The sequence below is a fragment of the Rattus rattus genome, chromosome 14, assembly GCF_011064425.1.
Source record: "Rattus rattus isolate New Zealand chromosome 14, Rrattus_CSIRO_v1, whole genome shotgun sequence".
Lineage (NCBI taxonomy): Eukaryota > Metazoa > Chordata > Mammalia > Rodentia > Muridae > Rattus > Rattus rattus.
The window spans coordinates 41,308,112-41,451,567 of NC_046167.1; the positions used below are offsets into that span (position 1 = coordinate 41,308,112).

Genomic DNA, 143,456 nt, shown 5'->3' on the forward strand with positions numbered 1-143,456 from the left:
TTTTTTTATTGAAAATAGGTGTTGCTCTCATAAAATGCATTGGAACCAGTTTCCTCTCCATCCACTCCTCTGAGAGTATCTTTTATCTGTTAAAAATAACAGATAAATGTTAGGGCATATATAAGATATAGTGGATAGAGAAAAGAACCTCACAGATCATGTCCGCTTTCCAAGAGTTTACCAGTTAAGGGAGAATGCTAGAGAATCTTAACCCACATTTTACATGATGATAAATTACTTTTATTCCAATTTATGTGCCCCTAAGTTACTCTAAGTTTCGCACAGTTTTTGTTCATTTGATATTTCTTAGCCCCAAAAATAGGGGGTTTATATTATTCCTAAAATTTTTAATGGAAAACTGAATTCAGCAGTTTTCTTGCTTTTTTCTGTTATCACAAAGTAAATTATTCTGGGAAATGAGATGTTAATGTGAGATTTATTTTTAAGGGTGAAATTTAAGTGTACCATGCACTTGAAAAATTCCAGATCCTGATATAAGACGCAACTCTTCAAGGTCACTGAGATAAAAAGAACATCTACAATTAAACTCACTTGCTGTCAAAGAATTTTCAACAGGTACAATAGAAGTTGACTGTAATAGGTACTTTGTATCCAACAATTCTTTCAATTATTAACCTAATTTCTTTCCCTCCCACTAATTTTGTATCTTATTAGTTACTTCCATAGGCTACACTAACAATATATTTCTTGTTCTCCTGTCACCTTGCCCACTGCTTTCCCTTTACCTCCCTCCCCACTCTTCTTACTACAGATTATAAACACTGAAAAACTATGGACCCAAGCAACTATAGTACTTTGCATGTTTTTATCCTGCTTGGCTTCTCTGACCACCCTCACCTGGAAATGATCCTCTCTGGAGTTGTCACCTTCTTTTACATTGTTACATTGGTGGGTAACACTGCTATCATTCTTGCATCCCTCCTGGATCCCCATCTCCACACACCAATGTACTTTTTCCTCAGGAATTTATCTTTCCTGGATCTGTGTTTCACAACAAGCATTGTCCCTCAGATGCTGGTTAACTTGTGGGGACCTGAAAAGACCATCAGCTCTGTGGGCTGTATTGTTCAGCTCTACGTGTATATGTGGCTGGGCTCCATTGAGTGTCTGCTCTTGGCTGTCATGTCCTATGATCGCTTCACAGCTATTTGTAAGCCCCTACATTACTTTGTAATCATGAATCCACGTCTGTGTGTCAAGATGATAGTCATGGTCTGGGGTATTAGTTTGGCCAACTCTGTAGTATTATGCACACTCACTGTGAATTTGCCTCGGTGTGGACACAACCTCCTGGACCATTTCCTGTGTGAGCTGCCAGCCATGGTCAGGATAGCTTGTGTAGACACCACAACAGTTGAAATGTCTGTCTTTGCTCTAGGCATTGTCATTGTCCTTACACCTCTCATCCTTATTCTTATTTCCTATGGCTACATAGCCAAAACTGTGCTCAACATGAAGTCAAAGGCAGGGCAACAAAAAGCAATGAATACCTGTGGATCTCATCTCACTGTGGTCTCCATATTCTATGGAACTATCATCTACATGTATTTACAACCCGGTAACAGGGCCTCTAAGGACCAAGGCAAGTTCCTCACCCTCTTTTACACAATTATCACTCCAAGTCTCAACCCCCTCATTTACACCCTAAGAAACCGAGACATGAAAGATGCACTGAAAAAATTCATGAGGTTTTACCACAGATTTTCAGAATTACGCAGAATCTAGAATCCATGGAAAAGCAGTAGAGAGAAGAAAGCAACAAAGAAAGCTCTCCGGTTCAGATTTGAATAAGGAAAGTAATCAGTGGGTCTTAAAGACCAGTGGCTAAAGTAATTCTCACATACAGACCTTGTACGGATGTAAAAAACTTGGAAGATTAAGTAGATCTTCCATATTTCTAACTATTGGCATGTTCTCAGGGAATGCATGTCACTAAGAATCTGTTTGCTAAAATTTAATAGAAAGGGGCTCTGAATGTAAACTCGAATGCATTTTAATTTCTTTGGGAGCTGCCATAGAATCTGTTTTGTCTCCTTGTATAGTTTCAATGATGATGTTCACATATTCTAAAATATTGACCAAAACAATTCCCTGTGCATTGCATTTTGAACAATCAAATAATAGTATATACATAATTTGCAGTGTTTATTTTTCTGTTTTTGAGACATGATTTCATGAAACTAACATAGTCTCAAATGCCTTATATAGCTAAGAATGAGCCTCCTGCTTCAACCTCTAAAATTCTGGGATTACAGGCATATACCATCACACCCAGTCTGTGTGGTGTTGGGCATTGAACACAAGGCTTCATACATGCCAAGTAAGCAATTTTACAACTTGCACTGTATCCCTTGCCCTATAAATAATATGGATATTTAATCTTTCGGGATGTCATCCAAAGATGTATTCATATTTGGCTCAGATAATGCACTATGCATGGCAGCCATCATCACAAACCCCACACGATGGTGGCTTCTTCCGTCTTTGTTCAGTGACATTTGGCACTAATATATCTTTTGCAACTGTCTACTACTTTCTCTAAGATGAGAGAATGAATGGGCATAAATTAATGTGCTTTACAAAGTGGCAGCGCAGGGCTGGAGACACAGCTCATGGTTAAGAGCAGAAGACCTGAGTTTGATTCCAGCACCCACATGGCAGCAGTAGTCTGTAACTCTAGTTCCAGGGGATCTGACACCCTCTTCTGGCTCCAAGGGCACAAAGCACACATGTAGTACACAGCCATCTTTTCTGGAAAACACAATACATATAATGAAATAAAATTTAAGGTGATAACACAATATTACTTAGTTCTCATTCATCCATAAAAAACTATATTCCATGCCTATCTCAACTTTAATCAAAGTGTAATATGATCAATTTGACAGATGTTAGAATTTTGGCAAATGTCTATGAAATTTGTGTGAGTCTTAAGAGGTATTGTAATATTTAGAGTGATGAAATTTCACAAGGTAAATGAAATTTTATTTCTATATATCATAACATTTACTTTTGTGGAAAATGGTATTTCATATAAACTTTGATATTTTCTATTATTTTATACCCTTCTCCAAAAGCTCTCCTCTTTGTACTTTCAATAAACCATCTAAGCACATTAAAGGTGGTGGTAAACACCTTAAATCCAGCACTCAGGAGGCAAAGGTGGGTGGATCTCTGAGTCCAACACCAGCCTGGCCTACAAAGAAAGTTCCAGGACAGTCAGGACTACACAGAGAAACCCTGTCTCCAAAAAAATGCAGATAAATAGATAATTTCAATAAGTCAAGATGGATTAAACAGAATACTATGATGAAATCAAAAAGTGTAATTTTTCCTCTATTGCTTTATAATACTGGAAATGTGAAGAAGAGTCACGGAATGATTATTTACTTGACCAGTCAATGACACTATTATACCTCACATAAAATATAATTAATAACAATAGGATACTGTGAATTTCTTTGTCTTCCTCTTTATAATTCTTTCAAAGTTATTTTCAAAAACTAGTTCACCATCCCACAACAGAGATAGCAAGTTCTGTGGGATGAATGTCATCCTACTCATTGTTGTATTTTATAAATTTTCTCTAATCTTTGCAAGGTTTGTGTGTAAGGAATTTATATAGTAATCACTACCCAGTTTCAATAAACTAAATATACAAAACATATAATAGTTGCAGACCTCCAGAAGAGTGTTACACTCCCTATCTGGAATTGTTTACATGTGTCTTATTTTCATTGCCCTTTGGTTTCCCTTTTCTACATTTAGACTAGAAATTATTTTTTTAATTTAACAATCAGATTTATATCAGTAAATTTAAATTCCACAAAAAATCTGCATAATAAACTCAACCAATTGATAATGATATAATCTATCCAACAAGATTAGACAAATGTCCTATAAAAATCCATCCCTTATGAAATATTCATAACTACCTGTGGCCATTTAAGTCCACACAGATCTGGGTCATCCTTCTCCTCCTCTATCTTGGTTCTTTTCCTTCTTTCTCTCTCTCTCCTCCCTTCAAAACTCTATGCCTGCCTTACTTTTTCACTGTCCAATCACAAGCCTTGCCTTATCTTTTTTTTTTCTCTCTTTCTCTTTTTTTTGGAGCTGGGGACCGAACCCAGGGCCTTGCGCTCGCTAGGCAAGCGCTCTACCACTGAGCTAAATCCCCAACCCCGCCTTGCCTTATCTTATGCCTGCTTTCACCTGCATAAAGACAACAATCTATGCTTCACCCTTTCTGTCTAATTAAACAGGAAACTTTTCTCAAATGTTAGCTGAGCACAACTATTACCAGTCTGTAATTATAAAGTATAAAATACCAAATAACCAGTCCATAATTTTTGTCAATTAAATAGTACATTCTGTTATCTATCTTAAGAAAGGCTTAAAATCTATGTGTTTAGCTGGTATATTATCTGAAAACTATTCAATTTAATATGTATTCTCAATGTTAAATTACCTGAGTGGGCTATGAGATGTTAATTAATCTTCAACTCCATCAGAAATCTGAGAACAACCAATACTACCTGAAAATATAGGAATCCTAACAGGGCTTCCTAAAAAGTGACAAGTTGAAGAGACAAGTGACTACTGGTACAGTCCCCTGTTAGCAACATATAAGAGCATCAGTCTTCAGCCTTCTGGCCCAGTATGATCTGACAGACCTTTGTAACACAGAATTTTTAAAAACTGATTATTCTGACTTGGCAGAGATTATCTGTCATCTATTCTGTGTATTCTTTTCTGGACAGTATTTTGTCTGTAAATGAAATAGGCAATTTCTGCGCAGTGGCTGCCTAGCCACAATGTATTACCTCACCTGGAGGTAGAGATGCTCAATTTCTTCTTTGAATCCACAAAAGGGGAGCTGCTAGGAGCAGATGTGTCTCAACAACAAAAGAATAAATAACATCAAATATCACATTTTGTGGATTTCTGGTGTTCTGAAAAAAATCAATCTATGTAAAGTAATTTTGACTGTTTTCCATTAACTACTCTTAGGTATTTCTAATAAATTATCCCAAAAACACCCTAACAGTAAACTCAGAGCGATGAATTTAATATCTAGGCCTTAACTCATATGTTTAATCAGCTCGGCTCAGTAAAAATAACAATTATAGGACTGGGTCTAAGTCTTGAAATCTTAAACGCGTTGTATAAGCACAAGGACTATATGAGAGTAACAACATCAAATCTCAATTTTCTATCAATAAGAAATTCAAAAGCTGGTTCTTTGAGAAAACCAACAAGATAGATAAACCCTTACCCAAACTAAAGGACACAGATTGTATCCAAATTAACAATATCAGAAATGAAAAGGGAGACATAACAACAGAGTCAGAGGAAATTCAAAAAATCATCAGATCCTACTACAAAAGCCTATATTCAACAAAATTTGAAAATCTGGAGGAAATGAACAACTTCCTAGACAGATACAAGGTACCGAAGTTAAATCAGGAAGAAATAAACCATTTAAACAACCCATAACTTTTTTTTTCTCCATCTTTATTAACTTGGGTATTTCTTTTTTTTTTAATTCCTATTATTTTTTTTCCTTTTTTTCTTTATTTTTTTTCTTTATTAACTTGAGTATTTCTTATTGGCATATCGAATGTTATTCCCTTTCCCGGTTTCCCGGCCAACCTCTCCCTACCCCTGCCCCTCCCCTTCTATATGGGTGTTCTCCTCCCCATCCTCCCCCCATTACCGCCCTCCACCCAAAAATCATGTTCACTGGGGGTTCAGGCTTGGCAGGACCAAGGGCTTCCCCTTCCACTGGTGCTCTTACTAGGCTATTCATTGCTACCTATGAGGTTAGAGTCCAGGATTAGTCAATGTATAATCTCTGGGTAGTGGCTTAGTCCCTGGAAGCTCTGGTTGCTTGGCATTGTTTTTCATATGGGGTCTCGAGCCCCTTCAAGCTCTTCCAGTCCTTTCTCTGATTCCTTCAACGGGGGTCCGGTTCTCAGTTCAGTGGTTTGCTGCTGGCATTCGCCTATGTATTTGTGTATTCTGGCTGTGTCCCTCAGGAGAGATCTACATCCGGTTCCTGTCAGCCTGCACTTCTTTGCTTCATCTATCTTGTCTAATTGGGTGGCTGTATATGTATAGGCCACATGTGGGGCAGGCTCTGAATGGATGTTCCTTCTGCCTCTGTTTTAAACTTTGCCTCCCTATCCCCTGCCAAGGGTATTCTTGTTCCCCTTTTAAAGAAGGAGTGAAGCATTCACATTTTGATCATCCTTCTTGAGTTTCATGTGTTCTGTGCATCTAGGGTAATTCAAGCACTGGGGCTAATAGCCACTTATCAATGAGTGCATACCATGTGTGTTTTTCTGTGATTGGGTTACCTCACTCAGGATGATATTTTCCAGTTCCCTCCATTTGCCTATGAATTTCATAAAGTCATTGCTTTTGATAGCTGAGTAATATTCCATTGTGTAGATGTACCACATTTTCTGCATCCATTCCTCTGTTGAAGGGCATCTGGGTTCTTTCCAGCTTCTGGCTATTATAAATAAGGCTACTATGAACATAGTGGAGCATGTGTCTTTTTTATATGTTGGGGCATCTTTTGGGTATATGCCCAAGAGAGGTATAGCTGGGTCCTCAGGTAGTTCAATGTCCAATTTTCTGAGGAACCTCCAGACTGATTTCCAGAACAGTTGTACCAGTCTGCAATCCCACCAACAAGAGAGGAGTGATCCTTTTTCTCCACATCCTCACCAGCATGTGCTGTCACCTGAGTTTTTGATCTAAGCCATTCTCACTGGTGTGAGATGAAATCTCAGGGTTGTTTTGATTTGCATTTCCCTTATGACTAAAGATGTTGAACATTTTTTTAGGTTTTCTCAGCCATTCGAAATTCCTCGGAAGAGACAGGAGAGGGTGAGAAGCCATGGCAGTAAAGCTAGCTTGATGGCCCTTGACTATTAGACTGAAAGAAGATTCTAGCACAATTATCAGGAGGTGAAACAAGAATGAAGTTTAGCTGGAAGATCTTTAGTCTTTGGCCAAACAAACTGAGAAATCCTGCAAGAATAGAAGAAAATGCTTAGAAGAGACAGGACCAAATCTGTTTTTGAAAACTACTATCATGAGGACTCTTTCCACAACCTAGTTCTAAGGGCTCTGTGAGCAGAGCAGAGTTTCTGAGCTGCCAGGATCTGATGGATGCACCAGACTCTTCAGAATGCTCACTTTATTCCTGACATCAAATTCAGTGACTATCAAGGTACAGGGAAGCCAAAGTAGGTTTCCCAGCCTGAAGTTTCAGTGCTCCCTTCCATATCCAGTCACAGTGCCAACCACTCAGCCCCAGGTCCTCAAGAAGGGGATGTGGCTGTATTAGAATTGATGATGAGGACCCTTTCCTCAGACTGACAGCAGATGCTTCTTGAGTTTTAGGCCAAAGGGATTAAAGAAGAAAGCAGATAAGCAAAGAATGGGCTCCAGACATCACAGCATGATCATATCATGTGAGAACCTGAAGACAGAAATGCTTCCCTATTTAAAAAAAACTACAAGAATATAACCCGCAGTCTGCAAATCATCAAAGTGGATGACTAGTGAAGCCCCAGGTGTCATGACAGTGATGGAATCAGGTTATATGTTTAATGCCTTCCTAATTTAAGTATTTGTCTCTATGCTCAAGAGCACCAGTTTAGTATAAGCTAAATGATTTTTAATAGGCATTTATGCCATGTTTTTATGAAGCCACAATGAGAAAAGATACGGAGATGATGATGATGTGCAGAAAAGTAACAGGGCAGGAGTGTACTGTCAAAAAAGCATCCAAGGTATGTACTGATGGCTGGCTGCATAGCAGCTGGGCTTAACACATGTTTAAGTGACGCATTTTGGACACTTCATCATGTCCTGTGACTTCTTCTGAATAGACTGGAACAAGCATTTATTCCTCTGAGATGGAGCACTCAAAAACAAGAGCAAAGAAACCATGTTACCTAAGTCTAACACACAGTGTTTACTGGAGCTGCAGCAAGAACACGGATGACTCAAAGGCAAGCTGAAAAGCCTGCACCAGCACAGGTGACAACTCATTCATAACTGTATTCCTAACGTTCCCTGTACAATGAACGGAGAGTCACTCCAACCATCCACCCATCACCCCACCACCCTTTCCTTCTACTCTGGTAACCATTTCTGTATCTATTGCTTTGGGGAAGGGGTCTTATGAATGTGTTTCTTTCATGTACTAAGTTTGATATAAAACTTGCTCTTCTCCTTCAAGGAGGGAATGTTCTTGTGGCCCAAGGCCTCTCAGCCAACATAACACTGCTGAAACTAAACTACTCATTCCGTGAATTGGCAAATCCATCTTCTGTCAAAGTGTATCCTTTCTTTCAAATAAGCTAATCTCTGGCAAGTCAGGCAAAAGAAAATTATCAACAAATAGTACTTCACTACACCCTCAGAAAGAGCCTAGTGAAGCCTAGGCTTTCCTTTTATATAACTATAGGCACAATCACAAAGTCGAATCACTGCTTTCTGAGTAACCCGAGGGCAGTGGGCGGAGGTGCGGACAGTCTCTTTAAGCCCAGAATATAAATACATCCATGTTTTACTTTCTTTGCAGGCACTGACACAGTAGTTCCATAGGATAGAAAATAACTTTAGTAAGCGTTCCTTTCTTCTCTTCCCCCCCCTCCCCACAAACAATCTTTACTAAAAGACTTGAATATAAAGGCAAGCTGGGGTAGCAGGTATGTAAAGTGTGAAGCAGAGTCTGAGGAAATAGTTCTTTCTTCAAATAAAATTTAAGCGCTCGCAAAATTTTTGGACAAATATACATTGTTTATTTAAATACTGGTGCTTAGATTGGAGGGAAGATAAATAGAACTCTGACTCATTTTAATAACTTGATCCATTTGTCACATTCAAAATAACTCCACCCTTTTAGAAACACTAATCAAGACTTAAAGAGACATACACTAAATTCACACAGTGTATTTAAAAAAAACCTACAAAAATATAACCCGCAGTCTGAAAATCATTCCAGTTGATGACTAGTGAAGCCCCAGGTGTCATGGCAGTGATGGAATCAGGTTATATGTTTAATGGAAACCACTGAATTCTATGCCAAAACAATGACAACAGCAAAAAGTGTTTTAGTGATTTCCTTAAATTGGTTTTGTCTTGTGTTAATTTGTGAGTTAATGAAAATAAAATAATTTTACTTTTAAAGATAAAAAAAAAAAAAAAATTCCTCAGCTGTGAATTCTTTGTTTAGCTCTGAACCACATTTTTTAATAGGGTTATTTGGAAAAAAGATAGCATTTTCAGCAAATGGTGCTGGTTCAACTGGAGGTCAACATGTAGAAGAATGCAAATCGATCCATGCTAATCACCCTGTACAAAGCTTAAGTCCAAGTGAATCAAGGACCTCCACATCAAACCAGACACACTCAAACTAATAGAAGAAAAAGTGGGGAAGCATCTCGAACACATGGGCACTGGAGAAAATTTCCTGAACAAAACACCAATGGCTTATGCTCTAAGATCAAGAATCGACAAATGGGATCTCATAAAACTGCAAAGCTTCTGTAAGGCAAAGGACACTGTGGTTAGGACAAAACAGCAACCAACAGATTGGGAAAAGATCTTTACCAATCCTACAACTGACAGAGGGCTTTTATCCAAAATATACAAAGAACTCAAGAAGTTAGACCGCCGGGAGACAAATAACCCTATTAAAAAATGGGGTTCAAAGGGGTTGGGGATTTAGCTCAGCGGTAGAGCACTTGCCTAGCAAGCACAAGGCCCTGGGTTCGGTCCCCAGCTCTGAAAAAAAAAAAATGTGTTCAGAGCTAAACAAAGAATTCACAGCTGAGGAATTCCGAATGGCTGAGAAAAACCTAAAGAAATGTTCAACATCTTTAGTCATAAGGGAAATGCAAATCAAAACAACCCTGAGATTCTGCCTCACACCAGTGAGAATGGCTAAGATCAAAAACTCAGGTGACAACAGATGCTGAAAAGGATGAGAAGAAAGAGGATCACTCCTCCATTGTTGGTGGGATTGCAGACTGGTACAACCATTCTGGAAATCAGTCTGGAGGTTCCTCAGAAAATTGAACATTGAACTGCCTGAGGATCCAGCTATACCTCTCTTGGGCATATACACAAAAGATGCCCCAACATATAACAAAGATACGTACTCCTCTATGTTCATGGCAGCCTTATTTATAATAGCCAGAAGCTGGAAAGAACCCAGATGCCCTTCAACAGAGGAATGGATGCAGAAAATGTGGTACATCTACACAATGGAATATTACTCAGCTATCAAAAACAATGACTTCATGAAATTCTTAGGCAAATGAATGGAACTAGAAAGTATCATCCTGAGTGAGGTAACCCAATCACAAAAGAACACACATGATATGCCCTCAACGATAAGTAAATATTAGCCCAAAAGCTTGGAATATCCAAGATACAATTCAGGAACCACATGAAGCTCAAAGAGAAGAAAGACCAAAGTGTGGATGTTTCAGACCTTCTTAGAAGGGGAAACATAATACTCACAGGAGGAAATACAAAGACATTGTGTGGAGCAGAAACTGAACGAAAGCCCACTGAGAAACTGCCCCACCTGAGAATCCATTTCATATACAGACACCAAACCCAGTCACTATTGAGGATGTCAAGAAGTGCTTGCTGACAGGAGCCTGATATAGCTATCTCCTGAGAGGCCTTGCCAGAGCCAGACATATACAGAGGCAGATGCTGGCAGCCAACCTTTGAACTGAGAACGGGGTCCCTAATGGAAGAGTTAGAGAAAGGACTGTAGGAACTGAAGGGGGTTGCAACCCCAGAAGAAGAACAACAGGAACTTTTATTTCCTGTAACCAACTGGCTAATATTTACAGACTGACTCTTTGAAAGATGACAGAGAACTGCAGCTTAGCATTCATCTGTCTTTAATAGTTTTGCAATATATCTTTTTGCCAAGCTCTGTAAGAATGGGAGAATTCAGAAATCCAGTAAATTGGAAATCTATTTGCTTAGCTGGTTTCCAAAAAAAAAAACCCACCCAACAGTTTTGTAGTCTCTGATGTCTGTCCTAGGTGGATCCAGCTGAAAGTTTCTGAGATCAGGAGGTCAGGCAGGTCAGTTCAGCATGACTGACGATGAGACTCACCAAAGTTGAACATTCTGTAATACATAAATCTGAAAACAAAATTTTAGTATCATCAAGATATCTGAATGGATTGTATTAGTCTGTGTAGACTGAACAGACTGGATAGGTTGAAATTTTGGGTTTTTGTTGTTGTTGTTGTTGTTGTTGTTTTCTTTTCTTTTGTTTTCTTGAATCTAGTTCTTCAGGATGTCTCCCTCTCTCAAATCTGATCCATATAGCTCTGGAGGGTGCCCAGAGCCTAATCACCTTTTCTAAAAACTCAAAGACAAAACCTTTTTCCCAAATCAGTGTAACCTTTAACTGGCAACCAGAAAAGCTTGTATCTTGTATTCTCTCCCAGAGAAATAATATTATCACAAAACTCAAAATCAGAGCCATTTTGAAAATTAAAACCATTTAAAATAAATGAAGTGAACTAAACAATATTATATGAGTCTATTTTAGGCTTCTCTAATCAGTCAACCCAAAATCCCACAGAGCCCATGTTAGAAAGAATATGAGCCTCCTGTAGGCCAAAATGTGCATCTATCTGTTAAGCTCTCTACCTGGAGCATCAGACTTCTATTCATTAATAACTTCTATAATATACACATGTTATGCACTCTGCCTGGTACTACAGACTTCTATATTTCCCTGTACAAGTTATGAATTATGGGCAGAATTTCCCATGAGACTTGGGCAAAATCTGTATTTTCTCCAACTATAAAAACAATTTAATCACATTTCTATTAATACCTGCTAGTAAGAAGCAGGCAGCTTGTCAAGCCAGGATTTAACCCAAAATTCCTATGGAGCCCACATTAGAGAGAATGTGAGTATCCTGTAAGACTTATTAGAATATTATATCTTTATATTACCCATCAGTTAAGTTCTCTACCTGGAGCTTCAGACCTCCACTTACTTGCAACTTTTACACTATACCTCTGTTATGCACTCTGCATGGTGCTGCAAACTTTTTTTCTACCTTAGTTCTGAATCATGGGTGAAATTCCCCCACGAAACTTGGACAAACTCTGAATATAAATCTATTCTAAAAGCAAATAAACCAGTCTTTGAATTAAGCCATACTCTAGGCTCTTTGACCTAGAACAGCCTGTTTCTTTTCATAGCAGGTGACCTAGAGTCTGAGCAGAGTCTCTCTCTGTGTTTCTTTCTTTTTTTTAATTTTTTATTAGATATATTTCTTTACTTACATTTCAAACATTATTTCCCTTCCAAGTTTCCTGTCCATAAGCCCCCATTCCTTAACTTCCCCTTTCCCCATATGGGTATTCCACCCATAAATCCCCCTTATTGCCCCCCATATTCCCCTGCACTGGGGGTCCAACCTTGGCAGGACCAAGGGCTTCCCCTTCCCTAGTGCCCTAACAAGGCTATTCTCTGCTACATATGCAGTTGGAGCCCTGGGTCAGTCCATGTATAGTCTTTCAACAGTGGTTTAGTCCCTGGGAGCTCTGGTTGGTTAGCATTGTTGTTTCTATCAGGTTTTGCCAAAAGCAGTCTACAGATTCAATGCAATCCCCATCAAAATTCCCTCTGTGTTTCTTTTGTTTAAGATTCCAGGGCTTTTGGCCCTGAATCAAGGCCAGCAGTTTGCTGAAGCTGTTGGTTTCAAGCAGGTGCCTAAATAACTGTCTTTCTATGGTCTGTTGGCCATTCCAGAAATTTAAAAATGTAATGGTCAATTCATTAGAAAGAAACATCTGGCTGGATATGGTACCCTGCTCTGTGATTATAGCACTTGGGAGGGAAAGGCAAGAGAATTGAGAATTTGAGACCTGCCTGGGCCTCAGCAAAATCCTGTCTAGGGTAGGTGAAGTGGGGGGGCAGGGAGCCAAAGAAACAGCCATGTTGTTTGTGACAGATGTGTATGGCTGACGGTCTTAGTGGGGTTCCATAGTTTGTGTATGATACTAATGCTTTACTGATTTAGCTTTGTTCATTAAGTTATATGTTAAATCTGTCACCAAGAAAAAAAGGATTACTGTGGGTTTTCTGCCCAGAACATGAGTCTGTACTGTGAATTTTTAGGCAGTACTATTGTTAGTGCCCTAACTTGTATGCTTTAAACTTACTCAAATTAGAAACTTGGAAAAAAATGGGGTTTCTCCCCAGGATAAAAAAAAAAAGATTCCATGGCTTGAACCACCACGTGACTCTGACTCGTCATGGCACCACTCCTCTCTCACTTAGAAAAAACCTCCCACTTAGGAAATAAAACTCTAGAGTTCTTTGTATATATTGTACATTAGCCCTCTATCATATATAGGATTGGTAAAGATCTTTTCCCAATCCGTTGGTTGCTGTTTTGTCCTATTGACAGTGTCCTTTCATTACTTAAGCTTTGAAATTTTATGAAGTACCATTATCAATTCTTGATCTTAGAGCATAAGTCATTGGTGTTCTGTTTAGAAATTTTTCCCTGTGCCTATTTGTTCAAGGCTCTTCTATCAGTTTCAGTGCACCTGGTTTTATGTGGAGGTTTTTGATCCACTTGGACTTGAGCTTTGTACAAGGTGATAAGAATGGATTGATTCTACATGCTGACCTCCAGTTAAACCAGTACCATTTGTTGAAAATGCTGTCTTCTTTTTTCCACTGGAGGGTTTTAGCTCCTTTGTCAAAGACCAAGTGATCAGAGGTGTGTGGGTTCGTTTCTGGGTCTTCAATTCTATTCCATTGATCTACCTGCTTGTCTCTGTAACAATACTATATAGTTTTTATCACTATTGCTCTGTAATACAGCTTGAGGTCGGGATAGTGATTCCCCCAAAAGTTCTTTTATTGTTGAGAATAGTTTTTTGCTTTCCTGAGTTTTTTGTTATTCCAAATGAATTGAGTTGGAATTTTGGTGGGGATCGAATTGAATCTGTAGATTGCTTTTGGCAATCTGCAAAATGGCCATTTTTACTATATTAATCCTGCCAATCTGTGAGCATAGGAGATCTTCTGAGATCTTCTTCAATTTCTTTCTTCAGAGACTTGAAGTTCTTGTCCTACAAATCTTTCACTTGCTTGGTTAGAGTCATACCAAGGTATTCTATATTGTTTGTGACTATTTTGAAAGGTATCCTTTCCTTCTCAGCCTGTTATTCTTTGAGTAGAGGAAGGCTACTGATTTGTTTGAGCTAATTTTATATCCAGCCACTCCTCTACTGGGGACCCCGTTTTCAGTCCAATTGTTGGTTTAAAGCATCTGACTCTGTATTTCTCAGGCTCTGGCAGAGCCTATCAGGAGACAGCTACATCAGGCTCCAGTCAGCATGCACTTCTTGGCATCCACAATATTTTCTGGGTTTGGTGACTGTATAAAGAATGGATTCCCAGGTGGAGCGTCTCTGGATGACCTTTCCCTCAGGCTCTGCTCCACATTTTGTTTCCTCCTGTGAATATTTTGTTCCACCTTCTATGAAGGACTGAAGCATCTGCTGTTTGGCTTTCCAACTTCTTGAGCTTCATGTGGTCTGTAGATTGTATCTTGGGTACTCTGGGCTTCAAGAAATTCATGAAGTCATTGTTTTTAATATCGGAGAAATGAACCACATTTTCTGTCTCCATCTCTCTGTTGATGAACATCTGGGTTCTTTACAGCCTCTGGCTATTATAAATAAGGCTGCTATGAACATAGTGGAGCATGTATCTTTGTTGTATGTTGGTGCATCTTTTGGGGATATACCCAGGAGTGGTATAGCTGGGTCCTCAGGTAGTACTATATCCAATTTTCTGAGGAACTGCCAGACTGATTTCCAGAGTGGTTGTACCAGCTTACAATCCCACCAACAATGGAGGAATGTTCCTCTTTCTCCACATCTTTGCCAGCATCCGCTGTCACCTGAGTTTTTGATCTTAGCCATTCTGACTGATATGTGGTGGAATCTCAGAGTTGTTTTGATTTGCATTTCCCTAATGACTAAGGATGTTGAACATTTGTGTAGTTACTTCTCAGCAATTCAATATTCCTCAGCTGAGAATTCTTTCTTTAGCTCTGTCTCCTATTTTTTAATGTGTTTATTTGATTCTCTAGACCAGGTGAGGGGGGAAAGGATAGGGGATTCCAGAGAGGAAACTTGAAATATAAGAAAATATCCAATAAAAAAAAGAAAAGAAACTCTAACTAACTCTAATTCTCAGGGTGATAATCTTAAAGTTTTATAGAAATTAAATCAGTATTGAGAATACTTTTGATTATCTGATTTTAGGAATTTAGATCATTGTAAAAAGTATATCTATTAAATGTTAAACTTCTAACAATGAATCAATGCCTAGGAGAGCTAGTCAACCTGATCTCAGATGAATAGATCTCTGACCTATGTTTGAAGATGTAAATGTCAATAACTAATACTGTTAATTATATAAAATTCTCAGTTTAATAAATTGCTTTTTGAACAAGGAGTCATGTCAGCATTCATGAGATTTGCCACCCTGGCAAAAGCTCCACAACACAGGATCAACACTTTTAAAAGCATAAACAGTAATTAAAGGAGAAGACAAACACTAGATTACAAATCACACCAGATTTGAATCTCATGTTTTCCTTCATTTAAAAAAAATATCAGATATAATATATACCTCTCATACTAGCACATACTGTATGAGTCTATTTTAGGCTTCTCTAATCTGTCGTGTCAGGAAATCAACCCAAAATTCCCATGGAGCCCACATTAGAGAGAATTTGGGCCTCCTTCAGAATTGAAAGTTCCAGAACTAACTGGATTACATTGTTAGCATGTCTCAAATAAAGAATGAGTATAGAACAGAATCTAATCAAACAATGTTTCTAGGCCTTAATTTCCTAGGTTTAAGATGGATTGTAACATGATTTTCCTTTCTTTTGTTGACTCTTTCACTGGTTCACTACATTAGACTCCTGGTATTCATCTCCTCTTTTACAGAGATTAAATGCATCTAGAGCAAACAATAAAGGACTCTTCTGAAGTATGGAGGCACTAGGCAGGCTTCCCAAAATGGGACAGTGGTGAGTGTCAGTGTCACTTCCAAGGATCCTAAAGTTGGCAAACAACAAATGGGACAAAACTAGGGTAATATGCTTCCTGTTCCCTGCAAAATGGAGGCGTACACACATAAACTGAAGAGGTCTAGGCAAGTACCTATGAGTAGGATGATGAGTCCTTAACAGATATGCTGAGGAGTGGAATAGCTGTGTCATATGGTGGCTGCACCAGTTTGCAGTCTCACCAACGGTAAGTGAAATTTCCCCTATTCCCCACATTTGGGGTCGGGGGTTCAAGACAGGGTTTCTCTGTCCTGGAGCTCACTATGTAGACCAGGCTGACCTCAAACTCACAGAGATCCACCTGCCTCTGCCTCTGGAGGGTTGGGATTAAAGGTCTGTGCCACCACCACCGAGAATCCCACATGTTTTCCAGCATCTGTTGTCAGTTGTTTTGTAGATCTTCACTAGGGTGACTTGAGTAAGATGAAATCTCAACGTTGTTTCAGGGCAAGTTGCTTTGTTTTGGTTTTGAAACATGGTCTCTCTATGGCACACAGGCTATCCTAGAACTCATTATGTAGACCAGGATAAATTCAAGTTCTCAGGGATCCACCCACTTCTGCCTCCTGAGTGCTAGCATTTATGATATATGACACCATGCCTGGCTCAAAGTTCTTTCGATTTTCATTTCCCTAATTGCTAAGGGTGATAAACACTTGAGCTATTTCTCAGCCATTTTTTCTGGAACTCTCTGTACAGAGCCATAACCCATTTTTTAAAATGAAATGTTTGTTTGTTTGTTTGTTTTGGCACTTTGGGTTTGTTTGTTTGTTTTAGTTCATTGTATATTCTGGATACTAATCCCCTATCAGGTGAATAGTTGGCAAAGAGTCTCTCCCATTCTTTGGGTTTTTCCTCACTTTATTGTATCTTTAGCTATGAGAAGCCTTTTAGATTTATGAGGTTCCACTTCTCACTGGTATCCTTCATTCTTAAGTAAATGGATTCCTATTCCAGAAGTCTCTTCCTATCCCTTTTTCATCCCTATCCTATCCCTCCTCCTCCTCCTCCTCCTCTCCTTTCTTCCTCCTCCTTTTTCTCCTCTTCCTCTTCCCTCTTGTTCCTCTTCTTCATCCTGCTCCTTTTATTTTTTTAGTTAAGATCTTTTTTATTACCATGAGTTTTATTCTTTACCATACCACAGTGGTAGCTAATCTTTCTTCCTATGGAAATTGGACAGCAGATAGCTCCCTAGATTTCATTTGTAGCTTTAAGGGGGGCAAATAATAAAGTAATTTTCACAAACAACAATCAAAAGCAGTGTTTAACAGCTCTGAGTAAGGCCTCTAAGGATGCATCTATGTGGAAATTATGCTTTATAGATGCCACCACCATGGCTTTCAGTCTGAACAGGTACAGTTAGAAACAGAAGTGAGAATCCATGCACTTGTATATCAGTTGCCTTCCTCACCTTCTCAACAGCAGGTAAAAATGCTAGTATTGGAAAATTACAAGATTATCCATCAGCGAGATGGCTCCAAAGTCCACAAGCTACTGTCACATGCAGTGAAAGAGTACACACCTAAACCTTGAAAGACTTCAGAAACCAGGGAGTATGGAGGCCTATCATGGGGGGGAAGGTTGACATCCTCTTAGGAACGGAGGAGAATGGGATGAGGAACTGTTAGAAGGCAGACCAAGAGGGGGATAATTACTGGACTGTAAAATAATATTAAACATAATTAAAATAAATAAAATATCCAATAAAAAGATAATTAAATAATAATTAACTAAGCTGATAGAAAGTAGATATGTAAGAAACTAGATTATTCTAGGACAAAGGAAAGTTTTATTCATAGATCCTGGAAGAGAAACTAACAGGAAAGGTTTTGAGAAACCAAATCAAAATTACTCTTGCATTCTTAATCCATGGCACAATACTTTGTCTGGGGTAATATTTTAATGAAAAGATTTTAAAAAAGTTAATTAATAGGCAAGTAAATAGAGTTATGTGTAGCTGACATTACGTCCATGTGCAACAAACATCATATATATATACATATATATATACATATAAAACATATGTAGTAGATATACACTCCTGTAAGTACTGTTTTTCATACCCTTTAATATTCTCTAGCATGGCTTTTTACTGAGAGCAGATAAATTACATTATTACTGACTTATTAGATATGAGTACTTTTAGTTGACAATTGTTTTTTAACAAATAGGCATTGATGTTGAGTAGACTCACAGAAACACATGAAAAGCCAGCTGCTCATAAAGATGCTATTCTGACCACTTGTCAAATGACAATGTGGTCATCGCATCCTCAGGCCTCCTTCTCCAGACCTATGGCAGACTGTGGTGGTGGAAGATAACAAACCAGGAATGCAACCATGTGTGGTGCAAAAATTAGAAAAAAACAACAACAACAACTGGCAGACATATGCTATTTACAAAGGTATACTGCAGGACACATGGTCAACACTGCCTTCACAGCCCACCTTTGGGTTGTCTGCTACATTTAGTTAAGATATAATCACATCATTTCCCCCTTATCTTCCTTCAAATCCCTTCTTGATCCTTTTGGAAATCATGGCTTTTCTCCTTTGATTGTTATTGTTACATATGGACACACACAGACACAGACACAGACACAGACACAGACACAGACACAGACACAGACACACACACACACACACACACACACACACACACACACACACACACACCTGCTCCCAATATTCTTTGCCTGTCTGCCATTCTTTGTCTGGAACTGGGACCCGAGGAGATTTCCTCCTTCCGTGTTAGCATGTGTTCTGGTACTGTACTCTAGGAAGGTGAGAAATCTCTGACTGTCTGAAGTTCTGAGTGGGTGTGTGCTGTTGGCATGGCTACAGATATTACAAGGACTTCAAAACTTCCAACCCATAGGAAAATAATAAAGCCTTCCTCCTCAGGGGTTCATATATGCAATGTGTGCAAAAAAATGTCCACAATAGCTTTCTCCTAGTCCTCTGCAAATTTATGGCATGAAGATTGCTTCCCTACAGTGATGCCTCTTTCTGGCATTAACTAAACCTGTCTTCTTGTTCAGCTCTAAGTAATAACCTTGCTTCTTTGTTTATCTGTCTGTATAAACCCTACCTTTGGTTCTCAGACTACTGAAACAATGGAATCCAAGAAATAGGGATTTTCCTAAGAATCTCATGTTGAGCAAAGGAAAAGAGTGAAGACTATTGCCAACCAGAGGAGTTTGTTTCCTGAAGAGAGATTTCACTCAGTTCTGACAACTTGCCACACAACCTTATGGGAGAAATCAGCATGATGTTAATGCTGGGTAGGGCCATACCTCAGAAATTCAAAAGCCAGAAATAAAGACAGAAGGTGACAGCCTCCTTATAACAATAGCTATGGGCCAAGCAGTGACCTGATGCCATTAATTCTCATGGAGTACACTATTGGTGCTGAGATTCTGGACTATAGCCATAGTGCCACCACGCCCTTGCAAAAACAAGTGTCAACAATGAACTGTGCATGCTGACATGAACTTACTTTTAGAATTTAAATTTTGGAGAATTTTTAAGAAGAAGGGCCTTAAATATAGATCCTACATGTTTTATTGGTACTACAAATATGGGATAATAGATTAGTAGAATAGCAATGACAATAAAAATGGATGGATTTCTGCTGTCTTTAGATATCTCAGTTAACACACAAGAACATAAAACATGATTCATTGTTTTCATGTGGCCACTCAATCCACTTAAACCCATATAAAGGGGACAAAAGCTTAAATATTTGTGAATAGCTACCTCCTACTACTTCTCCTTGTTCCCTCTTCCCTCCTCCCTCTTCATAATTGCTTTTCTCATTGATCTGATAAAACACCTGAACATACACAGCTTAAAAAAAGAAGTGTTTATTTTGGCTCCAGTTTCAACACATCCACCGCATCATAGTGAAAGCCAACACTGTGCCTGAGAAAATTCTAGGTACAAGATGATGCCAGAGGGTTAGTCCTGAATGGACTGATTGCACTACCTATGAAAAGGGCCAAGCTCTATCTCCACATTCTGGTTGAATATTTTTCCATTGACCTCACACTTTGGCAGAATGCTTGCACATTCCTAGAATTCTCTTCACTGCATTCTTTACATCTTTGTTTCTTAAGGTATAGATCAAAGGGTTAAGACTGGGGGTGACAATGGTGTAAAAAAGGGTAAAAAACTGTCCTTCCTCATGGGATATGGTATTTTGTGGTTTCATGTACATATAAATGAGTGTTCCGTAAAACAGAGTTACTACCGTGAGGTGGGAACCACATGTATTAAGGATCTTTCTCCACCTTGTTGCCGACTTGATCTTCATCACAGCTTGAGTAATAACTGCATAGGAGATGAGAATTAAAGATAGAGGTACTAGAAGAAATATAACTCCAAGAGTAAACACAACAATCTCAATTACTCTGGAATAAACACAAGTCATCTTGATCAATGCTGGCATTTCGCAGAAAAAATTATCCACTTCCCGGTGCCCACACCTTGGCAACTTCAAAGTCAAGGGACAAAGAATTAAGGCACTGCCAAGACCACCCAACCAGGCTGACAGAACCATCTTCTGGCAAAGAACAGGATGCATTATTACTGTGTAGTAAAGAGGTTGACAGACAGCAGCATAGCGGTCATAGGCCATCACAGCCAAGAGGAGACATTCTGTCGCTCCCAGATCCAGGGCAAAGAAGAACTGGAGCGCACAGCCTCCATATGTAATAGACTTCTTTGGGCCCCATAGATTTACCAACATCTGTGGGACAATGCTAGTAGTATAACAGAGGTCCACGAAAGACAAATTAGATAAGAAGAAATACATGGGAGTATGGAGCTGAGAGTCCAGATAGGACACTAGAATAATGGTTGTGTTTCCTACCAGAGTCACAAGATAGAAGACAAAGACAACTGCAGAGATAATGTGCTCCAGTTGGGGTTGACTGGAAAATCCCAGAAGGATGAAGTCTGTCTCGGAGCTTTTGTTGTTCATTTCCTTTGCTCCTTTGAAAAAACTAGGAAATGATAGTATAATAATCAAAAAAAATTTCAGCCTTGGGTGGAATGGAAAGACTCTGACTTTTGTCATGAGTGTTTAAAATCCATGCATCTGCATGTATCTTCTCATTACACCATATTTTAAACTATTTATCAATGACCAGAGTTTCTTCATAGCTACTTGTAGCCAAGTGTTCCTACAATGTTCTGAACTCTGTCTTTGTGCACTAGAAATCATTAAAAACTATGAGTATGCCATAGCATCTCACTCATGGTTCTGTGTGTTTTGATTTTGTGTTAAAGCATAACAATTATAAAAGTGAGAGTACATACTTTATATGTTATATATACATATATAATATATATAAACATGTATGTGTGTGTGTGTGTATGTGCATGCACGTGTATGTGTGTGTCAGGGCTTTAAACTGTTACCTGTGCTGGCCTTGAATCACCATACCCTGCTGGCATGGAAAAGACCTTGAAATTTTCCCCTGGAACTATGGCATTTATCACTTGATTGTGATTAATCTTTCCTTTATCAAAGGAACTGAGCTTCAAACAAGCTTTTTAATATTTTACATGCTCCACCACTTGATAACAGAATCACTTTTTCTTATATTCATTTACAAATGCCTGCATCCCCACCATTATAATTATAATAATCACACCACCTCCTCTTCTATGTTCTACTCTGTTCAACATCATAGGCTTTGTGCTTTCTCTATATCAGCTTTGATGTTCACTACACTTTTTTGTGATTGCTGGTGATATGTCATTGTTTGCAAAGAAATGATAACCTTTCTAAGTATTAACCTTTATGCTTTCACCCCATTTTAATAAGTATTGTGCCCTGCATTCTGCTTTACTTTTCAGATTCAGGGTTAAACATTGAACTAGTTCTAGAATCTTTCTGCCATCGCAGACACAACAGCTTCCGGTTATCCAACCACTCTACCGAAGTAGCCAGGCAGATGATAAGCAAAAGATAGTTCATAGGATAAGCATCGAGGTGACTGTCCTCAAATTCATCAATCATGAATGGGTTTTCTGGTTACTATGCAGCTCGTAATGGAAGAACTATCAACTAGTTACCTTTAGAAGAGAATAAATAGGGAATAAAACAGTCATCAATCTTACTATTTCTGATTTATGTGGCATATCCTTACAAACATGCAATGTTTAGTCATACAATATCGTTTTTGTCAGTGAGCTATGACCATGAACATTAGAACTAGAGTTTCTTATATTTATAGTGTTCTTAGGGGCATGAAAAATAAAGACTTGTGTTCATTAAAATAAGATAGGGATAAATTGTCATCGTATAAACCTTAGTTAGAGCATGAAAATGTTTTAATTATAAAAAAGGAAGATTTATTCACAAATTATGTGGATTGAAAATGTAGTTTTCCTAGTATGAATGTGTTAACTACCTGAGTATAAGATTTTTATATTAGTAGAATGTCTCCGAAGTCAAGCATAGTGCTTAGATGAGTTTGTTTTCTTTTCTGTTTTCTTTTTCCTTGGGTGTGATGCTTTTTGAGACAAAGTTTTATAGCTCAAACTGACCCTGAACCTGCTATGTAGCCTTGAATTCCTGATCTCTCTGCCTTTCTCAAGTACTGGAATTGCAGGAATGCGCCACCATCCCTTGATAAACTTCAAGCAATTTTCATGACATTAAATCTCAGGCACAAACTTTACTCTTGGGCAATAATTTAACCTATTTGAATACTAAGCTCTTTGTATGTGAAAAAAATGTAACTATATTCACTTCTTTGGTGGTAGGTTATTGAAACTCATGAAAGTTCTAAAACCTGGGCTTACATTTAAATTTAAAAGGACAGACTACCCACACTTCAAACAAGCATTATTCTCCCTGACCCCCTCATTTTTTGCATTACTAGTTTTACATGACAGTTTAGAGTTAAACTAAAATGTCTTGATTTTTTTTAACCTGGCTTCTAAAATGTACAAATGTACTTCTATGTGCAACACATAGTACAATACGTATGCTGTGCACAGAAACCTTGGGGCAGAAGTCTTCAGCTCCCAAAATGCTGTGATTACAAATTACCTAGGGTCATTGGATTTCTTAAAGCTGAGAATGTTCAGAATTTAAAACACCATGACTTCTAAAGTGGAAACAGATCTCAGAAGTTGTGACTTAGCCTTCTGCAGCAGAGATATCTTTTCCAGAAAGCTTGCAACAACTCCTACTGCATATGAGCAGTGAAGGGAATCTGCATTCTCTCTAAGTGGCGCCTCATACTTAGACCAGGCACAAACTCTCCTTCTGGTGAAGTCTCAGCACTGACCCTTTCTTTTGATTCCTAAATTAACAGCAGTAGTAGTCTATTCACCATAGCTTCACATCTAAAATGGCATTTATTAATAAGTAAAGCAGATGCAATAGTGAAATAAGGAAGATGACAAGTAGATAAACAGTCTAGTAACTAGGACACAGGCAAAAAACAGTACAACCACCCCAGAAGCCTTCTCTACATCTCACTCTTTATAACTCTTTCTGAACCATCCACCTCCATGATGCTTACTGGGTGATGATCCTTACTTTTCATTTTATTAGATTAAGCATGTAAATATAAGTGTATATTGGGTCATTTAACTTATCAAAAAATGGAGGTTCAACGAGATGGCTCAGCTTTAAAAGGCCCCTATGTGACAAGTCTGAAAACCTGAACTTCATTGTCAGAACCCACATAATGGTGAAAAAAGAGAAGCAACTTTCAGTAGTTGTTCCTTGGCCATATGGCTAACACACAAACATACACGCACATACCATACAAAAATAATAATAAAAGCATTAAATATATCTTGTTTCTTTTAGCTTCAGAAGCTATTATCAAATAAACTCTTTGATTTCTCTTTGCACACAGAGCACTTTACCAGATGTTCCTTGTGCTGTGTGACCTTGAACTGGTTTTGTTGCTTTCCAGGGGCCAGCAGGGTTCATCCATGGTTTAAATTATGAAATCAAGGTTGAATGCAATGCTGTAAAGAGGCAGCACTACAGAAGAAAGCTGGGATCATCTGTGATCCCCGTACCTTGCTAAAACACATGCCAATATTTTAGATTCAAACTTTACTGACTCTTCATAAACCTTGAATCACCCGAGACCCTGAGCATCCTTGTTAAAAATGCCCAGCAGAAGTGCTCATGGTAATTTCATGTTTTAACATGTTTGTGTTTTAACCATTCCATTTGTCGATTTAGAGGCCTTAGACCTCAAATTTTGGGTGTTTTTTAACTTTAATGTGAAATGAGTATGATATTAAAAATGAGAGTTAGAACACTACTTGAAGGCATCAGTGGTAAAAGGGGGGCCTACTCCATTTAAAACAAAGCTGGCATGTCATGGGTATATTTCAGTTTCCAATTTAACGTATTATTTCATTTACTAAGCTATGTGAACTAAGCATACCTGGGCATAATTTGATATATATGTTTGAAACTGTCTTAATACTCAAAACATGTTAAGTGATCATTTATTTATTACTGATAAACCCAGAGGAATGCTGTTGTCATACAAAGTCCAAACAGGAAAAGATAAGGTCAAAGGGAGTTAAGATCCTGGGATCAGACAACCCGTACAACTACTGCCTCCGGTCTCTGCTGCTCCTTTACTGTATGAACTCTCTCAGGCTGATTGGCTTTTATACAGTCTTGGTTTCTTTCACCAGCAGTTGTCAAACAGCCCCTGCTTGTTCCATACTTGGAGAAGATTTACATAGCAGAGTAAATCTAGAATATTTATCACAGTGCTCGGTGCCTGAAGGTCATCAGAAACATCAAAGTATACAAACTAATCTGCTCTAATGAGGCCTACACTTTCTTTTCTGTTGCATGCAGCAGCCAATACTCACCGAGGACAAGATAATTAGAATATGTTTCCAGCCAGGGATAGTCTGAAGTTATTATGCTTTTCTCTAGTTCAAATGTGCCCATGTTCCCACTTAAGATGATCTCTCCTTTCGTTAATATCACAGTGAAAGTCCTTGTGCATGAGGATCTGAAAAAGCTGAAAATAAAGTTGCATGGACCACCAGCCTTATTTATATCAATCCCACAAAGCCATAATAAAAGCAACAGTTGGACTAAGGTTCAATAGTAATAGTATCGATTTAATTTGAGTGGCTGGATTAAAATTAGATCTGAAGACAATTTAAGAATCAGTGAGTCAGTCTTGGCTAGCCATTTTTGTTACAATATGTGAAACTGTTTATGGCATCTTTTTACTCATTATTACACTTACTGTTTTGTATGAGGACGCTGTGTTCTTCAACTTGTATTCCAAGGCTACTTGACTACAGCAAGGAAGTACTTGTGCACAACCCTAAAGGCTACTCTGTTGGTGTGGTTTGGGCCCGAGGGAATTGGTGTCCCACAGAGGTGATTAAGGAAATTTATGACTATAGTCAGAATTCTATCCACACAACCATTTTATGATGAATTCCCTTAAGACAATGCTTTCACCTCTTCTTTTTGTTTTATACTTCAAAAACAATTATATTTCAAAAGAAATTAATTTCATTGATAGATTTAAATATGTAGTATTAAGATTATATTAAAAATCAGAAGTGTGAGATTTCTATCTATGAAGATTAATACATAATTTGAAATGTCTTTTGATCAATTGGTATCAGGACAAAGAACTTGTTACCTAAGTGTTCCAGCTAAAGAACGGAAAATGGTTGATCTCTTAACGTATTTCTGAAGTAATCATACTAATTAGTAATGAGTTATATTATCCTTGTTCCATTGTCAATGAATAACAATGAATAACAGATGAGAAAAAAATTTGGCTTTGGTCCCATATCCTTTTTACAAGTGAAAATTCTTGAGGCTACCTTCAGTTTAATGACTGGAAATTTAACACTAGCTGAGAGCCTCCTGCCTTCCCACTCTTGCCTATCTGATTCATATGAAATCATAGTGATGAATCATGTTCATTACACACTTATGTTAAAAAGAATATACTTAAAAAGAATATACATAACTTACCCCACACTCATATGTGAGTGCTTAAATAGCCCTTCGTTCATAAGCTTATTTGCTTTGAATTTAAGCAAAGAAATCATAGTTTATGGCACTGTGGAGGATTTTCTTTTTCTCACATAATAGTTTTGTCAGATTTATTTGATAAGTTGTATCTAGCTGTGACTCACTGACCATTGGATGAGCATGTAGTTATAGACTCCCTTGTGGATAGACATTCACACAGATTACAGTCTTTAGCTTATGTGAATGGCTCCATGATGAGTGATTTCGTGTAAGTCTAACTGAACACACACTCAAGAAAGTCGTGGTATCTGTGCCTAATATAGGGAAATTTCTGGTGTATGGAATATGTTAGAATTCTCCAAAATAAATTTCATTAGTTTGTCCTACACTTATCACATATAGATTATTCTATTGATCTACATATTCTTCAGCACATAGCATGATAGACATTCAAATTATTGCCAGTTGAAATGTTATAAATGCTATCTACCTGTGGCCTTGTTGTGCTGTAGGATTCTGATAAAAGAGTCAAGACATCAAGGTTTCCTCAGGAAAAAGGTGTTAATGTCAAGAAGACTTGAATGATTTCTTGTTCATAAAGAACCCAAATGATAGGGGCTGGAGAGATGGCTCAGAGGTTAAGAGCACTGTCTGCTTTCAATTCCCAGCAACCACATGATGTCACAACCATCTATAATGGGATCTAATGCCCTCTTCTGGCACATAGGCATATATGTGAATAGAGCACTCATATGTATAAAATAAATAAATAAAAGTCTTTTAAAAAGAAAAAAGAATAATCCAAATGGTTAAAAAGAAATGGGGATGTGCTCTATTCACATATAGAGCTGTATAAAATAAAGTCTTTAAAAAGAAAAAAGAATCCAAATAATTAAGAAAAAGTGGGAGTGGGGGGTGATCTTTTCTTCTTTGACTCCATATCTAGTAATTCACTGATTTAAAAAAAATTAAGCTTGGATTCTAAGAATGTCCTGGATGTAGAGAAAAGGAGGGACAATGGGGCATGTAGCAAGGGCTCCTGTAAGCATTTTAGCAAAGACTAAACCACATAGTAACTTTTGTGTCCTTTCTTCGGGGTCTCTGGAAAGGCATACTAAGTATGGCTGGGGTTGTAGTCAAGGTTAATATATATTCAAGAACAGTGCTTGACCTGCATGGCTGTTTTTGTTTCCCTTTTCTCTGGCTCTTAGGGCCCTTAACTGTCTTTGATGCTCGATTCCCTTGAGGATCAATGTGCATCATCCTGGCTTATGTTCCTACAGCATCATCACATGGGTGGCTGGTTTTTCTTTCATTCAAGGTTTCAATAATACCAGAGACAGACCTTGTCACCAATGAGACTCTGTAAGATGTGATCAAATGGGCACCCAGTGCTAAAATCATGACATCTACGAAGATTTTAAGGACACCAAAAGTTGAAAATTATCCTCACCACCCAATTCATTCTATGAAGCTACAATTACACTTATACGAAAACCACACAAAGACCCAGTAAAGAAAGAGAACTTCAGACCAATTTCCCTTATGAATATTAATGCAAAAATACTCAATAAAATTCTCACAAAATGCATCCAAGAACACATCAAAACAATTATCCATTATGATCAAGTAGGCTTCATCCCAGGGATGCAGTGATGCTTCAATATACAGAAATCCATCAATGTAATTCTCTATGTAAACAAACTCAAGAAAAAAACTACATGATCATCTCATTAGATGCCGAGAAAACATTTGACAAAATTCAACACCCCTTAATATTAAAAGTCTTGGAATTCAAGGCCCATACCAAAACATAGAAAAAGCATACAGCAAAACAGTAGCCAACATCAAGCTAAATGGAGAAAAACTTGAAGCAATTCCATTACAAACAGAGATTACACAAGGCTACCCATTCTCTCTTTATCTCATCAATATAGTACTTGAAGTCCTAGCCAGAGCAATTAGACAACAAAAGAGGTCAAAGGGATGCAAATTGGAAAGGAGAAGTCAAAATATCGGACTGGAAAGATGGCTCAGCGGTTAAGAGCACTGACTGCTCTTCCAGAGGTCCTGAGTTCCCAGCAACCACATGGTGGCTCACAGCCATCTGTAATGAGATCAGATCCCCTCTTCTTTTGTGTCTGAAGTCAACTACAATAAATAAGTCTTAAAAAAAATCACTATTTGCAGATGATATGATAGTGTACTTGAGTGACCCCCGCCCCAGAGCCTGATATTCCAGGAAAGTGGCTGAATATACTCAAAGGATAAACAGGCTAAGAAAAAAATTAGAGAAACCCCCTACATAAACAATAGTCACAAATAATATAAAATATCTTGGTATGACTGTAACCAAGCAAGTAAAAGATCTGTATGATAAGAATTTCAAGTCGCTGAAGAAAGAAATTGAAGAAAATCTCAGAAGATGGAAAGATCTCCCAGACTCATGGATTGACAGAATGAACAATGTAAAAATGGCCATCCCGCCAAAAGCAATCTACAAATTCAATGCAATTCCCATCAAAATTCCAACTCAATTCTTCATAGAGTTGGAAACAGCAATTTGCAAATTCGTTTGGAATAACAAAAAACAAAAAACAGGAAATCGAAAACCATACTCAACAATAAAGGAACTTCTAAGGGAATCACCATCCCTGACCTCAAGCTGTATTACAGAGCAGTAGTAATAAAAACTGTATGGTATTGGTACAGAGACAGGCAGGTAGATCAGTAGAATAGAATTGAAGACCCAGAAATGAACCCACACACTTGATTTTTGACAAAGGAGCTAAAACCATCCAATACAAAAAAGATAGCATTTCAATAAATGGTGCTAGTTCTACTAGAGGTCAGCATGTAGAAAAATGCAAATTGATCCATTCTTGTCATCCTGTATAAAGCTTAAGTCCAAGTGGATCAACAACCTCCACATAAAACCAGATACACTCAAACTAACAGAAGAAACAGTGGGGAAGTGCCTTTAACACATGGGCACTGTGGAAATTTTCCTGAACAAAACACCAATGGTTTATGCTCTAAGATCAACAGTTGACAAATGGGACTTCATAAAATTGCAAAGCTTCTGTAAGGCAAAGAACACTGTCAATAGGACAAAGTGGCAACCAACAGATTGGGAAAAGATCTTTACCAATCCTATATTTGATAGAGAGCTAATATCCAATATATACAAAGAACTAAAGAAGTTAGACTCCAAAGAGTCAAATATCCCTATTAAAAATGGATTACATAGCTAAACAAAGAATTCTGAGCTGAGGAATATCAAATGGATGAGAAGTACCTAAAGAAAAGCTCAACATCCTTAGTCATCAGGGAAATGCAAATCAAAATAACCCTGAGATTCCACTTCACCCCAGTCAGAATGTCTAAGATAAAAAACTCAGGTGACAACAGATGTTGGCAAGGATGTGGAGAAAGAGGAACACTTCTCCACTGTTGATGGGATTGCAAGCTGGTACAACTGCTCTAGAAGTCAGTCTGGTGGTTCCTCAGAAAATTGGATATAGTACTACCTAAAGATCCAGCTATACCACTCCTGAGTATACATCCAAATGATGTTCCAACATATAACAAGAACACATGTTTCTCTATGTTCATAGCAGCCTTATTATAATAGCCAAAAGTTGGAAAGAACCCAGATGCCCTTCAACAGAGGAATGGATACAGAAACTGTGGAACATCTACACACACAATGGAGTACTACTCCGCTATCAAAAACAAAGGCTTCATGAAATTCATAGGCAAATGAATGGAACTAGAAAATGTCATCCTGAGTGAGGTAACCCAATCACAAAAAAACACATGGTATGCACTCACTGATAAGTGGATATTAGCCCAAAAGCTCAGATTACCCAAGATACAATCCACAAACCACATGAAGCTCAAGAAGAAGGACAACCAAAGTGCAGATGCTTCAGTCCTTCTTAAAAGGAGGATTAAAAATATTCATAGGAGAAGATATGGAGACAAAGTTTGGAACAGAGACTGAAGGAATGACCTTTCAAAACCTGCCCCATCTGGGGATCCAACCCATAATTATACAGCCACCAAACCTAGACAGTATTGATGAAGCTAAAAAGTGCATGCTGACAAGAGCTGTTTCCTGAGAGGCTAGGCCAGGGCATGACAAATATAGAGGTGAATGCTAGCAGCAAACCATTGAACTGAGAACAGGGTCCCCATTGGAGGAGTTAGAGAAAGGATTAAAGGAGCTGAAGGGGTTTGCAACCCCATAAGAGCAACAATACCAACCACCCAGAGCTCCCAGAGACTAAACTACTACCCAAAGACTACACATGGACAGACCCATGGCTCCAGGTGCATATGTAGCAGAGGATGGCCTTGTTGGGCACCAATGAAAGGACAAGCCCTTGATCCTGCCAAGGCTGGGCCCCCCAGTGTAGGGGAATGTCAGGGCAAGAAGGGGGTGTTAGAGAGGGGGAACACCCTCATAGAAGAAGAGAGAGGGGGATAGGATAGGGGACTTATGGATGGGAAACAGGGAAAGGGAATAACATTTGAAATGTAAATAAAAAATATCCAACTTAAAAGGGGCGGGGGAGGGGGCTGAAGAGATGGCTTAGTAGCTAGAAGAACTTTTTCAGAACACCCAGATGAGGTGATTCACAACTATCCTTAATTCATCTTTGTGTGTGTGTGTGTGTGTGTGTGTGTGTGTGTGTTTGTGTGTGTGTGTGTGTGTGTGCGCATGCACGTGCATGCGCTTCATGGGGGTGGTGTCCAATGCCCTCTTCTGGCCTCTTAAGGCATCTTCAGCCACTACTAAACATGCACACAGGCACACAAGCATGCACATGTGTGTGTATTACATGTAATAAAATAAAAACAAGACAAAGGAGATCTATTTTTTTGAAAGTAGCATCATCTGACCTGTGCTATGCTGAACTGTCTAAGACATTGTTGAGGGTCTGACGGTCCAAGAAGTTGATTATTTAAATGTGGATGGTTGTGGCAAAACTTTCATTCACTAATTCTTGGTCATTGATTCCTTCATTAGCTAGCTCACTATGACAGTCTGGCCTAGAGACGGATGGTGTAAAAACTCCTGTGTGCACGTGCATGAACCCTGTATAAAATAGCATTAGTACAGCAACTCTTCATAATTGCAGAAATACTGTTAGTATCAAGCTACTAGTGATAAACACATCAGAACCACGAAGTCCTCAGACACATAGTGGTTTGTTTAAAGACACACATGCTTGTGTTATTCACTGAAAATGATTTTGAGCATTGACACTATGCTAGGCACTGTTCTAACCTCTGAGGATAGGTCAGGGTTATATATACACCTTAAACATAGTAAGTAAGTCAGTTGTATACTTGGAAACTGTCAGGAGTAGAGCTGTTGGGGTGAGGGGAAGGGGAAGAGTTATTGTAATATAGATATAGATAGATAGATAGATAGATAGATAGATAGATAGATAGATAGATAGAGATAGATAGGTATAGATATAGATATGATTTGCACTTCTGGTTTAATGCAGTTGAATGATAAACTGCTGTGTATCATGCCTAAACCTCTGGACTTAATTCCCATCATTTAAAGAGATAAATAAATAAATAACAGTTATGTGGTTGTAACGAGAAAAAGGAAGGAAGGAAGGAAGGAAGGAAGGAAGGAAGGAAGGAAGGAAAGAAAGAAGGAAGGAAGGGAATGGGGACAAAGGACATCCTTATCTCATTCCTAAATTCAGTAGGATTCCTTCAGGTTTTTCCCATGTAGAATACTGTTGACTGTGGGTTTGTCATATACCTGCTGAGGTATGTTCTCTCCAGGTCCACTGTGTTTAGGAACTATATCATGAAGGCATGTTGAATTTGATCAGTTTTTTTTCCTGCATCTATTGAGATGATTATGTGATTTTTGTCTTTAAGCCCACTTATATGATTAACTACACTTATTAAGTATTTTGAATCATGTCTAAAATAAATCCAACTAGATTATAGTGGATGATACTTTTTATATGTGTCTGTAGGTGGGTTGTAAGTATTTATTGAGCACTTTTGCATGTACATTCATCAGGGATATTGGCCTGGTTTTTTGTTTTTCTTCGGTGTATGTGTGTTTGTGTGTTTCTCAGTGAAGGTTGGTTTTGTTTGGCTTGTTTTAAAAACATTATTTATATATATTGAGAGAGAGAGAGAGAGAGAGAGAGAGAGAGAGAGAGAGAGAGAGAGAGAGAGAGAAACATAAAGTTGAACGAACAGGTAAGAAGGTGAGGAAGATCTGAAAGGAGTTTGGGGATAAAAACATGATTAACATCATTCTACAAAAATTTTTCAACGAAAAAATAGCTTAAAATCCAATTTATAAATTAAATGAAAAATGGAGAAGTACAAATTTTTTTTATTTTTTCGGAGCTGGGGACCGAACCCAGGGCCTTGCTAGGGCCTTGCTCTTGCTAGGCAAGCGCTCTACCACTGAGCTAAATCCCCAACCCACAAATTTTTATTTAGAGAAGTTTTTAGCTAAACTTTTAATGTTGAAATTCTCTAGTATCAGATATGTTAGACTTAAATAATTGATATATAGTTGATTGTTTAAATAGCTTTCCTATAGATGTGTTGAAATTAATAAAATGACACATGGATTTGTTCCCATTCATCATATGCTTGTGGACACTCTCTCATTCTAAATACAATGACAGTGAAGTCATTTATCTTGATTCAGCCAATAAATGTCTATATTGAGTGTTTATAAAATAAATAAATAAAAATAAAACATCAGTGAATGATTCTTCTTACTCTGTCAATTGCACAAGCTAAGCTAGGATGTTTTACCACATGTTGCATTGGCTGTGGCCACACTCCTGTGACTAAATCCTAGCTGGCAGCTCATATGAAGCTAAGACTTCCAAGGTGGCTTCATTAAAGACTGGTACCAGACCTAGAGTGTCAATCTCCAGAAAGTATTCATTTTACAAAGATAAACCATCTTTCCATGAGTTTGGAAGGCTCTAGGAAAAAGAAGTAGAAATTTTCAAGCCTCTTCTAGCACTTTCTCATGCCAAAACACATCACAGAACCATACAAAGGGATGGGAAAATAAATTGACAGTAAGAGTAGATTTCTTGGTGGTCATATTTATAAGAAATCTACCAAAATATAATCCCACTCACAAAATTAACAGATACTGAATTTTTTTCAAAAACACACAACAATGTAAATGCAGATATGACTGCAATCAACATATACCTTTAAAAATGATTTTAACAGGCTCAGCTCTCCAATCAAAAGACAGAACTGACTGAAAGGATTAAAGGCAAACCCATCCTTCTATTGTCTACAAGAAAATCATCTTAGCTTTAAAGACAGGCACCATCTTAGATTAGACTGAAAAGATGGACAAAATTTCTCCAAACAAATGGAATCAGGAAGCAGTAGGCATTGGTATTCTAATAGCTGATAAAATAGACTTTAAGCAAACAAACAAACAAACAAACAAACGAACAAAAAAAGAGTCAAGGAGCCAGAGGAGTCAAGGACAACACAAGAAGACCTACGAAATCCTGGCTCAGGACTCACAGAGACTAAACTATCAATCAAAGAATATGCAAGGACTGGGTCTGAGGCCCCAACATATTTGTGGCAGATGTGCAGCCTCATCTTCACGTGGGTCCCCTAACAATTGGAGTGTAGGGGAAGGGGCTGTCTCTGACTCTGTTGCCTGCCCTTGGATTCCCTTCCCCTACCTGGACTGCCTGGTTAGGCCTCAGTGGGACAGGATGTGTTTAGTCCTGCTAGGACTAGATGTCCCAGGGTGCAGTGGCACCAAACAGGGGCATCCCCCTCTCTGAGGAAAAGGGGGGTGTCATGAGGGGAGGGATTTGTCGGGGCAGGACTAGGAGGAGAGAAGAGAGGGGGCTGCTATTGAAATGTAATAGAATTAATTAATTAATTAATTAATTAATAGACAAACAAGGTCACATCACTCTAACCAAGGGAACAACTAACCAAGAAGACATTACAATACTAGGTTTATATGTGCCAAATTCTGGCTCATCCAATTTCATAAAAAGTATATTACTCGAATTAAAGACACATATTAATATTAACCTATGAATAGTAAGTGGCTTCAGTAACCCACTTCTTACAATCAGATCATCTGAACAAAAACAGAGAAGCTGGAGAGATGGCTTGTTAGTTAGTACTTGTTCTTGTAGAGGACGGGATTTGAGTCTCAGAATTCACAACCATCCATAACTCCAGCTCCAGGGAATTCAACACCTCCATAGGCAAGCACATGATATACAGACAAACATGCAAGCAAAACACTCATACACATAAAATAAAATAAATATTTAAAAAATAAAAAATATAGGGGCCCCAGTGGAAGGGGAAGTCCTTGATCCTGCCAAGGCTGGACCCCCAGTGAACGAGATTGTTGTAGGGAGGGCGGTAATGGGGGAGGATGGGGAGGGGAACACCCATATAAAATGGGAGGGAGAGAGGCTAGGGGGATGTTGGCCTGGAAACCAACATTTTGAAATGTAAATAAGAAATACCCAATTTAATAAAGATGGAGAAGGAAAAAAAGCTCTCCACAAACTCAAGAAAATAAAATAAAATAAAAAATAAAATAAAATGTCAGAATTAAATGGCATTGTACATCAAATGGACTAACAGATATCTATAAAATATTTGACCCAAACAGCACAGAAGTGTCTCTAAAATAAACCCCTTCCTAGTTCACAAAATAAATGCTAATAATTCAGAAAGATTGAAACGAGTCTAGGTATCCTATAGTGCAATAAAACTTACAACAAACTAATCTCTAGTAAGTATACAAATCTATAGACATTAGTCAATTCATTATTGGATGATGAATGAGCCAAAGAAGAAATCAGGAAGAAATTTAAAAGGGGAACACCCGTATTGGGGAGGGGAAGGGGATGGGAGATTATGGACAGAAAACCGGGAAAGGGAATAACATTTAAAATGTAAATAAAGAAATATATCTGATAAAAAATAAAATTCAAAAAAATAAATATAACTATAATTTCATCTAAAAAAATTCTAGAACACAATAAAATGAAAATTCAACATAACAAAATTCTGGGACACATTAAAAATTCAATGGGAGAAATTTACATCTCCAAGCGCCTCCATTAAACAATTAGAAAGTGCTTTCCTTTTGCTGCTGCATCTGCAGCCATGAGTATGCTCAGCTACAGAAGAGGCTTGCCTCTAGTGTCCTGTGCTGTGGTAAAAAGAAGGTCTGGTTGGACCCCAATGAGACCAACGAAATCACCAATGCCAACTCCTGTCAGCAGATCAGGAAGCTGATCAAAGATGGGCTGATCATCAGAAGCCTGTGACTGTCCATTCCTGGGCTCGCTGCTGGAAAAACACCTTGGCCCACCAGAGGGGCAGGCATAGGGAAAAGGAAAGGGTACTGCCAACACTGGGATGCCCTAGAAGTTAACCTGGATGGGAAGAATAAGGATCCTGCACCAGCTTCTCGGGAGATAGAAAATTAAATATCTAAGCATAAACCTATACAAACAAGTGAGACATGTCTAAATATAAACTTTAAATCTTGAAAAAAGAGTTAAGGAAGATACTAGAAAATGGAAAAAGATCCAATGCTCATGAGTTAACAGAATTAATGTTGTGAAGATAACCATTCAACCAAAAGTCATTTATATACTCAACACAATCCCAAGCAAAATTTCCATCTCATTCTTCACATAAATAGAAAAATTATCCTAAAATTCATATGGAATCACAGATTTCTTAGATAGCCAAAACAATCCTGAGGGGGGCAGTAGAGAACAATACTGGAGTGATTACCATTCCAGACTTAAAAATATATTATAGAGCTGTAGTAGTAAAAACAATATGGTGCTGGCACAAAAATATATATGCAGACCAAAGGAACAAAATAGAAAAACCAAACATGAAACACGTAACTATAGCCATCTGATAGTTGATGAAGATTCCAAGCACTGGGGGAAAGAAAGGATCATCAACAAATGATGGTGGGAAAACTGAATGTCCACTTGTGGAAGAGTGAAATTAGATTCTTCTCACTCACCTTGCACCAAACTAACTCCAAAAGGATCTAAATATGTGAAAACGGAAACTGTTTAGAAGAAAACATAGGCAATACCCTAAACGAAATGTGTGTAAAGGACTTTCTGAACAGGACTCCTTTTATCCAAAAATTAATAGCAGCAAACTAGCAACTAGAACCTCATAAAATTGCATAGATTCTACACAGCTAAAGAAACAATCAGTGGAGCAAGGGGGTTCTCAGAACAGAAAAGAATCTGCCAGCTATGTAACTGACAGAAGTTTAATTTCCAGAATGTATTAAAAAGAATCAAAACAAACAAAAAACAGAATATTCAGGATGGGCCATCTGTGCTGGGCAGCCCTACCTCACCCTGTGGTTAAATGTTCATGGCATAGGAATGCAGACCGCTGACCACTGTGACCCCCTAACACCTACCAGTGAAATTTGAGATCACCTAATCCTTCTAGAGAGTTCCCCCAGTTTCCTATAAGAAGACTTTTATGCTTTTGTCTGGGGTTACCATTTCAAAGAACTGTTGACCCCTACATGCTGGTTTGTCTCTGCAGAATAAACACTCTTTGTCTTTGCATACTAACTGAGTCTGGAGTCTTCCTTCAGTGGTTTTTGGACCCTTACAGCCTTGATAGATATAGATAGATAGATAGATAGATAGATAGATAGATAGATAGATAGATAGATAGATCCTTCTCCCAGTTCCAAAGTTACCACTAAAGTGACTGAATAGAAAAGGAAGCAACAGAAGGGGGCTGCCATACAGAACTAACAGGTTAGCAGAGTTCTCTAAGGGAGAATTTATAGTCCATAATTAAAAAGACCTCTCTGGGTAGGCTTTGAGTGGCAGTCTAGTTGTAGTCTACTCAGAGTAAAGATGCTTGAAAAAATTTAATAACAATAATAATCATAATGTTATTATATAATATATATTATATATAGTAATAGTAATACATGAATTACATACTAGATGGAAAGTTGATTACCAAATAATTCCCATCAATTACTGCTGAAATGAACTATTTCACCCACAAATTTATGATTAGAAAGAGTGGTGGTTCAGAGGAGAAAGACCCCTCATAAGCTCATATGTGAGTGAATACTTCATCACCAGTTGCTGGACCTGTTTGGGAAGGGTTAGGAGATGAGGCTTGTTGGAGGAGGCGTGTCACTGGAGATGGGCTTTCTCTCCTCTCATCGCCCTTCTTCCTCCCCTCCCTCCACCCCTTGTGCTTGTGGCTGAAGATATTAGCTCTCGGTTATTGCTCTAGCTCTGTGCTCGCTGCCATTATAATCGTGGGCTCCAGCCCTCTGGAACCGTTAGCCCCAACTTAAATGCTTTCTTTCTTTCTTTTTTTTTTTTTTAAGATTTATTTTATTTATTATATATAAGTACACTGTAGCTGTCTTCAGATACACCAGAAGAGGGCATCCGATCTCTTTACAGATGGTTGTGAACCACCATGTGGTTGCTGGGAATTGACCTCTGGAAGAGCAGTCGGATGCTCTTAACCGCTGAGCCATCTCTCCAGCCCTAAATGCTTTCTTTTATAAGATACTTTACTTATGATGTCTTGTCATAGCGACAGAAAAGCAGAAAATATTACCATAAAAGCTTTTTAGAGTTGCGTAACAGGAAGTGGAATCTAGGGGGCTGAGGGGCGCATTGACAAAGAGGAAAACCTTGCAGAGGTAGGATTTTTTTCCTACAATCCCAAATCCAGTGCCTTAGATGGCTTGGACACTACTACCACACGAGAGTATTTCCTTGAAGGCCCGCTGGGTGTCGTCATTCCCCCGTCCCCTATTTGACAAGTGCTAGAGAACGCCAGTGGCCTCCGATCCCTAACCACGCAGGAAGGGGAAGGAGGCACGCAGACAACTCCTTGACCTGTGATTTGCAAAATAAAAGCCACTGCATCCCATAGCCCACCCCACTGCAGCGTTCAAGATTCATCAGTTCACCGAGAGAATTCCCACCACGCAGAAAGCCAAAGGCCGATCACTTTAAAATGCGGGATTCCAATGCTTTAAAAGAACAGTCGCTGTTATGACGTAATCTGTATTAGTAAAGTTCTGCACCCCCAACCCCCTCGTTCCTTGAACATGAAAGATTTGACTCAATTAAAAAGAGTCTAAGTCCCTCAGTCAAGGAAGATATAAAACGAAAAGGTCCGTTTCTAACAGGAAAAAAGTCTGCAAGCTCCTTCAAGTTCATCTTCCACAGGTATCTCTGCTTTGTCTTCATGTGGCCTTCTATAGGCCTAAATAGCATCGTATCACCCTGCACCCTTCTCAGCACTTAGAAGGTGTTATTTCCCAGGAAAATTAGGATAGCGACTAAGGAATAAAAAGGTGGGGGGTGGGGGGGAGTCCCAGGAAAGCCAAAGCAATATGATTTTCAACTACTTTTGCCCTGTCCGTCAATCTGAAGCTATGTGTTTTCACTTGTCGTGTGACTCTGACCTCTCTACCTCTCCAGCTCTCGCGGCCCCGTTTCTTTCCTTTCAACAGTGATCTCCCCACAAACAGCCTAACGTACGCTTCTCACAAGTCCCTAGACTTCAAAAGCCACCTTCGGCGACCGACCTGGAGCAAGTGCGCCGCCTTCTGGCATTATTTGTTTTAATGCTTTATCAGCTGCTCCTTGTCTCTTAAGAACATCAATCCAAGAGCTGATTTCTCTCTAGTGTATGCTTGTTTGGTTTTTTTGTTGGTTTGTTTTGTTTAAAGGGTGTTAAGTAGACAAGTAGAAAAATGAATAAAGAATTTCAGAGAATATGATCATATAAACAAGTGAGCATCAAGGATCCATTAGCTCGGTGGTCTAGTGTTTATTTGCCTGGTCACTTTGGAAAACGCAATGCTACCACCTGGACCCCCTTTCTCCTGATCCTAGCCAGACAGGATCACCTCAAGTACTTCTAATTGAACAGGAATGGCAAATGATTACAGAATGCAGTTACGAGTATGCTACTGGAGGTTTATAACTAAGTTCTGGCTCCGAGTGTCCAGACAAACTATAATCAACTGCCTGTCTCTATGCGTAACTGCCAAAAACAGCTCAAAGTGGTGCTCTCACCGTTCTTTATCCTCCTGCAAGGAGACATTATCGCTGCTGTCACTTGAGGGAAGCAATCAGAGTCAAGGATGGGTCTCTCTTTGAGGGGATTTATGTCATAATGGGTGATTTCCGCCAGGTTCTCTGGTGCTTGAGATTAATTCTGGTCCCTTGACATAAAATGTCTTAGAATTCTAGTTAAATACGACGCACTGAGAATTCAATGTGCCCTCCTTTTAGAAAAACTGGCTTAAAGCATTTTAAACAGTTCTCTTGTGCCAGAGGACCCTAGAAATTTTGAACCCTTCTGCTTTTTACCAATCGACACTTTTAAGGGACTCCTGCTCCAACCACCAGGAAACTTTCAGTCCTTGGGAAGCACCTCAAGTACCCACTTGTCTCCTTTACAATTTATCTCCACCACGCACTGTACAAATCCAGCCAGCTTCTCAGGAAAATGCTCTGCGAAATTTCTCTTCTCTCTGAATCACCCTATTACATGAGTTTTTAAATGTTAAAACCCGGAGAGAGATGGGGAGGGGAGAAGGAAAGTAACCGGGAGATGGTGAATCAATGACTCAACAATTAAGAACACTTGTCGCTATTTTAGTGGGTTGCGTTCCCGGAGCACCCCTACAAGTCAGCTCCGGACCGCCTCTAACTCTGCGGACACGTGGGGCATACATACACTCAGGGACAAATACTACAAATAAATGTAATAAGATTTATTTTGATTATATTTTAATACATGACTGTTCTGCATGCATGCTTGTCGGTGCGCCGCGTGGATGTCTGGTGCCCATGAGGAAAGAGGAAAGCGTTGGATTCCCTGGAGTAACCGGCTGTTAGAAATATCCCGTGGGTTCTGGCAACAGAACCGAAATCCTCTAGCAAGAGCATTTCAGCATTCAAAAGAAAAATCTCGGTCTTCACACGAACAAATAATTATTAGTAAATTTCTAAAATTTTTAGTTAGAATGGCACAAGTAAATTAATTACAAAGATGAAGCTCACTTATGAAACCGATTAATTCTAGTGTTCTGACCAAAAAGTTCGAACGAGGGTCTGTAAATAACAAAAGCCCTTCTTCCCTGACCGGGAATCGAACCCGGGCCGCGGCGGTGAGAGCGCCGAATCCTAACCACTAGACCACCAGGGAACTTGCAAGTTCTCTTATTGCAAGACCTAAGACCTGAATTGGGCAAACAACTACTTGATGTGCTCATGTTGAATTTTATTCAATTAACTAACTATAAATCGTAGCAAACCAAATCCAAAAGACATGAAAGAGTACGATAGGGTCGGTGCTCCCCTGTATGAATTGACCCAGAATACAATATAGAAAATGTATATTTACATGTTGCTATATTAAATATTAATAAGACCATTAAGGCACTTCTTGAGATAGTGTCTCAGCCCTGAGCTGTAACTCTACGAAGATAAGGCTAGCCCTGAATTTAGAGAGATCCGCCTGCCTCCACCTCTCAAATGCTAGGTTTAAAGGCGTGCACCACCACTCCCGGCACTAAAAAAGAAAAGTTTAAAAGAATAATTTAAATTGTCTCCTTGCTTTTCTCTTTATGATACAGAAAGATGTTCAAACATCGAAAATCTTAGTCAACTAACGCTGTTAGGCGTGACCACTCCTCAGTCACACCCAACCTGAACCTACGTGATAAAGCCATTAGAACTCAGCGTAAAGCATTTCAGGGTGGGGCCGAAATAGCTCAGTTGGGAGAGCGTTAGACTGAAGATCTAAAGGTCCCTGGTTCGATCCCGGGTTTCGGCAGCTGTTATTTTCTTCATGTTCTGTTTTCTTTAACAAAATTCTATATTTACTCTCTTCCTTTAGGCTTTGAGCTGTTACGCATCTTCTTCTCCAACACATCTGTTCCTCAGAACTTACCTCTTCTTTATTCGCATAAAGTTATCTCAAAAGCTTAAATCAAGCCAACATTCTTCTCATCCTCGCTGGCCCCTTCAGACTAGAAAATGTTTACATCTCCATATTTAGACGCCAGAACCGAACCCGAGTTCTCATGTCTTTGTGATGATCACGTCACACTCAGCTACAGGCTACCTACCATTCAGTCCAACTGATCGTGACCACCAACTTCCCAGTTTCCACATGTTGTGGCTCTTTTTTGGCCCTGTTTAATTTGAGTGGGATGCAAGCCAATTAACAACTGTTTGTTAAGCAGAGACTCAACTCTCCCGCCACTTTTTCCCCCTGTTTTGTATGGTGATTCTATTTCACCACTTTAGTACTATAATTTTTTAGAAATAGTTGCTTCTCGGGGCCTGTACTTTGATTTTTACTTAATTTCTCTCCTTTAAATGATTTCACATATATTTTCAAGAATAATAAAGACGTCTCATTTCTGTTGCTTAACTACTTCTTGTAACAATACCTTATAAAACTATAGTCCAGCGTCACAGTCCTGATACCAATGTTCCCTCTTGTCCTATCCCAAATACAGTAGAATGCTATACAATAAAATAAGAAGATAAATGATATGAAAGCACAAGAAAACAGCTTAAGCAGAGATGGTTCATAATTTCTTTAAAAATACGATGCTCTGCTGTTAAAGACTAAAACTCACAACCTAAAAGGGAAAAAAAATAAGATTTGTGTCTGGTTGTGTTGACAGGAGCCTTCAGGGAAGAAGAGGCAGGGAGGATCTTTGTGAGTTCAAGGCCAGCCCAGTCTACAGAGCTAATTCCAGACTAACCAGGGCTATAAAGTAAGACCCTGTTTCAAAATCAAAACAAGTAATAATTGTAACTCCTCTCTTCAGTTTTGTGTTACAGCAGGATTCGACACCTTCTGTGACTGTTTCTAATATCATTTCTGTGGAATCTCCTTTATTTAGGACTTTTTTTTTTAACATAATGGCAAACTGGAGATGGCCTGAGGCTTTGAATTTGCTAAACTTCAAAATTGACTCTGCCTTAGGCACTCCTCACCAGTGTGGTCTAGTCTGGGCTCATGACCCACTACAGCCAAAGACTGCACATCAGCTTTTTGCCAAAGCAGAAACGTATGCCTTGTATTTGTTATATAAAGTGCAGGGTTTGGATTGACATCTGAGAGTGGCAAGTTATGTCTCCTCTTCGGGGAAATTCTGTATTAAATTCTGCCTTAGGATAAGGCACTCAGCTGCAGGATGAGGGTGCAACCTCATCCTGCTGGGTATGTGGGGTAGCTTTGTAGTCCATCTGCTACCTTTCTACGCGGTCACGCCTGAACTTAGCTGGGCTCTTACCCTCACAGGATTGGACAGGGCCTCAAGAGGCGTTCTGGGGGTACCACCAGCGGCCAGGTCTGACAGCAGAGCGGTGGGGTGGGGACAGGAGACTTCTGGGAACCAGAGGAGACATGACAGCAGCCCGCCCCCCTCCACACAGCAGCTCCACGAAGCGCTCCTGCCAAGCCCCAACTACAGCCTGGGTCTGGGAAGAGGCGGGTTTTTTTCTGTTTATTCTGTCCAGGTGTCTACATTCATGGTAGGTCTTCCTCCCACAGTTAAATATCTTTGGAAATTCACTTACAAACACACCAGAGGTGAGCCATCTTAGGGGATTCTGAACCCCTTCAAGCTGACAAAAGAAGTTAACCAATACATATGGTTTCACTAAGGGTTTGTACTAATCAAGATGGTTTCTAAGGTCATTTCCCAAATATCAGTACTTAAAAGATAGAGGGAGCATTTTGTTTTTCTATGGCTCTGACTTGATGCATGACCTGATAGACAAAGAGATTGAGGTCAAAATAAGATCTGCACTGGGGCTAGCCTATGGCATGAAAATGTCCTGAGTTTTTCCTCCCCCAAAGACTACAACCTCTCAAACACAGGGAGCTATGTCCAGGCTGTTTTGTGTTTGTTTGTGTGTGTTTGTTTCCTGCCAATTGAACAAGGGTAGAGTTTTCTGGAGAGAGTGTTCCCACCGGCTTGCCTAGGGACAAGTCTGTGAACCATTGTCTTGATTAATTAATAATCGGCATCGGAGGCTGCTGAGCAAGTCAGGGGAACCAGCCAGTAAGCAACACCCTTTCATGGCTTCTGCTTCAGCTCCTGCCTGCAGGTTTCCATCTTGCGTTCTTGCCCTGACTTCCCTGGATGATGCATTACAACTGCTATGTGAAATAAGACCTTTCCTGTCCATGCTGCCTTCATAGTGTTCTATTACAACTGAGACCAAGCTTGGACAAGCCCTAAGACAGTATTTGTTCATCTATAATGCCCAATGCTACTTTCAACTGAGCGATGATGCTGCTTGGGAAATTTTTATTGTCTGCTGTTTACTGTCTGACTCATTCCGGACCTGTGAGTTTCAGTTTTCCCTGTGGTGGCTGTTCTTCCTGTAGAAGCTACTCTTGGTTGTCAACTTGAATAAATCTAGATTAACTAAAATCCAGGCAACTGGATAAATCTATGAGAGATTTTAATCTTTATCGTTTGAAATGAGAAGACCTACTTTTACTCTGGATCTTTTGAGATGGGAAGATGTATTTTCAGTCCAAACCTTTTGAGGGGAAGATCCACCTTTGATCTGGGCTACACCGTCTGGAAGCATATAAAAATGACATGGAAGAAGGAAGCTTGCTCTCTCCTAGCTGCTTGCTCTCACTAGCAAGTCCATTCCTTCACAGGCATTAGAGCCTGCTTCTTCAGGATTCTAGCATATACTAAAGACAAGCTGAGACATCCACTCTTGGGGACTGAACAACTACTGAATTCTTGGACTTTTCATTGGTGAACAGCATTATGGAACGAGCTGGACCACAGCCTGTAAGCCACTCTAATAAACCTTTCATTCTACTTGTTCCTCGAAGGAGCTCCTATGTACTTCCACATCTAAATTCTTCTTTCCATGAAGAACAGTTAGCTCCGTTTTGATAATCTACTCCCTAATCCAGTTCTGTCTGTTGTTAAATAGGATAATTGGAGTTTCCCAGTGTTGTCTGGGTGGTGGTGTTGGCATTTGTATGATAATCTTTCTCCTCTTCATTATCTGAACTCTTGAAAAATATGGTCATGCTATTCATAGAGTTCAAAAATAAACTATCAGAATCTTGATACAAACTAGCACTGTCTACATTACTTGATACAAACTAGCAGTTAACATACATTACATGGGTAACCACTGGGCTATACACTCTGGACTACACACACTAACATTAAGCACTGAAGATCCATGATTTGTAACCCTTGTACACTGGAATACTTGTAACACTTGTAAGAGTTTATAAGTGGAAAGTCAGGGTCCTCAGCAGCAGCAGAGGCAAAGACAATAAAACCACTTTGCTTTCCAGGGGTAGGGGAAATATTTTAAATGGTTTCTGTGTTTTCTCCAACTTCTGCACTTAACGCAGAAAACCAAACACTCAACGGTTCACAAATTCGAGATAGACACTAAGAACGAGAAATCCTATTGTGGAACCATCTCAAACCCCAGGCAAATATGGGTAACTCGAGTTTTCACTTTTTCCTGTTCTCACCCTAACAGATTTCCAAGAGTTTGTATAAAGAACAGTTTATTCGTTAAGCTTTGAGCTCTCTCTTTGAAATCCTGGACCTAAGAGTAGTAAGAAGACTGCGTGCAGTGTGTTGAATAGTCTGTGGGACATAGGAAGATGACCTTGCAGTGTCATCTTTTGATGATGTGCAGTGAAGAGGTAAGAAGGAATGACTGGATGAGGAAATGCTTTTGTTAAGACCACAACCCATTGCATATATGTCCTGAAAGGGAGCAAAATGACTCTCCCTCTCTCTCTCTATATATATATATATAGATAGATAGATAGATAGATAGATAGATAGATAGATAGATAGATAGATAGATTTTTTTTTTTTAATCTAGTTGAGGTTTGGGGAGCTGTTGAATCTTTCAGATATTTCCGGGGCCAGGGGTAGTTTTAAAAATTTAGGAGGTCTGGAGAGATAGCTCAGCCGTTAAAGGCTAGGCTCACAACCAAAAATATAAGAATTTAGGAACACCATCTGGGCTAACATGACCAAAAAAATAATGTATGTTTGTTACTAAGGTGAAATCTCTGGAGCTTAGAATCACTTGCCTCCTTAGCGCAGTAGGCAGCGCGTCAGTCTCATAATCTGAAGGTCCTGAGTTCGAGCCTCAGAGGGGGCAGCTTCTTTTCTTCACTTTTCCGGCTGTATTCACATTAAGAACTAGAAACTGTTTCCTAATTGCCTCCTGAATTTCACAAGTTGACTTGGTTGCCATTATTTTCCGATTGAAAAGAGCTCTACTACCCACGTTTCTTGTTCAGACAGCATTCTATCCAGCAACTCAATTTATTGGGGGGGAAAGAAAAAAAAAAGGACGTATAGATGAAAAGCTAGTATTGGATTTTACCTGAAGTCCTCCTTTTTAATTGTATGCAAAACTTCGTTACCTCTATGCACTCGATATATAATGTGATGTGGGTTTACAGATCTGGCTGAATAAAGTTGTCCAAAATACCATGTTTCCTTGTTTATTCGTTGAGGAAATTACCTTTCCTCGCTAGACAGAGGCAAAAGCAGGGAAAGGCAAAACGCTGACGCCCGAACAGGGACTTGAACCCTGGACCCTCAGATTAAAAGTCTGATGCTCTACCGACTGAGCTATCCGGGCTCTTACATAGGAATGTTCTTGAATGAGTAAAGAAAGATACAGGAAAACCAATTTTTTTTTTCTTCTTTATTTTTAGTCTACGTTTAGCCAACTGACTTAGAATTTTATTATCTGTCATTTGTCACTGAAATGCAAACTCCAAGAGAGCATTTTCTCCTGCGGTGCTCAGTGTTAAATCTTCACCCCTTACAGCAAGGCCCAACTTAGAAAACAGTAATGCTCAATTAAGTTAATGTAGCGAAAGTAACTTCAGGAAATACCTTGCTACTTTGTTGGGCTTGGGGATTACAGAAGAGGTCAGGGTTTCTAAGGAAGGAACCCACAACTTTAAGGAGCTTTAAACACTGGCCAGGGTTGGGAGTAACAGGGGTAATGCTTCAGCCGCTAGTAGCTTATTCTTGGGAACACAAATAGAATGATGGTGAGGACAGTTTGACAGACAAAAGAAAAAAAACAAACAAAAGACATGAAGTCGGTCTCCTTTCTCCTACCTGTCATTCTCTCTATAGCTCGTCTAATTGACAGGCTTCAAGGGGAAAGCCTGTGGCCAAGGAGTTTCGAGGTGTGGTTTGTAGACACCAGCCCCCTCCACAGGACGGGGAATTGGACGGCAGATCGGGAACTGAGGACAGATGGACAAGGAATGCAGAATTAGATGGTGCCTGGCGCATACTGGGCGTAGGGAAAACCAAACAAACCCCTGCTGAACATTTCTGGCTCCACAGAAAGATACCGAGAGCTAGATATAAAATACAATCTTAACCCAGAGTATTTTTCTTCCTCGCTTACTTATTTCTCTTTTAGACTTTTTCCTGAATCTTGCAGTTTGGATGACTTAGAAATTCTGTCAAGACCGAAAGCCTAGCCTGGTGAGAATGGACCATAAGTGTTCGTGGTTTATTTTTATATTTTAATTTTGTTTCGTTTTTGACGAGGAGTATCTATCATGAGTGGGACTAAGTGATCCAATAATAAGCAATACCAGAAGAATGGTTTAAAGGACCAACCCGGCAAGTACACATATCTTACACCTTAATCCCCCTTTACACACATCTTTCCTTGCATACTGGCTCTCTGGCCTTCCTTTCTTTTACACCCGGGCAGGGCAGTTGCCTTGCCCCAGTGTTTATGTAATAACCAAACGCCAAGCATATTTGAAAGGCACCTGAAAATTCTCCTGGCTCCAATAGTACGGATGGTGAAAATTTAGTAAGTTTAACTGTTTGTAAAGACTGGGCCCCGGTACTCACCTTGTAGAGATCCACCTGCCTCTGCCTCCGGAACGTTGGAATATTATAGACGTGCTCCACCACACTGGTCGAGTTTTTAACTCTTAGTGAAAATCGCTATTTTATAACTTTGTAACAGATCACTATATTACACAAACAAAACTACCTATTTTACTTCATTGGTAGTTTTGGGTCTCTGTATACATGAGCTCAATTCTCTTCGTAGGAATTAAAATTAAAGGTATTAAAATGTGTTGGCTGCCCCCTCTGAGGTTCGAACTCAGGACCTTCAGATTATGAGACTGACGCGCTGCCTACTGCGCTAAGGAGGCACCCGTTGCTAAGGGTTCCCAGATTATATAGTTATGCTGTTACTGGAGCTGGTCTTGGCGTCTTGTAGTTTTAGTTTCATAGTTTTAGTTCTGATGTAATATTAATTAAAAGAGCTTTTGTTGCGAAGCTTTAATTTACAAAGCCAGAACACAGCATGCGATTTTGCGTTAGACCTTAGAGTGCGGAATGAGAGCTCCGGGCAGAGAGCCGCGTGCAAAAGAAAGGAGCCTGAGATGTTATGTTACTCCAGGAAGAGAAGACATAAATGAACGATCGTAGGGGTAGCGTGGCCGAGCGGTCTAAGGCGCTGGATTAAGGCTCCAGTCTCTTCGGGGGCGTGGGTTCGAATCCCACCGCTGCCAGTATCTTAATTTTTTTCTTTCGTTTTTTGCAGGTTTTATTCAACTAAGTGGGTCTTTTGTTCATGGTTCCAAACACCCTGTGTGGAGGTAGCGTGGCCGAGCGGTCTAAGGCGCTGGATTAAGGCTCCAGTCTCTTCGGAGGCGTGGGTTCGAATCCCACCGCTGCCAGTATCTTAATTTTTTTCTTTCGTTTTTGCAGGTTTTATTCAACTAAGTGTGTCTTTTGTTCATAGTTCCAAACATCCTGTGTGGAGGTAGCGTGATCAGGCGGTCTAAGGCTCTGGATTAAGGCTCTAGTCTCTCTTGGGGACATGGGTTTGAATCCAACTAATACTTTCTTTTGGGACAGGGCAGTTTTTGGTCCCTAATATCATTCAGGATTCTCCTCTCCCACCATCTGCTTTTCCAGGCTACTGATAACAGTTACACATATCATACCCACTGCACACCCAAGTAATTGCGTCAATTAACAGTTAATAATCCCATAATGTGTCTGGTACTCACTCCCCTAACTCTGCATGTCCACTCCAAGAAATGCTCCAGCAACATATTCCACACCGACTATAGGCTACATCCTGTAGATTCTGCAGTTCTTCCTTGTTACCTTAGTCTACGAATGAAGGATTACTGTGGAACATCACTTTCCCTGAGTCGACATGCAATTAGAGACAGATCGGCCTAGGGCACTGAAGAAGTGGATTCTTTCCTATCCGGGAGACCGAAAACTAAGTCTTCATCATCACCACAGACTTCTTTCTCATTTCATTTTGATCCTGAATCACGTTCATCTGAGCTCTGTGTGTCTAAGAAATGCCTTGCAAAAGGAAGCAAAAATGATCAAAATATATTGTATAAATTTTTCAATAAAAATAAATTAATTAACAATGCAATAAGCGCCTTCTCTCCTTTCTGGAGACCACCTGCCTTGCTTTCCGCGTCCAAGCTGCATGCACCAAGTGAACTTCATCAGGGCCGCCAAGGCGGACTGTAGATGGGACTGTAGAACAGGAAGGAAGACCCCGCCTTCGCACCTGCTACCTTGTGTCGAGGGAAAAGCATTTTAGAAGCTGCAGCTCATGATTGCAGCTGACTGGATAATTTCTGGCATGCAGTAGTTGCACAGGACAAGTCGCACACACACACACAAACACACGGAGGAGTGGAGAGTCATTCAATTTCTAATGGTAGGACTAACTAACGTCCAGTTTGCCTTTCGTGGTGGGGGGAAAAAGAGCACAAATCGCGGGGACTGCTCTGGACGCTGCCAGACTCTGAGATGCAGAAGAACAGGACAGGAGGCGCGGTGCAGACCACGTGGACATTTCTGTGGTCCACCCACTGAAGGCGAAACTTTTCCACGGAAAAAGTGAGTTGCTTCTATAAAATTACTACTGTATCAATTAAGAGGATAGACATTTTATTTAAAGTCATGTTTCCCTTCCATTTGTAAACCAAGCACGCGTTTGCAAAAAGCAAGAGGACGTGACTTTAGATTTACTGTGAAAGTAAATTGAAAACAGGGGTTTGGGGGGGAAAGAAGGGGGGATGGGAAGTAGGGAATAAGAACAAAGTTTAATAACTTTTTTGTATGATTATGTCACAATTAGGCCGACTTATTTGCCTGCTAACCAAGAAAATTAATTGCACAAAGAAAAAGAAAACAACCCAAGGAGAAAAATAAGTAAAAGAACCAAGGATACAAATGAGTCATTACTGAGAAACAAACGAAACTTGTAGCTTGTTGTTGTGAAACAAACGAAAATTTGTAACAGTTTCAAATAACACCCATGTTCCTTTCCTTAGAATACTTTTTTTAAAATCAGGATTTGCAGATGGAGAGTATAGCCTGCACCACAGGTAGGGTGGTTCCATGGTGTAATGGTTAGCACTCTGGACTCTGAATCCAGCGATCCGAGTTCAAATCTCGGTGGAACCTGGTTTTTCTCTTTTTTGCATTTCTTCGTTTCACATGGTGAACAGTTTCGCTAAATTTCCGCATTTATTCTATGCTGTGAATAGTTACTTTTGTATTCCAGCATTTAGCTCTTCATGGCCTTGGTCGTGCAAAAAAGTCAGGTGATCTGACCCTGTCAACTCTACACTCAACTGTCATCTGTGTCATTGAAGTTCGTGCAAATTTTCCACACCATTCACCCAAGATTCAAGCAGTTCGTGCAGTTTACTACCGCTACAAACCCGTTTTCCAACAGGGGTCCCCAGTTCTGTGTGTTGGTGATTGGTGGCAAAAGAATCTTTAAGGCTCCAGCACAAGATTAGTTGGATAAGCTTCATGAAGGTCTGGAATAAGCTAGCAGAGAAAATGGAACGCGTCTGTCTGCGAGAGTAAGAAAAGTATGGTTGTCAGAAGTGGGATTCGAACCCACGCCTCCATTCGGAGACCAGAACCCTCAGTGAGAGAAGCCAACGCTTGAGTCTGGCGCCTTAGACCACTCGGCCATCCTGACACACTGCTCAGATGTCAATTAATGATTCTTTCAGCTGTAATGCATGTGTATGCATTTGTAATGAATGTGTACTTTAGGTTTCAGTTATGACGTAGAAATATAACTCCCTGTAAAGTAAACTAAATTATTTTTTCTATCTAATCAGGTACGTAGATTTAAAAAAAAAAAAAAAACTCTAGATTTTCCCCCCTCCAATCCTATCTGAAATTCAGCGTTTATCGCCTCGGTTCCTGGCCCTTCCAGAGTGCGGCGGACTTCAGAAATCCTGAGAATCCTTCCTGCAAGCTCAGTCTGGCTCAGAGCCATTCATCCGGGTCACAAAGGAACAAGTAGCTCCAGCTCTGTTTCATGATGGTGTACCAAAGCGCCCAGTTGGCAGGAGTGGGAAGCAGAACAGACTACATTAGCAAGGAAATCTTGTTTATGAACACTGGCTGCCACCAGAGAGTGGCAGAAGCCTGCGCTATGAAAAGTGACTGCACATGTTAGAGAAAGTGGCAAGATCAAAAATTAAAGGGTGTAAACATTGGAAGGAAAAAGTCAAGAGACGAAGGAAATGTCAGTGCAGAGCCCAAATCCCAGACCCTCTGCTCCCACAAACTTGGAGACAAGACCATCTTCAGGCAAAGACGGAACTGCGCATCTTTGGAAATTGGTATCATAGTAACAACACACAGCGACAAATGAAGTATTCCGAAGAAATGATTGGGTATCAGCGTGACCCCAAGAATCTCTATGTTATACAGCAACCAGAATCAAGAGTTTTAATTTCTAATCTTAAATATTAACAAGCACCAAGGGAAAGCAGGTATTTGAAAACATTTCTACAGTAAAGAAAGATAAATACAATAGGGGACTGGAGATGACTTAAGAAAAAACAAATACAACGCAGTTACTTTGTGGGGGTGGGGGTGGTGATGGCGGTGATGGTGGCAGCGGCGGCGACGGCCGGTGGCAGTTATTATTTTTATTATTGGAATCATCATCATCTCCTCCAGGAGGTAAAAGAAGAAGAAGAAATTCTTTAATAGTTCAGTTGCAGAAAATGTTTTGAAGTTACAAAATAAAGTTGAAGAAATCTTCTAGAAAATGGGTAGGGAATGAAACAACGGAGCTGATAAATAGCTCCTTTTTAAAGTATGATAGAAGGTATGCCCTCAAACCTGGGGCTTCTTGGGAAAGAACAGGTGAAATCACAGAAAAGAGTCGTTTACCAAACCAAAGACCTTAGATCTCCAGATGGAAGGGTCCATCAAATGCATCCTCCACTCTCCTCCAAGGCAAGCTTATTAGGACATAAGAAGAGAACAGTATTTGTAAGGGAAAAAAAGACAAAGGCAAAGGAAGTGATAAAGAATTCGGATATAGGGCTGGGGAGATGGCCCAGTGGTTGAGAGCACTGACTGCCGGACCTTCCAAAGGTCCTGAGTTCAATTCCCAGCAACCACATGGTGGCTCAAAACCATCTGTAATGGGATCCGGTGCCCTCTTCTGGTCTGAAGACAGTAACAGGGTATTCACATGAAATAAATAAACAAATTTAAAAAAAAAAAAGAATTCAGATATGAAAGTGTTCCTTTTTTTTTTTTAATACAGCAAAACTGAAAGCTAGAGGACAGGAAATCAATGACTTATAAATTAAAAATAAAAATAAAAATCCACAGATAGGTCTCCTGATGCAGTCCTAGGGGTAGAGCCTGAGGACTCACCATGCAGGCACTTCCTTAGTGCACTCCTGACTCAGATTCTGCTCACTAAGTGGCACAGGCAAGCCTTAGTTACTCCTGGAACTTGGACCTTCATACCTCAGCCTTTTGAGTTGTATTAGCTAGTTTTATGTGTAAACTTGACACAAACTAGAGTTATCACAGAGAAAGGAGCCTCTCCGTTGAGGAAATGCCTCTACAAGACTCAGCTGTAAGGCATTTTCTCAACTAGTGATCAAGGGTGGAGGACTCAGCCCATTGTGGGTGTTGCCATCCCTGGGCTGGTCGTCTTGAGTTCTAAAAGAGCAAGCTGAGCAAGCCAGACAAAGCAAGCCAATAAATAACATCCCTCCATGGCCTCTGCATCAGCTCCTGCTTCCTGACCTGCTTGAGTTCTAGTCCTGACTTCCTTTGGTGATGAACAGCAACGTGGAAGTGTGAGCTGAATAAACCCTTTCCTCTCCAACTTGCTTCTTGGTTATGTTTGTGCAGGAATAGAACCCCTGACTAAGACATGAGTAGACAAGATGTCAAGTCATGATCAATCACGTCTAGAAGTCTACATCAAGTCAAACTATTGATAAAATGTAAATAGACATTTTCATTACATTTCTTTGTTTAGAGAGGGGCTGATGCCATGATGTGCATGGGGAGATCAAAGGGTAACGTGCAGAGGCAGTGCCCCTTCCTACCATGTGGGTCACACAAATCAAACCCAGGCACGAAAGCAAGCACTGTTACCCACCTTAACAGCCCTAAACCTTTTCAAGACTCAGAAAATGTTATGTGTACTTCTCGGGAAGTTTCTGGAGAATTACTTTAGCAAACTAATTAAAGCATGTAAAATCCCACAATAGTGAAGCAAAACAAGATGTTCCGAGGCTTGCTGAGAGAAGCTAGAGAGAAGTCATTCTATAATAGAAGAGAGAGTAACACAACAAGAGGAAACATGGGGTGAGAGACAACAGACTCTCACATATTTAATCCTTGGACCCTGTCACCCACAAGTTCCTGTCTTCAGTACCTGTACCCACCCCTGTCTTTACCACAAGACAAGAATCCTCCACATACAGGGACATATCCGGATATCTCTGAGAACAGACTAACTTGCATCCTAAATGGGAAAAATCTCCCTAAATCCTAAGTAAGAAATTTACTGGAGGGAAGAAAGCCATTCTCGTGACTAATAAACCTGACTCCGCAACAACTCAATAAAATGCCTGCACTTTCCGAGGTCTGTAGGAAAAGTGGATTTCTTGAAAGCTGGGTTGATCCTGCCTTTGACTCATTTTCTTCCCAGTTAGAAATTTTGCCTGAGAGTTCATACTCAGCCTCAGTTACTTCTATAGTCACAGGGACGGGTTTCTCATGTGTGTTTAGTAGCCACAGGTTAAGCCAGGGGCCTTCAGGATGACTCAGTGTGTGTGTGTGTGTGTGTGTGTGTGTGTGTGTGTGTGTGTGAAGTGTATTGTCATTGGTGGTGTGGACAACATGGCAGCAGAGAAAGAAGCTGACACCTTACATTGTAAACAGCATAACCCCAAAGAGAGAGCAACTGCAAATGGCCCATCTTCAAACTCTCAAATCCAGCCTCTAGTGACACACTTCCTCCAACAAGGCCACACCTTCTAAACCTGTTCCAAACAGCACCACCAACTGGGAATCAAGTCTTCAAATACATGAATCTATGGGGGAACATCTCATTCAAAACACCACTCTCAGGTTGCCAAATTTTCATGGCAAGTGCCTTTATCTATCTTCTCCCAGACGCTTCGTTTTTTTTAAAACCTGGTCTTCACTTAAAGAGAAAATATGCCATACATCTTTTCAGTCTGGCTTAATGTTATAACCTTTAAGTAATTTCATTCTTCTTTATGGCCAAATCAAATTCTGCTGTGCATATGAATCACATTTTCTTTATGTATTCATCTCTTGATGGACACCTAGATTGATTTACTGTCTTGGCTACCACAAATAGTGCATCAATAAGAATAGGTATTCTCTCCAAGCATTCTGTGTGACTATACCCAGGGGCAGGTTGCATTACAGATAGATCAACTTTTAATTTGGCAGGAGCAGGGAGAACTCTACTCATTTCCTGTACTCATTAACCATCTGGCCAATAGCGTATAAAGACACCCTTTCAATCCCTTGTCAATATTTGCTGTTGCTTAGTCTTAATGTCACCATTTTGATCGGTGGGAGATGGAACCCAGTGTGGCTTTAATTTCTATTTCCCTGGTGCCTAAAGATGTTGGATATTGGTGTGTGTGTGTGTGTGTGTGTGTGTGTGTGTGTGTGTGTGCATCTGTGTGCACACACACTCATGCACACTGGGCATTTGTACTTCTTTTGAGAATTGTATGTTCAATTAATTCATTTGACTATTGATTTGGTTTTTTTAAACTTTTGTATTCTTGTATTGAACGTGTATGCTAATTTTGATTTTTAGTCTTTCATATATCAAGGATCTTCATCCCCTATTAGATGATTAAGCAATTGAGAATTGTTATTTTGTTCCCATAAGTGTATAAAAGTTAGCAACTACACTAGGTATTGTTACCATATGTGGGTTTCCCTGGGGTCACTCTCCAGCAGCCCAGGAGGAAGAGGGTTTCTGACAGCCTGTGAATACCAACGGAAATGACACTGCAGGGTCAGCTTTGGAGAGTCAGATCAACTTTACTGGAGGTGAACCAAGGGTTCTACAGCTTTGGGGAAGAGGTAGGAATACCCAGGGCGGTCAAAGGTCACTGATGCCTCATTAGCATGAGAAGGCATTCCTGGAATCTCAGGTGCTTGCTGGACAGGAAGCTGAACCTGTGATCTCATCAAGGCTACGTGACATTCTTCAGGCAGATTGTGTGGAGGGGTTTCCAAGCTCCCCAGACAAGGTCAGAGAAGGAGAAGCCCTGCCGACAAAGGGAATCCACCATTTTGCACCGCGCTCAGAGTTTTTGGTAATGTCAGACAGTAGCAAGGCTTCTTCGACAACCATAATTGATAAAAAATTCACAGCAGTGCTTTATTCATCTAAATCATTTCCAAATCATTGCAAACAGGTAGGGTATGCAATAATTTAGGTCGAGGTGGAGGAACAAAAATGAAAACTGAGTGGATGGAATTGTAGAAGGGCACTTGCCTAACTTAAGGTCCTGGGTCTGACTTCTAACGCTGAGAAAAGCTGGGAATGAGTAGGCGACTAAGCAACAAAGCTCAGTACAACAAGCCTACCGAATGAAGTGAATGAAGAGAAAATAGTCATCACTTGAGAAAGGAGAGGGCCAGTAGCAATCACGGAGGGGAAGGGAAGCTTCCCTTTCCTCTACTTCCTTCACCTTACCAACGGTTTGTCCAGGCCATCTGCCTCAAGGTTAGGAAAGCAGAGGCAGCATGAGCCCTGGATGACAAGGCTAAACGCCAGAGCTGCACTGCTGACCTAAGAACACATATCAACCATCTGCATTTCATAGTTACACACCAGCTTGCAAAACGTACTTCTTCCTTCTGGAGTGAGAGTAGAACTTTCAATTCCAACTTCAGTTTTGAACCAGACTAGACAGACTATGGTGTGGCCTAGGACAAGCATTCTACCTTTTACTGGAAGTGTGCTGAATTATTTGAGCCTGGAGTTTCAAAAGGGCAGATAGGAGACTGGAGGCTTGGGTGAGCAAGACTTGTTAGTGCCTCGGATTTCTTGTCCCAAGGGAAAGAACCGAGCAGAATCCAATGAAGTGATGCTCTGGATACAGAAATTCCCTTTTGCTTAAACACAAGGGCAGACACTGAGTCAATCCCAAAGGAGAGTAGGAAAGGCCACGGCAGAAGTGACAGGGCACAGAACTGCAAATCTATTCTGTGATAAGAAGCTAGCCTACAAGACCTCCTCCTCGGGTCGTCGCAGAATTCTCAATTGGGCAGAAACAAGCAAGTTTTAGGTTCTACTCAATGCCGTTCAATGCACTGGACACTTGATTTAAACTAATGGATAAAAATCTTTATGGCTCAAGCTGTGTTTTAAAAAGTTTAACTCACGGACGGGGAAAATTCCTGAAAGCAACAGTGTATGGGGGCTCAAGGAAGACACTGAAACAGACTGCTGGGAGTAAGAACTTTATTAGCGCCATAGGCGGATAGGCGGTGGACAATCAGAATTTCTGGCCGCGCCACAGGCGCCAGGGGGAGGTGGGGGTTGGGGAGTGTTCGAGAATGAAGCCCACGTGGCAGAATCAGGGTCGTTTCTTCTAGGGTCTCATAGGAACCCGCGGCCAGGCTGGTTCCTCAGCAGGTGGTAGGGAAGAAGTGTGTCATCAAGTAGCTCTTTGATATGTCTGGTCTGGCTACTTCACTTGAGGAAGTGAGAAACTGGGCACCTGAGGAGCCTGTTAAGAAGTTAGGGACTCACAAGCGGGCTCTCGGTGAGGCAGCTCCCTAGTAGCCGTAAGGCTAGAGAGAAGGGGAAGGACTTCAGTAGGTATCAGGGTCTGGTGAGCACTCTGGTCTGGATTCTATCAATCCCCCATTTCACACGAGAAGAAAATGAGGCTCGGAACGATAAACAAACTTACTTTAGAGTGGAAGTAGAAGTGGGCTTCTCCATTTCTGCCACTGAGAAAAGTTGCTGATAATAAAAGCTTTTTCTGGCGATTGTTATCGCCTGGAGTTGGGTGTGTTTCAGAGTGCTTCACACACTGGGAGGGGCTTAGCTCTCAGCCCAGTTTTCCGGCACTTATGCAAAGCCACCTTGCTTTTAAAGGAGCCAAGGCCTAGGCACTAAGAAGACACCCGGCAAAGGACTACGGATCCACCAAAGCCTAGAGTATCCCGACCCCACTGCCAGGGGCACCCTGCTCCCACTGCACAGGGCAACCACCACCGACTCCCGGGCTGGGTACCGGGGCTCCAGGACTGCGCCGAGGAAACCCGCCTTCCCGCCCCGGAGGAGAGCGGCGCGGGAAGCCAGGCCCCGCCCCCGGTCCACCTCTTCCGCTCGGCCCTTAGGAGTCTGCGCGGCCCTGGGATCCCTTCCGACGCGGCCACGTTGCCCGGTGAGCCATCCTGCAGCGCCCGGTTCCCGACACCCCTCTGCTCGGCTCTCAGCCGGGCCCTGGGGCCCAGGCCTTCCCGCGCTGTCCGTGAGGTGCAGCTGTGCGGGGACGGGTCTGGCCGCCCCAGAGCTCCGCGCGCGTCTAGGATCCCCGCGCCGGAGGCCCCACCCCGCTCCGGAGCTGAGAAGCCGAGAGAGAGCGCCGGGCTCTGCCAGAGCTCGGCTCCGGGCTCATGCCCTGCGGCCCAGCCGGCTCGCGCCATGGCCTCAGGGAGCGTGGCCGAGTCCCTGCAGCAGGAGACCACCTGCCCCGTGTGTCTTCAATACTTTGTGGAACCCATGATGCTCGACTGCGGCCACAACATCTGTTGCGCGTGCCTGGCCCGCTGCTGGGGTGCCGCGGAGACTAACGTGTCGTGCCCGCAGTGCCGGGAGACCTTCCCGCAGCGCCACATGCGGCCCAACCGGCATCTGGCCAACGTGACCCAGCTGGTGAAGCAACTGCGCACCGAGCGGCCGTCGGGGCCGGACGGCGAGATGGGCGTGTGCGAGAAGCACCGCGAGCCTCTGAAGCTGTACTGCGAGCAGGACCAGATGCCCATCTGCGTGGTGTGCGACCGCTCGCGCGAGCACCGTGGCCACAGCGTGCTGCCGCTGGAGGAGGCTGTGGAAGGCTTCAAGGTAGGGCCGGGCCGGCGGACAAAGAGGAGAGCCGGGGGCTTCCTGGTTTGCCGCCGAGAAAATGGCGAGCCGGACGTGGGGCCCACCGCCGTCATTTCCTCCCTGTCGGCTGCGGAGCCTCCGCGCTCAGACTCGGAAGGAGAACCTGTAGCTGGCGAGGCCAGAGGCGTCCCCACCCCCACCCCTTCTCCGAGCGCCCCCTGTTAACTGCCTCAACGCGTGCCGCAGCTGGGACGGCGCGAGGAGACCCTCCCTTGACAAAGGAGATGCACATGGAGCCATGTCCACTTCCATAGGCCTTGAACACCTCGAACTTGCTCTGGCCCAGGATATCAAACCAGACAGCCCCTGTTGGCTGGCTGAATTCACATCGACCGATGCCTATCACTTAATCTAAGCCCCCAGCGCTTCCCTGTAACCTGTTTTAGAACTTAATGGAAATGAACAGAGCTCTTTACTGCTTGAGTAAATCATTTAGCCACTCTCAGACTCGGGAGATAACTTATGAAGAGGAAGTGAACTCACAGGACCTGAAGAGGCCTTTGTTGAATAAACACTGGCACAGCTACACAGTAATTCGAAAATGTTACATATAAAGTAACTCTCAAGTGATAATGAGTCTGTTTTGAGGACTGCAGGGATATGTACCAACAGTTAGATTTGTTTAAATGTGAGTTCATCCAAATGTCAGTCACGTTTACAAAGCTGTATCATTTCACTCACTGGAAATAAAGTTGTAATTTAGTAATGCTTACCAGTTCTGTGCATGAGGAAAATAAATCATTTTTTTTCTGTATTCGTCTGAGGAATAGCTTACCTTTTGAGCCTCTTTACCCAGATGTCTCATAACCTGTGCAGAATGCTTCTAGGAACTGGTAGGTGGCTTGAGTTTAACAAATTTCTAAAACAGTTGTGCTGGACCCTGTGCTTTGGGCTCTTCCCAGGAATGGCACTGTGGTCTGAGGACAGAGTCCAGCCCGGCCTTGGCATCTGTAGTTTGGGTTCCCGTGTCATAAGCAGAGTAGCTATTTTGATGCTGAGATCTGCAAAATTCTGAATTGGCTGACTATTTACTTTCTTCAGGAGCAAATCCAGAATCGGCTGGACCACCTAAGAAGAGTGAAAGACTTGAAGAAGAGACGGAGGGCACAGGGGGAGCAGGCACGAGCTGAGCTCTTGGTAAGGGTCCAGATCTCCAGCCTGCAGAGAGGCATTGCATCAGGATAGCCTTGGCAAGGGTGTAATGAAAACTTCTAAGCAGAGCATTTCCCCTTGGTGTCTGTCATTCCTATCATTTAGCTCCATCCTGTCTCTGAGTGAGTGCGATCTTGACACCTCTTGCTTGAAAACAGGATGAAGAAACTTCTCAATGATCTTGTGTAGACTAAACTTAAACATACAATGTATCATATCAGCTTTGGGAGGATTATCCAGAGAGAAATACTTGTGCCAGTGTGTCAGTCACACTGCTTTGGATATACTCAGTAAATTGATCTTTAGCCTTAATTTTGTCTAAGGTTATATTGTATACTTTATACCTTTGAAAGACTTATCCAGGTTAAAAGAGGTATAAGGGGCCCTTGGAACAGTTGAATTCAAGTCAGATTTTAGCAAACTTTCTGAAAGTGGCCAGTAATAAGTATTTTTAGCTTTGTTAATTTACACAAGCTGAATCACAACACCTCAGTCATTGCATCTCGAAAACAGCCATGTCTAATACATAAATGAGTGGATTTTGGCTGGATTCAAGTAAAATCTTTCTTGACTGCTCTAGAGCCATTTTGCTGACCATTTGTTTATTCAGAAATAGTTTCACTATGCAGTCCAGGATGGTCTTGAACTCTCCATATTCCTGCCTTAGTCCCCCCAAGTGCTGGAATTATAGTATGCACTGCCACACTTGGTTTATAATCTTAGAACTCTAGGTTTTTTAGGATGTCTTAGATAGCCCCAGTTGATCTTAAGTTCATTATATAGTTAAGAGTGATCCTGAAGTTCCAGTCTTGCCTTGTCTGCCTTCCAAGTGCTAGGAATACAGGCATGGAGGAATTAGAAATGTAGGAAAGATAGACAAACCAATAGAAACATTGTATGGAGAGGAACCCATAAGCACCCCCTAAAAAATCAGGGCATGGATTACTTACTGAGACCAAGTAAACACATCCAGGAAACTTGTGCTTGCTCGATCATACCAGGTCATGTCCACAGAGTGCACACCTAACCCTGCCATTTCACTGTGATTGTTTCATGACTCCGCCTGCCAGGCAAGATGTTCATGGGCTCCAGTCATGTAGAACAATGCCTTTTCTTCCCACTTTATTGCCTGTGCCATTTGCTCAGCCCAGACAGACTGTCTAGTTCATGCTTACATGGCATTCTGCAAGACCTGTGCAAACATGGACTTTAGGAAGACAGTTGAGTTTCAGTGTCTTTACCCATCCGTGGATGAACCTGACCCTGATTTGACTGAGTCCCTTAAGATTAGAGACTGTTTATTAATTAAGATTTGAAGTAATTCAGTCCGTGGTCAGCACGTGTCTGTGTAGACTGGAAAGTGAGTGGGTGAGCGTAGTGTCTGTTTTCATGTAACTTGAAATGGTGAGATCTTTGGGTTAAGTCATGGGGGTTATTTTGAAGGATTCTAGCAGTGAGCCTTTCCTATTCTTACCTTTGCTTGTCATTTACAGAGCCTGACCCAGATGGAGAGGGAAAAAATTGTTTGGGAGTTTGAGCAGCTGTATCACTCTTTGAAGGAACATGAGTATCGCCTGTTGGCTCGCCTTGAGGAGCTAGACTTGGCCATCTATAATAGCATCAATGGTGCCATCACTCAGTTCTCCTGCAACATCTCCCACCTCAGTGGCCTGATTGCCCAACTGGAAGAGAAGCAGCAGCAGCCCACGAGGGAGCTCTTGCAGGTAACCAGGAGAGCGCTGCAGGGCAGCTTTTACCTTGTCAGGCAACATTCGTGATTCCTTTTTTTTTTAAATATTTATTTTATGTATGTGAATACACTGTAGCTGTCTTCAGACACACTAGAAGAGGGCATCGGATCTCTTTACAGATGGTTGTGAGCCACCATGTGGTTGCTGGGAATTGAACTCAGGACCTCTGGAAGAGCAGTCAGTGCTCTTAACCACTGAGCCATCTCTCCAGGGCGGCCCCCCCGTGTCCCTTTTAACTGCTAAAGTGTTAAGCATTTTGGAAGGAAAACCTGTATACTAGAAGTTGTGGTTGACACAACTCAGTTCTTCAGTTGTATTTCGTCATGGAAAAGGCAAAGAAAAACCTAGTCCTTGGGCCTTTCCTGCACTTCCCTCTACAGTCTTAGGGTCTCATTAATCTTATTTACTCAGAATAGATTATGTATAATAAAACATTTGAGCCACATGTCATTCAAAACCCTTTCATCATCCAGTAATTTTACTGTATACGCGCGTTTTAACAACAGCCAAAGACATTGTGTGGACAACAGGTACAGTTAGCCTGAATATAAATCACCTGTGCTAGCATAACTGAGGGAAGCCAAATGCTCTCCCAGGGTAAGAGCTACTGCTTGCCTGCCTTCCTGTCTTATCTTCCATGTTTAAGTACTATGGTGGGCACAGGAATTAAGTGATCAGTGAATGAGCTTTCTTTTATTGTGTTTTAGTGTGAAGTTCAGACAATAAGTAAACGGTTATCACACATGTTAATAATTGCCATTTGGAGGGATGGTGAGGCACCACAGTACTGAGCAAATTATGGCCTGCCATTAATTTCTGCTGCTGCTTGGACCTAAGTAGGTTTTTATTATTTTAAGATGTTTGGGAAAGGTGAGGAGAATGTTTTTCATCAAGGTGGAATTGTATGAAACTGAGAATAGGTGTCTATATGTTTTTATCATACATAATCATACTCATTCATACACATAACATCCATTACTGCTTTTCCACTACATCAGCAGTAGTGAGTGAGTGTGTGTATGTGTGTATTATGAAGCCTAAACTGTTTATTAGCTAATTCTTTAAGAAAAAGTTTACTAGCCTGTTTTAACAAGATAAGAGGAGATGACTTAGGTCTCAATAAGTGTCACTGTTTTATTGCTAGAGAGAGAAGGAAGGGAGGGTTTGAAAAGGGGACTGTTGACCTGTGAGTCAGAAGACCAGGGTGCTAGGAGTAGATGACAGTCTTGATGTGGTTGATGCTAAACAATATCAGAGCCAAAACCATTTGATTTAAAACTGTGGTCACCTTTGGTGACTTTATGTAAAACAGTCAAAGGAACCATGTTAGAGTTGAAAGTTAACCAGGTGGAGTGGATGGAAAGTGTCAGGGCAGAGGACCTGTTGGAAGATGGTGATGGGGAGTCAGGGTAGAGAACCGATTGGAGGATGGTGACAGAGTCAGGTGATGATGGAGAAGACTTAGAGATGTGAGAAAAATTTATTGCTATGTGAATCATGGAATTGGAGCTGGATGGTTGGAGTGTACAAAGATTCAATCAGGAGAAAAAGTCTGGCTATCCAAGTCTTTGGGAAAGCAAACTGCACAAAGGTCAGAAAAAAGGCAAAATGTACACTACCTACCTGTGTTTAATTTCTCAGTTTTGTGAGATAGTCTCACATAAGCCAGGTTGGCCTTGAACTTAGCTTCTACCTAATTTCCCAAGTGATAAAGTTGCAAGCTGTTGCTCGCTGTTTAAAACTTCATTGGAACTTTTAACCACTTGAGTTAGGTAGTGACAGCATCAGGAGGGAGGACCTGGTGTGTGGCTCATGCTCATCTCTCCAACATTTATGAGGCTGACTCTGAATTGCTATGAGTTCAAGGCCAACCTAGGCTACAGAGTAGCCCTGTCACTTGGAAAGTAGAGGTAGGAGGATCAGGGGTTTAAGCCTTATTGGGCCACATTAGACCTTGTCTAAGGAAGAAAAAAGAATAATCTGTGAGATAACTCACAAAACTCACAAAAGAGACAAGCTGCAGAAACATAAAATTGGCCCATGAATGTAAGCAATACACCAGCATTTACAAAAGGAGGGTACGCCAACTAAAACTACACTGTGTCCCATATCAGAAGAGCAAAGCATTCTGGAGGTCATTAGATCTGCTGGTGGGAATCAGAGTTGTCAGACTAAGTATGAAAATACATAGCAAAATTATTGCTTCAACATTATGTCTGTGTGCGCACGCGCACTCGTGTTATTGTCTGTGATTGCAAACAATCTAACTTCAATCAAACCTGAAAGATTGATTTAGTCAGATAAACACTCTCCCCACTGAATATAAAAAAGAAAGGTAACTAGTAGAGGCCTGAAGTTGTGCTGCATACCCATAGTGCCAGCGTTCTATAGGCAGAGGTAGGGGAATCAATGCGGTATTGAGTCTAGCCTGGTTTGCATAGCCAGTTTCAGGCCAGCCAGGGCTAAACATAGTAATGGTATAGTGATGTTCTGTCTCAAGAGGACCTGTAAACTAGTGAGTGGCTTCTAATATGCATGGCTTAGTGGGAAAAAGCAAAATAGAAAATAAGTGTGGGACTAGAACTATAGCTCAATTGTTGAGTGTTTCCTGCTCTTCTAGGAGACATGAAGTCAGTTCTTAGCACTCGGATGAGCTGGCTATAGCTGCCTACACCTAACTCCAGGAGATCCACTGAGTTGTTCTAAGCTCTCTGTGCAGACAACACACACACACACACACACACACACACACACACACACACACACACACACACACAAAATAAAATTTTAAAATGATAATTGAGACTTTGTAGAGGAAAAGAGGTTGGAGAGTACATGTATGAGCCAGTTTTGCAGATGAAACAAAATTATAAGACAAAGAGATAGGAGGGGGCAGGAAAGAGAAGGAAATTGAAAATTAGGCACGTACAACATTAAGGGTAGTAAACGGAGAAAGAGTAAACAGGAGTTTGTTGCAAGCGTGGCTGTTCTGTATGTATATTTGTGGTTAACTCACTTTGCTCTAAGTACACTGCACAGACAGGTATCTGAGGCCCAAGAGTAGAATGAATGCCTGAGTTAGTAAATCCTTACTTCCTCTGCCTGATTTCTAGGTCCTTGAGGTTGAATTATGTCCTAATTGATCTTGTCTGTAGAGTCCCCAAGATGGCTGGGTTTTCAGTGAACACTAGGAAGAAAGCTCAAATTTCTCATATCATCTCATGGTTTCCCTTTTCTCTTTCTTGTAGGACATTGGAGACACTCTGAGCAGGTACAGTTTTCTGCCCTTATGATGTAAACTAAGACTGTCTGAGCTCATATCTGTAAGTCCCCATTGGAGACTAGCCTGGGAAGTAGATGGCTGACTGAGTCTGTACCCGAATGGAGTCTATCCTTCAGACAACTAAAGGAAACTTAGCTCCTCAGTGGAACTTTATAACATGATTGAGCCTAATGAAGGACACCTTTAGTTCATCGCTTAGGAGGCAGAGGCAGGCAGATCTCTCTAGAGGTTGGGACTAGCCTGGTCTATGTAGTGAGCTTCAGAATAGCCAGGGCTACAGAGAAACCCTAAACCCTGTCTCGAAAACAAAATAAAACAAAACAAAAACACACTTTGGAACTTTTTGACAATTTGGTGCTGGGTGTGAGAGTTCACTCGTGAGGGTGCTAGAGTCTTTCCCACTTTGTTACCTTACTCTGTAATAGGGCATATACAGCCTAAGGCATGACCAGCTTGGTGTTAAATTGTCAATGGGTCATATGGATTCCAGCTGTAGTCACTTCTCTACTGTGCCATCTAATGGAATGTGAGCATAGTTCAGTGGTGTGACATGCGTTTCCCATTAAAGGGCTAGGGTTTGATTGTCAGCATCAGAAATGAAAGGAAGAGAGGAAAGAGAGGTCAAACCAGAAAGGAAAAATTTGGAGCAGGCTAGAATGTGAGACAATTTAGATACAGCTGCAAGTTAGATATTCGGGCTTCGGAAAGATGGTGTTTAATGTGAGAGTACCTACAGGGGGGAGACTAATGCTGAGGGAGCTGGGTTTGGAAGAAAATTAAAACACTACAAAGGGAAGTAGTTTGTGTTGGCTGGGACATGTATGCAGATAACTGGTCCTCATAGCTACTGGGTTGGAGAGGAACTGGAAGTTGTAACATTCCCAGTCATGTGCCCAGGAAAGTAAGACCTGTGTGTGCTAGATGTGGATGTTTTGTCTTGAGACAAGCTTTTTTTTCTGACAGGCTGGTCTTCGATTCTGATCCTCCTGCCCTGGTCTTTTACACTGAAATTACAGACATGAGCCTGTCATGACCAGTTTTGTCCTGTCTTTGTTTTTCCTCTTCTTCAGTACTAGGTATTTAATGCAGGGCCATTCACAAGCCAGGAATGCACTCTACAACTAATCCATATCCCCCACTCTATTTTCTGGATTTTGATGCAGAGCTCAGATGGCAAGCCATCAACCTTACAAGGGGGTCACTATCTCAAACCCTAGAAATTTGTAAAGATTAGGCTTGGGGACCACAGAAATATAGCTTAGCAGTTAAGAGCTCTTGCTACTGGAGTTTGTTTCACACCACCTAACTGTAAGTTACCTATAATTCCAGGTCCAAGGGATTCCTTTTCTAGATAGGCATTCAAGTATAAGGCACACATGTAGGCACGTACACATCATCACTCTGTAGACCAGGCTAGCCTGCTGAGTGCTGGGATTAAAGGCATATACCACCATCACCCATTAAAATTTAAAAAAAAAAAAAATAGGTTTGGCTCTATGAGTTCTGAGGTCAAAAGTTTCATTGACAAGAGACTTAAGCATAATAAAATTTTTTATAAGAAATGTGTAGTTAAATAGTTCTGTGGCTGGTATGGTGTCAAGTAATCTTTTCAAAGACTGATTTCTTCCCATTGTGCCAAAATGTAGTCATCGTTTAGACCAAGAAAACTTTTGACAGCTAAACTGTCAATAAGGTCTATGCAGATTTAAAGAATTTTTGTGTGTGTGTGTGTGTGTGTGTGTGTGTGTGTGTGTGTGTGTGTGTGTGTGTAGAGGAAAGTCGTAAAAGTTAGTGGAAGCTAATTGTAAAGACTGCCTACTTGTATTGGACGATTAGCTGGGACCTGGCCCCCCTGGTCCTCAAAACATTGTTGAGGGGGAGGCTGTATTGTCAGTATCTATATATTTGTTTTTATTTTAGGGCTGAAAGAATCAGGATCCCTGAGCCCTGGATCACACCTCCAGATCTACAAGAGAAAATCCATATTTTTGCCCAAAAATGTCTGTTTTTGACAGAAAGTCTAAAACAGTTCACAGGTAATATGAGGAAAGGAAATGGGTTTATTATATTCTGGATGTGTGGCTATCATTGTCATCTGATGCATTTTCCAACCAGTTAGAGAAATATAAACCGAATCTCTTTTTTTGCTTTTAGAAAAAATGCAGTCAGATATGGAGAAGATCCAAGGTAAATTTACTTATTTACTGAGCTCTTGATATTTCAAATGTCTTGGAAAGAAGCTGAATATATAGAGTCCAGGGGGGTCAGCAAGATGGCTCAGTATGTGAAGTCACTCACTGGGCAAACCTGACGACCTGAGTCTGATACTTGGAACCTACATAAAGGTGTAAGGAGAGAACAGACTATGTGTGCAATGAGATTTGTGATGCCACACACAAACATATGCTTCCCTACTTGAGACATGGTTGCTCTAGCTTGGGTTTGGTTGAGACAGTCATAATGTAAAGCCCAGTCTAGCCTTTACTTAGTGGTCTTCTGGCTCAGACCTTCAGGTGTGGCGTCATATCCATACTCCTCAGCTACATTTAGGTCATTGGCTAGTAACCGGAAGTGGCTTTCTTTGATCTGATTCTTGTTTCTCTTCCTCTTCCTTTGCCACTTCAAAGACTTATGTGAAATCCTTGGCCAGCTAGAAATCCCACATAAATTAATGATGGCAGTGGGTGTCATTTGAGCCACCCAGCCTCTACAGCAAAGATGGTTCGTACAAGATAAGAGTTATATATATATATATATATGTCATGCATTTGAACTTTTTGCCTTTGCAGAATTCAGTGGCTCTCTGGAGGGTGGAATTCTTGAACTTGGCTCGGTCTGATACCATGTTTTACAAAGTTCACACATGTTATCTGTATAGCCAAGGTTCCCAAACCCCCAACCCTAAAAATCCTTGCATGTGCAAAGCATAGAAGTGCATGCTTGTAAACCTAGTACTTTACAGCTGATCAGCGATGACGGCCATGAGTTCAAAGCCAGCCCAGGCCATATAGTGAGTTTCAGGGCAGCCTGAGTTACATAGTAAGACTATCTTTTTAAAAGAGAAAGAATTCCTGGGCAGATAAGCAGATATGGAGTCATAGTGTCAAATGAAGAAATCAGTACCCAGTTGACACAGGTGTTCCGAAATACTAGTGGATTCCAGTGCTTTGTGGGGGTTTTTTTGTTTGTTTTGGTTTTTTGTTTGTTTGTTTGTTTAACCAAATTGCATTTACTTAACATGTTTCCTAGAAAGACACACAGTCAGTAACTTTTCTTTCTTGTCTTTCAGAGTTGAGAGAGGCTCAATTATACTCAGGTAGGTGCTAGAAGACAAACCATGTTGAAGAGTGGATTAAAAGCCCTGTGAGCCTAAGTACTATTATATGTCCTTTGAGACTGCCTCAGTTTGAATCCTTTAGTTGCATATGTACAGATATACAGCCAGAGCCCAGTTGTGGGGACCAGAGGCAGGGATATCAGCAGGTTAAGGCCAGTTTTTGCTATGTAGTTAATTTGCATAGATTCTATCTCAAAAGATTAAAGGGAAAGCTTGAGTAGAGTAGATGTTCAAGGCAAAATCTCAGAAGAAATACAAGCATGATTTGAAAGGTAATATTAAGCTTTCAAATTCAGGAATTAGACATACATGAGGAAGCTTTAAATGTCGTCTATGAAGGAGATTGAGCCTTAGACGCAAGAAAAGGAATGGGGAATAAAACTATTACTTTCACTGTTATCTACACAGAGGCCATTAGCTAATCTAAATAACTTTTTAAGTTCTGAGACAGGTTCTTGCTATATAACACTGGCCATTTGCTATATAACACTGGCCATGCAACATAGGCTGGTCTGGAACCCCAGAAGATAGTCCTACCTCACTCTCCCATGTGTGTCACCATGCTTGGTTCCAACAGTAATTTTTTAAATATGCAGTTGACTGTGTTTGATCATATAATGATCACCTTTGGTGGGCATCTCTCACTGTGTTCTGGGGAAGTAGGTGAAATGGCAGGTGGTCTTGAGTGAGTTCTGGCTTTCAGCTGACTTCCCCCTTTGCTTCTACAGTTGACGTGACCCTGGACCCAGACACAGCCTATCCCAGCCTGATTCTTTCAGATAATCTTCGGCAAGTACGGTACAGTTACCTCCAGCAGGATCTTCCAGACAACCCTGAGCGGTTCAATCTGTTTCCCTGTGTCTTGGGCTCTCCGTGTTTCATCGCTGGGAGACATTACTGGGAGGTAGAGGTGGGCGATAAAGCCAAGTGGACCATAGGTGTCTGTGAAGACTCAGTGTGCAGAAAAGGTGGGGTGACCTCAGCCCCCCAGAATGGATTCTGGGCAGTGTCATTGTGGTATGGGAAAGAATATTGGGCTCTTACATCCCCGATGACTGCACTCCCCCTGCGGACCCCTCTCCAGAGGGTAGGGATTTTCTTGGACTATGATGCTGGTGAGGTTTCCTTCTACAATGTGACAGAGAGATGCCATACCTTTACTTTCTCTCATGCTACCTTCTGTGGGCCAGTCCGGCCCTACTTCAGCCTAAGTTACTCGGGAGGGAAGAGTGCGGCTCCTTTGATCATCTGCCCTATGAGTGGGATTGATGGGTTTTCTGGCCATGTTGGGAATCATGGTCATTCCATGGAGACCTCTCCTTGAGGAAGTGAACTTAGACCACAAGTGCTGTTGCCTGTAGTCCTGCCCCAGGCACAAGGGATCTTGTTGTCTTGTTGATTCCTGTCTATCCAGCGGGGTGTCCTTACCTTCCATGCCCTACAGTGAGAGACAAGATGTCCATCCACGATCTCTACTCACTTTCCCTTCCCTTGCAGATTGTGAGATGTAACAAAAAGTATTGCTATTTCCCAGAAATAAAAACCAGATTTCTCCTCTTGTGTTTCACACTTTTTGTTTTTGTTTCACACGTTACTGAAGTACATAATATGGATAGGATTTGAGTTTGGAGAACCACTTTCCAGATTCCTGGCCTGGCTTCTCTCAGTGTGGCTCACAGTATGGAAGTAGAAGCCAAATAAAACCTTTCCTCCCAAGGTGCTTTGGTTAGTGCTTACATAGCAATAGAGAAACAACTTAAAAAATTGGTACCAGATTCATGAGCTATTGCTATGATAGACCTAACCATGTTTTGGAAAAGATTATGGAAGTATTTGTAACTTTGGTTTGGAAAATAAGAGTGTTGAGAGGAATACAGATGTAAAAGGCCTGCACTATTGAGGTGAAATCTTCTGGGAAGTGTTTCCTCAGGGTCAGTACAAGCAGTGGTCCAGAGAGGGCCAAGACTGCATCTTGGTCCTGAGCTATTAAAAAGCAATCCAATAAGCAGTGGTCCTCTCGTAATCCTTCAGTTCCTGCCTCCAGGTTCCAGCCCTGAGCGCCTGCCTGATACCACTCAATAATGAACTGTGATGTGGAAGTGGATCCAAATAAACCCTTTCCTCCCCAAGATGCTTTTTGGTCAATTTTACTATGACAGTAGAGAAGAGAGGTGTTTCTGGACCATGTCTCCTTTCTAGGAACCCAGGATGGAATCAGACTGTTGAAATGACATACACCCCTTTTAGTTTTTCTTTCATGAACTTAGTTTACTAACCCTGTAAATATGGCCTAGTTTGGGTTACAAGTACTTGACATTATTAGTGAAAAATGACCCTACCTATGTAGTGGCATAAATTTTAACCAGTGTCTCTGGGTTACAATTATTTTTACATTGATAGTGAAAAATGTCCCTGCCTATGTAGTGACAAATTTTAACCAGTGTGTCTGCCTCAGTGACTCTTTGCTCCCTTCATTCTGTTAAAAGGTCTATCTTGGTTTTAAGTGCATATTATCTAAGCTTATCCCTGGAGTGTTTGCCAGCTGGAGGTGTTGAGGTAGTGTTCCAGGCCCTCACTGTATCCTTTTGGGGGCGGGGTGCCATTAGGGGCAACTCCAGTCCATGGTCTTCGGAGCCAGAAGCTAAAATCCCTGAGCAAGCCCTACCATGGTTCTTATCCCTGCTTCCTTTTGGGACGTGTCTTTCTTTGTTTACTACTCCAGTTGGTGCTTCAAGCTGGGAGAATGGAGCCTAAAAATGAGGTGGACTAACGTCTCACTGCAATAACCAACTTTATTTTGAGCATCAGACAATTTATAATTTTAAGGGTTTAGGAAGGTTTACATTGAGTACAATCTTAAGGACAAGCCATACGTGGCAAGAAACATCCTTTTCCTATACAGGCATTTAAACAGATAATAATAACCAGTTGTAATGAATAATCTCTAAACCTGGGAGGAATATGGAAACATTCTAAGTCCATGTTTTTTGAAGAAACTGAGGTTACAAGACTCGTCTTGTTTTCTTGGCATTTTCTCACAAGCACTCAGTTCCCCTAGCATGACTCAATTCCAACACTACGTTTAAAAATAAAGTGAATAGGTATGTTTGTATTGCTGTTCTATTTTGGGTCTTGGGTAAGAGGTGGTGGTAGTGGCTATTGATTTTTCAGTGTGGGGCCATAATCTCTGACGTAATAGCCAGCACCCGGTCACTAATGCTCAGAAGCTACTTTGCCTTGTGCCTGGCCTATACCTATTGTGTTGACTGATCTCCTAATTTCACTGAGAAATATTTTCAGGCCTGTGTGGGTTATTACTAGTGTGAGGTTTTGTTCTTGAGACAGAATCTCTTGGAACCTACACTGGCTTCACACTTGGTGTGATCTTCCCAACTTGGTCCTTTGGGTGCTGGGATTTGCAGGGAGAAGCCACAAGCTGAGCTGAGTGTTTTTAAATTGTCTCTGAAATAATGCAGCCCTGAGTGGAATAGATCAGAGTTCTCAAACATGCTTCCCAGAAAAACAACCAGCCCAAGTTTGTGGGTGATGTCACCATGTGCTGCAGAAAATTAGGTGTCCCCGTGTTACCGAGGACTGTTGAAGGAAGAGAGACACTTAGGGCCTTGCAACAGGGAGTTCCAGCCTCTATGGGCTGAATCTTTGAACAGCCACACTAAAGTATATTTATGGGTTGTTCATGAAAGTTGTTTTTGGGTAAAGGTCCTAATCTAATCAACACAGCTCCTGATGGGAAGCATCACACCTCTGCAACTTTAGTCCTTATTGTACACTGTTCAAAGTACTCAACAATGAAAGACATCCTAAGTGTTCCACAACCATCTTGTGACCACAGTCACATGCAAAGGCTGTGAAGCTCCTTCAGAAAAACAACTCTAGATGTACACCTAGAAAACAACTTCATTCTAATGTCTACCCTAGATAGAATGATTCTAGATTTCCTGCTACAGTGAGGCTGAGAAAAAGTCTCAGGAGTTTAGGTCTTTGCTTCTGTATGTCCTCAGAATATTAGATTGTTTAGCTACGTACACATTAAAATATACTCATTCCTAGTCTAGCATTGGGCTCTCATGGCTGAAGGCCATTAGTAAATGTGTCCTAACAAATGAACTACGTCCCAACTCTTCATCTGCTTCTTAGGAAATATCCCAGGTGGCTTTCCCAGTGCAGGATTAGCTTCTACAGATGTATAAATGCTTGTCCTCTTACCTCTACATATGCATCATGGTATGTAACGGAGAGCACGTGCACACCACACAAATAGATATTTTCATAGGAGGTGAAATTTAATGTTGAGTGAAAAAGATATCAGTTAAGTTTATGAACAAAGGGGTTGCCATTACTTGAGTGTGTGGGAAGATGACCAAGAGAAAGCAGCCAAGAGCTGGTGTTTGCTTTTCATGGTAGTGGGTTCATGAGTACTTAAGATTTCAACTGTAAAAAGTCCTATTTTGAATAGGATAAACAGCCCTCAAACTGAGCTGGAGAGATGATGCAGCAGTTAAGAATTGATGTATGGGGTTGGGATTTAGCTCAGTGGTAGAGCGCTTGCCTAGGAAGCGCAAGGCCCTGGGTTCGGTCCCCAGCTCCGAAAAAAAGAACCAAAAAAAAAAAAAAGAATTGATGTACAAGACCCTGGTTTGGTTCTCAGTATTGAAATCTGATTCCATTTTATGATCTTCACAGATACCAGGCACAGAAGTGGTTTACATATATACATATGTATAAGCAAAATCCTTCATTTTTTTTTTTTTTTTTTTTTTTTTTTAAAATCTAAGTAAGGGTTGGGGATTTAGCACAGTGGTAGAGCGCTTGCCTAGCAAGCGCAAGGCCCTGGGTTCGGTCCCCAGCTCCGAAAAAAAAAAGAACTCACTCAGGCAGACTGCCCCTGCTTCATTCCCAAGTGCTGGAATTAAAGGCATGCAGCCATAAACTACTATCTTTTCATTCACTGAATCAAAATATGAGCTCTTAAGGCAGACATGAGGATCAGTAAGATTCTTTAGGCTCCTGGTCCTTGAAGGATCTATTTAATTATATAATTATATACTAGGGTTAGCACTCTTAATATCCCCCTCCCATCTCCCTATGTATACACCAATTTCATTATAGATGGTCATGAGCCACCATTTGGTTGCTAGGACCTCTGGCTCTCAGGAAGAGTAGCAGTGCTCTTATCCTCTGAGCCGTCTCTTCTGCACATACCTTGGACTGCTCATTTTCTCCTGATACAGTACCTATACAAGACACTCAGGTGATAAAGGGAAACTAAACAAGGAAAAACCTGGTGCTCAATACATTTAGAATAGAGGATATGCATGATAATTCTCAACCATTTAGTATGGAATTAAGGACAAAGAGCTGCCAAATAACTAATGAAAGTTGTTACTACATTTTATCTGAAGTCCACACCAAAGGATATGTATAAAGAAATTACCTCCCCGACTGCCCCCACTCCAATAAAAACCTATTGTGCCTAAGTGGTGTCTAGTGTGCCAAGGATGCTGTTGCCTTTCAGTGAAAGACAAGGGCTCTTTGGCTCATATATGTAGTTAGCCAGTTTTGGGTGCTGCAGTTGAACCTGAAGACACAAGATAACTTCTGTCCTTGAGGAAGTTAAGGTCAATTAACGGTAAGGGATAAATGAGGGCATCTAAAGAATGGGAATAAATGAAACATCACTCCTGGTGGCCTTTGTTTACAGTATAGTAACCAGTGGAAGCTAAATGAGAGGTCAACACACTATCCTTCCTGTACCCTTCTACCTCCTGCTGTACTCTTATCAAACCCAGAACCCAAATCATGCAAAGCAAGGCTTCATCACCATTGTGCTTTTCCCCAAGGACATGAGACTGGTATCCATAGCTCAGTCCAGGAATAAACTGTGCTGTTTAAATTATTAAACCCTGGTCCTTTGCCTAACCCAAATTTTCCTCCTGTCTGAGGGCTCTCTGAAAAATAGTGAGAAATCACAAACTGGTGGGACTGTTATTGAGGAATTGACTCTACTGGGTTGTATTCAAGGTGTGTGGACACACTGACACTATTGTTCTGCTTCAGTTTAACTTATGGTTTCTGTGATTAAAATAATACCCCAACAAAAGCAACTTTGGAGAGAATGAATTTATTCTCACACAGTCCATCAGAGCAGGAGAGTGTGGCAGGGACTTGAAGCAGCTAGTCACACCCACAGCCAAAAGCAGAGAAAATTTATGCATGCTTGCCAGTGCTCTGCTGGCCTTTGCCTTTTTACTCAGTCCATGGCACAGACCATGAAAAGATGCTGACCTCAGCAAGGATAGATCTCCCCACTTCAACCCAAATCAAAATTTCTCAATAGGGCTGGAGAGATGACCCAGTACTCTCACTTCAGCTCATAGCCACATAATTTCTGTTCAACGGAATCCAGTGCCTTTGGGCACCAGCACATATGACACATAAACAATAATGGCGGCAAAACCCCATACACAGAATGAAAAAGAAAAGTTCTTCACAGGCCAATCTAAACCAAACCATTCCTTAATGACACTCTTTTCCTGGGTGATTCTAGATTTTGCTAAGTTGACAAAACCAAACATGTTCTGTGTTACTTTTCATTTTCTGTATTGAAGTGTAAATTTACTCAGATCTGCCTTCTGTGGGGTTAATTTTATACTCCAAGTTTGAAATGGAGTAGGGTATATGAAGGTATATACATAGGGTGTTTTCATGTCTCTTATAGCATATACAGTAAAGCCTGGCACCTTCTCTCAGTGTCAACAATCACCAGTTCATGTTGAATCCCATTTTGAATTTCCCTTCATCTTTGTTTCAAACTTCCCATCATACCTCAAAGAAAATTCTGGACATAATATGGGAAATTCGGGTAATTTATGAGTTTCTTTATAAAGGTCACATGGATTTCAGGGTGGGATCAGTACTGAGTTCTTTCTTACCAGTGCAAGAAATTTGGTTTAGTTTCCATAATTCATTATGGGACAGGGAAGAGAATTAAGGCTTGGAGGTTTGTTGGTTTTCTGAGAGAGTCCTGATAGATAGATAGATAGATAGATAGATAGATAGATAGATAGATAGATAGATAGATAGATAGAGATGTATGGTGTTGCTGAACTGCCTATGTAGCCTAGATTGATAGTGAATCCCTGACCCTCCTGCCTCCGCCTTAGTGATTACAACTGTGTGCCCAGTTTTTTTCATTTTTAACTGATGCAGTCACCTGTCAGTGTTTTCTTTTTTTCTTTCTTTCTTTCTTTTTTTTTTTCTGGTCTCTACCACTTCTTCCAGTAATCTGCTGGCCTTTTCAAATCCCCTCTTGTAGAAAATGCTTTCATTAAAATGTACAATTGGGGGCTGGAGAGATGGTTCAGCAGTTAAGACCACTTCCTGCTTGCTCTTGCAAAGGGTCAGAGTTCAGCTTCACCAGTTCACAAATGTCTGTGACTCTGGCCTTCACGAGCACCCACACACATGGCATACACTCAACACACATACATACACAAAACATACAACACACACACATACACAAAAATAGAAAATAAATCTTAAAAAAAAAAACTAATGTAGGATTGCCGGGGATGGGGACTGAGGAGAGGCAAGTTAAAACTAAGGATTTATGAAAATCCTTATGAAGCTTGCTACTTTGTAAGCTAACTAAAATATGATTTTTTAAAAAGGGAGTTTGAACACAGTACCCTGTATGAGTAGAAAATGCTTCCTCCAAAAGATATGTTATTGAGTGAAAATCTCAGTTATGTTTTGAGGAAGACCTTAGGCCGCAAGCCCACAGGCTGTTGCTCTCCCTCTTGGTTGCCCACCATAACGAGGCACTGTTGCTGAGACACGGCAGACTTGGGTTTCGGAATAAAGAGAGCTCAAGCCCACACCCACAGCAAGTGCCAGGTTAGCTAAGGCTTACAGGAGGAGCACTCAAAAATGAGAGACATGATGCTTCGCCTGAGCTTTTCTTTTGTAACCTTACAGATCTTTTGTTTTCACATTATGGTTTCCAGATTTGTGGACTCCAGCAGCAACATATACATGCAAGCAAAGCATCTATACACATGCATACAATAAGATTTTTAAAAATAAAAGCTTAGAAAGCAATTTACTGAGCAAGTATAAAAGTCCAATGTAAATGCTAAACCTTATAAATCTATTTTAAAGTCCAGTTTTATGTGTTAAAATATTTTGGTTTCTCTCTCTCTTTTTTTAAAAACAATAATCCCTAAGTTTCTTGTTTAATCCTAGCATTCTTTCTTGGTCAGTTTTAGACTAGACGAGTTTTTTCTTTTTTTGGTCAGTATCAATTAAAAATCGATAAACTTTGATCTTGTGATTTCCCTTCTAAAAATGTAAGGGAGTTGAATACTGCCTCATTTACTGTTCTGATATTGTGACGAGGCATCAAGACCGAGGCCTCTTATAAAAAAATATGTATTGAGGCGTACAGTTCTATAGAATCAGAGTCCATGATCATCGTGGCCAGGAGCATGGCAGTAGGTATTCACTGCAGCAGTAACTAAGAGCTTGTGCCTTTGTCTGCACTGTGCAGGCGTGGGTGGGGGGTGGGGGGGTGGAGCGCAGGCTGGGAATGGCACAGACTTTTGAAACTTTCAACTCAACCCCAGTAACACACCTCTTCCAACAAGGTCACACCCGCTAATGGTTCCTAAATAGTTTGAGCAATCAAGGACCAAGCATTCGAATGTATGAGCCTACAGGGGGCATTCGGGGCCAACTGACAAGATTCCTTCCTTTAGTTGTTAAAATGTTTGCAAAAGAGTATTTGACTACTTAGAACAATGACTCTAAACTTCCTAATGCTGTGATCCTTTAATGCAGTGACTCCCAACCATAAAATTATTTTCATTGTTACTTCATAACTAATTTTTCTACTGTTTTGAATCATAGTGTAAATATTTTTGAAGACAGAGGGTTTCCAAAGGAATTGAGAGCCACAGGTTGAGAACCACAGACTTAGAATGCATGTGTGTTTGCATTACGTTGCTTTGATAGCAAATGGATAATGTGAGCCCTACACATGACCGTTTGGAGATTTTATTTTTTGTTTGTTTGTTTTTGCAAGGATTCACATTATTATGGGAAATGTTAGCAGCAGTTATAGTTCACATATACACAAAAATAGAAAATAAATCTTAAAAAAAAAAACAAAAACAAAAACTAATGTAGGATTGCCGGGTATGGGGACCGAGGAGAGGCAAGTATGGAACAGGTTAAACAAAACTAAAGATTTATGAAAGCTTGCTACTTTGTAAGCTAATTAAAATATAACTTTAGGGCTGGAGAGTTGGCTCACTGGTTAAGAGCACTGACTGCTCTTCCAGATGGTCCTGAGTTCAAGTCCCAGTAACCATGTGGTGGCTCACAACCATCTTGTAATGGGACAGCTACAGTGTACTTATATATAATAAATGTTTAAAAAAAATATGATTTTAATGAGATGAGACTGCAGGCGATTTTCAGTTTTGACTTTTTTCCTATTTTCTACCATTCATATGGACTTCGCAATTAGAAAAAAAAACGATTACAAGAAGTACCTTAATTATAATCATTAATTATAATGACGCCTTGTTGGGCTTCACTTCCTGTATAACTTTCTTTCCAAAGAGCAACAGCTTGTGAAAGAAAATACAACAGATCTCGTATGTTGGAGAGAGGCTCATTATTCACTAGACTCTCGACTTTTTTTCTAATCATTTAAAATAGATTTTGAAAACAAGAGTCTGGAAAGCTAAGATAAGGCATACTAAGACAACAGTATTCTCTTCGTACAAAGACAAAGACTTAATCTTTGCAGGTGAAAAAAAGGTCTTCGTGCTAATAAAAATATGTAAAATTCTATCGGTACAAAGTTGATTAAAATTTGCAAGTATGTGTGTCTACTGTCTGCCCTTAGCCCCAGATAATACCACAGTTCAAATACTGAACGTTCACTGCTCTGCCCTGAGTGGCACTTGACCCTTAAATGTCGCTTTCATACAGCGCCTCTGACCTATATAGGGGAATTCTGAGGGCCAGAGACACAAAAGCAGAGACCAGGGCTGCTGACCCTGTTTTTCGTCTTTCCTCACAATCTGAGCGAACCAGACAGATGGAGAGCACAGACGCTCTGTCTTCAAAACATTTGCATCCAGTTTTATGCACGGACATTTCCTTCCTTCTTTTTCTTTGGCGAAATATTCTTCCATTTCACTCCACAGGTGTCCATATTTTGTTAGCGTTTCCAACAAATTTCGATATCGCTACCTCAGCTAGAGCGCTAGAGCGCTAGAGCGCTAGAGCGATCTCTATATGAGGAAAATATCTGCAAGCTCCATTCGTGTGTCAGGATGGCCGAGTGGTCTAAGGCGCCAGACTCAAGCTTCGCTTCCCTATCTGGGGATTCTGGTCTCCGTATGGAGGCGTGGGTTCGAATCCCACTTCTGACACAACTTTGTTTTTGTTTTTTTTTTCGCCCCAGTATCGAAAGATATGTACCGATTTGATCTTTTATTAAAGAAATATCGAACCACATATTCTTAAAAATTGATTTTGAAAATTTTCTAATAGGAGCAGCCGACACTGACCATAGAAGCGGAAGCACGGCTGTGGTTTTGAGGACGTGCGATTTCGCTCTGCCGTGCTGTCAGTCTGCCTGCGGAAACGACCGCGGACCCTGAAGAAAACTGAGCGGCGAGTCCTGGAGGTCTGGTCACCGGATATCGCCTACCCCGCACGGTTGGCCACGCGCCTGGCCCACAACGAGTGCCGCAACCCTGAAGCTCTGTGGCCTCCATAGCGCCTCCTTCCAGGCCGCCGCATAAATAATCATTTCACCGCCTTAGTCCAAACTCCTTCCTGGTGTGCTAACAGCTTGCTGCATTTTAGGCAGTGCTTTTGAAAGAATTAAAAATACAGCCAAAAAGTCAGAAGTTTAAAAATGCTATCTCACCCCTAAGAAGCCCTAAATACCTCAAATTCCCTGCTCTCTACCTGTAAAAGTTAGGTAAAACGTCACATTTCTTGAGCCTGCTGTCCCAGGAACTAGATAAAAGGACTTAAGATAAGGCCCTAGTAAAGATAACAGAAAGCTTCTCCCAGGAACTAGCTGACCATAAAGTTAGATTACAATCTTAAAAGCAATCTTGAGAGACAGGGAGCTTCTCCTTGTGACTTTTCACTGGTATTCTCCACATTTTCCGATGACGCCATCCCTGCCCCCCTTGGGTTGTGGCTTCTTCCTTTAAATACCCCTTCTTCCGGCTACTGGGGGTTGAACTCCTGTGCCCCTGCGTGGGATATGAGTCTCAACCCCAGTGCACTGGTTCCTATTGATAAACCTCATGTGATTACAGCAAGTCTTGTGTGAGTTCTTGGGGGATCGCATCATTCCGAGACTTGAGTGAGGGTCTCCCCACTCTGGGGGTCTTTCATTTTCTCTACAAGCACCTAGGTCATCAGCTATTTGGTGGGTTTTGCTGTTGGTTGGGTTTGGTTTGACCAAACACGAAGTCCAACAATACATACTGTTTGTTTTCTGTTATATTTTCACTCAATATTTGTTGGCTCCTAAGTTGAACATTTATTTCGTTTTTCCTCATAAGGAGCTATATTGTAAACCAGTAGAATGAATACAGCCTGTTTTGTCACTGTTATAGAACATTCAATAAAAATAGAAAATTTCTGGAAATTCGTTCCATTTGCCTTACAAAAGTTCTTGCTATTTCCTTCATTGTCTTTCCTTCCCTCTTTCCCTCCTTTCTTTCTCCCTACCTTTCCCTTCCAGCCCTATTGACTTTGGAATCCTGTGTGATCTGCATACTTTGCCTCCAAAAAAAAAATTTTTTTTTTCAAGAAAAAGAAACAAACAGATCACGCAAAAGAAAGATCTTAAATTCCTTTCAGAATCCCTTTTAGAGTACATGGTTTCTTTTCTAGTGCCGATCTTATATGTATGGATTTATTCTATTTTCTTAAATGCTCATATTCCTAGAACAGGACCTGATTACCTTCAGGAGAGCTTCCACAATGTTTGTAGCAACACCCCAACCTCCCACTTTGAAAAGTGAAATATTTTCAAGTGGTGAAGTGGTTGTGGAGGGTGATGCCTGTTTTTACATCTCATTTCTTCAGATACTTCCCCAAACGCCATCATACCCCAATGTTAGCTCCCAGATTAAAAAGCAAGCAAGCAAACAACAAGAACAACAACAAAAACATTATGTCAGAATTTATTTCATAGCAACTCACAAGCTCAGTGGGTTTATTAGCTGAAGTATACAAAGTAATTCTGATTTTCCTTTCTAAATGAAAAACATGTCCCTTGCTTTACAGAGAATAAAAGATAATTTATTCTTGAGCCAAATATGAGTGACTAGGGCTAAAGAACATGGATTCAGGTGAATTTATATATATAGGACATAGAAAGTAATAAAGTAAAAACTAATAAATTAAGACATTTACTAAATTATACTGGTGGGAGCATCAGGTAGTCAGTCAGCTTATAGCAAAGCAGGGAATCTGCTCTAGGTTTCAGGTGCAGTCTAGTGGTGCTCTTAGTTTCTCTGTCCATGGAAGCTAAGGGTCTGTTAAAAGAATAATCCAAAAGAATTACCTGATAGGTGGTTGTGGTGGGTGGTAGGAGGGATGAATGGAACTAAAAATTGCAGAAGATAACTTGTCTCTGGGTCTGCAATATGTTAACTCTACACTTGCAAAGTTCTAATCACCTATTCAGCCTGGGTCTGGAAAGGTGAACACTGAGGGATAGAACTGTCAAGGTGAGGCCCAGGACTGGATTGGACAGATGGATGGATGGATGGATGGATGGATGGATGGATGGATGGATGGATGGGTGGGTGGACAAAAGGACAGACTAGAAGAGTAGCTGTGTAAAGCAATGGGACTGTACTATATGGTGTTTGTACTGGGTTGAAACCCCAGGGACAGCTGGAGGTTCTTGGTCTTTCAGTTCCTTAGTGCACATACCTAGTGGTTCAATGAAGGTGGGTGGGCTTGTCACCATCACAGTGTTATATGTCCCTCTCTTTTTGGGGTCCAGGAAAGGGTCCTTTTGTTGGCTCCCAACACCCACATGTGGCTCACAACCAGTTCCAGGAGATCCAATGCCTTCTTCTGGCCTCTACAGGCACTGCACACACATAGTGCAGACAAAATACTCACCCACATAAAAGAAATATAAATGCTTCTTAAGCACAGGCACAGACTGGTGACTGGGCAAGTGGGACACACCTTTAATCTTAGAGCACAGGAGGCAGTCAGGTGATATCTGTGAGTTCAAGGCCAGCTTAATCTATATAGGGAGTCATACATTTGTTAGGGATACATAGTTAATTTGTCGAAAAATAAGAACACAACAACGACCAAACAACAATGGCAATATCAGGGAAGTAGGTTGCTATAGGACAGGAAATCTTTAGTTATCTAAGGTTATCAGTTGACATTCTTAGTCTTTTGCTTGGTGGGTTTGTGTTAATAGAAGCTAGGGGTTCAATTTGTATATTGCAAAAAAGATACCTAATATACACGAGGATGTTAAGTAACATACGTAAGTGGACAATATTTAAAAATTTAAAGACAGCCAAGACAATTTGGCTGCGGATCCACACTCTTCCAGCTCTTCATGGCCCCAATCAGTTTTGCAGAATTTTTAACACTGGTACCTTGTTTCTGTTTGCAACACAAAGACGTCTACAAACGTCGCAAATCATTTGTGATGCTGCTAGAAAAATGCCAAGACTCCAATAAGTCTTGAACTCTGTCAGGAGAAGCAAAAAAGTTTAACTCTGGAGTCCTGCTGTGCAGGAAGCTAAAGTGAGGAAAATCACTAAGACCTCCAGAGTGCTAGAGAGGATCCGGAGATAGCCTTGGCCTTTGACGTGTAAATCAACCCAAAGATCGCTGTGTCTCCTCTGGAGAAAATTAATTTTTACCCTAAAATTAATTTTTACCCCTTTGAAGGTCACCGGCCTGAAAACCGGGAATTGCTGTCTGGTTTGGCACAGGCGAGTGAGGCGAGGTTGGCTTGGGCTTTGGAGACGTAGTGGCTCCGGCACGGAACACCGGAGAGACCCCTTTGTGTGTTCGCGCTGACTCTGCACAGCCGAACTCACCTCAACCCTGACCTGGACCACACTTGGTCGCTGCCATTTCTCTAGACACCTGGAGAAGGTGTCGCAGCAAAAAAAAAAAAAAAAAAAAAAAAAAAAAAAAAAAAACTTTTTCCCCTCTCTTCTCTTCTCTCCCTCTCCTCCCCCCTCCCCACCTCGAAGTTAACTCCGACACACATTATTTGGAGTTTTCATCTCAACCTGTTGCAATATTACGAGCTGCACATGGTGGCTGACACCTGGGAAGCTTAGGGGCAGTGTCTCCTGACACTGACTCCTGACTCCTGGGCTACTTTGTCTTCGTACTTTCCCTTCTTCCTCAAATGTTTATAAAACCACTTACATACACTGAGTGTGTTTATGGAAGAAAGGAGGGACTATGTTAATAGGAAAGTTGCTATATAAACAGGGTGAGATCAAGTTTTTGATAGAAGTGAAATTTCCTGCACAAGTGATGGATATGAAATAGGAAAGAGTAGTTAATTCTTTTGAAATAGGGAAGGCAAGACTCTTTTTATCAGGGAGTTGTCTATATTATATCTTACAGACTTTCTTTGCAATTAAACCAGTCTGAAAATCATCATTTGGTGGCATATAGATTATTTATTTATTTTGCTCCAGTTTCTAATATGGTAGTTTCTTAAATTGTTTCCTATTAGGGTGCACTTCCATCATCATTACAAGTGGTGGAGCTTCCTACTTTACACACTGAAAAGAGCATCAAGGGAAATGCCTCAGCAGGAAGGGGTTAAAGCATTCCTTGTGGCTCTCATGCAGAAGGCCACAAAGCCAAGCCAAACTACAGCTCCACCCCTCCAAGTTCCAGAGGAACCTATGGGATCTGTGATCCTAAAGGTGGAGAAAGATTTATTTAGAAACAGGAAATCATCATAGGGTGAAAAAAAAATCCACACTGGGGAGATTGTTTCCTATTTCTGACATCAAGAGACACTGGCATCAAGAGGTGCCCAGAATTGACAGTAGGGTGCACAGAAGAGGTGATCCTGCACCTGCTAGAACAGTCCCTGTCCAGGACTTTCTGCCTGAGTAGCTAAACAACAGTAATTAATCTTTTCCCAGTTCTGGTGGTGTCAAAGATGAAGGTTCCTTTGGGTTCAGTCCCTTGTGAGGTAGATGGTCAACCTCTTGCTATCCTCACAGGGCACAGAAGGAAGACCTCTCTCCTGTCCAATGCACTGATTCCATCATGGAACTGCTACACTGACAGCTTTCCTTAACTCAGCCTTCTTAAAGGTCTCACCTCTAATTGCCATGTTAGAGGTTATTTGGGAGAAGTGGAAGTCCTTAACTCTTGTTAGTGTTTCATTACTACCTTCCCCCTTTTTAACTCCCCCTCCCTCCTACTTTGGCATTTGAGATAGGGTTTCACAATCCTCCTGCTCGGCCCTAGAATACTATACCAGTGTGTGATGCGAACCTAGTTTTCCTTCCTTCTTTCCTCCCTTCCTTCCTTCCTTCCTTCCTTCCTCCTCCCTCCCTCCCTCCCTCCTTCCTTTTTTTCTTTTTTTTTTTTTTTTTTTTGAGACAGGGTTTTTCTGTGTAACCTGAAACTTACTCTATAAACAAGGCTGGCTTCAAACTCACAGACGCAGCTGCCTCTGCCTCCTAAGTGGAGGGTTAAAGGCATGGGCTTACCATTGCCTAGCTCCACACCCGGCTTTTATTACTATCACTTAATAAAGAAAATTTCAATATCAAAATGTAGAATATAAGCAGAAAAAGAACCTTATATATTTAACATCAAGAATTCAAAATTATGCCAATGTTTCTCTCCACCAAGAACCCAGCACCAGTTTGTGTGTGTGTGTGTGTGTGTGTGTGTGTGTGTGTGTGTGTGTGTGCTTTGCCAGCTTGACATAAACTTGAGTCATCTGGGAAGAGAGACCCTCAGCTGGGAATTACTCTATCTGTAGGCAAGTCTGTGGGGACATTTTCTTGATTAATGGCTGATATCAAAGGGTCTAGCCCACTGTGGGCAGTGCCACCACTGGACATGTGGTCCAGGGTAGTATAAGAAAACAGGTTGGGCAAGCCATGAGAAAGAATGCAGTATGTGGCATTCCTCCCTTGCCTCTGTTTCAATTCCATGCCTTGATTTCTTTCCCTGACTTCCCTTCATGATGACTACAACTGTGAGATGAAATAAACCCTTTCCTCTGTAGTTGTTTTTGGTCATGGTGTTTATCACAGTAATAGAAACCTTAATCAGGGCAGCCTTACTATAGAGCTCTAGAATCTGAACTCTGGGGTAAGGTCTGGTACTGTGAATTTTCGTTCCATCCCTAGGGATTTTCTTGCATGCTTAAAAGTCTTCTAACTGCGGTGTGATTACGGCTAGAAGGGATTACAAACAGAAGAAAATGGAAAGAAAGCATATTTTTCTTTCTGGAGGCGGCTTCCATGGGATTCTGCATTATTCCCACCAAGATTTATGTGTTCCAAATGCTGAGTTTGCAGTCTGGGTGAGGTACAGGTGGTCAAGTCCAGAACCTTCCTAAATAACCTGCCAACCCTCCAACCACAGATCTCAGCTCACTCATCAGTGGCCACAGATTCCCTTCCCTCATAATCTACTATATCCACCCAAGCCAAAGCTCCAGGAAAGCAGAGTTTCGTGTGCTTCATTTATTACTGGCACACAGTAGCATTAGCGGTGCCTGCCAAATACAAATACGCATTTTTGCACTCACTGCTTTTTAAAAGACTGTAGTTTTATTTCATCTACGCGAGTATTTTGCCTGCATGTGTACATGTGTGCATGCTTGTTGCCCATTGTGGCCAAAGTGGGTGCCAAATGCTCTGGAACTGGGGTTGTAGACAGCACCTCATGCTGCTAAATCATTAAGGTTCACCCACAGCCCTGGAAATTCAAGTTGTGATTGTTTTGTGATCAGATCTCATGATGGGCCTGAAGCTGGCCTGAGCAAAGATCTGCCTATCCCTACTTCCCAGGGGCCATCGTGCAAGGCTACAGCTTTACATTTTCTACTAGGCCTGTGATCCACTTTGGGTAAATTTCCCAAAAGGCAGACAGACAGTCTGTGTCATGAGAATGTCTAGTTTCAGCATTTGTCTTTCTCTATAAGATTTAGAATATTTAAACATTTTTATCTTACTTTTATTTGTGTATGTTTGCATGTCTATGTATATGCATGTGTGTTTGGGTTCCTGTGAAGGCCAGAAAAGGGTATTGGATCTCCTACAGCTGGAATTACAGGTGTGAGCCTGGGAACCTAATTCCAGTCCTCTATATGAGCAATAAGTGTTCTTAACCACTAAACCACTTAAGTCATTTCTTCCTAGAACAATTTTTTTGATATGCACAAAATAACTTTTGGTAATTTTGACTGAGATTTGTGTGTGTGTGTCAGGGGGAGGGGGAGGGGGAGGAGGGCTGGTCTCTCTATACAGTTTTGGCTGTCCTAGAACTCTCTTTGTAAACCAGGCTAGCTTTGAACTCAGAGAACTGAGATGTTTTTAAAATGCATACGTCAGTTTGGTCATACACAGATAGACCTCCCTATCTCTCATTTTGTTAAAACAGGGTTTCTCTATGTAGCTCTGGCTGTCCCAGAATTTTCTTTGTAGACCAGGCTGAACTTGTACTCAGAGACTTGCCTGCCTATACTTCCTGAGTGCTGGCATGCTAGGATTAAAGGCATGTGTCGCTATGCGTGGCCATATTATTATTATTATTATTATTAATTATTATTATTATTATTATTATTATTAGTAGTAGTAGTAGTAGTATTTTAGATATGACCTCTTATTAGAATTGAACATTACTGTTCATGAATTTAGAAAAATCTTCAATAAATTTAGTACTTATTTGTTTCCCCTATTGGAATTTTATAGTTTTACATGGGTATTAAACATTTTGTTAGATTTGTACTTAGCAAGAGATGTATGGAAAAAATATTCAACATCACTAGCCATTAAGGAAATGAAAGTCAAAATCCTAACGAATACTGAGTGTGGTGGCCCACATCTGTAACCCAGCCCCAAAGAGACCTCAGGATTTTCAGGCCAGCCAGCCTTTCAAAACCTGATCCTGTTCAAAAAAGAAAGAACAAAAGGAGGAGCAAAGTCCACAGCTAAATATCATTTCACCTCAGTAAGAATGTCTGTAATTGAGATGACAGTGCTTACAAGTGCTGGTGAGGACCCAGGGAGAGGAGAGCTGTACTGTTGATAGGCATGCACATGAGCATTGTGGAGAGAACGGTGTGGAGGCTCCTCAAGGAAAAGAAGTTCAGTGGGTGACTGTGAGTCTGTCTGTAGTCTAGCTACTCAGGGGACTGCGTCAGGAAAATCACATGAACTCTGAAGTCTGAGATCATCTTGGGCAATGCAGTGAGAGCCATTTCAAAAACTACATTAAACTAAAATTAGACTTAGCAATCCTCTAGCTGGGTATATTGCCAAAGGAAATGAAATCAGTACATTCAAAAGACTGCAGCATTTGGCTACAGTCAATTTATGGAAGCACCAAGGGATGAGTAGGTGAAATATATATATATATATATATATATATATAGACATCACAGAATACTGTTCAGTCATAAAAAGACTTTGTTTTTTGTTATTTGCAACAATATGAATAGGAGAAGACCTTCACTACTTTATCTCTTCCTCTTCCCCTTCCTTCTCCCTCTATCTCCCCCTTCCGCTCCTCCTCATTTAGCAATGTTGGCAGGAAACCCAAGGCCTTGCAAGGTAGTATTCAAGCTATGTCTCTAGTCAATACCATTATGTTAAGTGAAATAAGGCAGACACAAAAAGTCAACTACCGTATGACTTCACCTGGACAGTGAATATAAAATATTGAACTCTTGGAAATTGGCAACGGAATAGTGGTTCTTGAGTTTGGGACAATCTAGATACAAGGATGAGAAGAGTAAGCGTTAAGGTGTGTTAGATCTGAGTGTGGTGGCTTAGCAGTCTGATGACTATAGGATAGCTGGAGAGGAGGAATTATGCATGCAGAATAAAGAAGTTTGAATGTTTTAACCATAAATAAATAACCAATGATAGAAGCCGTAGAATGTTTAAACTCATTTAAACATTACACAATGTAAAACAGACATGCTGGTTCACCCATGTAGTCCCAGAACTTGGGAGACTAAGACAGGATTGCCAGATTGGCCTACAGAATGAGATCCTGCCTCAAAAAAAAAAAAAAAAAAAAAAAAAAAAAAAGTATGTTTGTATGAATTTGAATTTGGTGCATGCCTTTAATCTCATCCCTGAGAAGGCAGAGGCAAGTACATTTTTATGTTTGAGGACTACCTAATGAGTTCCTGGATATCCTGGGCTATCTGAGAATCAAACCTGGGACCCTAACCTCCTTCTTACAGAAGACTACAAACATTTTAATCCTTCATTCCTCAACCAACAACCTCAGTTTTGTTTTGTTTTGTTTTTTTCAATTGCTGTGGTCACAGGAAAGGAGATCCTTGAGAATCTGTAGTAGTTTATTTATTTTTAAATTAAAATGTAATTTCATCTATTTTCCTTTCTCTTTCCCCCTGCAACTCCTCCCACGTATTCCTCCAATCACCTCTGGATAAATTCATAGCCTCCTTTTCTTTAATTGTTTTACACACATGCACATGCACATGCACACGCACACTCACGTGCACGCACATGCTTCTCGAAACATAAATTACAAGATGCTCAGCCCATATAATGTTACTTTACACATATTATTTCAGGGCTGACCATTTGACATTGGATAACCAATTGGGGTCTCTTCCCTGAGGAAGACCATTTCTCCTGCTCTCAGCGATTCTTAGTTGACTGTAGTCCTTTGTCTAACGTTAGGTGAAATGTCTTCCTTCTGTCTTAGCAAGTATTTTAGACCTTATTAAGGTCTTATCTAGGAAACCCTGGGCTAATTTTTCCTTTTTCTTTTATAGTACACAGTTAATCCCCCAGGTACACAGTTAAACAAATGTTCTCTAAGCACAAGCTAGCAGCCATGCCATAGTACAAGAGATACAGGAAGGAAAATGTATTTTAAATTCTCAGATGAGTACACCATTGAAACAAAATGAAAAAGTACACCGACCACGAAGGGACTCGAACCCTCAATCTTCTGATCCGGAATCAGACGCCTTATCCATTAGGCCACGCGGCCAGGTGGCAAGGGAGGGTAAATACGTAAGAGTCAAATGAAATGTGACCAGATATGGGTGGGGCTTTCCCGTAGAAATAACAAAAATTCAGCATAATATAAAAATTCTCAATTTGGAATCAAAATTTACAAAGATTTTTAAAACGTAGATTTTGGGAGTTGCAAGCAGGCAGGTAGTTCAATGGTCCTTCGTGTGAGCGCTGTTAAATTTTCTATGACCCGAGAACCACAGAGATGTCCAGCCAGAACTCAGGGGACCTTGTGCTGCAAAGGACGGAGGGAGGTGTACTGATGTTTGGAGGGTGGGAATCAGGATCCGCAGCCAGCGAGCTTTAAAGAAAGCTCGTGTGAACGTGCGAGGTTGGCATAAGACTGATAAAATAGTAAATTTGCAAAGTTAGTTTAGGAAGGATAGAGAGAATGAAATCATTGGGAGGTGGAGACAAGAGAACCAAGAGTTCACGGCCATCCTCAAATACCAAGAGTTCAAGGCGCTTCTGGTCTACAGGAGATCCTGGCCCCCAAACAAAGGAAAACAGCAACGTAAAAACCGAAGAGCACTCTATGCTCAAATTCAAACGATCTCAAGTTATCACCTCCTTAGCTGCAGTCCTAGGCTTGTGGATTCAACACAGTGCTCAGGCATGAATTTATTTTGATCTAAGGGACGTCTTGAGTTTTTATTTTTCCTTGGATATTTTAAGGGGCCTTAGATCAAAATAAATTCCTGCTTCCTGCTTCTGCTCCCTAATTAGGGGTAGAGGCATTATAATCACAGATTCCTCTTCTTTCAAAGATGCCTTTGAAGACACCAATTATTTTGGGGTGGTCACTTTCATTTCTTCTCTTTGGAGAAAACTGGTATTTGGTAGAATGTGTAAACACACACCTAAATATCCTGTGATTAGTTTTATGTCAACTTAACCCGGTCTAGAGTCATCTGAGAGGAAAGAACCTCTCATTTTTCTCTTAACCCCCCATTAATTAGCAGTTGATGGGGGAGTGCCCAGCCCATGTGGGTGTTGTCATTCCCTGGACTGGTGTCTGTAAGAAAGCAGGCCGAGCCAGAGAGGAAGAAAAGCCAGCAAGCAGCACTCCTCCAAGACCTCTCCTCAGTTCCTACCTCCTGTTTCTGCCCTGTCTGAGTTCTTGTCCTGATTTCCTTTAGTGATGGACTACAGTGTGGAAGTGTAAGCCCAGTAAGCCCTTTCCTTCGCAAGTTGCTTTGGTCATGGTGTTTCATCACAGCAATGGTAATCCTAACTAAGACAGTTAGAATTAATTTTTATAGATCTCTCCCTGCCGCTCTTGCAGAGAGAGAGAGAGAGAGAGAGAGAGAGAGAGAGAGAGAGAGAGAGAGAGAGAGAGAGAGAGAGAGAGAGTGAATAAAAATCAAACCGCTCATACATTTTACCCATGAGTAAGAACAGTCCTTTTTTGCTCTTCCTCAGCAGTCCTGACTGTTCACGCACCTGCAAACCTGCCCTTCCTACATGGCCTTGAATCATCTACAGGGAACCCGTAGACTTCCTTTTTTCTACCCAAGCTTCCCTGTTCTTTTTTCAATAATTTTCAAAGTTAATATCTTTAAAGGCTTGAGGTAGGGGTGGACAAGGAGCTCATTAGGAAACAGCAAGTGCAGGGAGGAGCTTTCTCTGAATTTTCCTTATCTACCCAAAACCAAATCTTCTAAACTAAAATTGTTAACAGTTTCCCTAAACTCCACCAAAAATCTCATCAAGCATGGATTAACTCCTTCTATGGGAAGCTGGAACTCCACACATCAGATAGACTTTTCCAAATGCTGTTCAAACCTGTTTTCCTACAAATCATTCCCTTTTCCAAGTTGCCTACATCCCTTCCTCATTACTTAAAGCTTGACTTTGCAATCTGATCCTGCTTGTGAATTCATCAGCCCAAAGTGGAAGGGTACAATAAAGAGTCATGTTGTAGGATGTTCAAAGGCTGGGCAGACCAACTATCCAGCGTCTCAAGACAGGGGAGGTTTATGAAATATCAGCTCTTTGTAGACTAGCCAACTTTGATCAGGAAAAAAAATATGTCCCATAATTACCTCCTTTTATAAACATTTTTATTTTTTTTTCTCTAAATTTCAGCCAACATATGCTAACTTTCTGAAGCCTCTAGTAACGGTAAATTGTTGATAAGAGACTGGGGATTATTTGGTGAGGGAAATTCCAATGAGAATCTGCACAGACTTCTAAGGATTTATGTATTTTATGTATATGGATGCTTTGCTTGCCTGCCTGCACACTGGAAAAGGGCATCAGATCCCATGATAGGCAGTTGTGAGCCTCAATGTGTGTGCTGGGAATTAAACTCAGGACCTGAGTCCTCTCTCCAGCCCCCAGCCAAGACTTTAGATGAGTCCCTTAACAGAAGGAATTAATCATTCCACCTGTCTTTCTAGCATGACTTGAGGTGAGTCCTTCTTGCTAGGGTGATCCTTTAGCCAGTGATTGACTGCATCCAACAAGGCTTTAGATTCCACCCTTGTGGCAAGGTATTTTTCTCTTAAGAGGCCTTTACTGATACTTTTATATTCTTCCTTCTCAAGAGGAAACACTAGGAACCAGAGGAAAAATCAGAATCCCTAAGACACTTCTGGGATCTTTAGCCTCTGCCAAGCACGAGGCTGCCAAGTTGAGGAAGAACATTGCTGGCTTTTATCCAAGAGGGAAGCTGGTTACATTTCTTTGGGGTCTTTGTATCCTAGACTGCCTAGGTTATTTTTACATCTTGTTTATATCACCCCTGCTTATGAACTAAAGGCTGCAATGGAATTGGGATGACTACAGATCTGCTTTCCTCAAACAGACACAGGGAGTGTGATATATGGTGGTTAGGGAACCCCATCAGTGGGCCTATCCAAACACCTCAAAAACTCATTGGTGATTCTGTTTGTATAACAGGCAAGTTGGGAAGGAATAAAAGTCCTTGACTGGTACCTAAAGAGAGATGTGAGGAAGAAGTAAAAGGAAAAAAAAAAAAAAGAATTAACATTAACAAACCCTATGCAGAGAGCCAGGAGAAGCCACAACAGAGGATACCTTTAAATGTCTGAATCAAAGTTCATTAGAGTCTCTGGGTGGGCTCACAAGTGTGACTTCTCATTTCCACTTTTATATCCTTCAACATTCAGGCAGCTGCTCATGTAACACTTGGTATTCTGTCCCCTGAATCTTGATTGGGATGTGGCTTCCCAAGTTTTTCCTGGGTCATTGCAAACTCACATGAGCTTCCCAGTGTACCTATTTCAGCTTGTTAGCTCCCATTCCTAGATAGTGTTGGAGGCACATGACTGGGGTAACAGTGTTTCCTCTGGTCGCCAGTAAATACATCATGCAAAACAATTGCCAGAGTTAAAACAAAAATCTACCCTGGATATCCGGTATAACTTCTGTAGTCCAGAATTAAAATGTACAAAAACCAGAACAACAAAAGCAGAAAGAACAGAAAAAAAAAAACTCCGATGTCTTGAACCCAGTGAAAGGGAGTCCATTCATCTTTGCATCGATTTTAACTGTGCCGGCCAAAGCAACATCACCTGGATCTCATTTGTTCTCTCTCTTTGGCTCCTAGGTATGAGCTCTGGCTGGAAAAGAAACCCATGAAGTGGAAGGGATGGAGAGGTGTGCCCAATGCACATAGAGGGCCTTCTTCCTTGGAGAGGCAATAGACAATCTGGGAAGGAGAACATGACCTTCACACCACTTTGTCCCACTCAGGCATGGCATGGATTGACAGCAAACAACTTTGTGACTGGAGTCCCTTAGAAATTAACTTGTTAGTTAGTTAGCCCTGATACAAAGCTTTAGTGCCTTGTGTGGCATTTCAATACAGTTAGAAAAGCAACTGCCTCAAGGCGTTAAGTTTTAAACCTTAGGGACAGGTGGTTAAGCTGCCTATTTAACATATCAAAGTTGACCTTGCCTCTTGGTTCTCAAGTCTAGTTCAGCTAGTACTAGGCATCCCTCAGTCCCTACCTGTAACAGGGTTTGTCTGGCATACCTTTCCCTCTACCCTGAACTCTCCAGCCCAAGAGCTGGGCTAACCTTACTCTGAGACTCTTCCCTATATAATCCGCATTTTGTTTACCTGCTCTTTTTTTGTACCTTTGGTCTCCTGGCTGCTGTACTTAGTTCCCTCTCTCCCTTCTCCTCCCTGGTACAGGGTCATGTGCCCTCTCAACTCTCTCAGATGTGTTTGCCTCTGTCTATGCTCTATCACATACCTATAATAAACTTTCTCCTCCACCATACCTAGGAGCAGTCATGTCCTTTCTTCCCCCTCCACCCCACTTCATAAGACATGCCTTACTAAGAGGCTGCTGTCCTCCCCTTCCCCAAACCTGATTTAAAGACTTCCAAGATTTCTGAGGAAACCATGGTAAGAAGGAAAGAAAGGTGAACCCATGCGTAGGGAGAGAGGATATGGAGTTAAAATTGGAAGGTCTCTTTCTCATTGTTTGGTCTCTCCTTAGTCAGGACATCGAGTACTGAACTGGTTGGAGAATCTCTGGAACAGCCAGAAGAGTTGTTTGCCCACTGTCTTGGAGGACCTTCCTACTCTCTCTCTCTCTCTCTCTCTCTCTCTCTCTCTGTGTGTGTGTGTGTGTGTGTGTGTGTGTGTCTCCCCTTCTCTTTCTCTTTTGGAGTTTGGTTTCACTGGGTTATTTTCAATTTGTCCTTTTGACTCAACCCTAAGGAGGAAATTTCTTGCACTCCAAATTACCTATTCACTGTCAAATCACCACTGGAAGGTCCTCCTCACCAAGGAGTTAGTAACTCGGTCATTCTTCACAGCATTTCTTATTGGTCTGGTCTGTGTGTGAAGTAGTCTGGTCATCAAGGTACTTACCTGGGCCCTTCTCCCCATTAATAAGAAACTTTTATGTACTGGGCCATTCCCTACAGCCACCACAGTGAAGCTGTGGGGATGCATCTTCCTCAGGGAGAGGAACAGATCATTCTCTGGATAGATTTTCCAATCCAGAATAAACACTGAAATTCTGGAAAATAATACTTTTGGTGTCTCACAAAGAAACACATGGGAAAACAAAAGCAATTCAGAAGAGCAGTTCCTTTTTCTAAAGAAGAATGTACCATGACACAAACTAGAGGAGCAAGTGCACAAGGTGAAAAGTTCACTTTGTTAGTCGAACACAGTGGCAGCTGTGTTTCAACACACTGCTGAGAGCTCAGCCTCACAATCTGATACAGTTGAATAAGCCAGAATCTGTGTGACGGGAGGAAGGTGTGGTTGTATATCCAATTGACAGTCTTTATTTCGAGGTCTGGTAGTATGTTCAAGTATTCAGAGACCTAGGTGTAGCCTCTTGTGTACAGAACACAGGGTTTTTGAAGGCAGAAACTTGGCAGCTGTAGGGGCTTAGGGTAGCTTTTGTGTAAGCAAGCAGTGTGACAAACGCTAAGAGAGGGAGGTTCAAACAAGCAGGCAATTTAACAGAAGCTACTACAAGTTAGCTAGGACATCCTGACCGTGGGTTCCTCAACAGAGTTGAGTAATTTTTCACAGGATTCTTCATCAAGGAGATTAAATTCTGTTCTAGTTAAACCTGAAATGGCTTCAGCAAGAATAAAAGAGATGGAGACGCCTTTCTACTCTTACCCTGTCACGGGGAAGTTGGGGACTGGCAGTAAGGGCTGACATAACTATGCACTCAGAGTCAATCGGGCTGTTTTCTGGCTAGTATTGATCTCAGATCTGCTTCTGCAAGGTGCTCTGGGAGACTTGTCTACTGCTTGGCAACCCACTTCCTATGAAAGACTTGTTCCTCTTGTAGCAGTTTGGAATACAGCGAACTCTCATCACTTTCTTCCATTTTCTGGGAAATGTTACTTAGGTAAGGATATTTCAGAATCTTCATTTATCACCAGAAATTTGTTAGAACTGCAAGCTTTTAGGGCCCACCCAACTCAACTGAAGCAGAAAATCTGATCCTAATGTGTGTGTCAGCAGATCTCTCTTCCTGCTGATTGTAGTGCTACACTTGATGAGAGCCTGTCTAGAAGGATCAGCTTTCTGATTTCACACTTTAGAGAGTATGTCTTCTGATTCTTAGAGGAACCACAGGAATGATGGAGACCTGGGGCACGATGAGATCTGTCATTCTTGTCCTGAGTTCAAAGGACTCACTCACCATCCTTCGTCCTACATTGGAATGGTCTGTCTTAATTGTCAACAAGGGTGGTTTGTCACGGTGGAACGATGCCTCTAAGAGTTCATCTTTCTAAAGAGCAGCACCAGATATAAGATGTCCAAGGAAAAAGGAGTGTGCACTGGACACCTCCGATTGGGAGTGTGACTATCGCTACCGCTGAGGTCCTCTCAGCGATTCAAACCGAATTCAAAATGACTTCAGCTTCCAAAATGAACTCAAAACCAGTAATTTTTAGGGAACTGTCGGCTTTCAGCACTGTGTTGGGAAAGTTGATATTTCTGGACTGAACTAGCTTTTCAGCTTTTTCCCCCCAGCTTCTCCAGCGTGTAGATACCTTCTGTTGGACTACCCAGGTAAGCCTGTGTAGGCCAATCCAATAAAATTTCTCTTATAATATATTCATCCTATAGTTTCTGTTCCGCCAGAGAGCCCTGTCTAAATAAATACTCTTGCTTTTCCTTCCGCTCTCAGGTCTCCCCTCTTTCTTTCCAGTCTTTCTCTTCTTCTCTCTTATTTTCCCCCAAGATCCTAGTTTATATTATTGAATTATATTCTCAACCCCATTTCGACTGCTGTGCCAAAGTTGAACGAGCGGCAGAGAGCACTTATGCTTGCACGGAGGAGTGGAGGAGCTCCAGAACTCTGACACTGCCGGGCAAGGAGGGTTGTGTAGATACCCCCATTTTAGCGTCTTTTTCTTGGAGACTTCCTGCGCGGGATAGCGGAGATGGGGTGGAGTGGGGGTGGGGGCTAAGTGCCTTGCGCTGGAGTCACCCAGCTGTTTCCCGGAGTCTACAAGAGCCCACCCACACCCAGCTGCACCACAGGTCCACAGCTTGCTTTGTTCTTTTCATCTTCCAGCATCACACTATGGTGTCTGCCACCTTCTACAGCAAAGATCACCATTCAGTCCCCTCTGGAACAGCCAGGCAAGATACCTGTTACTTGCTCCAGCTGAAAGGTCATAGGAGGCTCCTGGGCAGGGATCCAGACTTTTCAGATCACCTTAATGTCTTTTTCTGTGATTAGTTTGTCTTTCACCCAGTATCTGAGACATGACATTTAATATACATCATAACTGGCAAAGCACCTGACAGAGAGGCAAAATCCAGTCATAGGAATATTTTATGAGGAAACTATGTGTGAGGGGGTGTAGCTCAGTGGTAGAGCGCGTGCTTAGCATGCACGAGGCCCCGGGTTCAATCCCCGGCACCTCCAGTTTTCGAGACCTTACGCTAAGGTACCCTAACTTTTTTCAACTCTGGTTGTATCTTCTACAAATTTTAATCCATTCGTACAGAAACCGAGATCAAGGGAGATACAGTCCGTTTACTCTCTTCGGTGTTTTCTATAGAGGAATTTCAATTCGCATGGCGAAATGCCCTGATACAGAAAAACAGAGAGGACAGATGCTGGGGGCAGACAGGAAGGCTGGAGGAAGGAAGGGAAGAAAGAGCTCCGTGGATAATCGGAAGCGTTCCGATTTTCCCACTCCTCCTGCGGTAACTCCCCACCCGGTGGGGACCACCCGGTAGTCCTCCATTCGGTTCCTGTCGTCTTTCATTTTTGTATTTTATGTGCATTCAAGTAACTTTTTAAAAAGTATAAAGCTGCTTGAATACAGATAAAGTTCTTGGTGTGTTAAATAATTTTAATCAAGCCTCTGAGTCTGACTGGCCAGAAATAGGACTTGGTCAGATTGTTTAAAGCCCGCAGTGAGGAAGGGAATGGGAAAACACACACATCTACCTTCTCACTCCCTAGCTGCTTCCACCCCACATTTTGAAGGGCCTCATATATGCATGTGTGAGTTCTTCACTACACACTTGCCATCACATACACAGCACTGGCAAAGAACCACTCCTGAGCTACCTTACCTGTCTGGATAAGGGACACCAACTAAGGTGGGCTGCCCTCGGGACCAAGCCTCCAAAGAGAACTCCATAGCGACCCTGGGAGGGCAGCTCTGGCAGCTTCGGCAGGTAGTTGTAGGAGATTAAACAAAGATCTGCACTCCACGCCTGGGGTTGTGATGTTAATGTAAGGCCCCTACGTTTACAGGGTTTTTCTGTATAGCCCTAGCTGTCCTGGAACTCGCTCTTTAGACTCGACTGGCCTCAAACGTTGGAGACCCAGGAACCACCACCGCCCAACTTTTTTTTTTTTAATTAGTGAATTTTTTTTAAGACAGTGTTTTGCTACTCCTGTCTGTCCTGGGATTTACTATATAGACCAAGCTGACTTCAAACCACAGAGATCCACTGTTGTAGGGAATATTCCTTGGAATTGCAGCACTCCTTCCCAATTGAAACCTTTGCTATAGGCAGAAACAAGCCTCAGGAGATTTAGTGAAAAACAGGAGCTTAAAAGATTCTTGAGGGCCCTTACATGGCAGTTTTTTAAAAAAGACTCAATTGCGGAGGGTTGAGACTCCGACTGGCCAAACTAGGGCTTGAGAGAAGGTTCAAACTTTACCTACTGCTCTTTCAGAGGACCCAAGTTGCCTGTAACTCCAACTCCAGGGAGATCAGTCGCCTCTGGCTGACTCCCCCACATATATATATGTATGTATATATGAAAAAGAATTTATTTTTATTTTGTTGTTATTTATTTTAAAATATTTGCATCTTCTTTGTTGTTGTTATTTTTGTTTTAGTTTTGGTCTGTCGAGAAAGGGTTTCTTTGTGAAACCCTGTCCATTCTGGAATTGGCTGACTTTGACCTCTAAGAGTTTGAAGTACTCAAACAACATAACTTTATGTGATAGTGCATGTCTTTAAGCTTCAGAAAGTAGAGGCAAATGGATCTCTTATCATATAAAAATCTAGGCTAGCCAAGGTCATGTAGTCAGACCCTAAAATAAAGTCAATATTTTCAAACTAGGTGTGATATTAAACTTCCAGTCCTCATACTTGGAAGATGGAGGTTAGGATCAAGAGTTCTACGTTATCTTCAACACATACTAAGTGTACAACCAATCTGAGTCACAAGAATCCTTGAAGAAAAGAAAAGAGAAAGAAAGGAAGGAAGGAAGAAAGAAAGAAAGAGGGAAAGAAAGAAAGAGGGAAAGAAAAAAAGAAAGAAAGAGCCTTTTAGTCCTAGCACTGTCAGACAGAGTTACTAAGTGGGTCTTTTGTTCATGGTTCCAAGTTCCACATGTGGAGGTAGTGTCGCTGAGCGGTCTAAGGTGCTGGATTAAGGTTCCAGTCCTCTCGAGGGTGTGGGTTCGAGTCCCACCACTGCCAGTGGACTTTTGGGATCCTCGTTGGACAGGACAGTTTTTGGTCCCTAGAATCAGTCAGGATTCTCCTTTCCCACCATCTGCTTTCCCAGGTTACTGATAACGGTTACACATATCCTACCCACTGCAGTAATTGCGTTAATTAACAGTTAATAATCCCGTAATATATCTGGTACTCACTCACCTAATTCTGCATGTCCACTCCAAGAAATGCCTCAGCAACATATTCCACACCCACTATAGACTAGATCCCTTCATCATCACCACAGCGTTGCACATGACAAGTCTGTAGAAATCGCGCGCGTGTGCGTGTGTGTGTGTGTATTTTTTTTTTAAGATTTATTTATTATATATAAGTACACTGTAGCTGTCTTCAAACACACCAGAAGAGTGCATCAGATCTCACTACAGATAGTTGTGAGTCACCATGTGGTTGCAGGGATTTAAACTCAGGACCTCTGGATGAACAGTCAGTGGGAAAGTATATTTCTCCAGCCAGGGAAAGTATACTTTTACTTTCTTTCTTTTCTTTTCTTTTCTTTTTTTCTCTTCTCTTCTCTCTCTCTCTTTTCTCTCTCTCTCTCTCTCTCTCTCTCTCTCTCTCTCTCTCTCTCTCTCTCTCTCTCTCTCTCTCTCTCTCTTCTTTTTTTGGAGACAAGGTCTCTGTGTAACTCTGGCTGTCCTGGAACTCACTCTGTAGACCAGACTGGCCTCAAACTCACAGCAATCTTCCTACCTTTGTCTTCCAGGTGCTGGGACTAAAGGCATGCATCACCATCTCCACAATGCTTGGCGATGTAAGGGATGGAATCACACAGTTCCTGCCCCTGAAACAGGGCCAGCAAGGCCAGCATGGGCCTCCACAAATATGATTGCTGTGGGTACAAGGCTTGTTTGTACAATAATGAACATACATTTATGCTCTTTCTTTGAGGAATGGTCTCCCTATTGACATTAATGACTCCATGATAGTTAGAGACAGCACAAGTCCAGGAGTTAAGAATGTGTCTATGAAGCAAAATGGTAAGTGCTGAGACCTTAAGGCTGAGGGAAATAACTCTGGAAACATGAGTTTAAAAAGGATGTAAGGGAGGTTGGGGATTTAGCTCAGTGGTAGAGCGCTTGCCTAGGAAGCGCAAGGCCCTGGGTTTGGTCCCCAGCTCCGAAAAAAAGAACCAAAAAAAAAAAAAAAAAAAGTATGTAAGTTTTCAACTCTGTGAAATGTACAGAGGCAATATGAATTGTATAAGGAATTTCACAGATCTAAAGGAACAAAGGCAGCTACACTATGAGACACTTGTCAGAAAGATACTAATGAACGAGATAAAGAGATTTAGGTGTTCGAAGGGCAAGATCCTACCCAGCTAAGTTTTTTTGTTTATGCTTACCAAGGCAGAGTTTAGGTCCATGTCCAAGGCATGGTAGGAATGGTAATTTCAGGGCCAGATCCTACACAGCTTTGTCAGTACTTAACAAAGGGTAGGCAGATCTCCGAATTCTTTTGTAATGTTAAAAAAAATGTGCTTGCTATTTTCTTCTAAGAATCAAGGGGTAAGGTCATGTAGTGCACATTCATGGGGTGGTCAGGAGGGAACCTGGAGAAAATGACTGAATTGATATCTAAATAAAATAAATAAAAGACTGGGCCATTGGTCTGCATTAGATGAGCTAGCAGAAGCAAAATTTTAGAAATTTTTCTAGCAAGAGCTGAGCTGTCTGGAGATGAGAGCAAACACAGCTCTTTTAGCTTTTTTTTTCTTTTTTTAAAGATTTATTTATTTATTTATTATATATGAGTACACTGTAGCTGTCTTAGACACAACAGAAGAGGGCCTCAGATCTCATTACAGATGGTTGTGAGCCACCATGTGGGTGCTGGGATTTGAACTGAGGATCTCTGGAAGAGCAGTCAGTGCTCTTAACCACCGAGCCATTTCTCCAGCCCTTAGGTTTTTGTTTTGTTTTGTTTTGTTTTGTTTTTTGTTTTTCTTTCTAACAGGATTTCTGACCTTAGTCTTCCAAGTAATTCCAAGAATTACTTAAAGAGCTAATACAGCTCTTTTAGAATTTTTTTTGAGAAACTCTAAGATTTTTTTTTTTTTTACAGCAGCTTTTCTGACTTTGGTTGGAAAATCCATGAGCTATCAGAGAGCTTTTCAAAATTTTTTTTTCTAGCAAGAGAGAGCTGTCTCTAGAAGAGGGAGATCTATCTTGAGAGAGAGCTGTCTATAGAGAGCTGTCTCAAGCAGATTATAGAGCCAAGAGCTGTCTACAGAGAGCTGTTTATGGAACCATCCTGAGTAGAACACAGGCTCTCAGCTTTTACCTATGATTTGACTTTCAGTCATTTGTTTCCCAGCTTTCAAACACCCCTTCCTCAGAACCTGTCTCCAAGCTGAGAGGCTGGTCCTTGTCATCAGGTCAAGAGCCTGTGTTTTTTTAATAAGGAAAAAAAGAAATAAGCTTTTTATTCTGAGACACTATCTCATGGTAGCATCTGACTTCCTCTTATAATTAAGGGTGACTTTTGAACACCGGATCTTCCTTCCTTTGCTTCCTAAAGGCAGTTCAGTGTTCTCTCTAGGGTTGGAGAGTGAGCCCAGGTCTTTCTGTATGCTAAGCAAGCACTCTGCCAAATGAGAAAAAGCTTGGGCATTTCAACACTAAGTAGACTTCTCTATCCTTAAAGGATGCTGAAGGATTTTCCAGGTAGAAAAATATGTAAGCTTTAAAAACTATTTATTATTGTTGGTTCATTTTTAGACAGGGTTTCACTCTGGAGGAAAGATTAGCATGGAACTCATGGTAATTCTCTTGCCTCAGCCTCACAAAGGCTGAGAATGATATTACTTTTGTTAAATAACCAGCCTATGGGGCAGGAATAGATGTATTCTAAAGAAACATTTGTGTTCCCTCTTTGGCTATCAGACTACTGAAAGAATGGACCCCAAGAATTAGAATCTCCCAATAATATCCTGCTGGGAGAAGAAATGACTTAACAAGAGCAGGGGTTAAACCTGGTTTGCTGTTGCATAGCTATGTCTCCTATGTCTAGTCACACAGCTAATGTACCACCATGTTGGAAAGGTGCAATATATGAAGCATTTAAAAGCTATCAGTTGCTATCATTGGCAACAGGAGGTTTCTGTTACTGTAACAAAAAATGTACTTGACAATAGTGTTCAACTTTTGGAAGAGAAGACTAATACAATTAAATTTCTATTAATTTAGTTACATATATTAATACAACTAAAATTATATTAATTTTATTTTTGAAGATAATAAAACATGCTCAGTGTCTTGGTGTTACTATTGCTATGATGAAACACCATGATCAAAAGCAAGTTGAGGAAGAAAGGGTTTATTTGGCTTATACTTCCACATCATAATCCATCACTGAAAGAAATCAGGATAGGCACTCAAGCAGGGCAGTTGACATTAAAACTACCCAGCACACTCAGTTTTTCAAATATTTAAATAACTAAATGGTATCCATTAGTAGATGTTCAAATAGTCCTTGAAGTAGAAAATTGGAGTCTTTAGAGGTTTCAAATGGTTCTTCTCACATTTTTTTATTTCTTTGGTGTGTGAGCACTGGGGGATGGCTTGCACAGGGAGGTCTGAGTACAACCTGTAAGAGTTATCTTTCCAACATGTGGGTCCTGTAAATGAAAACTCCTAGAAGAGAAAAGATCGACTGACTAGAAGTTCGGTCAGTACTGCAGGGAGATTGGAATGTTGCAGGTCTTGGGCTAGCATTGGCTCCCTAGAACAGCCATTCCTTGACTACCTTTGTGTGGAAACTACCATCCTGTGAGTAATAAAAGCCTTTGGTACTTATTGACTTAACAGACACCAACTGGCTTCCACCAATGCAAAAGCTGACATGGTTATTACACAGCATATTGGACCTATATAAAAATTTCCCTATTTTTTGATAACCATCTCTCTGACGTGCCCTCCAATGTATTTTAAACCTGCCTTGACATATGGCTTTCTTTTTTCTGTAAACTATGAAACTGCTTCTACATTGGAACTTAGAATTTAGAGTAACCGAAGTCTGTGTTCCTATACCATGGTCACTTGAAATGGCTCCACAATAAGCTTTCTCTTATTTCCCTTAAGACTATATCTGTGATTTTTGTGTTGAAACTCCCAAAGATTATACTCACGTCTTCTGGCTTGGCAGCCAGCACCTTTACCTGGAGTCATCTTGCCCCTGTCTAACTGTCTTCCTGGTCAGCTTTAGGATTCTTGTTTTGTTTGGGGTGGGAGCTGGAGTTATCAACCTTTAGGATAAAAATTTTATGACAATAATTTCAATTTTTGAGACATAATTGTTTCTGCCATTGTGTATGCTTTCATTTAATACATGCTTTGACATTCTGGAGAATGACTCACCCATCAAATGTCTGTTTGTCTTGAGAGCATCAAAATCTTTGTTGAGTATGGATTTTGAGGGTTCTCTATGACCTTTTGGGTCCACAGCATCATACTGAGAATTTATATTTATAATACTACTAGTTGTCTAGTGTGGTTTTTTCAAGTATGTGTGTATTCAGTATTTGTCTGTTATTTTGTTGTTTGTTTTTGAAACAAGATTTCACTCTGTAGCCCAAGCTAGACTGAAACTCACCATGAGGCCCAGGTTATCTTTTGAGCTCACAGAAATCTCCTTTCTCAGCTTCCCCAGTGCTGGGATTACAGTATAGGTGCTACCTGCTCAGCATCCAGCGCTAATTTTATTTGTTTTGTTTTAAACAATTTTATTATTTACTTTTAAATTTATATTTAAATTATTGAGACAGGGTCTTTATATGTAGTCCTGGCCATCCTGAAGCTCCATATGTAGATGTGGAACTCACAGATCTGCCAGTCTGCCTCCTGAGTGCTGAAAGTAGGACTTCCTTTCAAAGATTTACTTATTATATATAAGTACACTGTAGTACACTATAGTCTTCAGACATACCATAAGACAGCTCTCATTGCAAATGCTTGCCAGCATGTGGTTGCTGGGATTTGTACGCAGGACCTCTGAACAGCAGACAATGCTCTTAACCACTGAGCCATCACCATCTCTCCAGCTCCTGACCCAAGTGATTTTATTGCTCATGTATACAAGAGAAATTTATGCCACTAGAGCAGGGAGCATAGATGACTCATATTTGCTATTAAGCAGGAGGACAGTCTTGCTCTTTTAATTCTGCCCTCTATCAGAATCAGATAGACTTTGTATTTTTATCCTTTCTGTTCCTCTGAAGATTCTCGTGGATAGCAACTGCTTTCTTGATCAAATGGTAGTGATTCTCAGGAACATCAGGGTATCCTTTGGACTTAAAGATTCTCAAGATTTTATTACCAGCCACAAAACAGATGTAGAGGAATTTTAATCCAGCAACATGGCTGCTCTGGCAAGGGATCACCTCCAAAGACCTTCTAGGTCTGTGTGCTCTGGCTGGAATACAGACAAGCCCTTGGTACATACCTTTAATCCCAAATAATGAAGGTAATTTGTGTTTGTAGAAGGCAGCAGCCTATGTTTGAAAGTGACCTCTAATAGAAGGGCAGACAAAGTGACAAATCAGAGAAAGATTCTAACAGAAAGAGTCAGAGTTAGGATATGCCCAACTCACACGAGAGCAGACAAGAGGAGAAGCTACTTAAGAGCAGTAGAGTGAGCCACAGTGGAGGGCAGTTCAGCAGTGTTCAGCTCAGTGTAGTTTGGTATAGTTCAGTTGAATGAAGTTGAGTTCAGTTGAGAATGTAATGTTCTGTTTGGTTCCATTTGGTTCATGCAGTCAGTGCAATCCAGTTCTCAGTGCAGTCTATTTCTTGGACTTCAGAGGCACTTTTCCCAAGCACAGCAATTCAATGAGAAGCCAGGAGAAGCCAGTTTAAATCAGTCAGCTTGGAGAGGACTTTGAGTCAGAACAGCTGAGTTGAACCAGTCAGCCAGAGATCAGAAAGAGCTAGAAAGGGTGAGTTTGTTAGGCAGTAAGCCCCTGAGAGGACAATTACATCTAGTGAATAAAAGTCACTTTTATAACAGACTTGTGTCACATTAATGTGACTCTCTCAGGATCATAATTTGAGAGGTAGGCAGCCTTTCTTGGCCAATTTGTAAATAATCTGTTCCTTCCCATTGTCAGATATCAACCTTAGCCAAGTAGGGATGCTACAGTGACACTGTACTTGGCAGCACTGACTGGGACGGACCCTTCCAGGGAACATGCATGAGACCCATGATGGTAGCAGGCTGATTTTTTTCCTTATAATGAGTGTTTAGTTTAGCTTCAAAAGCTCGAATTTTAGAATAGTTGTCAACATTTATAATCATATTAACTTTGAAGTATGTGTTTCTATATAAGTACATATGTGTAATGTGAGTATCCCTTCTATCACTTTTACTAATCCTTTGAGCCAGGGTCTCTCTCCCGGGGTTCCAGTTTTCTTTTTTTTTTTTTTTTCCGGAGCTGGGGACCGAACCCAGGGGCCTTGCTTGCTAGCAAGCGCTCTACCACTGAGCTAAATCCCCAACCCGGTTCCAGTTTTCTTGCTGACATTGGAAGCTGGCACCCAGTGGTCCACCTGTTTCTGCCCTGCTCAGAACTGGAGTTACAGGTATATGGAAGGTGTCTGGCTTCTTAAATGGGTGCTAAAATGTAAATTACAGTCCTTGAAATACAGTCCTTGGAATTTCCAAACAAGAGCTCCTGTTGAACCATTTCTCCAGCCCCAATTTATTTTAATGTTAATATTTTTCCTAATAAGCCAAAATATTTCTCACTGGGGTGGTTTAAATGAGAATGGTCCCCACAGGTTAATATGTTTGAAATATTTGGTTCTCTGTTGGTGGAACTGAAGGCTTAGAGTTTTCAAAACCTACTTTAATTGTGGTTCTTTAATGCTTTAACCTTCCTTCAAGCCCATCACCCATTAGAGGAAGGGGAAAAGAAAAGTTAATAGAAATGGGGGTGGTGGATATGTTAAGAACTAGTTCTTTGGGTTAATTCCAATCTTCATTGTCAGCAGTCCAGTGTACTAGAAAAACACCAAACATGAGTTAGTACCTGCAACCCCATCCAGAAAAAACTGCGAGGCTCCAAATTTGGGCATGAGTCCTTGGAAGCAGCAAGAAGCAGCAGGAATACCACCAGACGTTCTTTGGTGTGTTTCTCTCTATGAAGTTAAGGCAGGCAATGTTCAGTGAAGAAGGCAAGGCAAACCCATGCAAGAGCATCATCAGTGAAGACCAGTGTCAGCAAATTCCTACTTCATGGAGCTATTTGGGAAGAATAGTATAAAAGTGACTTTTATTTGCCATATGTACTTGTCATCTCAGAAGCTTATTGCTGAATAAGCTCACCCTTTCTAGCTTTTTCTTATCTCTGGCTGGCTGGTTCAACTCAGCCGTTCTGGCCCAAACTCCTCTCCAAGCTCACTGATTCAAACTGGCCTCTCTTGGCTTCTGACTGACTTCCTCTGCTTGGCCTCAAACTAACTCTGCAATCTATTCTAATCTTCTGGCTCCTTCTCATTCTTTGGCTTGTTTGGTCTTCACCTGAAACCTAGAGAGCTGACACTGGTCTTTTTGAATGGATGATAAAGGGGAAAGAAAATTTAGAAAATATGAGTCCTTGTTAGGGTAAATACCTTAGCCAATGTATGCTGATCATTTGTAGTTTCTACTAACAGTAAAGGTTTATTATAAGAGATGGCTTAATCATGGTTTAATATGTGTATCCAAAGCACTTTTGGCATATTTGGTCTGGGGCAAGGATGAGGCTGCCAAGAATCCCAAGCATATTTTCTACTTTTATCCAAGAGAGAAATTGTTTACTTTTCTTTGTGTCTTTTAACCCTAAACTGCCTAACCAATTTCTATCTCATTCCTCATCCCACACCAAAAGAAGTAACCCTAACTGCCATTACAGCATTAGAGTGATAACCAGTGAAGCTTCTTACAACTGGCATGGCATTCAGGGTATTCCTCTAGTGAGCTTATCAAAAAAACTCTGAAAGTGTATTGGTAGTTTGATTTGTGTAATAGCCAGGTAGGGAGGAAAGGAAGTCCTTGGCTGGTGTCTGGAGGACCAATAAATTTATTGGGCTTACTTTCAGGTCATAAGTGAGGGATGGGTGACCCAAAAGTAGCTACACTAGAAAGTTTTCATCCAGTAAATGATAGATGGCTTCCCCACATCTGCATAGGTGGATCCCCTCTCTGCCAGTCATCTTCTCCATCCTATTTACCCTATTTCCTCCCCAAGAGGTCAAGGCCATATGCAATTAGGGCAGAGTTGCAAAACCTTAGGTGGGAACAGTGGTTGAATATTCAGGTCAAGGTCCAATGACTCTGCCTACCCCTTCCTTCCATAAAGAACATCAACATTCAACAAGACCAGCTCTGATTATCCTTTATAAGCAAATACAGCTGGTCTGATGAAGATGACAGTTGTCTGATTTATAGAATGGCGATCTGCAATACCACCTTAATAAGAGGCCCAAATCCAAACCACATGTGCAGGATAATATAATAAATTAATATTACCTGAGTACATGGGGATTTTTTATGCAAGTGTAGTCCAAAGAAGGATGGAATGTCGCCTTGCTTTTGGGCTTTTTGGTTTTTGAGTGGTTTTGTTTTATTGCTGTTGTTCGTTGGTTGGTTGGATTTTTGTTTGTGTGTTTGTTTGTTGGTTTTGAGACAGGTTCTCTCTATTATGTAGCCCTGGTTGCCCTGGAACTCACTGTGTATATCAGGCTGGCCCTGAATTCACAGATAATGCACCAGCTTTGCCTCCCAAATGCTGAAGGCAGGAATCACTACACTGGGCTTTTCATGCTTTTGATTTTTGAATGAGTGCAAGAACCAGATAGAGAGAAGCAGTAATGTTCTTGTGATATTAATGTGACACGTCTGTCAGTTGTAAAGTAAAACTTAGGTTGGTATGATTAATTGACTTAGTACCTGTCGCTTCCTTAGCCCAATAGTGCTTTGCTCTGGTGACATCCATTGTACTGTCTTTGGCAAAGGTATCACAAACATATTTCAGCCCTCTGTTATATTCTCAACCATATCTTTATACAGTTGCATTATAAATCATTTAAAGGAAGAAATGAGAAAAATACATTACTGTATTTTTATTATTACTATTATTAATTTTATGTCAGCACACAAATTAATTAGGTTCATTATTGCATTTTCATAAAATTCCCCCCCTTCTGCATTGCTTCACCCCCTCTGGCTGGTCCTCTCCCTTCCTGCAAATGGCCCACTTTTTCGACGCTTAGGTCATCTGCGATCACATAATCATATATACCTATCTATATCTTTGTTCACATCGATCTATCATCCGGAGTCACAACTTTCAATTTGGAAAACCACCTTTAGTCTTTTCTCTTCCTGTCTCTCTCTCTCTCTTTTTTTCTTTCAGTTTTGGAAACAGAGTCTCACAGTATAGTTCTGCCTTGTTCTGCAGTTCTAGATAATCCTCCTGTCTCCACCTTCCAAGCAGTGGGATTACAGTACATAGTTCCCGGCTCTGCAACATTTTAAAATTAGGCAGCGGGCAAGAGGGGAATAATGACGGACAGAAAGTATTCATCCTGGCTCTTCCCCGGGCTCGGGAGGTGGCTCCAGGCATACAAGATCCAGAGCTTCGAAAAAAGGCATTGATTCAGACCCAGGAGCGATGGGCAGATGCAGATTTGGATTGGTTTTCAAAACCTGGTGGAAAAAACGGTAGCCTTAGGCTTCTATTCACACTTTCAAACTCCAGCAAAAATCAGATTTCTGTCTTGAATGTATTCCCAAGAGCCCTTCCGTGTCGGGGGTGTAGCTCAGTGGTAGAGCGCGTGCTTAGCATGCACGAGGCCCCGGGTTCAATCCCCGGCACCTCCAATATTTTCAAGCCCAAGCACCTCCAATATTTTCAAGGCTTGTGAATTTACACTTTTCTTTATTCGAAGAGAAAGCCAAACACTTTCATAAAATATTAATGCTGCGGGGCAGACAGCAGACCTTGATTTCACTGCCGGTGAGCTAGGCACCATCTCAAAGCCAAACGAGGAAATGGAAAATCCGAAGATGCAGCTAGGAATAGCGGTTCTCTCAGTCGAAACTGCAAGGTTCAGGTTCTGAAGGTGACCTGACCATCGTTTCATCCTGGACCTTCGTTTCCAGGAATGAAAAGGATCAATGATTTAACAGGAGAATGGCACAGTTTCTCCAAAGTTTTCCTATTGAAAGAGCATCACCCTGACTTTAACATCATGCGGCCGCAGTTCGGCACGTGAGTTCCCGGTTTGTTCTCAGGTGATCCCCGGAATCCATTCACCTAAGATAGCAGCACTTTCTGTGGGAGGGATAGTATCTAGATTCTGGTGAGAAATCTCAATCTGGACTCGCAGTGTACAAAAATTAGAACCGCATTTTAAATGGTAGTCCAGGCCAATCGCTTCCACTTTAAGAAGCTTCAGTTTGAATGCACTTATAGAGATTAAGAAGATAGAAAATATGTATCTTCCTTCTCCTTTTTCTTTGTTTTCTCACTTCGTGATATTAAGATGTTTATAATTTCTGAATCACTGTACACAGTTGAATATGTGATATTTATTTTCTTTTTAATCCAAAAAATTGAAAATATCGCAGTAAAGACTGTGCTAACTTGTAATATAAACCTGAAGTTTGTGTCTTTGTTTTCTACTTTTAAATAAGATAAAAATCTGTGTTTGCTGCTTTCGTTCTCTCTACAACTCAGGAATGTTAGTATTAACACTTTTAAGCTATGAAAGATCCCTTTTCCGTTTAAAATCTTTTGCAACTGTAATGAAAATATGGACTGAAGGGTGAAGCGGGTATCCGGAAGTCCCTGGTTCCCAACAGGGAAGATACCAGACACTGTCCAGGGAGTTTGCAGAAAAGTTCAAAAGACATGTATTCCCAGAACAACATGTCTGACTTACTGTTTCGGGTTTTTGCTCTGAAGAGAGGCTGAACTGCGGCTCAGAAAACAGCCTTTCTCTGACAGAAAAATAGCGGGTTTCCTCTTCTGTCGGTGTATTTGAATTCCTTCCCCTTTCTTCTTTTTTTTCCTCTCTTTTATTTGGAGCTGGGAACCAAACCGAGAGCCTTGCGCTTGCTAGGCAAGCATTCTACCACTGGGCCAAATCCTCAACCCCTCTTCTCCCATTCTTGCTTCCAAAGTTGAGTTTCACAGAGCCCCCGTTGTGCCTGGAGAGAAATACCAGCAAGTTCCGGTCACCGGGAATTCACCAGTCTGTGTTGTGGCTGCTTTACAGCAGGTGATTATGATCTGTCTGAGGCACTAGCAGGGCATGATTTTTGCTAGGTGCAAGCAGTTTACATTTGGAATTCTGGGGACTCTGGAGAGAGGATAAATGCCAGAAAGGGGCTTTGGGTGCTCAAGAAGGCTGCTGCTCCCACTCTCGTTGCAGTTTGTCAAGGGGTCGTGAGCAAAGAGACAAGAGTTGGAGATATCCTGACATAAAGATTCAACTTGCCTCAAGGAACAACAACAACCCTAAGTAGCAGGAAGTAGTCTAAAGGGGTCTACACCCCCTTTTCCCTCTTACCTTCTTCCTCTTCTACCTAGTGTTGAGGGGGTTGGAAGGAACTGGAGTAGAATAAGGCATGGAAGGGTGGTAGGTATAAGAACCCAATAAAATATATTTAAAAAAAGGGGGCCTATAGAACCACCTGTGTATAATAAATATCGTTGTGCCCAGCTGAATTTTGATCCTAGTGGGACACACTTACCCAATCCTGTTTTATTTTAAGACTGTCCAACAATCTCATCTTTTTGTTTTGCTTTCTCTGGTAGAAATAAGATTGAGAAGTTTTTGTTATTTTAGTTAACAATTTGTTTTGTGGTAGTCAGAGCCTCTAGGCAAGCACTCTGTCATTAAACCCCATCCTAGCTCAAGCCTTAAGGAAAGGGGGTATGGTGGTGTGAGACCTAGGGCTTCCTTGTGAGAGGTGGAAGTGGTGTGGATGGAAATGTCCTTAAGGGTTATCCTCCGATTCAAAGTGCTGTGTTTTATTCTTTTTCACAGGCATTTAAATTTTTTAAAAAGTTATTTATTCCTTTTCTGCCTAATAAAGGCCCCATCTTTCACATTCAGACAAGGTGAAAGAATCCGAGCGATATAACCTGACACGCTCTAAGGCCGCAAACTAAATGTCAGGAACACCAAAGCAAACTGAGTCTCATGTTTCCGTGATATGTAGCTGGTTCCTCTGAATTGCAATACTCCAGAAGAATGGGGACTGGTTCATAAGACTGCATAAGCATAACTTACAACTCTCAAAAAGCTGAAACTTAAAGAGTTTCTTGGAAGGAAGAGACTCTGACCACGCTGCCTTCAAGTAGTGGAGGGCGCTCCAAGGACGCAGCTTTTGTGCGTCATCGCCCGTGCTAGGTGGGATTGCAGAGTCATCCATGCTCCTGGTAGTAACTTCTTTCCCACAGCCCTGTAAGAGAACTCATTGGATCTCCCAGCAGGACTTGGGTGGAATCGTTTCTTTGGTCCGTGGTTAATGCTCTATCTGGAGTGGACAGATATTTGTTCTTGTCTCCCCAGGAAAGGTCATAGAGAATTCCTCCTTTTGAATCTGTCAATTTTAAAACCCCTCGCTGAAACAATCACAATTTTCTCCTGGACCCTAGCTACACCCGAAGCACGCTTTCTGCACCTGTCCGTTCCTGAATAGAATAAAAGTATGTGATTGGTTCTGAGCGTCTGTTGAGCCCAGGCCTCCTCAACCTAAATGGACTCCTCTACTCCTGAGATCAATGGTTAGTTTATCAGAAAAAGTGGATATTTGGAACCTAGTTTCACCACTTCCTCTTTGGACAAATATTTTAATAATGCTATGAATAGTCTGAATATTGCCACATAAAATTAACAATTCTCACACTTTGGAGTTGGTGCCACCTTGGAGAAAACAGAAAAGCAAAACAAAAATTTGTTATAAAAAATGTTGTTAGTCTAGTTGGTATGTGGGCTTTCTTCACACACAATTTAGAGATAATTTTCTATTTGGCTCCACTTGCGAGCCTTACACACACACACACACACACACGCACACACACACACACACACACACACACTGGTTTGCAGTTTTATGGTGACACTTCTCAAGCTTTTCATTTCAGTGAAACCTGCAGTTTCTGTTTCCTCTTATCTGTTGTAGCAGACCCACACAGGGTGGCTGAAACTGCTAAATGGACAAGGTGTTCCCAAGCTCAAAAGAGGCTTGGGCTAAATGTCATAAAGTAAACCACAGCACAGACAAATGAAAAAGACAGCACACTTGCTAGGAGTCTGGTCCCCAAATGAAGACTCCTGTATTGCCTATGGAAATTCCACGACCTTGGTGAAAATCATTGTAAAAAAACTGGGTCCAAGAAAAGTCTAGGGGGAAGTTCAGTGTCTTACCTATTTATAGCTTCAGAAAATGAGCTCTTGATCTCCAGGTGCCAAAGAACAATTTCGGTTTTCATTACCCCCTTTCCTGCTCCTATAGATAATTGTCATCTGCAGTGTATTTATTCGATAGTTATTAATTCTTCTTTTTGAGACAAGGGATTACATGGGATTGTAGGCAGGCATCACTGTGCAGCACTTCGCCCACAAGTATTTAGTTTAGAGTCCTGGATCAAATAAGCTCAATGGGCTACACCCTTAAGAAGAGACCCAGAGAAGAACATGTTATATTCAATCTTTCTCAAGTCAAACTCATCACATCCTAATCTTGTCCCCATTTTACCCAGAAGAAAAAAGAAGGGTTAGGGATGCAGCTTAGTGGTAAAGCACTTCCCTACTGTTACAGTGGTGGGTTTGGCCCCCAGCACCTTAACACAAGGAAGAAGAGTTTTGTGTTTTGGTTCTCTTTCTACTTGTTGAATAATTGGGCTCTTTCTCGCCTCTCCCACTTTCCAGTTTGTATTATAAACCTAATAAGACCCTATAGAACTAGCTTCCTATTAAAATGCTTTCAGAATTCCTTACATTTTGTCATCCCTAAATTTGCTCTTTGGTTTGTGCCTGGAGCACTATTAAAGTCTCCCACAATTCTCTTAGTTAGCTTCCTTCCTGCTGGAAGGAGACAGACTATTGGGAGTGAATAGCAAGATGTTCTGATCTGGGTCTCTCCATCAGAACCTCAGAAACATTGTCCCCAACATTCCTGTGGAGGACATAAGAAGGAGGAAAATGATTTTTTTTAATCTAAAGAAGAGGCAGACAGTTTCTGAACAAATTTCCAATATTACCCATCCCCATTCAAGCTCTACTTCCTAAAGAATCTGCATCTCCCACAATGCTTGGTTCCTTGATCTGAAGTCACAAGTACACCCTCACCCCCAGTGTTAGAAAGAAATTAAGCCAGGAATGGGGGCCCAAAGACTACAAGATGGTTCTGGAAAGGTCTTGAATACTGCCTTTGAGATGGGTTGGGTGATACCTTGAGGCTGAGTGCAGGCTCCTAATACCTCCCACACCCTAGCAAAGAAACACTCAGTTCCCGGACTGCCTTCATTTCCTGCACACAAAAGAAGTCAACACATAATACAGAAGGTTCATTTTAAACCTACACAATTTGGACCTTGTGCTGGTTAGGTTTTTTCTGAAGCTGACAGAAAAGTGACTTGGTTAGCAGGAACTCACAGTTGAAAAATTGGCTCCATCGGATTGGCCTGCAGGGGGCACTTTCTTGATTAATGATTGATGTGGGAGGGCCCAGTCCTTTGCTGGCAGTGCAAAAGGTCCTGGGTTATATAATCAAGGAAGCTGAAGCTGGGTGGTGATGGCACATGTCTTTAGTCCCAGCACTTGGGAAGCAGAGGCAAGTGAATGCCTTATCTATCTATAGAGGGAGTTCCAGGCCAGCCAGGGCTACACAGAGAAACCGTTTCTAAAAAACAAAATAAGACAAAACAAAACAGTAAGTGGAGCAAGCCAGTTACTGGTTCCTACATACTCTCTGCTTGAGTTTCTGCCCTTGCTTCCTGTTATGATGGAGTCTAACTTCTAAGATGTCATAAACTCTTTTTTTCTCAAATTGCTTTTGGTTGTGGTTTTATCACAGTAATAAAATTAAGGCAGTTCGCATGAGCCACAAAACCATTTAGGCAGATAGAGTAGATGAGGGACATACACACAGTCTCTTAGCACGCATTCATTCTATTAGTTCTGTTCCTTTAGAGAACCCTAATACGGTTGGTCTAACAAATGGCCAGGAGTTTGGTGGTAAGCTGTTCACCAGCTGACTGTAGATCAAGAGCAATGTTCTTCTCTCCTTCTCTTCCTCCTTCTCCTTTCTTTTTCCTCCTCTTCCCTTCCTCCATCTTTAAAGCTGGTATAACTATGCCAAAGAACTCATACTATAGGAAGTTTAAGAACATGAACGGAGTTCATTTTAATCCTAAAACACATCACAGAATGGAAAGGTGGTAACTAGTCAGAAAGGTTTCTAAATCACTCCCTGCCAGTTTGTGGTGTAGTTCAGTGTCAGACTGTATGCTCAGCATACCTAAGGTTCTGGGTACAACTATTGCTTGTATGAGGCTGTCACCTCATTTGTCCGCCAGCTTCCCAGTTTTACTGTCCAAAACACCCTGCTGAGTGACATTGAGGTATCAGGAGTGAAGAAATTCATGTTCCTTCCCCAAAGCCACTGCTATTAACTCTGTTTCACATTCATTCTTTCCAAATGGTTCCAGACATTTCAGTGTGGTAGAGAGAAGTCATGTACTTGCCAAGCTCAGCTTTCGTTAGCCACAAACTGGACTTAACATAACATCCCTCAACTACAGACAGGGCAGAGGTCACAGGTGTCTGGGAAAGGGACAGTTATGTGCCTCTGGAAAAGGTCTGCTGTCTGAAGCCCCACACATTGGAGCTCTAGAACTAGACCTTGGAATGCTCCTGCCTCAGCTCTCCAAAAGACAAATAACGAGTGAGCTCACACTCTCAGCTACAGTAGACTCTGTTTGCTTTTTTCCAAAGACAGGGCCTCACTATGAACTTTTGGATATCTTCTGTTTTGAAATTCCAAATACTGGGATCACAGGCATGGACTACCTACATGGTAATGCAGGGTTTACAATGTACTTTTTTAAACCTCCCTTCTCCCACCCTCCAGGAAACACTGAACTATCCCTAAAGCAAAACTCTTTGCATCTGCAGATTCTATAACCACAGTGCTAAGCAGGAAAACTCACAGCGTGACATGCCACAGAATTTCAATCAGTGTTTATTCTAGAGCTGTCTCCACTGTCAAAGAGAAAGATCTGGAATGAAGCACCCAGAAAGTAGAAATGCAATCTTTCTCTTTCTTCAAGGGTCAAGCATCCTGGAGGTCTTCCAGAACAAGAGCAATATGAGGTCAACCCACTGTGGGCCCATAGATGACTCAACTGTGTGGTCTCTGGGCCTCTGTCAGGATGGAGGAGAGAGACACTGCCTCTCATGACTGGCTACAATGTCCCTGAGACTCTCCTAAGTCCTTCTGGACTGAGAACTGGGTGTGAAGGTGGAAGAACGTCTTTGCTGATAGAGTTCATTGGGGTGAAATTCAGTGTCAGTAGATTTTTGAATTAGGAGTTAGCAAATCTATAAGTAAGCTCTTATCTTTTTCACTTGGAATAACGTTAGCTTATGCAGGTGATTCCACTAGGCTCCTCCCAGGGACTAGGCTCCTCCCAGGTGTACCAGGTGGCAGGTGGGTTTTGTGTGTATAAAAGCGCTCTCTCTCTCCCTCTCCCTCTCTCCCTCTCCCTCTCCCTCTCTCTCTCTCTCTCTCTCTCTCTCTCTCTCTCTCTCTCCCTCTCCCTCCCTCTCCTCTCCCCTCCCTCCCTCTCCTCTCCCTCTCCCCTCTCTCTCTCTCCATCTCTTCCTTTCTCCATCTCTCCTCCTTCTCTCCCTCCTCTCCTCTCTCCCTCCCTCCTCCCTCTTTCTCTGTTGCCATGTGTTCCTAGTGGGTCTCTCCTTCCCCCTTTCTGCCCTTCTGTGCCCCACTGTCTACCCTCATGGCTCTGTTCTGCTCCTGTCTGCCTGTCTACATTTCCACTTGTGTGCCTTTATCCTTTCTCCAGGACTTGGTTCTTCTCTCTTCCCTCAATAAACCCCCTTTATATCAGATGTGTTGCATGGCGTAATTTCTCAGGGACATACATTAGCATGGACCTACCAGGTACCCCTGTTATATTTCATAACAGTAAAACCCATTAAATCAGATGATTCCATTTACAGGAAACTAGGAAATCCCCTGGCTCCCCTAGGAGCTGCCAAAACCAGAGGTTCCTGAATCACACAAGAAAATGCTTCCTTATGTGTCTTCTCAAGTGCTCGCCCAACCTCCCTGCCAATAGCAAGAAAGATGAACTGGGGCTACATTTTAAGGAGAGCTTCATGACATTTTTGGGTGAAACTGTGTGTCTGGTGGTGAATGCATGTAAATGGTCATTCCTGTATCAACCCCAGAGTCTGGCACAAGCATGAATGACTGTCAACACAGCCAGCGCAAAGGAAAGGGGACCTGCAAACAACAATAATAACAACAAAAATAACAATGGGGATCTGCTGCCTTTGGGGTTTCGGTTGTTTGTTTTGTTTTGTTTTGTTTTTTCAACTGGAAGGAGAAACCACATCCGACTACCAAGCCCAGTCCATTCATTTCTTTCTACCATGTCCTTAGAAGGTAGAATAGGAGGCAGGGGATGAGGCCTAGAGTCAGAACATTTGCCTGGCCATGTGAGACCTTGGGTGTAAACTAATGTTTATACCAATAAAGACACCAGAGGTGTAAACTGAGATAAAAACCTGCTAGCTCACAGAGATAACTTTATTTTAATGATATACAAAGTATCTTTTTTCAAGTGGGATCCCAAAACTAAACTGCTAGCTCTTTAGAAATCTGTGTCATTCTACCCAGCTAATCTACCTTTCTCTTGAGCTCCTCCAAACCCAAGTGGGTCCCTCAGCTCTCTTTCCTGGATCACTGTTTTACCTGTGCCTTGCCAGCTGCTTCTCTCTTTTTCCTGCAAGCCCAAAGAGAAAATCCTTATTACCAGGAGCTCCTTCTGTAAAGGCTCTTCCAAGCCAAAAATGGAGCTCTATTAAAAGCCTATTGCTTCTCAAAGAAGTCTTCAGCTCTACCCCACACCCTTGGCAGGCAGATCCATGCCACTGTCATGGTGGTAGGGGTCATCAAGTCAGTAATGCTCCACCATTTCACCATTTTATGATGGGGTAGCTCTAGGCCACCCAGATGACTTTGCCTCAGGTTATAGAGCAAAGACCACAAGACCTTACCAAGCAACTTGCCTTAAACAAGCAAGGAACTTTCCATTCTTTATTGTTCTATTCTATGGAGGCTCATAGAGGCACACCCAGTGTATTGCTTCAGGACACAACTAGCTAACTGCATCTGACAAACTCAGTACCTTTTTAAGCTTTCCTATTTTGCTAACAATTAGGCTTTCTATGTAAAATAATCAACCATCCTGCAACACTTGGGTTCCATCACCAACACTTGTGAAAGGAACCTATTTAACGTCAAAAGTGAACATAGTCTCAGACACAGATTACTGCAGAACTGACATTGCGAATGGTGGGTGATCCAGATGTAAAGACATGCGAATGGTGGGTGATCCAGATGTAAAGAAAGACATTTAAAAAATACACTGATCCTACACATGAAAGTTTTAGTATTCTGAGAGAATGGTGAAGAAAGGAGACTCCAGGTAGTTGAAATAGCGCAACTGGAAGCGGATAATGATCTAAAGGTCTCTGGTTGAATCCCAGGGAATCAACTGATAACTACAAATCGATAACTATGATGACTTTAACATTTGCATCTCACACTGAAAAGTACATTCTATGTAACTATAGCCTTTACTGTTTTGCAAACCCAAAGTTATGTGTGCTCTTCCTACTCCTTTGGTTGCATGTCCTGCTAGCTAAGATTTGTAAAGTCTTAATGATATAGTGTAGACTTTATTTAAAATATTAAACTTAGAATACTATTAGCTTTGAAGATTAAGAAGTCGAATGTGCATTTACAATTTATTCCTACTTTGATATTGGGTATGTATATAGAAGAGGTATTTTTACCAGAATTGTCAACCAATTCATAGAAAAATAATTATATACTGTGAGCATGGAGGATCTGGAATTTGCAAAGGTTTTCAATCAGAGCATCTTGGGTTTGCACTTTGAATAAAGCTCAGTGTGTGGATTCTTTTGCATTTAAATTTGTAATTTTCGACTTGTTCTGTGGATAGTTATAATACAACAAAGCCTCTTTCAGGGTGCTTTCTGACGATACATTTCTTCCAGCAACTCTTGCTTTTCATATTTTCATTGAATAAACAAGAAAAATAAAGCCTCCTGGGTGAGGAAAAGGGATGTTTCTGTCACTTTGTGCCTTGGTTGAAGAATTTCTGGAGAATATTAAGAGAATTCAGAATTGGATTCTTCTCAGGAGCAGTAAGAGATTCTTGAGACTCAGAGTCAGCTCCCTGTGACCATCTAAATCTTTTCCTATATTTAGGGTCCTGTATTGGAAGTATTTCAACACTTGTAACAAAGCTGGAGAGCTGAATTCAGGAGCTTTCAGGTACAGGGGGTGTAGCTCAGTGGTAGAGCGCATGCTTTGCATGCATGAGGCCCCGGGTTCGGTCCCCGGCACCTCCACTTTTTGAGCTTGTCAAAACTTTGCAAGAAACAGGAGATTCTGTTCCCAATGCACTTCTGTGAGGAGGCCTTTCCAAACTCCGTTGGTTTTACTGTTGAGGATACCTTGTCAGGGATACAGAAGATAGTCCTACTTGCTTAAATGTTTAAACCTTTGCGGGCTCCCAAGACAGCGAGATTTCCTTCCATTTTCCCTAAAAGTTTAAGTTTATATCCATAATCCATTTCGATTTAATTCTCATATGAGATGTTAGAGTTCATCCATTCATTCAAATGCTCGGACGCCCAAACTTTCCAGCACCACTTCTTAAAAGTCTATTTTCCCTGACCAGTATTACTTCTGAACAGTTGGGAATATCTGTGGGAGTTTATTTTTCTGTTTTATTCGATTTCCATGTGTCTGTGTCTCTACAATGAACAGACAGTCCTTGTAATTGCAGTTACATAGTAGTAGAAATAGTAACTAGGTAGATTGGCCCTGTGATAAATTGTTTAGGAGAATTTCAGCTATTATAATTCTATACGCATTTATTAGAATCATAATTCTATACACATTTTCTACACACATTTTAGAATCGTCTACTCTATATCTACAAAATATCTCGCTGAGATTTAAAAAAAATGGTTGTGTAGCTGGACGGATGGCTTAGTGGTTAAAATAAAACAAAAACAAAAAACAAAACCCAAAAATCCAAAAACACTAATTGTTCTTTCAGAAACCCAGGTTCAATACCCAGCATCTACACAGCTGCTCACAGCCTTGTATAATTCCAGTTCCAGGGGGTCCAATAGCCTCTACTAGGCTGTGGGCAACAATACCCATGCACATCACACACACACACACACACACAGTAGATGTAAAATGTATAATTTCATGAAACCTTCACTTGGCAGTTGCATTTCAGTACATGGCCTCCCAGCCGTTCCCTTGAGGAGAAGCAGTCTTGATGTAGAAACCGATGAACCGTTGACGAAATGAATAAATAGCAAAGTTACATCTCTGTGAATAAGAGAAACACACTTTTATGGACGTAAAACGCGAGGAAAATGTACAAAGCACCCTACGGTAAGATCCTATACGAAGCAAATGGCTAGAATGGAGGTGCTGGGGATCGAACCCAGGGCCTCGTGCATGCTAAGCACGCGCTCTACCACTGAGCTACACCCCCGCTGATGGACAGGACTTTAGACTATTCTGTACTGTGGTTTACATTGTTGTTTGAGGTTGGGCATCTAATGCTTAGTCTCTTGAAATTCTGTTTCTCGAGTTTTGAATTGTTTGCTCTAGACACAGAAAGGTGTTCTGAATGAAAGACTTCAAAATCTTCCCATAGTTCCCAACTGCAAGGCAGCAGATCCCAGCACCCCTCCAGGGCAGATCCCAATACCGAATCTTAAGTGGGACTTCAGATTCTCCCTTCCTACAGGAGTGCCCAGGAAGCTGTCGAAAAGACTCCAAAAAGGAATGCCAGATTTTTTTTTTTTTTTTAAAGGAGCCTATGACTTTTCTGAGAAATGTAGATACAGGTGGGAAGATAGGAATCAACTGAAAAATAGAGTTAAGTCTAGCACATTGAAGGCTCGATTCTATGAAGCGCCTGAAAGAAAAAGCAAGCCCAAGTCTCTTGACAGGGACTCGGGATATGGTTCAGTGGTACAGCACCGGACAGCACTTGACTAAGATGTGCAGAAAACATGGGGGGGGGGGCACAGAAGCCACAGGTATAACCTCTCACAAAAGAGAAATATTCGAATGTCCGTGTGACAATATACAAAACATGTTCTGAAAAGCAAACAATGTACTCACACTAATAAAAGAAGTCTAAGGAAATAGATGCACTACGTCCACAGTTTGCAAATTAACTTCATAAGCAGAGTTAATAAAATTCTTATCTGGCAAGAGTTCGGTATGTATGTCAATGATATAGTTCTTGATGAACATGCTCAAAACCCGGCATTCTATCTAACAGCAGGTGTGTGTGTGTGTGTGTGTGTGTGTGTGTGTGTGTGTACGCGTGCACGCGCGCGCGTGATGTGCATGAGTGTTTTGCCTGCTGTCTTGCATTTGGCAACTATGGGAAAATCCAACTATTCAAAACTCGAGAAACAGAATTTCAAGAGACTAAGCATTAGATGCCCAACCTCAAACAACAATGTAAACCACAGTACAGAACAGTCTGAAGTTCTGTGCGTCAGCGGGGGTGTAGCTCAGTGGTAGAGCGCGTGCTTAGCATGCACGAGGCCCTGGGTTCGATCCCCAGCACCTCCATTCTAACTGTTTGCCTCATCGGAGATCTTACTGTTGACTGTAGGATGTTATAGACTAGTTTGTGTTATTATTGTTATGATGAAACAATATAACCTTGGAAGGAAAAGGTGTCCTTTCCTCTTAAGGTTCGGGGGTGGGTGTTTTTCAAAGTTTCTTCAACTTCAGAACCTTGGTTTTGTGGATTGATGTCTATGTGCAGGTGAGGGCAGGCACAAGATAAGGCAAGGTCTGTGATTGGGCAGTGAAAAAGAAAGATGGGGTCAGAGTCTTTGAAAGGTGGGAAAGAGAGAAGAGAAGATAGAGGAGAAGGATGACCCACCCCTGTGTAGCTTTAATTAGCCACAGGTAGCTAGGAATATCTTATAAGGGATGGATTATTATAGGATAATTTGTTTTATCTAGGTGGGCAGTTTATATCAGTATCAATTGGCTCTGAGTTTATTGTGTGGACGTTTTGTGGAGTGAGAATTTACTGATATAAATCTGATTGATTAATTACAAGCTTCTAGAGCTTTGATTTTAACAGGTTACGGAGAGTTGCGACTACACACGGAGTGGATGCTGGGAATGTGAGTAGAGCCCATCATAGCAGAGAGGGCTAGTCTTGGAGACGGAGAGATCGCTACAGGGCCCAGAGAGTAGCCGCTGGTAGAGTGGTGTGGAAATTGGGAACTTAGCGAGTCAGGTGGAGACGTTTTGAGAGCCAGAGAGTCTGCCGAGTCTGGCTGGCCGAATGAGACCGCTGTCGCCATGTGGCCTGCTGGTGCCGGTTGGTGTCCCCCTCCTCCTCCTCCTCCTCCTCCTCCTCCTCCTCCTCCTCCTCCTCCTCCTCCTCCTCCTCCTCCTCCTCCTCCTCCTCCTCCTCTTCTTCTTCTTCTTCTTCTTATTATTATTTACTACTACATGTTTTAGTTTTAAATTTTATTAAATTAAGTTTAAATTGTATAATCAGACGACTTCTTCCTTCTGGTGCTGGTTTCATATAGGCTACAAAGTATCCTGTCATAAGCTTTCATTATCCAAAGAAATGACATTCTTCATTACTGGGGAGATGAACCCATACTTACTAATATATGTCCCCAAAGCCCAGCAGGTGACCTTGCTAAAACCATCTCTCATAGGAAAACCTCTGAGAGATATTTCAAAGCATGTATCTCAAAGAATAAAGCCATACAATTGTTGAATTCTTCATAAAGTGCCTTCAAAGAAAGAAAAATTATGTAAGAAAGTCACAGACAGCACAAAGCAGATAGGGTTGGACTGGTAAAAGTCAGCCAGAATCTAGGTAGTAACTGTTCTGTCATGGAATGGCTCTTATGTTTCTGTATGTGACTGTCAATCTCCACAGAGTCACCAGTCTCTTTCCTATGTTGTTAATGGAAATTATTTTTATTTAACTAGATTTTTAAAACTAATCAAAATGTTTTTGATGCTGGGGGTTCAATATAGGATTTTGCATGTGTTAGGCAAGCACTTACCACTGGCTATACCCCTAGGCCTCTACTTTCTATTTTGAAACAGGAGCTCACTTAGTTCCCCCGGTTGGTCTTGAAACCACTCTGAAACCCAGGCAGGTCTTGAGTGTGGAGGGGCACCATTGAGAAATTATTTTGGACATAAAATTTGGACTGTTAAGATTATGGAGCTAGGGGGTGCATGATTGGACTTTCACAAAGAATCAAGAGCCAGATCACTGCTTTCAGTCCAAAGCTGAGATCACCTGAAGTTCCTGTATGTGATCATTTGACAACATCTTTGTTTTGACTACATTTCCCCCCCTTTGGAATTTGAAAACCTTAACATTTCTTCAAAGATGTTGTTCTCTTATTCTCTCATCCTGAATATGCAGGGATGTTGGCTGGGTATTCCACCACTTTGTTTGAGACAGTTACATGTAGCTCAGGCTTGCCTCCAACTAAACTATGTAGCAGAAGATGGCCTTGAATTCCCCAGTCATTCTACCCCGACCTCTCTCTCACGTGTTAGGATTACAGGTATGTGCACCCGCATCCCTTCCAACACCTGTTGTAATTGATTTCTACTGTCAGAGTGAGCTGCAGACTAAAGGAGGAGGAGCTAAGGATGGCTCTTTACTCCTCAGCCTATAACCCCACAGTGCTAAGATGGGCTGGGAATTGAACCCGGACCTCACCCTGACAGAAGCACTACAGCACAGAGTTGCACTTTCAGCATCTTTCTTTCTTTCTTTCTTTCTTTCTTTCTTTCTTTCTTTCTTTCTTTCTTTCTTCCTTCCTTCCTTCCTTCCTTCCCTCCTTCCTTCCTTCCTTTTGTCTTTTCTATAATCCAGGAAACTGTGAACTGATGGCTGGAGAGTTACAGCCCTACATGTGCTGATGCAGCCAGGCTTACAGCGGCCAGGAACTAGAGTTAAATAGATGCATTCAAAAACTGTCCAGTGATGAATTTACTTGGCATATCAGCAAGAAAAAATATGGTTAAAGACAATTTAAAGATGGGAACCTTGGACGCTTTATTGAGTTATGGGGAGAAAGAAAAGCAATGTGGAGTCCAAGATCACTGGACTCCCTCAATGCTTAGCCTGCAACCTACCTCTGAGTCACACAATGGTCTTGAAGTTATTCAGCAACAAATGTGATCAGCTTCATTTCCGGTTATTCTCAGGCTAGACAGGAATTCCTGATTTCCAAAAAAATTCAGACTGGATCCTTTTTCTACCTGCAAGCACTCCGTTTGGTTATGAATGCTACCTTAGAAGAGACCGTTCTTTCTCCCACTCTGTCAGTCCACACCTTGGTCTGCTGCTGTGATCCTTTTGAGATGCTTTCTCTGCATAGGGAAAGTATCAGAATGTGCTCTGTTACAATTGCTTTTCTTTCAGTTCCCTTTGATTCCTTGTACAAAACTGTCAGCAAGACAAAAGAAACAACACAGAGTTTATCTTAGTTGTATAGCTAACTACTGAAAATCAAGTGATTGAAAACAAAACACACTTGTTTCATTTGCTCACAACAATCTGAGTTTAAATTTGGGACATGGCCACACTGAGCATTTTCTCTGTAGCTGGGGTAGGTTTCACTTGTGTGGCTGAAGTCCAAGGCTGCCCTGTGATGTTTAACTACATGTTCCTCTTTTTTACCCTCTGTCTTGGATTTTCTGCAGTTGATGGTCACCTACCATTGAGACGTGCTTTGAGGAAGCTACTCACTCAAAAGCCAAATCACAGTTGAGAACAAATTGCCAATGTTAAAAAAAATAATTAAACACTGAAAACTTCTTTTACTCAGAAATAAGAGACTGAGAGGAAGTGCTGGGAATCTGCAAAGGCTCTCTTCCTTGAATTACTGAGTGGACCTGAGACAGAGTCTTGTGCCTGGAGCTAAATTCAGTGAAGGGGTGGAGAGGTGGGGGGAGGAATTGGAGGGTTGGAGGAGGGGACAAGGAGAGCTGGGGAGGGGAGGAGAAACTGAGAATGAACTCAAGTTTTGTTTGAGTGAATAAGAACTGATACTTCTATGTTGTTCTGTTGTTCTGGGCACATTGGGCCAGTGCACATGTTGCTGGCCCCAACCATAATAAATCTACATTCATAATATTTCTCCACAAGTTTCTTGACATTTCACTAAAATTCTCGAGCAAGGTCTACAGACCCTTTCTGAATTTGAGGCATTCAGTTTTAGTTCTTTATAGAAAATTACAACTAGAGTAATTAAGATAATGATGAGTGGGACAATCCAAGGAAAAGATCTAACTTTTACAACCACTCCCTCACCCACTAAGAACCCCAAAACTGGACTGCAGACACAGATCTGCCTTTGACTTCTTTCTGGCAGGGTTAGGTTGAGCCAGTGCTTTAAAATCAGTTTTATTTTACCAAAAGTATTGGTTGATAATGGTTACACATACAGTAGGGTGTGTAGTGGGACTGGTAACAAAACAGTAGTGCAAAATCCTCAATCCTTAAAATTGACTGACAAGTCTCCTAGAGGCCCTGCTGGGATTTGAACCCAGGATCTCCTGTTTACTAGACAGGCGCTTTAACCAGCTAAGCCACAGAGCCCTTACAAATTGAGGTAGTTTCCTCTTAGGAGAGAGCATAGGTAGGCAGTGTTTCAGACAAACCTAAGTACCTGAAAATTAAATGATTACTGTTCCTCGTGTGCAGATGACCAAACAACGGTGACAGTTCAGGTTCCTTGGAGATACTATGTAACATTTTCCTCTCCAGTTGCTGTGAACCCCTCTCCAGTAGTGGCTGAGTGCTGTTTCATTCTTTTTCAGGGTCACATATGTCTGTGTACCATATTCTGTTATTTTTCCTTATCAATGCATATACAGTCAAAACAATAGATGTGGGCTTTGATTGTCAAGCTCATTATCAAATTAAAAATGTCTTAATTGCTGAGCCCTGAGCTGAACTGTCACTATTTCAAAAACAAAAGAGCAAAGAAAGGAAGAAAAGAGAGGGTGAAAGAGGAAAAGAAAAAATTTACCGAGTTATAAAATCGTTACAAAATCAAACTATAGTTTTCCTAGGTGAAGACTTGAGTGTCAACACACTACATTATACCAACGGTAGAGGAGATTATTGTACTAAACATTCAGAATTCCCATATCACAAAGGAATAATCTCACATTAGTAAAAATTCGATTCACCAAGTCTCAGGATTGAGCCTAGAACCTTCTTCCTATTTTCCTCACAATGCTTTCCCAGCCGAACCACAGCAGTCATGCAGAGAAGAGTTTTTCTTTTTTATTTCTTGTCAGTTTTCTTTTCCCTCCCCAACCCTTTTGTCTTTCTAGGATGTTTGAGATTTGAAAAGTGTTGTTAATTGTCCAATGCACCCAGATTCCCTAGAAGGACCTGGAATCTCTCTGTTCTACAATACTGATTAGAGCCCTTGCAGGCAGTGTGGAGAAAAAGGCTTGAGGAGAGAAACAGACAGGAGTCCAGACAGCTTTCTGATCATCCACATCCTAGAAGGCACCACTCAGAAACTTAAAGAAACTGAAGGAAACATTCTCGAGGCTTCTTTTTCTATCAGTCTAGATCTTTAATTTCTCATAATCTTCACAGATCTGCAGGTTCGTCGGCAATACAGCTTTGCTCAAAGATTACATATGTAAACATTGCCAGCCTGACCACATGACCAAATCTCAAACTTACACCAACAACACCAGAGAAATAAAAGTGACTTTTATTTTCATTACAACCAAATCTCTCTAAAAGACATTTGTCCTAGAAATCACACTGTAGATAGCCCAGGATGGCTTCGAGCTTACATTCTCTCTTTCCCTGATATTTAATTAGTATGGATGTTACCAATATTATTTTAAAGTTCAGTCAGAGTCAATGACTGTTCAAAGTGATTGAAGAGCAAAGTGCATGAGTCATTTATAAGGCACAACTATAGATGAGAATATTTTCTAAGGAGTTAAGAAGCAATTGTTCATGAAAGCATGAAGCCAATCTACTAACACACAATGGTAGTAAGGGTAAAATTGTGAGAGGGACAGAAAGGCTTTTGTCGAATGAGGTTAAAAACTTATGAAAATGTAAGCAGAAGATAGTTTGTGGAGGTATTGGAATGTACCATGTTATTGAGTAAGTATCATCAGCAGTGTCTCCATCCTACAGCAGCAGCAAATTAACCATTTCCCCTTGTCAGATATTAGAACTCGAGAGTCTTTTATCTTTTCCTCAAACCTTCTTTTACACTCAGGTTTTCTAAAATATTTCTCCTCATTTAGGTGATACACAGAAACAATTTTGCTTCATAAACTGAACTGTGTGATCAGAATTATGTTGGCCCATCAAAGCTCTTGTTGGGACCCCAAAATCAGACTGCTGGTAGGGATTGAAAGAATCATCCAGGGCAAAGCAAGAGTGCGGAGTAAGTGTGGGTGTGAGGCTCTTCCCTCCTCTGAGCTTCCACAAAGGCTCCTCATAGACTATTCTTCTCCTCCCTCCCTCCCTCTCCTCCCTTCCTCCCTTCCTTCTCCACCTTCTCTTTTTCTTTCCTTTTCATCTTTTCTTCCTCCCCTCTTCCCTTCTCAGCCACTCACAGGAAGGACAGATGGGAGGAAGGTCTCCAGACCTCCAGATCGAAGACACATACACTGATAAATCTATTAAGCCATTTGGAAATTTATGTGTGAATATATGTCTGAAATGTATGTATTTCAAATTATCATATTGCTCACGGAGAGTGCATAGAATTTGCCAAGTTAATAAACATCATACTTCATGAAAAAAGTCCAAGGTCATATAAATAAGCAAAGTAGCTTCTTAAATCTCATAGAGGTTAACAAATACGCCACCGCGAAAGATTGCAACTAAGAATTGTTGGTGGGAAAGCTTAGCTCACAGTCTTCAGCCTACAGGATGGATTTGTGGGTGGAAGAGATGGGGGCTGAACTCAGGGCCTTTGTATGCTAAGCATGCCTCTCCTGAGCTACACTAGCAACATCAAAACTTGCCTCATAAATACCGTAGAGAGGTCTTTCTATCTGAGTCTTCAGAACCTAAAATGTACTGGCTACATCGATCCTTTTATACAACTCTGTTCTTTCAGAACCTGCTGGACTGCATTCTACCTCAAAGCCAAACCAGAACAAGGTTAACAAGGCTAAGGCCTATTCTAAGTGCTATACTGCTAGCCTAAGTCAGTTCCCAAGATGATGCCTGAAGGGCACTCCCGTTGGCCCACCTTAAGGCATCTCAAGATACAGCAACTCAATATCTCTGTATAGATTTATGTCTTATACGTTAAAATTTCAAAATAAGTTTAACACAGAGAAAGGGAACACATTTTATATATGAATATCAGCAGGAAAAAACTCTCAAAAATATAACACTTATCAAAATACATTGTATACATGTATGAAATTCAAAAAAATCATTAAATACATTTTTTAAAAATGATGCAATAGAAACAAGAGGGTGAATTTTAGTGAAAGTTTGTGCAGCACTTTTCACAATTGCCTTTTAGGTACAATGGAACGGCACTTGAATCTTAATACATAATTTAATACATAATTTTAACTGTGTGTGTGTAGGAATGAAGCCAATGTTGGAAACCAGAACTCTCACCATGAGAGAAGGACTACACAAAATTTCCACAAAGGCAAAGGACATCTCTGTCCTAGCTTTGCCTACTAAAACAGTGCATAAGCATTCACACTCAGGTACTGGGCAGGGTAGCCTTGTATGTTGATTATGGAGTCTGCTAAAAGGGAAGAGCGTTCCAGGAGAATTTGTTGTTGTAAGGGGAACTGGGACACAATATAAACACAATATAAACCCAGAGCATCATTCCATGCCAGAGTGTAAGGAAGTGCACAGCTCAGCGTCAGGCAAAATGTATCAATCGATTATAGTTTCAAAAGACATATGTGGTTTCAAAGAATTCGCCCATAGGTTTCTGATGAAAGTTGAAGCTTTGCTGTGAAGGAATGGAAGAGTCCGTGCAACTCAGAACCTCTGCGGTATAGACCTCCGGGTTCTTACACAGAACACACTTCAGAGTGCAGAACATCAGAGACAGTGGAGTTTAACACAATGGACTAATTCAAGGCGGCTCACAGTTTGTTTTATTCTGTGACAGTGTCTCATTCTGTGGTCCAGATTGGCCTGGAACTCAATATGTGGTCCAGACTTCTCCAGACTCAGCAATACTGTTGCTTCAGCCTCCGGAGGTACCTTCACCACCATGCTTTAGATACTGAGGATACCCGATTTATCAAGCATGACAGAACAGTATTTTCCCCTCAGCCTGGGGCTTGTCTTTTGTCTTTTACAGGCTGTTTTAATTTTAATGAAGTTCAATATATTAATTAATGACCACTTTCCTGGATCGTGTCTTTGAGGTTCATTTCTACTTCTGAAGAGTCACTGTTCTCTGCTACAGACTTTCTGAACCGAGAAACAGAACCTTTGTTTTTTGTCTGCGGCTGCGACCACTGAGTGTGGTTTAGTGACTCAGAGGCGGCGGCACCTGTCTGAGATTCTGGTTGTACGGATCCAGGGTGAAGGTGCTGCAGCTAGGGCCCTTTGAGGAGGTGCAGAAAGGACCTTCTAGGATCCCTGGTGAAGCTGAAGTTCGTGGGTCCCTGCTTTACAGTCAGGTGCGCTTAGATAGCCCTTGCCAATGTGAACAAAGACCAGGGTAGGTGTCGACGTTTTCAGCTTACAGCATTTTCATTGGCATTAGATTTAATCAGACGCAAAAATTTTGGCCCTTTGAGCTGAAGAAAATGCTCCAGAAAAGAGGGTGGGAAATCCCTCGGTTCCCTCAATCCTTTCTGCCTGTGCCTGGTAGGTGACTTGGTCATCAGAAGAATCGGTAGTGTGGAGACTTTGGAAACTGTTTTCTTCCGGCGATCCTGAGCTTTGTTGGGGGTCTCCAAAGGAGACTGGTGCAGCTGAAATCTGTCCTAAGAATGCCTTTCACTAAATAGAACCGTTAGAAAAAAGCACGCTGGGCTTTTTTTTTTTTTTTTTTTTTTTTTTTTTTTTTTTTAAAAGATAGGGATTGTGAGTAGCCTCTTTAGTGTAGATGGGGATGTAGCTCAGTGGTAGAGCGCATGCTTCGCATGTATGAGGCCCCGGGTTCGATCCCCGGCATCTCCAATGTTTTTTCTCAAAATATTTTGTCCTTTTAAAATACTTTCTTACGATATTTATTTAAGCGCTTTATATCCTTATACTTATTTCGTGTCTATTTAGCTATCGAAACACCGCGTCCTTCCTAGAGACAGCTCTAAGGTGGTTGTCGGACAAATCACCCTGTGAAAGCATCCAGAAGGAAGGATGTACAGGCCCACCAGGGGCTACACTTAGTAAAAATAAAATGACTCTATATATATTTTGGAAAATAGTGGGGCTAGGGGAGGTACTAATAGTATCCATTGCTAACATTCATTAATTGTACATAGGAATTCAGAATAGAGAGTCTCTCACACACTGGAGGTACTTAACATTTAATTTCTCTCTCTGCCTTTGGTTTTATTAACTGCTTTTGTACAGGACAGCTGATCATTCTCACTGTGAGACGGCTAGGGAAAAGATGGGGCTGGGCCTCAAGGTAAAAGTATCAAAAGTTATTAAACTGTGTCTGCCTGAGCAACTTCGAATCAAACTTTGAATGCCAGGCGGTGGGTGGGGGATGTAGTCCTCCCTGGTGGGAGGCTGGTGGATTACTGGTAGGTTTAAGCCCCAGTAATACCACTGCAACAACAAAACACAACTGTAGAACACCTTGATGGGAACCCCTAAAACACCTTCCCAGAAACCGAACTGCCAACCAAAGAACATACAAGGACACAGCCCCTCCCTTCCCCAACGTATGCAGTAGACATGGAACCTGGTCTTCATGTGGGTCCTCCAACAACTGGAGAGGGCGCTTACCCTGACTCTGTTGCCTGCCTGCGGACCCTGTCCACCTCTCTAGGCTGTCTTGGCTAGACTCAGTGGGAGAGTTTGTGCCTAGTCCTGCACAGGGTGTCAGGGTGGATTGATACCTAGGAGCGACCTCCTCTTTCTCACAGATGAAGGAGGAGGGATGGGGCGTGGGGATTCGTGAGGGGAGGGGACTGGGATGAAAGGAGGAACTGCGATCGAGATGTAAACTAAATAAATAATTAATTAATGGGGGAAAACAAAGACCTCAAGATTCCTTTTCTACTGAACAATTTTTCACATTAGTAAACCGGGAGTATATCTTCTGCTTTAATTTTTTTTTCTGTAAATTATGGAAATATGCTCTGAGACTTGACTAAGAATCACTGATTGTGTTGGAAGCCAGCCTGGGCAAGGGGAGTGTGAGCGTGGTTTTCAAAGTTCACACAAAGTGTCTGCTTTTCTTTGTATTTACTTCAATCACAGCGGCCATTTTTTAAAGCTACAAGAACATGACTGTATAGTGATGTTTTCTAAGCAGTTGCTCTGAGCGTTCATGTAATTTTCTTTATTTGATATGTCAAACTAATTTGTTTTTATTTCTCATACTAGTTAGGGACTTGTTGACTTTGAAGGAAAGTTATATGTTTAGCCTAAATCAACTCACTTCAATTTTAGGATAACAAAGAATAAGTTATAAGATATTTCTTGGAAGGAAATGGTATTGATTTTACTAGGTTAAGAGGCATGGCTTACCTGCATGGTCAGTCGACCATTCATTCATCTCCGTGTATGGGGTACATGACTACCTGAGCAAAACTAAGTTTATAAGACTAATAATGAGAAACGAGGAAAGACTGTTGGGAAACAACCATGGGCTGCTGCCTTGCCCCATAGACATTAATTATATGGAACCCAAGCCCTGTTCACCTTTCCCAATGTTCTAAAACACTGATCTCTGGACTGTATTTCCAAGGTTAAATCACCCTTTCTTTCTCTTGCCATGTGGCTTGAGTTCACAGGATGTACTGTTTTTGTATTTTTATGTGACCTGTTCCTTATCACTCCGATTTCATGTCAGCAAGGAATGCAGGAGGAAGAAAGCATATAATGCAACCTCAGCATCTAGGAGGCTGATGCAGGAGGATTGCTGTGACTGTAACCCAGCCTGGTCTATAAAGCTACAGACTGAGCTCAAATAACAAAGAAGCAATGTCAAAACCAACCAACCAACCAACCAACCAACCAACCAACCAACCAACCAACCAACCAACCAGAGTATAGGTGCTGGGGAGATGGCCCAGTGGGCGAAATGCTTAAGCAGGTGGATCTGCCTTTGAATTCCATAATATGCATAGTAAAGCCAGACTCTACCACTTACTGGCTAGTTTAACCTAAATGACAAGCTCCAGGTTCAGTGAGAGACTATCTCAACAACTAAGGGGAACGAGTCAGGAATGCAGAGGCTCTCAGCTTTCTGCAGTAAGTGACCACCAGGTTCTTCCCCTCTCCTCCAAAACACATCCACCCAAAGGTGGAATTGATTATTTATTGTTATTTATTATTTGTGTTATTATTTTCAGTGCATTTAATATCCTGCATTTTGAAGTCCAGATAGGGACTCTGGGTGAACTGTTAGGTGAGTGTGGTCAGGCGGACTGTGCACCACTTGGTACTACTGGAAATTTGGGTTACCTCGTACTCCCCAAATCTGTGTAGAGTATGGAATCCCTTCAGAAGAACTTTGAGGTCTTACTTTTAAGATTTTTAAGATTAAGAAGGAAAGTTGCAACTGTAGTTAACAATACTGTATTTTACACTGAAAACATTGAAAGCAGAAATCAAGTTAAATGTTCTTTACACACTCAGGTGCACACACAAGTGAATGGACGAGTGCACGCACAGTTACCCACAGGTGAAAACAGAAGGAAGCTTTTAGAGTTGATGAGTGTGTTAACTTTCTTGACCATGATGATGTTTCCAGTGGTTCACACATATGTTCAAACTCACCAACTAGTATACATTGTATAGTTTCAGCTTAAAAACAGATTTGTTTTGCTTTGTTTTTAGAATTGCTGAGCCCAAAGAGATGGCTGGGCGGTCAAGAGCACTGGCTGTTCTTCTGGAGGATAGAGGGTTTGATTCTTAACACTATATGGTGGATCACAACCCTCTGTAACTCCAATTCCAGGAAACAGATACCCTTTTCCATCCTCTGTTGCACCCATGTGTCATACATTTGCCTCTGTCTGTCTGTCTGTCTGTCTGTCTCTATATGTGTTTGCCTGTGAGCTTTATTATGGCTGTTTTTCAAAGAACACAACTTCATTACTGTTATCTCCTTCCCACCTTACCTGAGCTCAGTGCCCCTTTCCCATGCTTTCTAGGCTAAGTGAGAACTTGTAGCAATTCTTTTCCTTTAGCGCCCCCGCCCCCCAAGCACTGCTTTACAGGTGTTGTGCTGTGCCAGAGCAGAGCAGAACTTTAAAACTCAACGACAGAGATACATTTCTTTAGGGAAGGGAAAGGGAAGGAGAGAAAGGGAGAGGGGAGAGGAGAGTGAGGAGAGGGGATAGCGAAGAGGGGGAAGAGAAGGGAGAAGAAGGGAGGGGGAAGGGGAGGGGAGACGAGGGGAGGGGAAACGAGGGGAGGGGAGACGAGGGGAGGGGAAGGGAAAGGGAAGAGAGAACTCTCCAGGCAGGAATAAGACCCTACTTCCTGAATAGGGAATTTACAAAAGTGGAAGAGCCATTATTCGTACAGAAAGCAAACCCCAGAGAAAAGTAGCCGAGTCGGGGAGAAGAGCACTCCTGACTGCATCCCTGTCTCCTCTCAAAAGTCACTGAAGAGTCTGAGATTTCAAGTTCTATGGGTTTCATTTGGATAAAGCCTGGCGCGGCGAAGATCGGCGGAAGGGAAGTCTCTAACATCTTGATTCTTAAAACGTTCTCCGTGGCTAAGACAGGGGGGCTGGGTTTTATTGTAGAACCCTGTCCTCCAAGGCTCCTAGTTTTCATTGTCTTTCATAGCTCTAGGACAGACTGCGGAGACCGTATGACAACGGCAGGTGAGTGCTTTCTTCCTCTCCGTAATTATAGGTAACACTTGGCAAAGGGTTCCCCAACTTTTCTGGGAGGATCTGTCCTTAGTCCTGAAGGAAGAAGAGAGGATCCCGGTCGCTTTTTAAACTGAGGTTTTAGACCCCAGACCGTTCACAACCCTCACTGGCGTGTCTGTGAAAGTGCAGATTGATCAGAATACCCCTTGTATTGGGGGCCTCTTTATTTATTTTATTATTTTGACAAAGAAGATCAAAATAACAATTCTAGAAAGGCTCTTGAATTTTTATGAAGATGAATAGGAAACAGGCACTTCTCGGCAGTGGGGATGTAGCTCAGTGGTAGAGCGCATGCTTAGCATGCATGAGGTCCTGGGTTCGATCCCCAGCATCTCCAGGTTTTTGATGGTGGGGAAGGCCCACATTCATTTTTAGAATTTCAATTCTCTCTTTAGCCTGTTTCGGGCTATGCACAAAGCTATTCCTACTAATTTGTTATTGCTGTTCGCAAACGAACAGGTTTCGTTAACCAGCTGTATTAGGAACTGTATTTGCACCAATCTTGGGGACGCTCTCGTGGCTCCAGTCTGGGATCAGGGAAGATGCACATCCACACCTCTGAATGTAGAGGACTGATGCTCTTCTGCCTCTCCCGACTCCTCGCACAGCTAGTGACTGATTCTGTAGCACTACTGTAAGGGGCTTTGTCTAGTGGGCCCTTTGTCTGGAGGGATTCCTCCTTTGAACTTTTCCCTCTACTCCCAACTTTCGACACTGATATTAACAAGTAAAGGGAGTTCAGAAAAGTTTTCCAGTGGCTTTATTCCGTCCACTGCCCCACCTCATCTGGTCCCCAACCGAGCCCAGAGCAACCATTATTGGCATTCTGCCTGGTTACAAATGAATTAAAAGCTTTTAAACCTGGGGATGTGGAGGGGTTGTGGAGGGTTACCAGGTTGGGGTATGGATTAGTCAAGTTCTTGAAGAGAACAACAGATACCAGCTCTTCCTTCTGTCTGACTACAGCATTTTGAACAATCAATTATAATAGGGTCTTGTGCTGAAGCAGCTTGGTCCTAAGGAAAGAGGACATTAAGGTGTGAGTCTTAGGCTTGCTAAGGTGTTTTTGGGCTTGCTAATCCTTCTGGTTAAATCAGTCTGTTCTGCCAACTACTGACCAACAGTATAGGTCTGAGAAATGCGACTGTAAGGTGGTACTAAGATCCAAGAGTACTTTAGTTAATTCAAAAATAGCCACAGCGTTCATCAGCTTTTCAGGCCACAGGCTAAGAGTCCAGAGGCCTTTTCCTCATGAGTGGTAGTCATTTCTGCTACGTCATGCTTCTGCAATCTAACCGGAACTTGCCAGATCCCAAGACTCATCAGTTTTAGGGTTTGAATTTTGGGGTTTTTTTTGTTTGTTTGTTTTGTTTTTTGCTATTGGTGTTGTTTGTTTTATTGGTGGAGAGTCAGGAGATCAAATCTAGTGCATGGGAGGCAACCAACCACTCCATCTCTGACCTCTTAGCTGTATTCCCAGGCCTCTTTCTACTGTTTAGTTTGAAGCAAGTTCTCACTAATTTGTTCAGGCTAGCCTCCAAGTATCTGGGATGACAGCTCTGGCCACCATTCTTGGTTTGATAACTAGCTTCAGGCTGTGGTTACTCCTTACCCTCCTTTCACTCCCCACTCGGCTTCCTTTGATGTCACTTCGTGGCCATCAGCAGAATACAACTGTGATGGCCAGTCTTGATTGTCAACTTGACTTCATTTAAAATGAATGAAAACCCAAGCAGATGGGCACTCTGTCCATCCTGTTCCTCCAGAGAACCCTGAAGAATAGCACTCTGTTAAGCCTAGGCATGGTGACACATGCCATCAATCCCAGCAATTGGGACAGAGGCAGGCAAATCTCTGAGTTTTAGAGCATGGTTTACAGTCAGAGCTATACACTGAGAGTATATCTTAGAAACAAGCAGACAGACAGACAAAATTAAAAATTCATTCACTGCCATTGTTCCAACACAGAGGCATTTCTTTGGACACCTACTCTCATATCTAGAACTTGCATTATATTATATTATATTACATCTTCTAATAAATCCTCCTTCTTCATGAAGGAGTCAAGATCCCAGTTTCACCTTAGTGGGAGTACTAAAGGGGGACTCCTATGTGGGCAGCATTAAGAAGTTTGTCTGTACATTTCTTCCATTTTCAGCCTTGCTGAGACATCATTGGCCACTGAAACAGTTACAGACATGCAAGCAATCCCTAGAATGTTTTAAAATCAAAGGCAGAGGGAGATGATTAAAAGAATGTAAGCTCTTCTTCTCCTCCTCCTCTTCCTGTAATAAAAAGTTAAATTTATGTGTTTGCAGCCTTCCTCACCCCTCTGCCACTTTCTAACACCTGCATTGCCTCTCGATTGCGAGCTCCAGCCAAAGGAAAAGGAGGGTAAGTAAGGAGGTGCCCAAACCGCAACTCCCTACAAAGCAGACTGCCCGCACCGGTGGTAAAGCACCCAGGAAACAATTGACTACAAAAGCCCACTCCCAAGAGTGTGCCCTCTACTGGAGAACTGAAGAAAACTTACCGTTACTTCCCATACCGTGGCACTCTGAAAACAGGTGCTATTGGAAGTCCACTGAACTTCTGATTTGCAAGCTCCCGTCTCAGCTTTTGGTGTGAGAAATTGCTGAGGACTTCAAAACAGATTTGCGCTTCCAGAGTGCAGCCGTTGGTGCTTTGCAGGATGCAAGTGAGGCCTATCTGGTTGGCCTTTTTGAAGATACCAACCTGTGTGCTATCCATGCCAAATGTGTAACAATAATGCCAAAAAGATATCCAGCTAGCACACCACATACGCGGAGAATGTGCTTAAGAGTCCACTATGAGGGGAAACATTTCATTCTCAAAAAATTTTTTCCTCTTCTTCCTGTTCTGAATGTTAGATATTTTTTCATGGGGTCAAAGGTCAAAGTATATGATTGTGAGTGGAAACCTAGGGGACAGAATTAGGTACTGGCAGTTTCTCCATGTTCATTTGTGTGTGAATTTTTAATATAAATGCAAGGTGTAAAGCATCAATGCAAGCAAAATGTTTCAGTGAACACATTTCAACAGTTCAACTTTATATCAATTATAAATAAACCTCTTAAAGTTTTCTGGACAAAAACCCCATTATGTTGATAAGAAGTAGCAGAGGCAGCAGGAGTGGGGATGAAGCCCTTTGCTGTCCTGGGCGGGACACTCTGAGTTCTTTCAGCAACTTCCACTCAGGTGAAGCCTGGAATGCCCTGGACTCTAACCCTCTGAGACTGTAAGTTCTAAATAAACTTTCTTCTGTAAGTGCCTTCCTTGGTCATGGGTGTCTTCGCACAGCAAGAGAAAGTAACTGAGAGAGGCTCCAGCAAGTCTGCTTCAGACATGCACATGAGGCCACTTTAGCTGCTTCAGACCTCCTTCAGCCCATATGCTTGTTCTTCTGAAGTGAATTAGGTACAGAAGACCAGTGATTAGGTATCGATTCATTATTTGAGGATTTACTTAAAGCACTGCTTGCACTGTGTATTTGCCAAGCTTGACTTTACTTGCCACCTGGAACAGAATGACCTGAAGAAATAGCCAAAATGACATGCCGACTGCCACATACACATGTGTAAAATCTTGCCTACTTGCTCACTTCACCTTGTGGTTTTAGAGTCTAAAATGAGAAAGCCAACTGGATCCATATGGAGGCTTTACAGGACCATCCTGGCTTTGGTCCCAGAACTTCTCCTCCTTCCACTGTCTTTGGTGTCACAGTGCTAATTCCTGAAAGTCTCCCACAACATTTCCTCAGCAAAAAACAAAGCATCCCAGTGTCTGTCCAGCTCCTGCCCTCTATGGAGGTACTGCATCTTCGTGTGATTTCTTTACATGAATCTTGTCGAGCAGTGTGATGGTTTGAATGAGATATTCCCCATAATTTTAGGCATTTGAACACTTGGTCCTCAGTTGGTGATGTTGTTTGGAGGTTTAAGAAGTGTGGCTTTGGTTGAGCTTTGGGGTTTTAGTTCAAGATATAAGCCTTTACCTTCTGCTGAGGTAGCCATGCCTGCCTGATGATGCCTACGCTACCATGGTGATTAAGGACTCTTATTCTTATGGACTTAGTTAAAAGGAGAAGCAAGCTGATTCTGAGCATCTGTTTCCCGGCTTTGGACTGCAGATACTGTGTGGCCTCAGCTTCTGCTCTCCTGATTTCCCATCCTGACTGACTGTACCCTCCAACTGTGAGTCATAGTACACTTTTCTTCCTTAAGTTGCTTTTGTTAGGCATTTTGAGAAAAGTACTTTTCTTATCACTGACAAAATACCTGGCTCAAACAAGTTAAGGTGGGAAAGATTTACTTTGGCTCCTGTTTCAAAAAGTGTAATCCATTCTGGCAGAGTGGTTGGGGTGTTTGGGTCCGTGGTGAAGAGAATGTGAAACCGCTCACATTTGAACAGATGAGGAGAAGGAGAAAGGGGATGGATAGTCTGCCCTTAGCTGTTTTCTCCTTTTCTTTGCATGTAATGTGAAGCCTAAGCCTAGCGAATGGTGCCACACACCTTTGAGGTGGGTCTTCTTTCCTTAGTTAAAACTTTTTGAAAACGTCCCTCTCTAAAGCACTGGGGTCCTTAATCCAGTCACGTTGACAACTAAAATGAACTATCTCAGATGTTGTTTGAGCAGCTAAATTATTCACACACAGAAGAATAAAATTGGATCTCATACCATCCGTTAAACCGAACTAAAAACGAGTCATAGAACAATCAAGAATTAGAGATTGTTGATAGTCCAGAGATGCTCGGAAGTTACACATAAAGTTGTATCTTAATAATACACACTTTGCACAAATACTCGAGCGCCCACTGATTTTGGCGCCGGCGGGATCTTGGAACCAATCCCTCTGTAAAACACTAAGCATTGCATTCGGCTTCTCCAGAATTTAGCTTCTCCAAGAGAGGATCCGTGAGGAGCATCGCAGAGCAACCACAAAAATGAGGAAAAGCAGAGAAGGTAAGGAGCAGTTTCGGGACTCCTGACGCCTTCCGAAGATTGTAGGTACCCTAACCTTAACCCTATCCTAACCCTAACTTAACCTAACCCTAACTTAGGTCTTGGGACTCATCTCAGCGCCTTCCTAAGAGCGGTAGGACAGCGATGGGCTCTGGGGTTTGCATTTTAGAAGCATGGAGCGAGCGTCAGCAGAAAGGCCTGCCGCTCTGTAGCTTTTTGCAATTGAAACAACTCTGTTTGAAAACAAAGCGTTGGGTTTTATTTTTCAATATTCAAAAGTACTATTTTTCTATCCTGTCAGGAATACCATTGATTTTGTTAGAACTTCTGACTGATATATTTTGAGACAGCGCTAAGGGAACATTCAGGCACTGGCGATTCTGAGTTACCATAACTGGGAACAGGTCTAGCGTCTCTCGGAGTAATAATCTCACGGAATCCTTTCGGGTCCCTGGCTTCTTCGTTTTCGGGTACTCGCTTAGTGCAATTTCGGAATAGTCAAGTGTGCTCAAGTGTTGTTGGCCTGAAGGGGGTCCTTTTGTTTCGGCCAGTGTCTATCCGAACAGTACATTCACAATAATTCTAAATAACGTTAGCATCTCACCTAGTCAACTCCAATTTGATCCAAAACTAAAAGGGGCCTTCCAGGTGGCTCCGTGGCTTAGTTGGCTAAAGCGCCTGTCTTACATCTCACAACCATAAAATAAAGAGACTAGAATTTAGGCTTAATATTTCTCCTGATCCCAAATACCACATCATTCTATTCATAAAAGCAGCATCCAGTATTGCTTGAAAAGATCGTTTACAACTATATGACACACAGGCTGATCAGACAGCTCTTTGCTGTCTGTTTGTATGCTCACATGTCAAAATCATGAATACAGTTTTGCGTGTCTTTTGAAGTGTTCACTGATTTCTTTAAGTTTTCTCATGTCTGTGAGCTGAAGAAAAATCATCCTTGATAATCACAAATCAAGAGCCAGCCACTAGGGCGGGGAAGTCAAGGTCTGGACTTGGTGTGAGGCTCTGTCCTGGTAAACAAAGTAAAAAATAGTTTTCAAAATCACAAGTGAATATTCCAAAGATTTTAGCTGATTTAGGGAAACATAACTTTGTTTTGCTTTGGCAGTGTTGAGCGTGAAACTGAGAGTCTCAGGTGTGTGTGGTGAGTACTGGACACAAAATGACAGCCATCCTTTTTCCTCCACTGGTTTATTAGAGGCACATGCCTACTCAAGGAAAGCAAGACTCTAGATGGGCATGTCAAATCCACGAGGTTACGTTTCTGGATGAGAGGTGACTGAAGCGGCTTCTGGAAGGAACTCTCTGAAGTGTACAATGGAAGACACACACTGATCTATTTCAGTTGGTAATTATGCAGCTCAATTCAGTTCCTCGTTTATTAAAAACTTAATTGTATTTACGATCATATGGCATATGGAAAGGTAAGTGATCTTGAAAGGAGAATTATACGAATTTAAGGTTTAAAAATATAAAATTAAAAGAGTAAGTCCCAAAAGCCACAAACTCAGGGCTAAGCCCTGCCGCCAGGAATAGCAGGCCATAAAGATAAAGAAAAGAAATACAAAAACCAGCTCAGGCTATCGAGGACTGACCCATAAACCATCCAAAGACATCCCCCCAGCTTACTCAGAGTCATACTTTAACCAGATGTCCTCCAGACCCTGATAAGCCCCTACTTGTGCTTTTCAGCCATTGTGTCCTGCAGAGAGCATTCCAGGAAACCGGGCGGCCCAAGCCTAACCAGAGGTGTTTCAAATACAAATGCTTCATCAATTTTGACAAACTTTTAAAAATAATGAGGACCTAAAGACCCAACCGTTCTCCTGATTTAGTAGCTCTGTTCCAGGAACCAGGGGGCCATAAAACCTTTTGGCGTCCCCTTATCTCCTGGAGCCATAAACAATCCTGTAACTTGTGGTACATCCCCCTTAGACATCCCCCATCCCCTGGGCTCACAGCCTCTGCCTTTAAATACTCTTTCTCCCAGCCTCTCGGGGTCGACACCTCTGTCTCCTGCGTGGGATATGTGTCGGCCCGGAGATCTCTGTAATAGGTCTCCGTAATAAACCTCGCCTTTGCTTATTACATCCAAAATGGTCTCTCTGTGTCTGGGGTCCGAGATTTCCCAAGACTTGAGTAAGGGTCTCTCTGCGTGGGATCTTTCAATCTTTGTACCCAAGAGAGATAAAAGCTCTCTTAGGAGGAAATGCGTAGACAGTACATAATAACAAACATAAAAACACCTTTGGGGCAGTGTTAAAGGGATGTCTGATGTTTAGGAGAACATATAAAAGGGATTTTCTTTAATCAGCTTCTATGCTTTGAATGTGAAGTTTTCCCGACAGACTCCTGTAAATGGTCTCCAACTGGCAACACTTGTAAAGAAGGGACCTCGACGGAGGAAGCAGGTCACGGAGGTTGGATGGTGAAGTTCTTAGCCCAGCTATGCTTCCGGTCCTGTCCTGCTGAAGGGTGAGCAAACAGCTGTCACAGGTTCCCCCACTGTCCTGCCTTCCCTGTCACTGCAAGCCAAAGCAACCTCTCTTCTTTTCTTATCAGGAGTTTGATCACAGCAGTATGAAAATAGCTAACACTCTAGAAACATCAGAGAAGGGTACACGTCAGCTGCAAAGAGAGAGCAGTGTGTAGGAGAAAAAGGCAGAGTATGGAGCAATCTAGTTAAAGGGAATTAGGCCACATGCATGGGATTGAAACAAACTCTGCTATAGCAAGAATAAATGGCAAGCATGACTAGGAAAGAGGACGCAGAAGACAAAGACATCACCAGGTTCTGGTGGAGGATTTCGGTCTATGCCAAGAGCAGCCAAGCAGACATAATACACACTCACTTCCAACTATCACCAGGCAGGGAAAATACTGCAACATTTGAGATTTGTTCCTCTAAGTTTCCTTTCTCTCTGTTTTTGAAAGTAGAGTTACACTTAAATCAAAAGAAAGGGTACGAAGCACTATAACCAGAAGTACAGAGAGTGTACAGACATGGCGTAATCAAACGTCCCAGAACTGGCAGTCTTTTCTCTTTTCAACTTTCGAAGACTTAGTGTTTAAAAGTGATTCTTCTGTGAGGCATTTAAAGTGTAAAAATTTGGAGGAAAACTAAACAATTACATCCATTGTCTTGGCCTAATAATAGCTCCAAGAGGGTATAAATTCCATCTGCTTCCTCTCCTTGCCCAACATGAGCAAAACTGTCAACTCCACCCAACCTAGAGCCACCTGGAAAGACGGAGCCTCGATTGAAGAATTGCGTCCATCAGAGTGGCCTGCAGCCATGTCCAAGAGATTGATTGACAATTGATATAGGAAGGTGTGGTGCCCTGGAGGGAGTACCATCCCAGGCAGTAGGGTGTTGTATGAGAAAGCTGGCTGAGCCTGACCCAGAAGCTAGCCAGTAAGAACATTTCTGTCATGGTTTCTACTTCAGTTCCTGCTTGAGTTTCTGTCCTGGACTCACTGAGTTACAGCTCTGATCTGAAGTGTAAGCTGAAATAGTGTTTTATCACAGTAGGAGAAGGCTAGCCAGAACATATACAACAATGAGCCTTTGTCATAGTCACACAACTGCCTCCTCTTCCTCTTTTAAGGCACCCAATACAGTCTGCCTTATGTCCCTTCCCACATTTTGCTTGAGGCAAGGTTTCACTAGCTAGTTCTGGCAGGCCTGGAACTTGTTATGTAAATCAGAGGCCTTCCTGCTTCTTCCTCCTGAATGCAGGGGGTCTGCCTGTATTTGTATCTGCCCGTCTTTAGATCTTTCTGGCAAGATGGCTCCTAGTGTAAGCTGCCCCTTTCCTTTAGATCTGTGAAGCTCCTTCTACAATTCATTGCATCCTTACATTTTTGCATAGTTGAGAAATTATGTATTTTCAAATTCATATTTTTAGAGTTCTTTCCCACAGCCTCGTGGGCTGCCCTGAAGATCCTGGCATTCACCATTTTGCTAAAGACATAGACACACCTTCCACTCCTGGACTCGTGCTATTTCTAATAATCATGGAAACATTAACATTAACCACGGGAGGGTTGGGGATTTAGCTCAGTGGTAGAGCGCTTGCCTAGGAAGCGCAAGGCCCTGGGTTCGGTCCCCAGCTCGAAAAAAAGAACAAAAAAAAAAAAAAAAAAAAAAAAAAAACCATTAACCACGGGAGCATTCCTTGAAGGAGGAATGTAAAAATATATACATTATTATACAAATAAGCTTTATGCCCACAGCAGCCATAGACATTTGTGGAGGCCCGTGCCCTGTTGGTCCTGTTCCACGGCTAGGAACCAAGTTATTCCACCCCTTCTGAGGCCATGCTGGACCCAGTAAGGAGGAAAAACACATCTTATATTTTTAAATTTGTATTCTTATATATGTTCTTATATAAATGGACACCTTATTTATTCTTATGTAAGTAGATGCCTAGTTCCAAAATTCGAGAGGAAATGGCAGTGTTTCTTTGCTGTGATGCTTCTGAAGAGGGAGGGAATGCTGCTGGGTTATTTCATAGCCGTGAGACTGCAAAGGCTTCTAGCAGATTTGGTTAGCACCTTCCTTTCTTTCTGCCTGCACCTCCCAGTGTCAGGGATGAGACAACAGCAGCAGGAGAGCTGCTGAAGAGATTTAGGTCTAGACAAGAAGATGAGCCTGAGTGGAATGAATCCACATATGTCATGCGATGAAGAGGACAGAATGTGTCAATCACAGCATGTGTCCATCCCACATTTCCTAGTACTTGCTGCACACGGCACTTTTGTCTGGAAAGGCAGGGGCAGTCTTCTGCTAACCCTGTGCTTTGGTTGGGAAGTGGCTTGTCCTCTGCAGATTCAGTGCTGTCTACTTGGTCCCCAGCATGGTGTTGAGTTGCAGGGACTTTTAGGAGGTGGAAAATAGTGCCAACATGAGCTCTTTGGTCTTTATATGAATCCTGTGGAGATTACCACACCACGTGTCTTCATTTTGCTCAGTGCTTCCTTTGCTGTGCAGCTACTTTGTATTTGGTGCAATCCTGCTCATCTGCTTCTGTTTCTGTCGTTGCTTGTGCAAAGTAATGTCATGGAGCTTTCCCCATGTTTTCTTCTAGTAGTTTCAGTTTCAGGTTTTATAGTCATAAAAAATGTCCTTCAATTGAAGATACTTAGCTGAGAAAGAGTCATATTTCCTAAGCTTTCCCCCTTTGCACTGATTAGCCAGATTTTATGAGATTGTGAGGTTCACCTCTCACCAGTGAGATGAGACAGTCACCTCCATGCTACAAGAAAAGATGGATGGTGTCTTGGTCAGAAGTATGAGATCCCTTGGAACTGTAGTTACATACAGTTGTGAGCCACCTGACTTGGGTGTGGGAGCCAAACTCAGGTCCTCTGGAAGGGTGACAAGTGCCTTTAACCTCTGAACAATCTCTCCATCCATGAACAGCTATTTTTCATCATCAATTTTCCCCTTTTAGGAGAATCTTGCCTGGATATAAGACTCCATACTCTGGCTTAACTCAACAATATAATGATTATCTGAAGTCAAGAGAGACAGACCTATTACTTCAACTTAAAACCAAATCATAGTTCAATGGGAAAGTTCTACTGCAGGCCTCCGGCTATCTGACGGTATTTTTAGTTTTGTGTTTGGTCAGAAAACTAGTGCCCTATATGTACATGCAAGTGATGTATCTAGAGGCCACAAAGCTGTTAGGTCAGGTAGAGAGGAGGGCAATAAATGATTGTAGGGTGAGCCTAAGGTGGCTCAAGACAATGTGGCTGGACTTGCAGCATTTAGAACAGCCACATTCCCTGAAGTTCTAAGCAGCTAATCAGCCTTGTGGAAGATTCAATGGAAGGCACCCATTCTTTCCAGGAACTGTTGCTCACACCTCTTTTCCTCTTCCTCCCCACCTCCCCACTTCTTTCTCTTCCTTCTTTCTCATTGATGCTGACTTGGTGATCAAACCCAGGTCTTTGCACATTCTAGGTGAATTCCCTGCCACAGAGCTACCTTTTCAGACACTACAATATCACTACATAGAAACACTATCATCTCGTTAAAGTACATTTTATGTTCCTCACCTTCATTAAGTTTATAAGTTCAAATAGTTTCTCTGTGGAGTCTCTTGGATTTTCTCTATGTAAAATCATCTCATTAGCAAGACCAGATAATTTTTTTCCTTTTGTTTGTTTGTTTTTTTTTTTTTTTTTAGTAAAAATTGTGGTACTGAGGATTGAAAGACAATTTTATTTTTTTCCTATCAGGATTCCTTTTTATAATTTACCCCTCTTGCCTGACTAGTAGAGTCTGAGACTAAATTAAAAAGAACTGGTGAGAGAAAGCTCTTGTCTTGACCTTGAAAGAGGGAAAAGTCTTTTAAGCTTTCTTTCCTCATTGAGTGTGACATTTACAAAGGGTATGTCAGCTACAGCCTTTACTATGTTGAAGCTCATTTCTGCTCCCTCTAATTTGCTAAGAAGTGTTTGTTTGTTTGTTTTTTAATCATGCAAGGACACTGTGGTGGTTTGAATATGCTTGGCCTAGAGGGAGTGGTACTGTTAGGAGGTGTGGCCTTGTTGGAGGAAGTGTGTCACTGTTGGGGTGGGCATTGGAGGTCTCCTCCTATGATCAGGCACTACCCATTTCAGAAGAGAGCTTCCTTTTGGCTGCCTGAGGATGCCAGTCTCTCCTGGTTGCCTTCAAATCAAGATGCAGAACTCTTAGCTCCTTCTCCTGCACCAAGTATGCCTGCATGTTGCCATGTTTCCTGTTATGATGATAATGGCTTGAACTGAACTGTAAGGAGCCCCAATTAAATGTTGCCGTTTATAAGAGTTGCCTTGGTCAGGGTGTCT

General features: G+C 41.4%; 3 protein-coding genes and 20 non-coding genes across 23 annotated transcripts; 15 read left to right on the forward strand and 8 right to left on the reverse strand.

Annotated features, from left to right (window-relative positions):
• Window positions 1-792: 792 nt before the first annotated feature.
• LOC116883851 (olfactory receptor 2W1) lies at window positions 793-1,746 on the forward strand. The gene has a single exon (XM_032885115.1). It carries the CDS (start codon window positions 793-795, stop codon window positions 1,744-1,746), a length of 954 nt encoding a protein of 317 aa, XP_032741006.1.
• Window positions 1,747-12,756: 11,010 nt separating this feature from the next.
• On the forward strand, window positions 12,757-12,893 carry LOC116884146. Its single transcript, XR_004385862.1, has one exon. It is a non-coding gene; the product is annotated as a small nucleolar RNA SNORA2/SNORA34 family (small nucleolar RNA).
• A 7,353-nt stretch (window positions 12,894-20,246) lies between these two features.
• LOC116883828 (putative olfactory receptor 2W6) lies at window positions 20,247-21,185 on the reverse strand. Its single transcript, XM_032885087.1, has one exon. It carries the CDS (start codon window positions 21,183-21,185, stop codon window positions 20,247-20,249), a length of 939 nt encoding a protein of 312 aa, XP_032740978.1.
• Window positions 21,186-40,430: 19,245 nt separating this feature from the next.
• Window positions 40,431-40,502, reverse strand: Trnae-cuc. Its single transcript has one exon. It is a non-coding gene; the product is annotated as a tRNA-Glu (tRNA).
• Window positions 40,503-41,059: 557 nt separating this feature from the next.
• On the forward strand, window positions 41,060-41,132 carry Trnaf-gaa. The gene has a single exon. It is a non-coding gene; the product is annotated as a tRNA-Phe (tRNA).
• Window positions 41,133-45,420: 4,288 nt separating this feature from the next.
• Window positions 45,421-45,493, forward strand: Trnam-cau. The gene has a single exon. It is a non-coding gene; the product is annotated as a tRNA-Met (tRNA).
• A 416-nt stretch (window positions 45,494-45,909) lies between these two features.
• Window positions 45,910-45,982, reverse strand: Trnak-uuu. Its single transcript has one exon. It is a non-coding gene; the product is annotated as a tRNA-Lys (tRNA).
• A 1,488-nt stretch (window positions 45,983-47,470) lies between these two features.
• Window positions 47,471-47,543, reverse strand: Trnam-cau. Its single transcript has one exon. It is a non-coding gene; the product is annotated as a tRNA-Met (tRNA).
• Window positions 47,544-47,824: 281 nt separating this feature from the next.
• Trnal-aag lies at window positions 47,825-47,906 on the forward strand. Its single transcript has one exon. It is a non-coding gene; the product is annotated as a tRNA-Leu (tRNA).
• Window positions 47,907-47,992: 86 nt separating this feature from the next.
• Trnal-aag lies at window positions 47,993-48,074 on the forward strand. The gene has a single exon. It is a non-coding gene; the product is annotated as a tRNA-Leu (tRNA).
• A 1,696-nt stretch (window positions 48,075-49,770) lies between these two features.
• On the forward strand, window positions 49,771-49,842 carry Trnaq-cug. The gene has a single exon. It is a non-coding gene; the product is annotated as a tRNA-Gln (tRNA).
• Window positions 49,843-50,265: 423 nt separating this feature from the next.
• Window positions 50,266-50,371, reverse strand: Trnal-caa. The gene is made up of 2 exons: window positions 50,334-50,371; window positions 50,266-50,311 (listed from the first exon to the last, which is right to left on the reverse strand). It is a non-coding gene; the product is annotated as a tRNA-Leu (tRNA).
• A 6,720-nt stretch (window positions 50,372-57,091) lies between these two features.
• Window positions 57,092-68,937, forward strand: Trim27 (tripartite motif containing 27). The gene is made up of 8 exons (XM_032884575.1): window positions 57,092-57,805; window positions 58,889-58,984; window positions 60,493-60,723; window positions 63,999-64,021; window positions 65,954-66,069; window positions 66,188-66,220; window positions 67,323-67,349; window positions 68,099-68,937. The coding sequence occupies exons 1-8, from the start codon at window positions 57,386-57,388 to the stop codon at window positions 68,692-68,694; spliced, it is 1,542 nt and encodes a 513-aa protein (XP_032740466.1). The 5' UTR covers window positions 57,092-57,385; the 3' UTR covers window positions 68,695-68,937.
• An 8,794-nt stretch (window positions 68,938-77,731) lies between these two features.
• Trnal-caa lies at window positions 77,732-77,836 on the forward strand. Its single transcript has 2 exons — window positions 77,732-77,769; window positions 77,791-77,836. It is a non-coding gene; the product is annotated as a tRNA-Leu (tRNA).
• A 9,768-nt stretch (window positions 77,837-87,604) lies between these two features.
• Trnar-ccg lies at window positions 87,605-87,677 on the reverse strand. The gene has a single exon. It is a non-coding gene; the product is annotated as a tRNA-Arg (tRNA).
• A 7,348-nt stretch (window positions 87,678-95,025) lies between these two features.
• On the forward strand, window positions 95,026-95,097 carry Trnaa-agc. Its single transcript has one exon. It is a non-coding gene; the product is annotated as a tRNA-Ala (tRNA).
• An 11,855-nt stretch (window positions 95,098-106,952) lies between these two features.
• Window positions 106,953-107,024, forward strand: Trnaa-agc. Its single transcript has one exon. It is a non-coding gene; the product is annotated as a tRNA-Ala (tRNA).
• A 9,749-nt stretch (window positions 107,025-116,773) lies between these two features.
• Trnaa-ugc lies at window positions 116,774-116,845 on the forward strand. The gene has a single exon. It is a non-coding gene; the product is annotated as a tRNA-Ala (tRNA).
• Window positions 116,846-117,942: 1,097 nt separating this feature from the next.
• Window positions 117,943-118,014, reverse strand: Trnaa-agc. The gene has a single exon. It is a non-coding gene; the product is annotated as a tRNA-Ala (tRNA).
• Window positions 118,015-119,042: 1,028 nt separating this feature from the next.
• On the forward strand, window positions 119,043-119,114 carry Trnaa-agc. Its single transcript has one exon. It is a non-coding gene; the product is annotated as a tRNA-Ala (tRNA).
• Window positions 119,115-123,079: 3,965 nt separating this feature from the next.
• Window positions 123,080-123,153, reverse strand: Trnat-agu. Its single transcript has one exon. It is a non-coding gene; the product is annotated as a tRNA-Thr (tRNA).
• A 4,500-nt stretch (window positions 123,154-127,653) lies between these two features.
• Trnaa-cgc lies at window positions 127,654-127,725 on the forward strand. Its single transcript has one exon. It is a non-coding gene; the product is annotated as a tRNA-Ala (tRNA).
• A 4,151-nt stretch (window positions 127,726-131,876) lies between these two features.
• On the forward strand, window positions 131,877-131,948 carry Trnaa-agc. Its single transcript has one exon. It is a non-coding gene; the product is annotated as a tRNA-Ala (tRNA).
• Window positions 131,949-143,456: the final 11,508 nt, after the last annotated feature.

What these genes read in the sequence shown, in the direction of transcription:
- LOC116883828 (XM_032885087.1), bottom strand. Translation starts at nt 21,185, where the DNA reads ATGAACAACAAAAGCTCCGAGACAGACTTCATCCTTCTGGGATTTTCC.
- Trim27 (XM_032884575.1), top strand. Translation starts at nt 57,386, where the DNA reads ATGGCCTCAGGGAGCGTGGCCGAGTCCCTGCAGCAGGAGACCACCTGC. An exon ending in AGGCTGTGGAAGGCTTCAAG is followed by an intron (nt 57,806 to 58,888) that starts GTAGGGCCGGGC and finishes TACTTTCTTCAG; the next exon opens with GAGCAAATCCAGAATCGGCT. An exon ending in AGATATGGAGAAGATCCAAG is followed by an intron (nt 66,221 to 67,322) that starts GTAAATTTACTT and finishes CTTGTCTTTCAG; the next exon opens with AGTTGAGAGAGGCTCAATTA.
- LOC116883851 (XM_032885115.1), top strand. Translation starts at nt 793, where the DNA reads ATGGACCCAAGCAACTATAGTACTTTGCATGTTTTTATCCTGCTTGGC.